At 44.9% G+C, this 144,179-nt stretch overlaps 1 protein-coding gene and 1 pseudogene across 2 annotated transcripts; both read left to right on the top strand.

The window, feature by feature from the left end:
- Window positions 1–25,807: 25,807 nt before the first annotated feature.
- Window positions 25,808–117,184, top strand: RAD23B (RAD23 nucleotide excision repair protein B). 2 transcript variants are annotated; one of them, XM_077475172.1, is made up of 10 exons: window positions 25,808–26,157; window positions 72,339–72,420; window positions 85,530–85,615; window positions 89,541–89,815; window positions 91,105–91,160; window positions 99,074–99,201; window positions 99,852–99,984; window positions 103,035–103,162; window positions 105,709–105,915; window positions 115,809–117,184. In XM_077475172.1, the coding sequence occupies exons 1-10, from the start codon at window positions 26,092–26,094 to the stop codon at window positions 115,920–115,922; spliced, it is 1,275 nt and encodes a 424-aa protein (XP_077331298.1). In that variant the 5' UTR covers window positions 25,808–26,091; the 3' UTR covers window positions 115,923–117,184. The 2 variants fall into 2 exon arrangements, with proteins under 2 accessions (XP_077331298.1, XP_077331299.1); XM_077475173.1 differs by having other exon boundaries at window positions 25,809–26,157; window positions 85,530–85,609.
- Window positions 117,185–137,983: 20,799 nt separating this feature from the next.
- Window positions 137,984–138,102, top strand: LOC143978814 (5S ribosomal RNA; annotated as a pseudogene).
- Window positions 138,103–144,179: the final 6,077 nt, after the last annotated feature.

Genomic DNA, 144,179 nt, shown 5'->3' with positions numbered 1-144,179 from the left:
AGGGTATAGTTTAAATCAAGCTAAATCATATTATTATGCTATATGTTATAACATAATTTATTATGTATCTGTTTACTGTAAAATTACTAGTTTGAAATGATAATTTCAAACTTCAGTAATTTGTCCATTAAGCCATGTGCTTGAGTACAGTTTTTGAAAATATAGTAAATTACCTTAAAAACTATATAATAATTATTTGTATATGACTTATGATAAATTAACTCCTTGCCATCCAGGTCAATTCTGACACTTCTCTCCTACATGTAAAAATCATCTTTATTTGCTAGAAAATTACTCAGAACTCCCAAACATTTTATATAATAAATTATATATATATATATATATATATATATATATATATATATATATATATATATATATCCTAGGGAATAAAATGGTGGTCATTGCAAATTTTATGTTACATGATATTTGCACAGCAATTTTTCAAATGCGTTTCATGAATAGAAAAAACACTAAAGTGAAGTAAATTTTTTTTTGTATAATATGAAAGATGATGGTATACAAAGTAAATAGATACCTAACATGTCACACTTTAAAATTGCGCACACTTGTGAAACGGTGCCAAACTTCAGTACTTAAAAATCTCCATAGGCGAAGCTTTAAACATTTTTACAGGCTACATGTTTAGAGATACAGAGGAGGTATAGTGCTAGAATTATTGCTCCTGCTCTAATGATCGCAGTGTATGTAACCTGTATGTATCTGGCTCTGATACTAGCCAGGGCCTCATCGGCCACTGACTTCACCGCACATCCCTGACTGACAGACTTAGTCTGGATTTCACACCACTTCCTCAAACTCAATCTATCAAAACCCGAGCTCATAATATTTCCTCACCCATGTGTCCCGTCCCTCGATTTCCCTGTCAAAGTTGATGACACATCTATCAGTCTGTCCAAATTTGTGGAGTATAAACCAAGTAGCCTACAAAGTTGAAGGTCTAAGCTGTAAGTGGTCTAGAGAGGTTACAACCCTAGAATCAATATGATTATGTAGATTATGTATTCAAAGTGATTATTGGTGGTTTGAGGGTCTCTCTAGAGATTGAATGCAGCTTTTCTTGATGCTGTAATAATTTTTTGTTTAGTGAAGAATTAATCATATGCACCTGCTAAAGAAGTCTAGTTTTACGTTTCAATAAATGACCTCTGTAGCCTATTTCTATAATATGCATCGAGCACCAGGATAGGGGGAATTAGGGGCATCTGTGTGGATGTACAGGAGATTGGTCAGAAACATGCAGCCTACACTGGAAATATTGTACATGAGGCTGAATTTATTGTGTAAGCTTTGTGTTTCTGGCTATTTTACTTTTTCTATCTTCCCTATCATATATGATAGGGAAGAAAAAACATAAACTTAAAAAAAAACATCTGGATAAAATTGAGCAAAAATCTTCACTTCAATTAAGAGTTGTGTATTTCCAATAAGCATGTCCCCATATAAGTAAAAATTAACATTTGTTTGGAATCTCACATTTTTACACTGCAAGTTCCCAAGCTAAGCTGTGGCCTTGACAATGCTGGATAGCAGCTAATGCAATAGTCTGCAAAAAACAGATGGAACCACAGCAGGAGAAGTTCCCACTGTCTAAGAGGCTTCCAAAGTCAGAGATGAACATCCATAATTAGAATAACACATCAGATTACACAGCCATATAGCAGGTATATACATTTGCATCAAAATATATAACTGACTTCTTATTAAAAAAAAAAAATCCTGTTGGGAAATGCAATTTTCATGTTTATATCAGTCAGTTATAACATAATGTAATTTTAGACATAGAAAAAAATATTATTTATTTATAGAATGTTGACACCTTAATGTCTATATCTAGATCATACCTTCTTTGTGTTTTAGACATAAATGTATCAATCTATTTTATTATATTTTATTGCATTATTGTTTTTTTTCTGCAAGCAATACTGTCAAAATGTGATATGTGCAAAAGATGAATGGGGACTGGATGGGGGAGGGGGAAGTGCGGAAAGGGATTGGGACGGCATGGGAGTCCCCAAATTAGGGGGAGCATCGACCCTGTTTGAGGATCACATTCAGAGCTCAATCTCTGGGAGGATGAACCGCTGGGCTAGGAGGAGTTGGAGGGCCATGAATCATTGGGCCTCGGGTAGGCCAATTTACCCCAGCTTGGAATGGGGGGGTTTGATGGCTGGGGCGGGAAAGTGGTGGATGGGGTAAGGGGGGGTTGTGGGGTTGGATGGGGTAAGGGGGGGTTGTGGGGTTGGATGGGGAAGCTCCGTGAAAAACCATAAAGGCAGAATAAGAAGCACCAATCACTCTTTGCTCGTTGCGCTACCTGGACTTCCATATAAGGGAACAGGGAGTCAGGAGGATGGAAGCTGGCGGCGAGCGCAATAGGCAAGGAGGGGTAATTTAAACTAAATATCGTATAATGTACGTGGATTAAACGCTACCAAAAAAGTGCTAATATAATAAGCAAACTAAATTATCTTAAGGCCAACCTGGTACTATTACAGGAGACACATTTTTCCCAAGGCCTTAAATTGCAGAATAGTCTCAAAGGATTACCCTATATGGTATTATGGGGATTCCCCTATTAGGGTTTGCCAGGGGGGTTAGGTTGGCACTAGAGGAGAGAAAGTCTGACCCAGAAGGGCACAACTTATTTCTGAGGGGAAAATTGAATGGAGATGAGTTCTCCCTGGCAAATATATATGGCCCTAATAAAAATTTTATTTGATACCTAATGAGGGCCATAGCGGAGTTTATGGGATTTAACAAAGGAGGGGCTATTATGGCAGGGGATTTTGACCTATGTATAGAGCCAAAGATGGATAGTATGTCTCAGGCACAGGGGATTGGAATAGCACTGAGGAACAACTTAAAAAATTTATTGCATCAAACAAATTAAACTTAGTTACTTAGAGGTCCCCATAACAGAAGAAAAGATAAAAAATTTCTAAAAGATTCACCAGGAGGGAAAAGCCCTGGACCAGACGGACTGACGACACTTTATTATAAGAAATTTAACCACTTGACAACTGGGCACTTAAACACCCTTAATAACCAGACCAATTTTCAGCTTTCGGTGCTCTCACAATTTGAATGACAGTTACTCAGTCATGCAACACTGTACCCATATGAAATTTTCGTCCTTTTTTTCACACAAATAGAGCTTTCTTTTGGTGGTATTTGATCGCCTCTGGGTTTTTTATTTTTTGTGCTATAAATGAAAAAATACCGAAAATTTTGTAAAAAAATGCTTTTTTCTTCATTTCTATTAATTTTTTTTGTAAATAAGTAATTTTTCTTCATAAATTTGGCCAAAAATGTATACTGCTAAATATCTTTAGTAAAAATAACCCAAATTAGTGGAAATTTTTTATTCTCTGTGAAAGTTATAGGGTGTACAAGCTATGGTGCCAATCGCTGAAAATGTATCAATTTGATCACACCTGATGTACTGACAGCCTATCTCATTTCTTGAGACCCTAACAAGCCAGTAAAGTACAAAAACCCCCCAAATGACCCCATTTTGGAAAGTAGACATTCCAAGGTATTTAGTACATGGCACAGTTAGTTTTTTGAACTTGTCATTTTTTCCCACAATTCTTTGCAAAATGAAGATTTTTTTAAATTAAATTTTTTTTCACACCAAATTGTCATTATAACAGGTTATTTCTCTCACACAGCATGTACATTCAACAAATGAAACCCCAAAATAAATTCTGCTGCTCCTCCTGAGTACGGCAATACCACATGTGTGAGACTTTTACACAGCCTGGCCACATACACACACCCAACATTGAAGTAGCAACTTCAGGCGTTCGAGGAGCATAAATTACCCATCTAATCTCTCAACCACCTATTACACTTTTGAAGGCCCTGGAGCACCAGGACAATGGAAACGCCCACAAAGTGACCCCATTTTGGAAAGCAAACACCCCAACGTATAATCTATGAGGCATAATGAGTCCTTTGAATGGTTCATTTTTTTCCCAAAGTTTTTGGAAAATGTGGAAAAAAAATGAAAATGCATTTTCTTACAAAAAGTTGTCCATTTATAAGATATTTCCAACACATAGCATGTACATAGCAAAAATGACACCCAAAAATATATTCTGCTACTCCTCCTGAGTATGGCGATACCACATGTGTGAGACTTTTACACAGCCTGGCCACATACACAGGCCCAACATTGAAGTAGCAACTTCAGGCGTTCTAGGAGCATAAATTACCCATCTAATCTCTCAACGACCTATTACACTTTTGAAGGCCCTGGAGCACCAGGACAATGGAAACGCCCACAAAGTGACCCCATTTTGGAAAGCAAACACCCCAACGTATAATCTATGAGGCATAATGAGTCCTTTGAATGGTTCATTTTTTTCCCAAAGTTTTTGGAAAATGTGGAAAAAAAATGAAAATGCATTTTTTTTACAAAAAGTTGTCCATTTATAAGATATTTCCAACACATAGCATGTACATAGCAAAAATGACACCCCAAAATATATTCTGCTACTCCTCCTGAGTATGGCGATACCACATGTGTGAGACTTTTATACAGCCTGGCCACATACACAGGCCCAACATTGAAGTAGCAACTTCAGGCGTTCTAGGAGCATAAATTACCCATCTAATCTCTCAACCACCTATTACACTTTTGAAGGGCCTGGAGCACCAGGACAATGGAAACGCCCACAAAGTGACCCCATTTTGGAAAGCAAACACCCCAACGTATAATCTATGAGGCATAATGAGTCCTTTGAATGGTTCATTTTTTTCCCAAAGTTTTTGGAAAATGTGGAAAAAAAATGAAAATGCATTTTTTTTACAAAAAGTTGTCCATTTATAAGATATTTCCAACACATAGCATGTACGTAGCAAAAATTACACCCCAAAATATATTCTGCTACTCCTCCTGAGTATGGCGATACCACATGTGTGAGACTTTTACACAGCCTGGCCACATAGAGGCCCAACATCTTAGAAGCATCATCAGGTGTTCTAGGAACATAACTTGCGCATCCAATTTCCTTACAATCTATCACATTTTTGAAGGCCCTTCATATTTCTAACATAGCACGTACATACCAAGTAAGGGGTAAACAAAAAATTACCTGTGGTTTTAGTAGTCCAATTGTTCACAGGAGAGCCCTGATCCAGGCAGCAGGCAGGGACGTGGTTAGCGACAGTGAATGGAATTGTCCAGGCAGCAGGCAGGAATATTGTCCATCCTGGTAGTAAGCAGGAACATGGTCCAAGTAGCAGGCTATGAAATAATGGGGAAAGGGGTAGAGGCTTCTCCCGCCCAAATCTCTTTGAAGCCTCTGAGTCTCCAGTCCCTAATTCGGGAATAAGAAAACTAAAAAATTAGTTTTCTTCATCCAGAAAAACTATTCTGGAGCCCCTCACATATGTGAGACCCCTTTTGTTCCCACTAGCATAGCAGGGTAAAAGATCAATCCAAGAGGCAGGCAAAAAACGTGGTCAAACAGTCCATGGTCAGTTCCAGAGAAGGCAGAGGCAGGTACAGTTTAGCGTTAGGCAGAAGCGTGGTCGTATAACAGGCCAGGGTCAGTTCCGGAGAAGGCAGAGGTATGTTTAGCGTTAGGCAAAAGCTTGGTCGTATAACAGGCCAGGGTCAGTTCCGGAGAAGGCAGAGGTCTGTTTAGCGTTAGGCAAAAGCTTGGTCGTATAACAGGCCAGGGTCGGTTCCGGAGAAGGCAGAGGTACGTTTAGCGTTAGGCAGAAGCTTGGTCGTATAACAGGCCAGGGTCGGTTCCGGAGAAGGCAGAGGTATGTACAGTTCAGTGCAGTGGCATAAGGGGTGTGGAGGAAAATGACAGGAAATGAGAATTACGTTTACCATACTTCCCTAATAATGTAGAGAAGTATGGTAACGGCGGAAGCATTCACCTATACAAAGGCCTGGTTGGGAAGGACAATCGGGACAATAAAATGTGGTGTCTCTTCTAATTCCTCCTCTGGAGCACACCCGGCATTTTTTCTGACGTCTGCAGCCTGTTTCATGGGGGGGGATTTTGTCAGGAAAGTGGTGCTCGTGGAGTCTGCTCACACAATCAGAGCGAATAGTTTCTGGTGGGCCTTCAGGGTACAAAAGGGCGGAAATAACTTCTTCTTGGTAGTACAACTAGGTTACGGGGTTCTCTGTAGATTTTTGGTAAAGAACATAAGTGTTATACATGGCCAAACTGAAAAGATAAATGGACACTTTTTTATACCAGTGGCGGGATTTTCTTGTGGGAAGGTATGGTTCAATCATCTGATCGTTAAAGCCCACTCCTCCCATAAACAAATTGTAATCATAGATGCAGGCTGGTTTCTGGATTGGGCCGTTTCTTCTGGAGACTTCTATGTAGGTGTCATTATGGATTGTCGTCAGCATGTGGACGTTTCGTTTGTCCCTCCACTTGACAGCCAATAGCTCCTGGTTCCGCAAAGATGCCGTCTCCCCTCGTTGTAGCCTTTCATTGACGAGTTTTTGCGGGAAGCCCTTTCTATTGGCTCTCACTGTACCACATGCTGGGGTGTCTCTCCGGTGAAGATTGCGGAAGAGGGGCAAGCTCGTATAAAAATTATCCACATAAAGATGGTATCCCTTTCCAAGGAGTGGATAGACAAGCTGCCAGACCCCTCTTCCGCTGGCTCCAATGTACTCTGGGCATTCAGGGGGGTGCAGTTGGGAGTCCTTCCCTTCGTACACAAGGAAGGAGTAGATGTATCCCGTGGCTCGGTCACAAAGTTTGTACATTTTAACCCCATATCGGGCCCTTTTGCTGGGGATAAACTGTTTGATGCCAAGCCTGCCTGAGCATTTTACAAGGGACTCATCCACGGAAATATTCTGTTCGGGGGTATATAATTGGGGACATTTTTCAGAGAAATAATTTAGGAGTGGCCGAATTTTAAATAGTTTGTCAAAAGCTGGGTCATTTCGGGGAAGGCACTGGGTGTTGTCATTGTAGTGGAGGAACCGCATAATCATTAGGTATCGTGATCTTGGCATAAGGGATGAGAAGAGTGGCATGTGGTGGACAGGTTTGGTAGACCAATAGGAGTACAATTGTTTTTTAAAGTCCCATAGAAAAAGTTAGGCCTAAGAAAATTTTGAATTCCTCTACAGTTAGTTCTCTCCACTGAAAGGGACGGGCATAACTAGAGCCAGGGTTGCTTACTATGTGCTGCTGTGCGTAGAGGTTGCACTGGGCCACAATGGACGATAGTAAGTCTTCGGTGAAAGCCACATGAAAAAAATCTAGCATTGAAAAATCATCGGTGTTCACCTGGACACCTGGCTGGGCAGTGAAGGGGGGATATTTGCTTCTCCGGAATTAGAGGGCAGCCACAGGGGGTGTTGAAGGGCATAGGGAAGGCTGGCATGGCCCCTATTCGAGGTGGACGGCACTGCTCTCGGGACTGCTCTCGAGGTGGACGGCACTGCTCTCGGGGTGGACGGCACTACTCTCGGGGTGGACGGCACTGCTCTCGAGGTGGACGGCACTGCTCTCGAGGTGGACGGCACTGCTCTCGAGGTGGACGGCACTGCTCTGGAGGTGGACGGCACTGCTCTCGAGGTGGACGGCTCTGCGCTGCTGGTAGTAGGCTGCTGCTCCACACCAGAACGCATTCTTTTCACGGGCACATATTCCTCTTCTGATTCAGTATCAGACCTGCTGCTTGTAACGGGTTCATAGGCAGAATCCGAATCGGACAGAGAATCAGAGAGCTCCGCGCTGCTCTCATCGGTTATACTTAGAAGCTGGTAGGCCTCCTCGCTAGTAAATATTTTTTTGCCATACTGGTGGCTGGTGAGGCTGCACTGGTGGGCACAGGTGGCACTGGTGGGCACAGGTGGCACTGGTGGGCACAGGGGGCACTGGTGGACACAGGCGGCACTGGGCACTATAGTGGCTTTGGTTGCACTGGTGTGGCTCTGGTGGCACTGATTAGCACACAGATGGCACTGGTGGGCACACAGATGGCACTGGTGGGCACACAGATGGCACTGGTGTCACTATAGTGGCTTTGGTTGCACTGGTGTGGCTCTGGTGGCACTGACTAGCACACAGATGGCACTGGCGGGCACAGGCGGCACTGGCGGGCACAGGCGGCACTGGTGGGGCACTGGTGGGGCACAGGCGGCACTGGTGGGGCACAGGCGACACTGATGTGGCACTGATGGGCACAGGTGGCACTGATGGGCACAGGTGGCACTGGTGTGGCACTGGTGTGCACTGTAGTGGCACTGGTGTGGATCTGGTGTGGATCTGGTGGCACAGGGGTGGCACAGAGGTGACAGATGGCACAGAGGTGACAGATGGCACTGTTGTGGCACTGCTGATCACTGTTGTGGCACTGCTGGGCACTGTTGTAGCACTGCTGGGCACTGTTTTAAACACTCACGCTTCACCCGATAGCTCTCCTCTCCTCTCACGCTGCATCGGTGTGAGGAGAGGAGAGAGATGAACTTTACATGACCCCATGACGTTTTTGTTTACATTTTGTGATCGCTCCGTCATTGGACGGAGCGATCACGTGGTAAAGGACCGCTGCTATTGGCCCTTTACCGCGATCCGTGTTGCGCCGGGTCCCGTGAACCCGGCGAGCACGGATGTTCTGGTGTGCGCGCCCGAGGGGGCGCGCAGGAACGATTCTCCGGGAGGACATCATATGACGGCCTCCCAGAGATAACAAACCGACCTGTAGCCGTCATTTGGCTATAGGCCGGTTATTAAGTGGTTAAAGACATCTTAATTCCTAAACTGTGCTCCTGTATGAATGGGATTGGGGCTAAATTGGGGAAGCCGAAGGAGGTGCTTTAGGCCGCTATTACCATCATCCCGAAGGAAGGTAAAGACAATACACTCTGTTCCAGCTATAGACCTATCTCACTTTTAAATACTGACACAAAGTTACCGTATTTGCAAAGGTACTCGCAGGGAGAATGAAAACAGTAACAAATGACCTGGTCCATGCAGACCAGGTAAGTTTCATTCCAGGTAGGGCAGGGAGAGATAATAGAATTAGAACGCTCCTGGCAGTGCAGAAAATGAAAGAAAGTAGGGCCCCAGGGCTGTTCTTTCAATCGATGCCGAAAAAATGTTTGGCAGAGCAGACTGGGCCTTTATGCACAGCAAACTAGAGGCAATGGGATTAGGATAAAAAATTACCAACTGGATTAAAGTGAGGCTGTCTCAGGGCCATTCGAAATGTATAATGGTACAAGACAGGGGAGTCCCTTGTCCCCCCTGCTGTTCATGTTGGCGCTGAAACCCCTCTTGGAGGGGATAAGGCGGAACCCAGACATTAGGGGGATTAAGGTAGGGGAAGAAGATCACAAGCTAGCGGCTTATGCAGACAATGGGAGTTATTTACGAAAGGCAAATCCACTTTGCACTTGAAAGTGCACTGAAAGTGCACTGAAATTGCAGTCGCTGTAGATCTGAAATGGTCATGCAAGGAAAATAAAAAACAGCATTTTAGCTTGCACATGATTGGATGATAAAATCAGCAGAGCTTCCCCTTATTTCAGATCTTCCCCTCAGATCTACAACGACTGCACTTCAAAATGCACTTGCAGGGCACTTGTAGTGCAAAGTGGATTTGCCTTTTGTAAATAACCCCCAATATCCTATTCTTCATAATTAGCCCCAGGATAACCCTTCAAAATCGAATGAAATCCCTAAAAGTATATGGAGAGATATCCATCTTTAAAATTAACCCATCTAAGTTAGAAACCCTAAACAAACGCACCAAAACTAGAGGAGCACTCTTACCAAAAGGACTCCCTTTCCATTTGTCTGGGGGAAAAAGAACTGAAGTACCTAGGAGTTAAGATAACAACATCCACTGATGCCACATACACACGATCGGAATTCTGGCCAGAAAAAGACCGACGAGAGCTTTTCATCGGAAAATGCGACCCTGTGTATGCCCCAACGGAATTTAGCTATCCGAATTTCCACCAGCCAAAAATTGTTAGCATGTTCTCAATTTTCCAGATGGAAAAACTTTCTATCTGTAATTCTGATCGTGTGTATGCAATTCCGACACGCCAAAAATCACGTATGCTCAGATTCAACTACGAGACAGAAGCTATTGGCTACTGGCTATTGAACTTCCTTTTTATAGTCCCATCATACGTGTTGTACGTCACCACGTTATAAACGATCGGAATTTGATGTGTAGGCAAGACAGCTTGAGCCGAAGTCCGTCGGAATTCCGTCGAGAAAACCATCAGAGCTTTTTCCGACGAGAATTCCGATGGATGGGGAGAGTTAACATCTTTAAAATGGTAATCTTACCTAAGATTATGTACAAAATGCAAATGCTCCCAATCTCCCCCCCACAGGCATTTTTTAAAACGTTACAAACCTTGTTTCTTAGGTTTATTTGGGTATTAGTTGACACTGCTGACAAAGGAAAGGGCACAAGGGGGAATGGGTGCACGGAGATTAAAAACTATTATAATGCTATACTCCTCTCACAAGTGATAGAATGGGCAAAAAATAATAAGAAAAGAGATGGGTAAAAATGGAAAGCACTAATAGCAAATTCACATTGGGGAAAATAATATGGATACCTGTACAATACAGAGATTTAAGTAAAGAAATGTACAGTATCACAGTAAATGCATTGACATTGACAATTTTCTCTTTTGTGATAAGATACACAAAAGAGAAAAATGGGGATACAATTCACCCTTGACACCACTAAAAAACACAAAATACACTTCACACTGGGGATAGAGAAAATATTTGGAAACGGGATTATACAAGAGAATGCACAACTGAAAAATGTAATGGCGCAAGGTAAAATTTGCACGTATCAGGAACTAAAATATTAAAGTGACCTGATGGTGTTAGATAGGTGGCGGTATACCCAGCTTAAACACTTCATTGAGACATTGCCCCAGCCTATTAGAATGGCAGAGAACCTACTTCCCCTGGAGAAACTATGTGTGGATACAGGAAGGAAGAGGGCGATCTCCAGGATATACAAAATACTGACAGACATAAAGGTGCTGGAGATACTGCCATTTATCGGGAACTGTGAAAAGGAATTGGGAACATGGGTGAATGATTTCGAGATTAGACAACTATTGAGGAGGGTACACTCTACGTCGGTAGATAGCAATATGATAGAATTGAACTATAAGTGTGCGGCCAGATGGTATATAACCCCCAATAAGGCCCACAACTGTCAAAGGGAGACATCGCAGCTATATTGGCAGGGGTGCAAAGAAATTGGGACTATGGCTCATTAATGGCAGACATGCCCCAAAATTAAAAAATACTGGGGAGAGGTTAGGCAAATAACTAAAGAGATAACGAATATAGAACTCCCCAGATCCTCCGTGGGGGTGTCTGTTCCACTTCTACGGGGTTAGAATGCCAACCAAGCAATATATGAAAAGTTTGGTCCCTCAGCTTTTAAATGCCGCCAAAAGCCAAATACCTAGATACTGGCAAGAATCTGAAAGGCCCACAGTGAAGAATTGGTGCAATAAAATAAATGAAATCTATAACTTAGAGTACTTAAGGTTTAGTGGTGAGGTAGGAATGGTCGGACTTGTAGTGAGTGTGAGGGAGACGTGCAGTGGTATGGAGTGAGAGTGGTTTAGACGCTGTGCGAGCTCCCCCTCCCTCTGCTGTGCCTGCCGAATATCTAGTGAGGATGGTGCCCGGAGAGAGAGAGGTAGAGGCAGCAGGTACGGAGGCTGGGCTCAGCGCTCATGGAGTGATACAGTGATGGCAGGAGCTGATACAGCACCCCCGCCTAACAGCCACCCTGCATCATAGCTTTACTTTCCCCCACTGAAATCTGTGGAAGCCTGAACCACGCCGGCGGATGACTGAGGGGCCTGAGCCACGCTGGACAGCCGTGTGTTAGTTGCAGCACAACAGAACTACACAAAAGAAGAGAAGTGCCCCCCACAACCCCATGGTGCTGGTACCGGTAAGAATACTTCCACTGAGACTGGCTAAGGAGTGACTGTTTTCTGTGATAGTTTCTGTGATAGTTATAAGCGAACTTAACCTCACCTTTGCCAAACAAAAATGAAAAAAAAAAAACGGCTGCATGTGCATATTGAATACGGAACTAATTATGGAACTGCTGACTGCTGATCGTTGAATAGCATATGGGCTGTGCTTGAGTAAAGATACTCTATTACTATTACTATTACTATTGAATGTTGCCTCAGAAAAGCCTCAGCGAAGCTGATTTTTATTTGTGTAAAAATAGTGGAGTTCTTGATTACTGAGCCTTTTCACCTGGCGTGTTATCGAGTAGACTGTATATTATACACGCTGGGGGTTGCTTGGTAAAAGGTGCAGAGCATACTCACGTGGCTGAAAAAAAATAGTGAACAATTTTAAAGAATACTATAAAAACTCGTATTCAGCTTGGGAAAAAAAAAGGAGGAGTGGGTACAATGGAGGGTTTTTTGGGGAATCTGGTAATACCAGCAATTTCGCAAGAGGAGAGAGATAAATTAGAAACTCCAAAAACAATTGTGGAACTTCAACTGGAAGTTTCTGTTATGGTGAATCAAAAATCTCCTGGCCCAGATGGACTGCCAGTTGAAACCTACAAGTATTATGGAAATATTCGGTTGCCAGAATTATTAAAAACGTTAAAGGGAGCAGTTGAGGTGGGACATCTGCCTACATCAATGCTGGAGGCAACTATTGTGATTCATAAAGAAGGGAAGGACCCACTGGATGTTGCTGCTTATAGGCCGATTTCCCTCTTATGTGCAAAAATATATGCAAAAATTCTAGCTAAAGTGCTTGCAGCTAGGTTAAACTGACTTATTCCTAGGTTGATCCATCTTGACCAGGTGGGATCCATATCTAATAGATCCACGAGTACAAATATTAGAAGAACCTTCCTAAATCTACAAACATGTATAGAAAATGAGGGATCAAGAGCTATATTGTCACTGGATGTGACTAAAGCCTTTGACACTGTAGAGTGGGGATATCTTTGGCAGGTGTTGGAGAAATTTGGATTTGGCACCACGCTGATTGGATGGATCAAAATGCTCTATGACAGGCCCACCGCAAGATTAAAAATTAATAATGAATTATCAGATAGGATAGAATTGGAGAGGGGAACAAGACAGGGGTGCCCACTGTCTCCACTGCTCTTTGCCCTTGTAATGGAACCCTTGGCTATATCTATTAGGAAGAGCCCACAAATAACAGGCTTTCTTAGGAAGTCGGGAGAAGAACGAATAGCATTATATGCGGATGATATCCTGCTCTTCCTGGCGGATAAGGGTCATTCATTGGCAGGGGCAATGAGCATACTGGAGACATTTGGCAGTTTTACAGGACTGGAAATAAACTGGGGGGAGTCTGAGCTTTTTCCTATAGATATAATTAGGGAAGAAATAAAATTAGAGAAACCCCAACTGGCAGTTGTAGATACTCTAAAGTATCTGGGGATAGTTATAACAAAAGACCCTAACCAATTTATAAATAAGAATCTTGTCCCACCTCTGGTTACATTTAAAAAAAAAATGATATCTGGAAATGCCTGCCACTATTGGTGGCAGGTAGATGTAGCCTGATAAAAATTATCTGGCTACCCCAATTGATGTATGTATTACACAATGCCCCGGTGTGGATATCTAGAAAATGGTTCAATAAAATAGAGAGCCTTTTTAGGGAACTGATATGGAAAGGGAGACAAGCCAACCCTTAAAAAAATGACCGAGCTGAAAAGAGAATTTAATATTCCTCAGAGTACATATTATACTTACCTGCAGATAACTCATGCTTTAGAAACCCAATTTAGGAATCAGCCTCTAGAATGGAGAGAATTCCCCCTAGTACAATCTATACTCCAAACGGGCACTACCAAAGGCCTAATTTCAGAAATATATAGACAAATAAATAGAGAGGTTAATGGGGATGAGAAATTAGACTCAGTGAAACTAAAATGGGAACAGGATATAGGTGCAATATCCCAAGACTAGGGATGAGCTCAGTGTTCGACTCGAACGCATGTTCGACTCCAACACGGGCCGTTCGCCTGTTCGGCGAATTAAGAACTTTGTGGACCATTCGCACCAAATTTGTGTGGCCCACAATGCACTGCGCCATCATGATTGGCGAAGCATGCACTGCGACCCCGCATGCTTGGCCAATCACATCGCCGGCAGCGAGGAGAGCCATAATTGGCCACAGGCAGGATGCCTGTGGCCAATTATAGCTCAGGGGGTTTAGTACACGCCCCACACTATATAAGGCTGTGTAGTGTGTTTCGACGGTCAGGGAAAGAGCATGATAGGCAATAGGCAGGGACAGTGTCTTTACTGCTTGGGAACCTAACACTTGTTCAGTGAGTGTTGAGTGCCTCCTGCACAGTATACACCTAAAGCTACCCTTTATTACTGGTGTTCTGTTTCTGTAATACAGGCATCTGCAGTGCAGAAGTTAGAGTGGGTGTTGCATGCCTCCTGCACAGTATACACCTGAAAATACCCTTTATTGCTGGTGTTCTGTTTCTGTAATACAGGCATCTGCAGAAGTTAGAGTGGGTGTTGTGTGCCTCCTGCACAGTATACACCCAAAGATACCCCTTATTGCTTGTGTTCTGTTCCTGTAATACAGGCATCTGCAGCAGTTAAAGTGGGTGTTGTGTGCCTCCTGCACAGTAAAAAAAATATATACTTTTAAAAAAAATGTTATTGCATTTAAGTGTAAATGTGAGATCTGAGGTCTTTTTGGCCCAAGATCTCACATTAAAGAGGTCCTGTCATGTTTTTTTTTTCTTCTATTACAAGGGATGTTTACATTCCTTGTAATAGGAATAAAAGTGATCCAAGTGATTTTTAAAGGGACAGTGTAAAAAAAAAAAAAAAAATTAAAAGTGCTTGTCCCTCTGTGCTCGCCCGCAGAAGCAAACGCATAGGTGAGTCGTGTCTGCATATGTAAATGGTGTTCAAACTAAACATGTGAGGTATCAATGCAATCGTTAGAGTGAGAGCAATAATTCTAGGAAAATACTTCCTCTGTTACTCAAAACTGGTAACCTTTAGAAATTTTTAAAGGTGGAGATTTTTAAAGTGATTGTAAAGGCTTGTTTTTAAAAAAATAACAAGCATGTTATACTTACCTCCTCTGGGCAGTTGGTTTTTCACAGAGCAGCACAGATCCTCCTCTTCTTGGGTCCGGCTTTGCTGCTCTTAGCCCCTCCCTCCTTTGCGTGCCCCTTAAGCCAGCCGCTTGCTACGGGGGGCATCCAAGCCGCGTCAGAGCCCAGTGCCCTCTCTCCCCTGATTGGCTGACTGTAAAAGCCAATGGCGCCACTACTCTGTCTCAGCCATTAAGGAGGAGTGTCCTGGATGGCTGAGGGGATTGTGGACATCAATGGAGAGAGAAGGAGCTCGGGTAGGTAATTGAGGGGTGCTGCTACACACAGAAGGTTTTTTATCTTAATGCATAGAATGCATTAAGATAAAAAAAAAAAACTTCTGCCTTTACAACTCCTTTAAGGGTTAAAGTGTGTCGCCATTCCAATTTTGAAGCAAGACATGTTGGGTATCAATTTACTTGGTGTAACATTATCTTTTACAATATAAATCTAGTAATACCCCTGAAAGAACTGCTTAAGTTTGTTCAGTCCCTTACTCTGCCTCCCAACCCTAATAACAGCTTCAGGCCCCTCTGGCACACCTGGCAATACTGTAGTAAGTGCAATAACCAATGAGAAACACACACTTTATGATAAAACACAGAAATTATCTTTACTGCAATATTTCTGTGGAAGAATAACAAACAGTAATAGTATATATTCAAGTAATCAACTAGAGATCAATACAGTGGAACCTTGGTTAACGAGTAACGTGGTAAATGAGCATCTGAAAGCAACTTTTTTTTTAATCCTGACTCATGAGTGTTGTCTCTCAAAACAAGCAGAATTAAAGCTAATGTGGTGTGCAATACTGCATTTGGCCAGAGGTGCAGGGGCACCGGAGTTCAGCCGAGCTGTCTGTCAGGGCTGGCTTAGCCCTTCCTTCTCTGGGCTGGCTGCTCAGCTGTTGGCTAATTGCCAGCTCTCATCTCTCTCCACAGTTACCCAGCTGTTCCTGATTTTGCTCGTCTGACCTGCCTACTTAAAACTGTCCAGCTCACTTCATCTCTGCCTTCGCCTTGGTCACATCACAAGAAACCATCTCCTGCATAAAGACTGGCTTGCTGACATCCCTTCTGGCTCCTTATCCTGTTTATTGTTGCTCCACTTGGATCCCTGACTTCTGACCTGGATGATTACCCTCACTACTCGATCTGGTTACTGGACTATGGCTATGCTTTGACTACACTTACTCTATTTACCTTTTTATTTTTTATTAATAACAAGTGTGATTTAATTGTACATCTGTCTCGGTCTGATTCATGGTTTCTGACAGTAGACGAAGCCCATGAATTCAGAAGATACAGTCAATCCACTTGTTGGTAATATTTTTTCCAGATTTGATGAGCAAGATCGCCGCATGGATCAGTTTGCCTTAGCATTACAAACGCTCCTGAGTCCCACGGCTCACCTGGAATCCCCTACTGTGGCTGCTCCGGTACAACCTGAGTCGTAGGCCGTCCCTGCTGCTGCGCCAGTCTCTGTGCAGGCACCCGCCTTGAGTATTACCTCAATAAGAGGTATGTCTTGTTCCGCTCCGCTTCCCCATCGATTTGGGGGCGATCTAGTTCAATGCAGAGGGTTTCTCAATCAGGTTCAGATATACTTTGAGATGCTGCCCCAGGCGTTTCCCACGGACAGAAGCAAAGTAGGTTTTGTGATATCTTTGCTTTCTGAGAGAGCCTTGGCCTGGGCTAACCCTCTATGGGAGACGCAAAAATCTGTTGTCATGAGTTACCCTGAGTTTGTGGCCTCCTTTAAAAAGGGTATTTGACGTTCCTGCACGCTCCACTTCTGCTGCCAAGTGCCTCATGTCCATCAGAGTACGAGAACTGTTGCTGACTACACCATTGAATTCTGTACTCTGGCAGCAGAGATTGCTTGGAACAATGAGGCCCTCGTGGCTGCTTTTTCTCATGGTCTCTCGGATTCCATCAAGGATGAGATAGCAGCTCAAGATATACCCCCTGAGCTGTAGAGCTTGATCTCGTTTGCCATCCTCATTGACTCCAGACTCAGAGAAAGACTTTCTTTTAAGGAGCGCTTGCGGGAAAGCCTCCTGTACATTTGCCTCCAAGCTTTGCAGTCCCACCCATGCCTCCCTCACCTCCCATGCCTCCTGGTACCGAGTCGGTCAGTGAAGATGAACCCATGGGCTTCACGCGTCTCTCTGCGGATGAGAGAGTCTTTTTAAGAGGAGGGAGAGATTGCGCCTTTATTGTGGCCAGGCAGGTCACTTTTTGAAGTCTTGTCCTACTCGTCCAGGGAATGCCCGAACCTTGAGGTCCTGTCATGGACAGACCTTAGGTGGAGTTGTTTTGTCCCCAGTTATCCAGAAGGATAAGCCACTGGTTTCGGTCACCCTTTCTTGAGCTGAGTCGTCCATCGACATACAGGCTCTAATCGACTCTGGGGCTGCAGGCCTGTCCATGTCACTCATGAGACGGCTCCATTGTCCATGGCCATAGGGGCTCTTCACCATGAGATAATCGAATTCCAAGTTATTTCCTCACCCAGGTTTCCACTGGTTATTGGTTATCCTTGGTTATAGGGGCACAACCCCTATTTTGATTGGCTCCATGCTGAGGTTCTCTCCTGGTCACCACAATCCAGTGAGACATGCTTCCTGAAGGTATCCAAGGTCCTATGCACCTCTTCACTCTCCTCCCTGCCGGAGGAGTACCACGATTTTAGCGATGTCTTTGACAAGGGTCAAGCCAGTAGTTTGCCTCCACATCGGCCTTATGATTGCGCAATTGACCTTCAACCTGGTATCATACCTCCTCGTGGCCGGGTTTACAATTTGTCGGTCTTGGAGGATAAGCCAATGGAGGAGTATGTTGCAGATGCACTTTCTCGAGGTTTCATCCGCAAATCCTCGTCTCCTGCTGGTGCTGGTTTCTTCTTTGTGAAGAAGAAGAGTGGTGAACTGAGACCTTGTATAGATTATAGGGGTCTCAATTGTGTCACAATTAAGAATGCCTACCCGATTCTATTGATTACAGAGTTATTTGACCGCCTCAAGAGAGCAACGGTTTTCACAAAGCTTGACTTGAGAGGGGCATACAATCTTGTGTGCATTAAGGAGGGTGACAAGTGGAAATCTGCGTTTAATACCAGAACAGGCCATTATGAGTACCTGGTAATGCCTTTTGGCCTTTGTAACGCCCCGGCAGTTTTCCAGGAATTTATTAACGATGTCCTCCGAGATTTGTTGCAGTTATGTGTGGTGGTTTATCTCGATGATATCCTCCTATTTTCCAAGTCCCTGGAGAGCCACCACACAGATGTCTGCTGTATGCTTCAGAAACTAATGCCGCGTACACACGACTGAACTTTTCAACATCAAAGGTCCGACGGAACAATTCCGGCAGACTATTCGATCGTGTGTGGGCTGCAGCGGACTTTTGATTTGCAAAAGTCTGACAGACTTTAGAAATGGAACATGTTTCAAATTTTTCCGCCAGAACTCCGACGGACCCAGTTCCTACCGAGAAATCCGCTCGTGTGTATGCTAGTCCGATGGACAAAAACTGACGCTAGGGCAGCTATTGGCTACTGGCTATGAACTTCCTTATTCTAGTCTGGTCGTACGTCATCATGTTCGAATCCGTCGGACTTTGGTGTGATTGTGTGTGGCCAAGTCCGTTCATTCGGAAAGTCCATCAGAACTCTGTCAGAACTCCGTCAGAACTCCGTGGAAAGTCTGTCGGTCTGGTCGTGTGTACGCGGTATAAGAGGGAACAATCTCTATTGTAAACTGGAGAAGTGCGAGTTCCATTGTGAACAGGTTACATTTCTGGGCTATGTAATTTCCACTGTTGGTTTTTTGATGGACCCAGAGAAACTTTTGGCAGTCCTGCAGTGGCCATGACCCATGGGTTTACGTCCTCTGCAGTGTTTCCTGGGCTTTGCCAACTACTATCAGAAGTTTATTCATAATTTCTTGTCTCTGGTCAAGCCCCTGACTGATATGACCAGAAAGGACGGTAATCCACAGAGTTGGTCTCCGGAATCCATTAAGGCCTTTGAGACTCTCAAGGCTGCCTTTGTTTCTGCTCCTGTGTTGGCACATTCTGATCCTATGTTGCCTTTTATCCTAGAAGTTTATGCTTCTGAGACTGGAGTTGGCGCCCTTCTGTCTCAACGTCCTAACTCTGAGAGCGCTATGCATCCGTGTGGCTACTTTTCCAAGAAATTGTCACCTGCTGAGTGCTACAAGGAATGGTAGCATAATCCAGGTATACATTGTTCTCTGGAACAATGTATATAAAGGATTACTATCAGCGGAATTGTAGTCATCATTGATTGGTTATTGTATGAATTCATTTATTCTGTGTCATGTCTTTATTTGGTCATGTCCATATATGGTCATTCACATCCTGTGTTCATTTTCCTGTGAGGTCACAAACAGTGTAGGAGGGGTTTATCCAACCCTAGTGCAGTTGCTACTACTTTTCTGGTGGTGTACACAGCACTCAAAACAGTGGAACCGTAGTGCAGTTGCTTTTCTGGTGGGGTACACAACACACAAAACAGTGCAACCGTATTGCAGTTGCTCCTACTTTCCTGGTGGTGTACACAGAACACAAAACAGTGCAACCATAGAGCAGTTGCTTTTACTTTTCTGGTGGAGTACAGAAAACAGTGTAACCATAGTGCAGTTGCTCCTACTTTTCTGGTGGTGTACGCAGGACACAAAACAGTGCAACCATAGTGCAGTTGCTCCTACTTTTCTGGTGGTGTGCACAGCACACAAAACAGTGCAGCTGTAGTGCAGTTGCTCCTACTTTTCTGGTGGTGTACACATTACTTAATACACTGCAACCGTAGTGCAGTTGCTCCTACTTTTCTAGTGGTATACATAGCACACAAAACAGTACAAATATAGTGCAGTTGCTCCTACTTGGACCACTGGCCAGAAATTCCACAATATGCAATTGAGCTACTGGCCTGTCCTGCATCCAGCGCTCTTTTTGAACGCACATTCAGTGCTGCTGGAGGGTTTGTAACAGATCATAGAGTGCGCCTGTCCACAGACTACGTTGATAGGCTCACATTCATAAAAATGAATCAGTATTGGATCAGCAGCAGCATCAAGCACCTGATGCTGATGTAACCGATTGATTTCTCTATGGATGTGGGATCTCTTGAAGACTGCCTATGCTAAGTGACTATCCTATTTCTCCTCAATCTTGATGATGCTATCTGATCAACAATATTTTTGGTTTAGGGCACAGCCACCACTGCCTAAGGCCCAATTTAGCTGCCCCTGTTTAAAAGGGGCATGTAATTACAATTTTTGACCAAATATTTCACAGCAGGGCCCGTTCCTGCACCCAACAAGCGTAACTGTGAGGAGGGAGTGTTTTGGCACCACCACTGCCTAAGGCCCAATTTAGCTGCTCCTGTTTAACATGGGCATGTAATTAAATTTCTTGATATAATATTTCACAGCAGGGTCCATTCCTGCGCCCACGAAGAGTAACTGTGAGGGCATACAGTGTTGTGACACCACCACCACTGCCTAAGGCCCAATTTTTCTGTCCATGTTTAACAGGAGCATGTAATTGCAATTTTTGATCAAATATTTCATAGCAGGGCCCGTTCCTGTGCCGAACAAGCGTAACTGTCAGGGGTTACAGTGTTGTGGCACCATTACCACCACCCAAGGCCCAATTTAGCTGCCACTGTTTAACAGGGGCATGCAATTACAATTCTTGATATAATATTTCACAGTAGAGCCTGTTCCTGTGCCTACCAAGAGTAACTGTGAGGGCTTACAGTGTTGTGGCACCATCACCACCACTCAAGGCCCAATTTAGCTGCTCCTGTTTAACAGGGGCATGTAATTACAATTCTTGATATAATATTTCACAGTAGGGCCCATTCCTGTGCCTACCAAGTGTAACTGTGAGGGCCCCCAGTGTTGTGGCACAACCACCACCACTGGCTAAGGTCCAATTTTTCTGCCCCTGTTTAACAGGGGCATGTAATTACATTTTTTAGATCAAATATTTCATAGCAGGGCCTGTTCCTGCGCCCAACAAGCGTAACTGTGAGGGGTTACAGTGTACTGGCACAACCAACACCTAAGGCCCATTTTTCTGCAGAGTATATAGGGCAGGCCCTAAAGTACATATACTTCTGTTCAGAGTATATAGTACCTGGCCCCCCCCCATGCCATTTTTTTTTTATTTGGGTGCGGGGTTCCCCTTAATATCCATACAGACCCAAAGATCCTTACAGTTTTAAATTACTTTTATTCCTTTAGAAATTTTATTTTGCTGTGGTATTGTTCTAAACACGGGAAAACTGAGCCACTTTACAGGCATACTATAGACACCCCCCAGGCACAATATTTAAAGGAATATTTCATTTTTATTGTTTCACTTTAAGCATTCTTAAAATCACTGTTCCTGAAAAAATGTCTGTTTTTAAAACTTTTTTTGCATTGATACATGTCCCCTGGGGCAGGACCCAGGTCCCCAAACACTTTTTAGGGCAAAAACTTGCATTTAAGCCTTTAAAATGATAATTTTTGATTTTTCACGTTTGTGTCCCATAGACTTTAATGGTGTTTGCATATTCAAACAAACTATTTGCCATGTTTGGATGTTCTGGTGCGAACCGAAATGGGGGGGGGGGGGGATGTTCGGCTCATTTCTATGTACATGCCATTTGCTTCAGTGAGTGTGTCGTTACCAGCGGCTCCCGCTCGCATGTGATGGAGTGACATGAATGACGTAGCTCCGGTGCTGTAATTGGCCTGGGAGTGATGTCACCGGCCAGTGCTGTGCAAGGGCACCACAGCAAGGGCTTTGATCTCAGGTGCGTATTACATAATGAGCTAGTATGCTATGCACATTGTGCCTTTGTGGGTGTTAGTTTTTTTTTCAAAGTGGGTTTACAACCACTTTAACTTAGTCAGTGAAACAAGAAGGGGGGGGGGTGAAAAATCCCCCTTACAACTGCTAGCAGGCAGCTTTCCCTAACTCAAGCTCTAAAGCCTGTGTACATTGTTCCAGCCAGCTTGACAGGACTGCGGGTCATGGAGTGAGACACCCGCTACATTAAAAAAAAAATAATAATAATTTACTATGCTTGGAGGTTCTAGGTAATTTTCTAGCAAAAAAATCTGATTTTGACTTGCAAGCAACACGTTTGAAAAATAGGCCCGGTCGTTAAAGCTGCGTTCCACCCAAAAGTGGAACTTGTGCTTTAAGTACTCCTCGCCCCTGGCATATCTTTTTTTTGGGGGGGGGGGGGGGGCTGGGTACCTGGTTTGGAGTGGGACTTCCTTTCCCACTTCCTCCTTCTGGCCGTCCCAGGCAACTCCTAGGTGGCCCCTCCCAGAAATGTTCTGGGACACGTGACATTGCCTGACAATTTACTGTGCACAGCGTGGCTCGCGCACTGTGCGCCCGGCTTTGAAGCCGCAAACTGTCACAGCCGGGAGCCCACACTTACAATGTTCGCAATGCGAAGAGGAGGGAGAGGAGCGAGGCTCCATGTGGTCGCATCGCTGGACAGGTAAGTGTCTGTTTATTAAAAGTCAGCAGCTACACTTTTTGTAGCTGCTGACTTTTAACCACTTGCCGACCGGCGCCTGTACATATACGTCGGCACTTTGAAGATGGATATCTTGGTAACGGCAGCCGCTGCCACAACCAGGATATCCATCTTTTCAGGAGCCAGTCATAGTTTCGATAATGGTGTTCTCTGTGGCAGATTCGCCACAAGATCACTGTTATCGGCGATGGGAGAGGGCCCCCCTCCCACGCCCTTCACCGCTTACCAGAGCCGTTGGCAGCAGCAGAGGGGATCGGGTCCTCTCTGTGCCTGTGTATGGAGACAAGTAAGGCTAAGATGGCCCCCACCGTCTCCATACCATAGCAGGGTGGAAGCAATGTCAAAATGTCACTTCAGCCCATAGCTCTTATAGGCATATTTTTTCAAAGTAATTTTTTCAAATGTCCAAAAAAAAATGTAAATTGCATTTTAGTCCAAATATGAGATGAGGACTTCTGGACCCCAGATCTCATATTTAAGAGCACCTGTCATGCTTTTTTCTATTACAAGGGATGTTTACATTTATTGTAATAGGAATAAAAGTGACCAAAATTTTTTTTCTTAAAACAAAACTGTGAAAAAATGAATTAACCACTACAATACTGGGCACTTTCGCCCCCTTCCTTCCCAGCCCAATTTTCAGCTTTCATCGCTCTCGCACTTTCAATGACAATTGCGCGGTCATGCTACGTTGTACCCAAATGAAATTTTTATCATTTTGTTCACACAAATAGAGCTTTATTTTGGTGGTATTTATTCACGGCTCCGTTTTTTATTTTTTGCGATATAAGCGCAAAAAGGTGGAAATTTGGAAAAAAAAACAATATTTTCTTTTTTCTATTTTAAAAGAAATCCAATAAAATCAAATTTTGTCATAAATTTAAGCCAAAATGTATTCTGCTACATGTTTTTGGTAAAAAAAATTCTGTTAAGTGTATAATAATTGGTTTGTGTGATCACGGACATATCTACGCAAATGATCCTGTACATATGTGTGCAGGTGATCACGTACATATGTGTGCAGATAATCATTGGGACATGTGATTTTAGTGGGACATGTGTGGGGGACATGTGTTTTTTTTACTTGGGGACATGTCTTTTTATTATTTGGGGACATGTGTGTTTTGGGTACATGTGTGTTTACACTGTAGGTTTATACTAGACTGGTGATCAGTTAGTAAAAAGCTGTAAAAACAGCCCATACTCACTGATCACAAGCTGGCTGCAGCGATCTGCTCTCCTCTCCTCAGCGACGACTTCCGGGTGAGGAGAGGAGAGCCCATTGCCTAGCAACCAGCTGTTTGTTTACATCACATGACGGCCGTGATTGGACAGGGCCGTAATGTGATCAGGAGGGCCAATCACAGAGCCCTCCTGCCGATCCGAGATGCGCCGTGTCCGGGTGACACTAGCACACTGGGATCGTGTGGCTGTGCAGGCACGCGCGCGATCCCCCTCCTTCTGAAGGACGTTCCTGAACGTCCTCTCAGAAGTAGAGAGCTCCCACCCGGCCGTATATGTACATTGGCCTGGTGGGAAGTGGTTAAATTAAATAAGAATTTTTTTTAAAAGCGATTTGTCCCGCCGAGCTTGCGTGCAGAAGCGAACGCATATGTGAGTAGCGCCCACATATGAAAACGGTGGTCAAACCACACATGTGAGGTATCACCGCGATCGTTAGAGCGAGAGCAATAATTCTAGCCATAGACCTCCTCTATAACTCAAAACATGCAACCTGTAGAATTTATTAAATGTCGCCTATGCAGATTTTTAAGGGTAAATGTTTGATGCCATTCCACAAGTGTGCGCAATTTTGAAGCCCTACATGTTGGGTATCAATTTACTCGGCGTAACATTATCTTGCACAGTAAAAAAAAAAAATTGGGCTAACGTTACTGTTGTCTTATTTTTTTTTTTTATTCAAAAAAGTGCACTTGTAAGACTGCTATGCAAACACGGTGTGAAAAAAGTATTGCAATGACCGCCATTTTATTCTCTAGGGTGTTAGGAAAAACAACAACAATATATAATGTTTTTGGGGGTTCTAAGTAATTTTCTAACAAAAAAAAAACTTGTAAACACCAAAATCTCAAAACGAGGCTACTCCTTAAGTGGTTAATAAACTCAAAAACCAGTGTAACTCCACTTTAAAGCGGAGGTCCACCCTAAAGTGGACCTTCCGCTCATTGGAACCCTCCCCCCCTCCGGCGCCACAATTGGCACCTTTCAGGGGGGAGGGGGTGCAGGTACCTGTACAATACAGGTATCTGCACCCACTTCCGGGATAGCTCTCTGCGGAAAGGGGCGTAGATTACGCCCCTTTCCGCAAGTGCCCGCCCCTTTCCGCAAGTGCCCCGCTGCCTGCTGGGAAACACACAGATCCCAGAGGCAGTGGGGACCGTCCTTATTGCGCAGCGCGACTCGCGCATGCGTAGTAGGGAACCGGGAAATGAAGCCGAAAGGCTCCATTTCCTAATTCCCATACCCAAGATGGCGGCGGCAGGACCCGAGAGACGATCTAGAGATCGGCTTCGGGTGCCGACATCGCGGGCGCGCTGGACAGGTAAGTGTCACTATTTTAAAAGTCAGCAGCTGCAGTATTTGTAGCTGCTGGCTTTTAAAAAAAAATAAAAAATGCGGAGTCCCGGCGGACTCCCGCTTTAAGTGGTTAAATGGCACCAAAACAAAGCTCGAGCCGACTAAAATATATATATATAAAACGAATCCTGTTACTGAGTCGTTGTCAGTCAAACAATCATAAAGGCCTGGTATTGTGGTAAAAACAGCAGCTGAGGTGGTTTATAATGTACTCAGCATGCAGTGGAACGCACACTAAATAACAGACGTTTAGCCATTCCCCACTGTGGCCAGTTCAGGACTAAAGTAACTTTGATTTTGGCGCAGGCGCAGTGTATGGGCCGTGTGACCAGGAGCCCGCTGATACCCGATCCCTCACACACCAGTCTAGACGTTCTAGAAATGCTTGCCGTCTGACTGCTCCACTTTTGTCACGTCCCCGCCCACCCCTGGACATGGCCCCTCCCCTTCGGTGGAGCGTGCGCATGCGTCGTAGCGCCCTCGCGCCTGGCAGTGAGCGGAGTCATGATGGCGGCGGACAGGCCGTGCTGATGAGACAGCGAAACAGGCGACAGCTACAGAAGCTTCCAAGCGGGCCACCAGCAACAGCGCTCTACACAGAGGCAGCATCGCCGCGGTACGCTGACACAAAGCCGGAGGACACAGGCTGATCGGGCACACCGCCCCCTCCTAATTAAACCACAGGCCGGAAGCCGACACTGCACCCAGGACACAGCGGGACCGGGAGGGTCACACCGCCTAGCCGCCATGCAGATCACAATGAAGACGCTGCAGCAGCAGACCTTCAAGATAGACATTGACTGCGAAGAGACGGTAGGCCGCATTTCTTGTGCCTTGTACTACTGAAGGGGGGTCTCATAGGGTACAGCTGTGTCCCCCTCTGCTACTACATGGAGTGCTAGGCCGCCGGGGTTATTTACAACACTCGTGCACTGACAAGGGTTAACGGAGTGCGGAGGGGGCGGGGTGAAGGCGCGTGCTCGCGCTTGTGGTTGAAGGCATAGCACGTGATCGAAGGGCGTCGCGGTGTCGTTCATCACGTGGGAATGGGCTGGGCGCGCGCACGCTTCCATACAGGTGTCTGTGCAGCTGTTGCGAGGTTTACGTCCCGGCATGCCTTGCGAGCGGCTGTGTGGCAGTAACCGCGTGCTGACTGACTTTTCATGACTCGGGCTCTTATGTCAGCTGCTGGCAGCCTGCCTCTTTTTATATTAGGTTTGCAAAACAGTCCAGAAGTGTGTTATACCAGGCCTTGGGTGCATGTGTGCAATGCAGCATCCTAACCTTGTGTTGTAAGGATAAGAACAGACTGGCTATCATGCCCAGCTGCACCAATCAGCTTCTAAATTCAGCTTGTTCAATTAACTGCTTGCCAACCACCCCATGTACGTTTACTGTGGGGCGGTGGCTTCTGTGTATAATTCTGGGGCATGCTCGCCTGCACCGCTCGCTTCCGCTGTGATTGGTTCCTACTGTGTCCAATCGCCAGGTCAGGCAGACCCGCTGTTTCAAGGACAGGCAGAACAGCGATCTGCCTCTGTGTTGGTGAACCTTGGCACCCCAGATGCTTTGGAACTACATTTGCCATGATGCTCACCTACACTGAGGAGTGCATGAGCATCATGGGAAGTGTAGTTCCAAAACATCTGGGGTGCCGAGGTTCACCATCACTGCCCTATGTAAACAATGCAGATCACCATTCTGGGACATGGAAAGATAGAGGTCCTGTGTTTCTGCTAAGCAGGAACACGGTTCTGTCTTCCCACAGTTTAAAGTGGTTGTAAACCCTTTACAAACCACTTTGACCTACAGGTAAGCCTAGATTAAGTCTTACCTGTAGGTCCAAGAAATATCTCCTAAACCTACACGGTTTAGGAGATCTTTACTAAAAGACAGTCACCACTGTCTACGGTGCACTATTGCCGTTAGAAGCACGCCGCTGCTAACGGCTCCCGTGCGCGGGAATGACGTCATCGCTACTCTGGCGCTGTGAGTGGCCAGAGCAGCGATACCCGGAAAAAGGACGCTCCATACTACAGGGGACAGCAGTGACATCGCTGGCTCCTGTGTCAGGTAAGTGACACAATGTAGCAAACAGATAGTACAGCGCTCTAACGAAAATAAAATTATTACTAACATATTAAAATTAATAAAGTCCAAAAATAGCTTTTTGAGTCAAAAAGTCCACGTGAGGAATCTTCAGTGGTATACAGTCAGTTCATCCATAAAGTGACTTAGTGCCGGGGGGGGGGGGGGGGGGGGACCACCACCAATGGTAAAATTGGCTGCTGACCTCATCGTATGGACCCTTTAAATTACAAAGGGTCGTATGCGCTTAAATATCAACTCGTCCAATCAATGTACTCCTCTCCGACAATATCCGACCAATTTACAAACGAAAACACAGCTTTCTCCCATTCAGAGTCAAATGAACTGACACGTTCGTGGAATACCCACACTGGATCGGTATATAGCAGTATTCACAATTCCTCAGACCATGTGGATAGAATGCCAGGCCATAGTGCTCTCCATAGAAAAACGTTTTAATGATGAATATACCTAAAAAAAAAAAAAACAAAAAAAAAAAAAAAAACACACTTACAATAACGAAGCTTCATACGATCGTTAAAATGATCAATGACCGCGAGTGACGTCACGTGATCTCTGTCCGTACGTTACGTCCCTATGAGCGGGACTTCATCAGCGGACACGGAAACCGTGTCTGAGGAATTGTGAATACTGCTATATACCTACGCGATGCATAGTAGCCCATTATGCTTTACCTTTGCAGGGAGACAAAGAAGTAAACCCATTAGGGTTTACTTCCTCTTTTTAAAGCAGCCCCCCAGTTAGCACTCCCTAAGGACACATTTAACCCTTTGCCTCTGATGTTAACCTCTTTCCTGTCGGTGTCAGTACAGTGACAGTGCATATATATATGTCCCCAAAATGGTGTCCAATTTGTCCGCCGCAATGTCGATCACCGCCATTACTAGTTTAAAAAATAAATAAAAAAAAAGAGGTTTGTAGATGTGATAATTTTTGCGCAAACCAATCAATATATAGTTATTGGGTTTTTTATTTTTTGGGTAGCAGAATACATATTGGCCTAAATTGATGAAGATGTGTGGGTTTTTCAAACTTGTTGCTTTTTTTGTTTACAGCCCAAAAAATAAAAACCGCAGAGGTGATCAAATACCACCAAAAGAAAGTTCCATTTGTGGAAAAAAGGACACTTTTTAGTTGAGTACAGCGCTGCATGACTGCAATTGTCAAAGTAATGCAGTGCCATATTGCAAAATTTAACCTGGTCACGAAGGGGGGGGGGGGGGGGGGTGGTAACCTTCTGGGGCTGAAGTTGTTAAGCTTTGAATATAAAACCTGGAAGCTGATTGGTTTCTATGCACAGCTGCACCAAATTTTGCACTCCAGTTTTAGTAAATCAACCCCCATTGTTCACACTAATGCAAGTTGAGTCACATGAGGCAAGGGGAATCGCTTTGTTTTTTTAATGGTGCCTGTTCACATCAATGCAAATTAACATGGTGCAACTTTTGGAATAGGTTCCTGTACTACTGTGGTGCGATTTCCGTGGGGTTTTAGCCCCTAGAATTCAAAAGCCCTTTCCAAAAAGCATTACATAATCACACTGAGCGTCAGATTAAAATTAGGTGGCTGCAGTGTGAACCTAGCCCTCAGCTTTATGTTTAGAAAATACAGGAAGAGTTTTGTTAGGCCCCTTTCACACGGGGCGGATCAGTAATGGTCGGCCCTGTGATGATCTGCTGGCTCAGCGGGGATCGCTCCGTTGTCCCCGCTGAGCCGGCGGCGGACAGGGAGGTCTCCGCACATCGTGCAGGGACCGCCCTGTCAGCTCTCGGCTCTCCCCTATGGGCATCGGATGAGCATGGACCGTCTGTCCGTGTTCATCTGCTCTGCAGACGGATAGAAAAATAGGATTTTCCTCCGTCTGCAGAATTGGACAATAGCGGGTGTCTGTGGATGTTCATCCGCAGACACCCGCTATCCCATAGGAATGCATGTATGCCTGTATTTCATCTGCAAACTGATGGATGAAATACGGACATATCGTCCGCATGTGTGAAAGGGGCCTAAGTAGTAACAGACTTGTGGGAAGACAAAGGTGCTTTCCATTACCGGCTGCGGTAGGGGACAGTGTGGTGCACGATTCAGCACATCACACAGCTCCCCCCTTTTTTTTTTTTTTTTTTTTTTTTTCAGAACTTTATGTGAAGTATACAAAATGTACACTTCATTCACAGCAATGTACAGCAGTGTGATATGAGCTGCATTGCTGTGCAATTCGGCTCTGTGCAGCATGTGTTCCCTGCGAGTCCTTCTGATAAGAGATTTTACCTTGCGATGAAACATCTGTCGCTGCATATAATGTGAATTTTCCTTTAAAGGAGTTGTAAAGGCTCGTGTTTTTTCCACCTTAATGCATCCTATATTACTTTCATTGTTTCCCAGTATAAATTAAAGCTGTGTTCCAGGCTTTTTATGTTTATTAAAAGTCAGCACCTACAAAATGTGTTGTTGCTGACTTTTAATGAACAGAGACACTTACCTGTTCCATGGTCCAGCGATGTGGCCGAACGGAGGAGCCTCTCCGCCAGCGCCTCCATTGCCATTCTGGGCACCCGGCCATGACAGCTTTCGGCTTCACGGCCGGGCACGCACAGCACATGTGTGAGTTGCGCTGCACTCCCGGAGTGTACATGCGATCTCCTGGGACCCTGTTGCGTGTCCCAGGAGATCACCTAGAGGGAGCGGCCTCCTAAGGCAAAAGGAGTCGCCGCCTAGGTGGAAGGAGGAAGTGTGACAGGAAGTCCCCCCTCCTTAACGAAGCGCGCTGCCCCCCCCCAAAAAAAATTGCAAGCCAAATAAGGGGGCGAGGAGTACTTAAAGAGGGATTCCGCCCCAAAAAAAAAATATTAAAAGCCAGCAGCTATAAATACTACAGCTGCTGACTTTTAATAAATGGACACTCACCTGTCCCGGGTTCCAGCGATGCCGAGGCTGATCGATCGCTTGGCTCTCGGCTGCTGTCGCCACCATTCTAGGTGAGGGAATCAGGAAGTGAAGCTAATCTTCCCGGTTCCCTACTGCGCATGCGCGAGCCGCGCCGCGCAATAGGAAATCTCCGCGCAGTCACTGGGACCCGTGTGTGTCCCAGCAGACAGCGCGGCAGGGCAGGAAATGTCGTAGACTCCCACGGGAGTCTATGCCTGGAAGTGGGTGAAAATACCTGTCTTTGACAGGTATCTCCACCCCCCTCCCCCCTGAAAGGTGTCAATTGTGACACCGGAGGGGGGGAGGGATCCGATCAGCGGAGGTTCCACTTTAGGGTGGAATCCCGCTTTAAAGCAGAAGTTCCATTTTTGGATGGAACTCCGCTTTAACCCCTTGTATAAGCAATTATCTGCTGTTTTTGTACTATTAAGGGTTTTTATCTTAGTTTATTTTTTAAACCCCATTATGCCAGGTAATACAAAAATAAATGCATGCTGCTGCTACTGAACTTCTTAAGCCTGGCTCACACCTACCGGTATGTGTTTTTTGGTGCTTTTTGCAAAAACTCTCTACAGTTCATTTAACCTATTTCTTATGGGACACGTTCACAACTATGCTTTTTTATTTTTATTTTTTATTTTTTTCAGCCGCTACGTATTTGAAAAGGGTCAATGACTTTTCAACACAACTGCTTTTGTGAAGCCACAGAAAGCCACAGAAAAGCATGTCATGCATTTTTGCAGCAATTTGCGTTGTGTTTTTTTTTTTTTTTTTATCTGCCCAACAGCAGTTTGGCCCAAAAAAACCCATTAAAAATGCAAATGGCAGCAAAGTCGCGTGTGCAAAATGTGCAGCCAAAAGCAGTATAGAAGCAGATCAAAAATAAACCACACTGACAATTAGAAAATCAAACGAATATTCTTAAAATTACATTTTAAGAAGACATTGTTTTTGTATGGCCAGCATATAGTATATTACAGTTTTGTCTGAAAAGTCTTATTTATTTTAACCACTTCAGCCCGGAAGATTTGACCCCCCTTCCTGACCAGAGCACTTGTAATTGCGCAGTCATGCAATGCTGTACCCAAGCAAAATTTGCATCCTTTTTTTTCCCCCCACAAATAGAGCTTTCTTTTGGTGCTATTTGATCACCTCAACAGTTTATTTTTTGTGCTATACACAAAAAAAGCGACAATTGTTAAAAACATTTTTTTATTTTTGCTATAATATCCCCAAAAATGTTAAAAAAATAAAAATGTCTTCATCAGTTTAGGCCAATATATATTCTACATATTTTTGGTACATAAATGTTGATTGGCTTGCGCAAAAGTTATAGCTTCTACTATGGGAAAGATTTATGGCATTTTTATTTTTTACTAGTAATGGAGGTGGTCTGCGATTTTTAGCGGTACTGCGACATTGTATCGGACACGCATTCCTATGGTTGCAATTTATTAACAAACATCAACTAATTCAACCAGGATAAAAGCAGTATGTCCATTTTGTCCGTTAACTGGTTGCCAAATGCAACATAAGGCGTGTGTTTTCGAACCTGAATGGGAAATCCCATGTGGAGGGTGCATGGACTGACAACGTGATAGTAGGGTCCCAGTGCATGTCCTTCCTCCATACATCCACCCCTACAGGGAACTCACTGTGAACAGGAGGGGACTAAGTTATGAATCATGGGCTGTGAACATCTTTTTGCTGCGGGGCCTGGTCTAGTCCACGTGTATGTGTGTTCTAATCACTGGTTATCAGGCACTTGTGTGGACTAAGAGTGTGATTGTCAGGTGAGCGTTGAAGTAACCAAGTAAACAAATACTTTTACTGATAGGTTCGACGTTGGGGAAAACTCTTGACATTAGAGGGTAAAGTAAAAGAGAAACGGGGGTAGAGATGAGGGGGAGGCAGACCGTTTAAACTAGGTGTATGAGGCATCTTCAACAATGATGGGGTGCCGAGGGGTTGCAATTGACTATGGGATTTTCGAAATTGTGTCCAGCATGACCATGTGTTAGGACACTTTTGACACATTTTTGGGACCATTGGCATGTATACATCGATCAGTGCTATGAAAATGTACTGATTACTGTGTAAATGTCACTGGTAGGGAAGGGGTTAACACTGGGGGCGATGAAGGGGGTTAAATGTGTGTTCCCTCAAACTCTATGGGGATAGGACTGAGTAGGAGAGGAGAAATATCTCTGTTCCTACTTTCTAGGAACAAACGTGTCTCCTCCTGGCAGCACAGGTATTTGTTTTAAACACACAAATCCTCGTGCTGGCACTTGTGCACGAGATTGCCTGGCCGTCAGCGATTTCCGGCCACGTGCATCTGTTCCCCCTGGTGAGCAGCGGGTGCTCACCCTCTGGCAGTTCTTAAAAGAACTCCGTACAGCAGCGGTCATCAACCCTGTTCCCAGGGCCCACTAACAGGTCAGGTTTGCTGAAATACATCACAGGTGATATTATTTGCTGCTCAGTGATTGCAGTATTCTAGTCTGCATCTCCCCAAGGTAATGCATAAAACATGGCCTGTAAGGCTGGATTCACACCTAGGCAGTTTTAGTGCTTTTTGCATTTTGCAGATTTGCACTACAGTCCATTTAACATGTTTTCCTATGGAACATGCTCTATAGTGCAAATCTGCAAAATGCACTAAAAACGCACAGGTGTGAATCCAGCCTTAGTGGGTCCTGAGGACAGGGTTGATAAAGACTGCCATACAGGGTTGCGCGCAGGAGAGACATGCTGCCCCCGTAAATACATGGGAATCGGGTAAAAAAATAAATTGGATCCAAGTCTGATATTTAACAGATTCAACATTTAATCGTATGTACAGTATATCTGTTATTCTCAGAGTGGATTGGAGATTTTGCTCCCTAACCTTTATTTTATACTTTGCATATTAACTAAATTATACACCACACTTTTTTTTTTTTTTTTTTAAGGTTATTATCTGATTAATTAAAACAATCGGCCAACTAATCGATTGTGAAAATAATTTAGTTGCAACCCTACTTGCCATTGTCCACACCGTGTCCGCTCTGATCTGTCTCTACAATACCATCTGCTGCATTCAGCACTCCACATTGTATGATCTCGTGTCATTTATACAGTTCAGTGATTGCTACCTTGTCACCCCTTTTGTGTTCTAGAGTCTGACATTCTGTGCTTTCCATTCTCTATAGCAGCTTTTCTCAGTCTTACCTCCATGAAACTCTCAATTTTTACATTTCAAGGAACTGTTGTAAAAAGATTACACCTTCAACTCACATTAGCTTGATCAATTAATTGTACACAGAAAAAAAATATATATATTTCTGTGTACAATTGATCAATTATTATGCTCCTGTGCACATGTGCAGGAGTATGGTCATTGCGACTCTGGCCAATCGCATAGCCAGAGCTCACGAAGATAGAAAGGGGGAACGTGTCTGCCCCCTCGGCGATAACTTTACAGCACTGGAAGGCTTAGTTCCAAGGTGAGCATTTCATAATGTGCTAGTATGCGATGCAAACTAGCACATTATGCCATTGCCTTGCAGGTTTTTATTATTTTTATTCCCCCCCCCCCCCCCCCATCAGTGGTTTACAACTGCTGTTAACTTTTACTATTCTGATAGAAAGTGACTTTACATGCAGCACTGAGGACTCGTTCAGTGCAAATTTACTGTAAAATCCCAATCGCACATTACACTGGATATAAATCTCATAATTATTCGACCCTGGGAAGCAATACATAAACCACATTAAATAAGCCCTTGTCAATGTTTGCATGTTCTGCATACAGAATGTATTTGTTTACATATCAGGAAATACAGTGCAGCACACATACCACTTAGTACACCGTCCATACTTGTCAGTAAGTACTGAGAACTTGTGAATGTGTGAGGAGCAATGTCTTGTGGGACGTGTAGTCCTGGGCAGGACGTGGGTGGTTCCAAAGGCAGGATATATATATATATATAAAAAATTTCCTTGCTATATGGGCACTCTATATTAATACTACTGTATATTCGGGCACTTTGAAGGCAGGAAGAGCCAAAAGCTTTGGTGGGGTACCCCAGAAGAGGAGAATCGGGGCTGCTCTGTGCAAAACCATTACACAGAGCAAGTATAACATAACATGTTTGTTTAAAAAAAAAATCACTTTAAAGACATTGCAGAAGATCAGCATCTGAACCCAGAGAATGTGGCAGCTGATAGACTGGAGGCATTACAATTACATTTAAAGTAAGTATTTACCAGTATTGTGCATTATATATGAAATGATCATATCCATGAAAACTTTAATATAAAAGATTATATCTCCCTTCCACCCTTCATATAGTTTCATGTCTGACTTCTAGTTATAATGCCCATATATCCCACTTCTGGGTGTATTTATTATTAATATTTAAGTAATATTAAGGGTGCAACTAACAATTATTGTCATAATCAATTAGTTGGCCAATTTATTGTTTTGATTAATTGGTTAATAACCTTAAAAAAAAAAAAAGTGGTGTATAATTTACCGTATATACTCGAGTATAGGCCGACCCGAATATAAGCCGAGGCCCCCAATTTACCCCCAAAAAAACTGGCAAACTTATTGACTCGTGTATAAGCCGAGGGTGAGACATGCTTGTCCATCCCTGTGTGTGTGTCCGTCCATCCCTGTGTGTCCGTCCATCCCTGTGTGTCCGTCCATCCCTGTGTGTCCGTCCATCCATCCCTGTGTGTCCGTCCATCCCTGTGTGTCCGTCCATCCATCCCTGTGTGTCCGTCCATCCATCCCTGTGTGTGTGTGTCTCCATCCATCCATCCATCCCTGTGTGTGTCTCCATCCATCCACCCATCCCTGTGTGTGTCTCCATCCATCCACCCATCCCTGTGTGTGTGTGTGTGTGTGTGTGTGTCCAGCCTACCTTTGTCCCGAGCCTCCGTCCCGTGCCTTGCCTCCTTGCCTCCGTTCCGTCCCGTGCCGTGCCTTGCCGTCGTGTCGTGCCTTGCCTTGCCTCCGTCCCGTCCCGTCCCGTGCCGTGCCTTGCCTTGCCTTGCCTCCGTCCCGTGCCCTCTTCGGCGGCCATTGTAAAATTCAAAAGCCGCGCCTCCTCCTTCGCCTGTGATAGGCGGAACACTGAATTTCCCAGCAGCCTGTGTTCCGCCTATCACTGACATCGTACCATCCTCGTCCGTAGTACGAGGATGATACGATGTCCGTGATAGGCGGAACACAGGCTGCTGGGAAATTCAGTGTTCCGCCTATCACAGGCGAAGGCGGAGCCGGAGGCGCGGCTTTTGAATTGTAGAATGGCCGCTGTCTGTCTGCTCGACACGCTGATCGAGCGGGCAGACAGCGATGACTCGAGTATAAGCCGAGGGGGGCACTTTCAGCCTCAAAAAAGAGGCTGAAAATCTCGGCTTATACTCGAGTATATACGGTAGGTAATTATGTAAAGTTAAAAAAAAAAAGGCAATTTATTAAATATCTCTATGCAGTGGTAAATATAAATAACCAACTATATGGTTAGAGGGCAAAATCTGTAATGCACTCTGAGAATAACAGGAGCGAAATACTGTATATACTATTAGAGGTTGAATCTGGTAAATATCAGACTCGGATCTTTTTTTAAAGAAAAAAAAGACTGTTTTGCAGATTTTCAAACAGAACTGTAATATATTATATGCTGGCCATAGAAAAACAATGTCTTTCTTAAAAAAAAAAAACTTAAGAACGTTCGTTCAATTTTCTAATCGTTAGTGTGGTCAAATCGACGTTCGTTCTCAACCACAGTGACAGGAAAATTTAGAAATAATCTTCTAAAACTTCTTAGTCAAAGGAATTTTCAGACAATGTATGTGGTTATCATTCAAAAATTACTTTAATTTTACAACAGAATGTTAAAAGCAAGTGAATTTCAAACATTCTTTCAGCGAATGTACAAAGATTTTTCATGTAATTATTCCCATCTGAAGATCGGTGTGGCCAGCATAAGGCTCGGTACACACCTATGCAGTTTGCTTTTGGTCTGTTTCTACAGTGCTTTTTTTCTGTGCGTTAAGTACAGTATAGAGTGCCCCAATAGCAAGGTAAAGAGAACTTCTGCCTTTAGAACTACTCACGTCCTGTCCAGGACTACATGTCCCACGAGGCATTGCTCCTCACACATTCATAATTTCTCAGGCACTTGCATGTATGGATGATATACTGAGCTGTATGTGTGGCGCACTGTGTTTCCTGATATGTAAACAAATAATGCATTCTATATGCAGGCCAACTATCACTTAGCGCCGGTGGGACGGCCTCGACTTTCGGGGGTTATATCTGAATGATGGCTGAGGCTACAGACATCTTTCAGATATCGGCATTTTCAGCCGGCGATTCCCTACACCATAAGAACGATCATAGCGGCTGTTCCGCCGCCCTCCGGTGCTTCTACTGACTCGCCACTTCCATTGGTGAGTCAGTCACAGGATCCGCCGGCCCCCGGATGGTATCGTAAAGATTTCTGGCGGACCAGATGGTCCCCAGTCTATGATCGTTCGGAGGCCGGGCGCCATGTTATGACGTCACGCCTGGCCTTTGCATTCAAAATAACGGCACCACCTTGGCTTGGAAGCCAGGATCGTGGGTTTTTTTTTTTTTTTTGGGGGGCTTCCCAGCCTAGAGGTGAGATATGGGGTCTTATTGACCCCATATCTCACTGTAAATAGGTCCGATCATGCCATGTTCCTATTACAAGGGATGTTTAAATTTCTTGTAATAGGAATAAAAGTAATCCATTTTTATTAAGTGTAAAAAAAAAAACGTAAAATGAACAATAAAAAAATAAATTAAAGTGCCCCTGTCCTGTGAGCTCGTACGCAGAAGCGAACGCATACGTAAGTCCCGCCCGCATATGAAAACGGTGTGCAAACTACACATGTGAGGTATCGCCGCGAACGTTAGAGCGAGAGCAATAATTCTAGCCCTAGACCTCCTCTGTAAAACAAAACATGTAACCAGTAAACATTTTAAAGCCTATGGGGATTTTTAAATACCAAAGTTTGGCACCATTCCACGAGCGAGTGCAATTTTGAAGCGTGACATGTTGGGTATCTATTTACTCGGCGTATCTTTATCTAGCACATTATGCAAACAAATTGGGCTAACTTTACTGTGTTTGTGTGTTTTTTTTTATTTTTTCTGAAAAAAATGTGTTCAAAAAATTGATGCGCATATACCGTGCGAGATAAAAAGTTGCAACGGCCGCCATTGTATTCTCTAGGGTCTTTTCTAAAAAAAAATGTATAATGTTTGGGGGTTCTATGTAATTTTCTAGCAAAAAATTATGAATTTTACATGTAGGAGAGAAATGTCCTAATTGGCCTGGATGCGAAGTGGTTAAATGATTATGAAAATGGTAATCAATTAATTTCATTGTTGTTTTAGCCCTAAGCATATAATTACGTTCACTGTTTCACAGTATAAATGAACCCCTTAATGCATGCTACAGCTAGTAAATGTCTTAGGCCTGGTTCACATGATTTTTGCAGAAACGCACTACAGTTCATTTAACATGGTTCCTATGGGACACGTTCACATCTGTGTTTTTCAGCCGCTGCGTCTTTGGAAAGGGTCAAAGCATTTTTTTTTTTTCTTAACGCAAAACAGTACTTTTTTTTTATTTTTTTTGGTTCAATAGACTTCAATGGAGAAACTGCAGAAAAGCATGTAGGGCGTTTTTTCCGCTATTTGTGTGTGGGGGTTTTTTATTTTTTTTATTTTTTTTAATCTGCCCAACAACAAATTGGCCAAAAAAAGCATAAAAAAATGCAAATCATAGCAAAAACATGTGCTGAAATGGATTAAAAGCAAACTGCATAGGTGTGTACCGAGCCTTATGCTGGCCTTGCACGTATTGCTTTTCTGACGAGAATATTCATATAAAAAATCTTCGTACATTCGCTGAAAGAAGACTCGATGAAAGAATGTCATTTGAAATTTTCATTTTTAACATTCAGTTTTGAAATGAGTGTAATATTTGAATGAAAATTCCTGTGACCAAGATGTTTTCTATTCTGCTCCATAGAATTTTCCCATCACTGTGGTGGAAAACTGTCGTTTTGACCCCACTAATTAGAAAATCGAACAAATGTTCTTAAAATTATTATTTATTTTTTTTGAAGGAAGACATTGTTATATATGACCAGCATATAATATAGTTATATATAATAGTCTTTTGGAAGACGAGTTTTTGTATGGCCAGCATAAGTGACAGCAGGCACAGGTGGCTTTTATCAAGGCACCTGCCTATGACAAGGGAGTCTGTCATGCACAATATATTGCAGTTCTGTCTGAAAGTCAGCTAAACAGTCTTTACCTTTTTTTTTATTTTAACCACTTAAGCCCCCATTTTGCAGGCCAAAGACCAGAGCACTTTTTGCGATTCGGCACTGTCACTTTAACTGACAATTGCACGGTCGTGTGGCGTGTCTCCCAAACAAAATTGACGTCCTTTTGTTCCCACAAATAGAGCTTTCTTTTGGTGGTATTTGATCACCCCTGCGGTTTTTATTTTTTGCGCTATAAACAAAAAAGTGAACATTTTTCAGAGAAAACTCATTGTTTTTACATTTTGCTATAATATCCCCCCAAAAAAAAAAAATATATATATGTATATGTATGTTTTTTTTCCCTCAGTTTAGGCCGATACGTGTGCTTGGTAAAAATCGCAATAAGCGTTTGGTTTGCGCAAAAGTTTTAGCCTTTATAAAATAGGGGATAATTTTATGGCATTTTTATACTTCTTCTTTTTTTTTTTTTAACTGCAACATGGCGGACACATCGGACATTGACACGTTTTTGGGACCATTGTCATTTATACAGCAATCAGTGCTATACAAACGCACTGATTCCTGTGTAAATGACGGCTCTGGGGAGTGTTTCTAACTGTGGGGGGGGGGGGGGATCGTGGCTGTGTATGACATGTCGCTGATCTGCTCTGATCACAGGGAGCAGAGATCGGTGACACAGAAAGGGGAGATGCTAGTTTACATTAGCATCTTGGTTAATATGTAAAGTGTGTGTGTGTGTGTGTGTGTGTGTGTGTATATAACTTATTTTTATATTATTTTCACTTTTCTTTTTAAGCTTATTAATCGGCCAACTAAACGAAAAGTGGAGAAGTTTAACCACTTGCCTACTGGACATTTACACTCACTTCCTGCCCAGGCCATTTTTCAGCTTTTAGCTCTATCCCACTTTGAATGACAATTGCGCGGTCATGCTACACTGTACCCAACCAAATATTTTTATAATTTTCTTCGCACAAATAGAGCTTTGTTTTGGTGGTATTTAATCACTGCTGGGTTTATTTTTTAGAAAAAAAGATCAAACATTTTGAGAAATGTGGTTTTTTTTTTTTTTACTTTTTTTTTGTCAGTAAATTTTGTAACTTTTTGTAATCTATTTTATTTTTTATTTTTTTCCACCTTCACTGATGTTCGTTGATGAGCCGGCACTGATGGACTGATCTGGTGGGCACTAATGAGGAGGCACTAATATGGGCACTGTTGGGCGGCGTTGGTGGGCAGCACTGACTGGCATCACTAATTGCTACCATTGGTGGTCACTGATTTTTGCCACTATATTGCAATATTGTAATCGGGGCACCGATCAGTGCCCTGATTACATTCCTAAATGTCCCCCTGCGTGGAGATGCTGCCGATTGACTCTCCTTGCCATACACTGCAAGGGTGAGGCAAGCCAATTACCGGCACTTCTTGTTTTACATGTGCGGCTGTGATTGGGCACAGCTGATCACATGGTTAAAAAGCTGCAGACATGGCTCTTTACAGAGATCGGGGTTGGCACCGTGTCCTAGCAACACGGTGTGGCTGCGGGTGCGCGAGAGTGACTGTTCTGGGATGACGAGAGCTGCCCTGCCGTCATTTGACAGTGGGCGGACGGCAAGCAGTTATATAATATTTTCTAAGCTTTGAACATCTTATGGAGTACTGCTCAATTCAAACTAACACTGCATATCACACTGAACACACTATCCTCACCATGAAACATGGTGGTGGCAGCATCATATTGTGGGGAGGCTTTTCTTCAGCAGGGACAGGGATGCTGGTCAGAGGTGTTGGGAAGATGGATGAAGCCAAATACAGGACAATCTTAGAAGAAAACCCATTAGAGTCTGCAAAAGGTTTGAGACTGGGGCAGACTTTCAACTTCCAGCACGACAACAACCCTAAACACACAGAGCTACAATGGAATGGTTTAGGTCAAAGATCATAAATATAAATGTGTGCACAGTCAAAGTCCAGACCTAAATCCAACTGAGAATCTGTGGCAAGACTTTAAAACTGCCGTTCAGATGCTCTCCATACAATCTGACAGAGCTTGAGCTATTTTGCAAAGATGAATGGGCAAAAATGTCACTCTAGATGTGCAAAGCTGGTAGAGACAGCCCAAAAAGACTTGTAGCTGTAATTGCAATGAAAGGTGGTTCTACAAAGTATTGACTCGGTGGGCAGAATACAAATGCACGCCACACTTTTTACATATTTATTTGTAAAAAAAAACTTTGAAAATCATTTATCGTTTCCTTCCACTTCACAATTATGTGCCACTTTGTGTTGGTCTATCACATAAAATCCCAATAAAATACATTTACATTTTTGGTTGTAACATGAGAAAACATGGAAAATTTTCAAGGGGTATGAATACTTTTTCAAGGCACTGTATGTACCCTCCACATTATATGCATGTATCCACACTTACAGCCCATTAGCTTTCCATTTGCCACACAGACTGCAGCAGCTGAGGCAGAGGAAAACCCCCAGATACACTTTAACAAAGGCAGGTGAAAACAAGAGTATTCCCAGCAAAAGTGCTGTGCCTGTGGGGGGAGGGGGTCCAAATACAACATGGTCAATGGGCATGAAAGGGGTAAGTATTAAACCCCTTGATACTTAGAACTAGTCTTGCCTATTCCTACAAGAACGCTTGATGGAACAGCCGGTGGGAGGCATTGCTCCTCATCACTGGCCATAGTAATTATAGGAGCAGAGGTGTTGGCATAGTACTGTTTCACACTCTCCAAGTGACCAATGTGTGCTGGGTCAAGCATGGGTTGACACTGTACTGATGTCACCATGCAAGTAGTGGTCGATGTGGGCCTCATGCTGCGGAGTTTGCAATATTGTGGGTCCTGCTTGTCAATGACGCTTACAGCAGAATGAGACCCACTGGGGTTCAAAGCAGGGAGTGAGCACCTTTCTATCTGTGAATGAATAAAAGCTCCATGTTAAAGGGTTGAGTGCCCTACTTTTGTTCTGGGAATGGGATGGTAAGGTTTTGCTCCACTGCACTGTGTGCTGATATATTATACAGCACTCCCAGTCACTGCAAATATTAGGCCCCTTCCACACAGAGCAGATTGTGTTCTGATCAGCAAGGCATCTGCTCCCAGATCCCCTGCTGATTGGAGCAGGTGGGTGACACTTCCGTGTCCACTTTTTCTGCAGAGCAGACAAGGACAGAACCTACTCTACTGCATGGGTGGCCAAGAATAAACAGACTCCTCTGTCCGCTTACACCCAGCTACCTCTGATCCACTTTGCCTAAACAGAAGAGGACTGAGTCCCCTTCCGTTTTTAGTGGACTTGATCGGACCAGGAGGTAGGTAGGCATAAATGGACAAACGTCAGTTTAAACCTGAGACCAGCACATAGCTTAGTGTACAGTTTTGGTATGTTTTTTGTGAAAGGGATATGTAACCTTGGGTGCATGTGTGGGGAGTTGCATCATTCTGGCCTGGCTATCAAGCTGGCTGAAAGTGCAGATCCAGAAGGACTGAGGGAAAATAGGAGCAACAAAGGGGAAAGGCAGCTGTTGCATCACTGGAGGATGACACTTTGCAAGGTAAGAATTTCATAATGTACAAATATTCTGAATATACTTGCACATTATAACAGAAATCTGTGAGATGCTAAAAAGTGGCATACAGTATTTTCCATTTTAAAGTGATCCCAACGCCTTGCTACAAAAGTTAAATCTGAGCAAGCCTGTAAAGGAAGTTAGGTTTCATACTTGCATGCCAGACGATGAGGAAGCCAAATTTGTGATTTCTTTCTGAGATATTGGATGTCCACTGCTGCTCACTGTGGTATCCCCAGCCAGTTGCTGTGTCTTGTCCTGACATCAGAAGAAGTGGAATGATGAAGTGGCTTGAGACCTTCTATCCAGCACATCTGGAAGTGTTGGATAACATGGGTGCCAATATCTCTGGAAGGAAATTGTTTTTCCTTTCCAAATGTACCAGGTATTCACTTTTTTTTTTTCACCTGCAACGTGCCTCTAAACCAGGGGTGGCCAACCAGACGAAGACCAAGAGCCACATTTTTTACCAAGTTACTGCAAAGAGCCGCATCATACGCATGGGCACACATGAACATCACCCCATCCCTTCCTCATACGCACATACTTTGGCTCAGCTGGATTTATTGTAAATGTCACACACTGTTTTAACACTACAAAGACCACAGGCCAGTCATTTTCATCAAGTCAGTAATCTTCCTTTGAAAGTACATCCATGTGACAGAAGACAGCAGCTCCTCTAATTTCCAAAATACAAATTGTCTTACAAACAGTGAACTGGTCAGGATAACAATAAACAGTTAATGGGTCTTCTAGCCTGAATTAGCAGTAAATTCTTCCAAAAAACATCACAGAAAGCATGCAGCACACACAGAGCTCTGGATAAATAACTGAAAAGAAGCTGAAATGGTTAACAGCCAGCCGTGTCACACTATCAAAGGACAGAGAATGTGCTGAGCAGATCTCATCAGTGTGCAGGTAAAACGGCTATAAAAAAAAAAAGTACAGAGGGAGAAGGGAGGACAGATCAGTAACCTGCACACTTGTGGTCATACCTTCTTGTATCTCATGGGCTTCAGATACAGCGTGTTTCTCCTTCCTCTGCCCCCTTCAGCCTCACTCCAGCGCCTATGTATTCAAATGTGGTGGGCTGGGGAGGGTTACACTACCTGCTGATTGACTGTTGATGTGTGGGAGGAGCGGAGCAGGTCCTCGCTTATACTCTCATAAGCAGAGGAGTGCAGAGACTCTGGCTGCCTGTCACTGTAAACCAGCCCACTGAACCATCGGCCCAGTCCGAACGTAAGAGCTGCATGGAACCGGGCAAAGAGGTTGGCCACCCCTGCTCTAAACTTTAGAAAATTTGGCTGTTCAACAAAGTCAGTTTCTTCAAACAGTAACCATTGCCTTTACCTGCTCATAGTTTATTGCTCTTTCCTGGGAGTGTCTAATTGCTGGTTTTGCTGGCCCCTTCACCCCACCTTTCCTTTCCCCACATAACATGGGGGGAAAGGAAAGTTCCAGCGATTCGCCGTAGCTGTATGTCGGCCCTTTAAACAGCTCTATCAGGTGTGCGCCCAGTGGCCGTGATGTCCACCAGCCACACCCCCATTCTGTCAGGAGAGACGGATCATCTGTTGCTACTAATCGGGAACGGCGATGTGTCTCCTCCCCCAGCCAATCCTATCTCTATGCAGTTAATGACACTAATGAGGGAGCACATTTAACCCCTTCCCTGCCAGTGTCATTTACACGGTAATCAGTGCAATTTTATAGCACTGATCGCTGCATAGATGTCAATGGTCCAAAAATGTGTCTTATCCAATTCGTCTGCCACAATGTTGCAGTCCTGCTAAAAATCTCACATCGCTGCCATTACTAGTAAAAAAAAAAAAAAAAAAAAAAATGCCATAAAATTCTCCCATAGTTTGTAGATGCTATAACATTTGCGCAAAGCAATCAATATACGCCTATTGCCAGATTTTTTTTTTTTTTTTTTCAAAAATATGTAGAATATATATTCGCCTAAACTGATAAAGAAATGTTTTACTTTTTTTGGATATTATAGCAAAAAGTATAAAATCGTTTTTTTTTTTTTTCAAAATTGTCGCTCTTTTCTTTATAGCGGAAAAAATTAAAACCGCAGAGGTGATGAAATACCACCAAAAGAAAGCTCTATTTGTGGGGGGGGGGAGAAAGTATGTCAATTTTGTTTGGGTATAACGTTGCACGACTTCGCATTTGTCAGTTAAAGCACCGTTGTGCTTTATATCAAAAAATGGCCTGGTCATTGAGGGGGAAATTCTTCCGGTCCTTAAGTGGTTAACATGATTGTAAAGTCTCGTGTTTTTCTTTTTAATTAAAAATAACAAACATGTTATACTTGCCTCCTCTATGTAGTGGTTTTGCACAGAGCCACCCAAATCCTCCTCTTTTTGGGTCCCTCTTTGGAATTTCTGGCCCCTCCCTTCTGTTGGTTGTCGGTGTTCTGGAGTATAGAGTCCGGGCATCACATAGTGTCCACTCCGTACTGCGCATGCGCAGTACGGAGCAGACAAAGCTTCGGAAAATCTCTGAAGCTGAACAGGGCCTGCGCCGTGAGTGGAGGTGGTAGCCCCACCATCCAAGCGGACATAGGGTTTTGAATTTTAGAGGGCCCCTCGTGGGCGAGCTTTGCTCGCCACGCTTCGGGCTCGGCCTCGCTGCGCTCGGCTCTTTTTTTATTCTAACTCTATGTCCACTTGGATGGTGGGGATAGAACCTGGACTCACGGCGCAGGCGCCGTTTATCCTCGACAATTTTCGGAATCTGTGTTCCTGTATACTGCGCATGCGCAGTACACAGGGGACACTATCTGATGGAGGACGCTATTTGACAAGACACCGGCACAGCAAGCTTTCTATTCTCATTGGCTGACTGACTTTGACAGCAGTGGGAGCCAATTGCACTGCTTTCTCAGCAAATGAGGCGTCCTGGAGGGACGAGACATTCCTACAACAGAGGGACCTCAGGTAAGTGTGAGTGGGGCTGCTGTACGTAATTTTTTTAAGATTAAAAAAAAACTGCATTAACCACTTGCTGACCACCCTATAGCAATTTTACTGCTACAGGGTGACCGTGATCCTGAACTTCTTCCTAAGGGCGTGTGCTTGTACCACCGGCGGGCCAATCTGTGGGTTCCTGGTACTCAATCTTCGCCGGTGTTCTGCCCAATTGAGTCCGACCATCGATATGTGTCCGTTCCGTACTGCGCATGCGCAGTACGGAGCAGACGAAGCTTCGGAAAATCTCCGAAGCTGAACGGCGCCTGCGCCGTGAGTGGAGGAGGTAGCCCCACTATCCAAGCGGACATAGGGTTTAGAATTTTAGAGGGCCCCTCGCGGGCGAGCTTCGCTCGCCACGCTTCGGGCTCGGCCTCGCTGCGCTCGGCTCTTTTTTATTCTAACTCTATGTCCACTTGGATAGTGGGGATAGAACCTGGACTCACGGCGCAGGCGCAGTACGCAGAGGACAGCATCTGATGGAGGACCCTATTTTACAAGACACCGGCACCCATCGCTTGTCGGGCAGAGACTCAGAACTATCAGTTAAAGTAACACATTGCTGTGTCACAAAAAAGTGGACTGGTCATGAAGGGGGGTAAATCTTCCATAGGTCAAGTGGTTAAATATTCACTAAAAACCCTCAATTGTTTAACCACTTCCCATCCGTGCCAATTCTGGCACTACGCTTCTGCATGTACAAATCGTCATCCTTTTTTTCCAGAAAAAAAGTTTCATGAATTAAACCCAAAACAGTAAAGTTAGCCCAATTTTTTCGTATAATGTGAAAGATAATGATCTGCCAAGTAGATAGATACCCAAGATATCATGTTTTAAAATTGTGCACACTCTTAGAATGGTGCCAAACTTTGGTACATAAAAATCTCCATAGGTGTAGCTGTAACATTTTTTTAGAGGTTAACTGTTTAGAGTTAGAGAAGGTCCTGGGCTAGAATTGTTGCTCTTGCTCTAACGCACGCGGCGATACCTCACATGTGTAATTTGCATGCCGTTTACATATGTGGCCGCTCCGTGCGTATGTGTTCGCGCATTTGGGGGGGGGGGGGGGCTTTCCTTTTCTTTTTTTTTTTTTTGATTACTTTTATTCCTATTACAAGGAATGTAACCATCCCTTATAATAGGGATAGTGCGTAACAAGTCCTCTTTATGGAGAGATGTGGGGTCTTCAGGCTGGAAAGACAGATCTAAAACTGTCTTGGCCTTTCCAGCCGCGTCCCCGGCATTGTTTACTTCCATTGGCCCAGACGTGACGTCATAACATCGAGCCTGGGCCTCCGAGGGTCATAGAGATGACGGGACCATCTGGTCACCAGAAATGTTTATGCACCAGAAGGCGGGTGGAGGGACTCATGCTGCCTGCAAGAGTGATCAGGCAGCTGAACTGCCGCTATGATTGTTCTTGGGGTGCGGGGAATCGTCAGCTGAAAAAAGATGATAGCTGGATGATGCCTGTAGTTGCAGGCATTCAGATAGCCCCACTCAAAGTCCAGGACATTATATGATGCACCTTGGACAGGAAGTGGTTAAAAGTAGAAGATGTATATATTTTGAAAAGAAGCATCTTTGTGTCTTTACATCCTAAAATACAAGTAAAAATGTTTGCCAACCAATAACAAAAAATATTCAACTACCTAATAAATGTGACAGACAAGACTGCTGATACTGTTAGACTTGTGAGAAGAACATGATTATTAAATATTGAAAGTGTGTGGGATTGCCCAGTTCATGTGCACCTTCAAAACTAAGACACACTTGTGATTATCCTCAGTGACAGCATTAATCCCCCCCCCCCCCCCCTTATCAATGATCCCAAGATTTAGTGAGGTGGCACACTACCAAATGGTTTCAGTTAAAATATTGTCTCATTGGACAATGCATCAGCAAGTTCTGTGCCAGTTAATAAAACCCGTTTGTTAACCGGCACCCATTTGCTAGTCATAAATAATGACACAGCCACTGCCAAAACAGTAAGCCTATATTTAAATTGTTAAAAAGAACCTTGCTTTGTGGTACAGCGACTCAATTGGTTAAAAGCAGTTATTAGTTACCCTTTACAAGAGAAATGTGGTGGCTGCCATTACCCTCCACCCCCTGAAAACTGCTAGTTGCAGGCCGTGTCTTGCTTCAGAGCCATATGTTTCCATGACGCAGGTGGCTCCAACCCCGACAGCGTCCCCCATTGCCTAGCCATCACTGGCCGCAGCGCGGACATCGATTGCTGTTTCAATTGGATCCGACCTGTTGCCTAGCCGCCGTGGATCCCTGCACTTGCGCTGTTCGGTGTACAGACGAAATGCTCCTACTTATGGTCCCGATCGACAAGTCGGTTTAGACTGTTATTTGGGATGCACACTGCAGGGTCTACAAGCATTACACAAAGGTTGGTTTATACATTAACATATCCCTGGCAATTCTTGTTTTCATTTAGACTGCAACACTTTTTTTTTTTAAAAACATGCATTTGGTAGAACTTGTGACGTCACACCTGTCAAGGGGTGGATACTTTTTTTTTTTCTTGCTTTCCTTTGCTTGGTTGATGGCTATTTAAATAGTTGTGTCACTGTAACTTCACATTTATCACTTGCCTGACGAAGGGGTCCTATGTGACTTCGAAAAATTTAAAAAATTAGCTTGGATGCTTCCTTGTTGATCCATGGTGTGCTGGCAAACATTTTCCAGGAATATGGAGTACTATTTGCTTCACCCCAGACACAGAACAAGTATGCTGGAAACAAATGTCAGAAACCCTTATCTATACTTTATTCAACAGAAAAGCTAAGCTGGGATACAATATTTCTATACACAGTTGAGATTGTAGAATTCTGAATAAGCAGCAGGATTTACATGATTATTATCTATGGGCCAACCTTTCAGCCAGGATGTAGAAATCCAGGCAAACTACTAAATACACAGATAAAATACAAATATATGGAAGCTGTTTTGCCTTCCAAAAAATGTGTATTTCTGTGTCCAGTTTTCACATTTGTCTAGCCCTGTCTGGTAGGACAGGAGACCAGTCGTATACTGCCACATTGCACGTTCAGAGAAAAGGAGGTTCTGTGCAAATGACCACCTCCCACTGATACCAGTGTTCATTTTGGCATCAAATTTCAATTTGGCTTTAGTCAGTCTTTTGATTAAAATGCAATTTTAGTTTTATTTTTATTTTTTATTTTTTTTTACATATGTTTTTTATGAAGTTTTTACGAAGTATACAAGTTACAAGAACAATATTGTTACACGGAATGAAAAGAAATATAACTTAAGGAGTACGCAGACTCCGTCTCCACCAGCAAAATTATAATGAATAAAACAGTTATGTCACCACATAAAAGTTTAAGGAATGTACCAACACTCAACAATGTTTACTGTACATAGGTTCCCATAGTTTCCATCTCTTATAAAATGACTTAATATTGTTTTCCTTAAGGCTGGGTTCACACTGCTGCGGGGGGAGATCCGGATGTGATTCGCACCGCAAATCACATCCGATCTCCGTAGCGATGCGAGTTCAGCCATACAGATAGTATGGCTGAATTCGCAGCGCTCCCGCAGCAAACTCGCACGGGACCCTTTTTTTGGTCCGCAACAGAATCGGATCGCATGGGGGTTCACACCATGCGATCCGATTCCTGTGCGAGTCGGCAGATCGCACTGCGATATGCGGACGGATCTGGGGGTGTCATTAACATATCATTGACACTCCCAGCCGTCCGCATAGGGCAGTGTGAACTGCCGGCGGGAGTAATGCGATGCGGGAAAACGCCGCGGATTTGCGGCGTTCCCGCATCGCAGCGGTGTGAACCCGGCCTAAAAGCAATAGTTTTTTCGTAAGAGTAAGAATCATCAACTAGACACACTTCCCTTAGAGTAGGTATAACCGTAGACTTCCACTTACGCAGAATAATCAATCTGGCTGCAAATATTATGTGCATAACTAAAGTGCGACACGAGGGAGGATAAATATCCATATCAATACTTAGAAGAGCTTGTTCTGGTTTGAGCGGGTTTAGGATACCTGTCAGTCGTGCAATTACCTTAGATATTGAGTCCCAAAAACTCCGTACAGACACGCAGTACCAGAGCATATGTGCTAATGTGCCCACCTTATTACACTCCCTCCAGCATAGATTTGATCCATCTTTGTTATATTTCCCTATAATGTAAGGGGTTTTATACCATCTCCAAATTATTTTCTGGGCTGCCTCTCTAAAATTTGAACATCTGGTGATTGTATAGTTATATTTAATAGCCGACATCCATTGGGTGCGTGTGATCCTAATGTTTAAGTCCTTCTCCCATTTAATTAACGGGGGCAACACTTCAAAACTCGACTTGCTCCCAATGATACTGTATAATCTTGTGATTCCTCTCCCGCGACCAAACTCCGGCTGCCACATTTCCCACACACTTTCTGGAATTTCAAGATGATATTTCCCCATTTTAGGTACTATTCTCGCCAATCTGGCATAAGTCAGGAATTCAGTCGCGGGCAAGGAAAATTGGGACTGAAGAGCGTTAAAGGACTTTACTTGCGAGCCGTCTATTAAATCATGTACATAAGATACACCATTATCTGACCAAGTTTTTAGGTTTAAGTCAGTAGTAAAAAGCGATAATGTCGACAAAGGGATGGGAATATTTCTATGTTTAATCGTCACATCTCTATTATACATAAGAGTTCCATGCCTGAATTGTTGCGGCTATCGTAGGATGTTGAAAATGTAATTTTAGGTCACCGATAGTTGTGGCGTAGATTAGTTCTTTTAGAGATCCTTGGGTTACTTGATTTTGTTCGCAGCTACACCAATGTTTTGTTTCAGAGGATTGGAACCAGAATCGAAGCTGATCGATAATGGCTGCAACGTGATAGTCTTTGAGGTTCGGTACGCCCATTCCCCCAGCCTTTGTGTGTTTAGTCACAGTGGAAAATTTGCACCTTGTTTTTTCCCTGCCCAAATAAAGTTGGCTAATTGGCCTTGCAGCCTGCGGTAGTAGGCTGAAGGCAACTGTATGGGAAGCGCCCTAAACAAATATAGCAGTTTAGGGAGTAAGAACATTTTATAAGCCGCTAATCTCCCTGACCAGGTTAAATAATATTTCCTTAGTCTATTTACCTCTTTTTCTAGTTCTCCTATCATGGGTTCAAAGTTAAGAGTGTATAGTTGAGATATGGATTTGGACACCTTGATTCCCAAATATTGTATTGCCCCTTCTGTCCAGGGATATGGCGTCTCACTTCGAATTTGCTCTTGGGTCATCATGTCTACTCCTAGATTCAGGACGTTGGACTTTGAAGCATTTATCTTATAATAGGAGATGTGGTTGAATTCGGTCAATATGTCGTGAATAGCATATAATGATCTTGCAGGATCTTCAACTGATAGAATCACATCATCTGCGAATAATGAGATCACATGTCTAGAGTCCCCAATCTGAATACCCTTTATTAGAGGGTGGGTCCGAATTCTCTCCGCCAGCGGCTCCATCAGTAAAGCAAAAATTAAGGGTGATAATGGACACCCCTGTCGTGTTCCATTTGTGATGCAAAATTGTTCCGAGAACATGCCTTCAGAAAAAACATGCGCTGATGGTTTCGAGTATAGAGCCGAAATGGCGGAGAGAACCCGGCCCTTAAATCCAAATTTCGAAAGGACCGCCGAGAGGTAACCCTAGTGGACACGATCGAAAGCTTTTTCGGCGTCCAGGGGCTGGAGCACAGCCGCACTCCCGCCCCCGGACGCCGAGTGGATCAGATTTAAAACCCTCCTTGTAGCGGTAGTGGTGAGAAATAGGTTTGAATGCCACCGTATTTTTAAGCAATATCGCCACACCTCTCTTTTTTTTCGAAGCATTGGCTAAATAGACGTGGGGGTATTGCTTGTGAGTTAGCATGGGATGAGTAGTGTCTTTGAGATGTGTCTCCTGTAAACAAAGGACGTCACATTTCAAGGAGTGCGCCGTCCTCCACAGCATATGCGCTTGCTAGGTGTGTTAAGGCCATTCACATTCAAACATGAAATTTTAAAAGACATTCTAGCTAATAAGGAGAGTCCCAGTTCTATACTACTAGATTAGTTACCGTACTTTACCGTGGGATATTCGCCCGTTTGGAAGTCCAAAAATTTCAACAAACCTATGCAGTTAAACAGTAGATCATAAAATACCAGAGAAGTGGAGATTTTTCAAAAACGGAGTCAAAAATGTCTGCTGGTGACAAATGTATTAGTGAATAACCTGGGGAGAAGTTACCGTATATACTCGAGTATAGGCCGACCCGAATATAAGCCGAGGCCCCCAATTTACCCCCAAAAAAACTGGCAAACTTATTGACTCGTGTATAAGCCGAGGGTGAGACATGCCTGTCCATCCCTGTGTGTGTGTCCATCCCTGTGTGTCCGTCCATCCCTGTGTGTGTGTGTGTGTCCATCCATCCATCCATCCCTGTGTGTGTGTGTCCATCCATCCATCCATCCCTGTGTGTGTGTGTCCATCCATCCATCCCTGTGTGTGTGTGTGTGTGTCCATCCATCCATCCATCCATCCCTGTGTGTGTGTGTCTCCATCCATCCATCCCTGTGTGTGTGTGTCCGTGTGTGTGTGTGTCCAGCCTACCTGTGTCCCGAGCCTCCGTCCCGTGCCTTGCCTCCTTGCCTCCGTCCCGTGCCGTGCCTTGCCTCCGTCCCGTGTCGTGTCGTGCCTTGCCTCCGTCCCGTCCCGTCCCGTGCCGTGCCTTGCCTTGCCTCCGTCCCGTGCCTTGCCAGGATCGCCTCGGCGGCCATTCTAAAATTCAAAAGCCCCGCCTCCGCCTGTGATAGGCGGAACACTGAATTTCCCAGCAGCCTGTGTTCCGCCTATCACCGATATCGTCTCATCCTCGTACTACGGACGAGGATGAGACGATGTCCGTGATAGGCGGAACACAGGCTGCTGGGAAATTCAGTGTTCCGCCTATCACAGGCGGAGAAGGAGGCGCGGCTTTCAAATTGTAGTATGTCCGCCGTCTGTCTGCTCGATACGCTGATCGAGCAGTCAGACGGCGATGACTCGAGTATAAGCCGAGGGGGGCACTTTCAGCCTCAAAAAAGAGGCTGAAAATCTCGGCTTATACTCGAGTATATACGGTAAATAAAAAGGGAAAAAAAATAAAGAAAACTGAACACCTACAAAACCAAAAGTCAAAAATTGAAGTCGCCAACAAAATCGCGAACTAAGGCACTATTTTAGTGCTTGGAAAGCACAATAAAAACGAACGATTCTTGCAGAATCTGAGCTTGTGTAAACAGCTGAAAAGTGGGGGTAGGTAATCAATTGGACGCCGGGCGAGACATCCAGAACTTGTGGAACTGTAGAAAATAAAGGGCATTGTAACAGTGCAAAGAAAGAGAATCTTAACTTATTTTTCTGATGATGGGGATCCCTGGTGGCTTCTAGGGCTTGCTTCGTCCGGGATGAGGATCCGCCATTTCTCCAGTAGACGTAGACCTTCCTCCAATGTGTTGACTCGATAATCCCGATCGTCTCTACGAATTACCGGAGTGGCAGGGTGGTTCCAACGATGGGGGATATTGTGATTTCTTAAAGGCTTCGTTATGGTCATCAGGTTACGTCTCCTTTTCATCGTATGAGCCGAAAGGTCTGGGAAGAAGGACAGGCCTTGTAAACATTCCGGGGGATCCTCCAAATGTCTGAAAGCTTGAAGCATCCGTTCTTTGACCCGGTAGAAATGTATCCTGGCTATTGCATCTCTGGGTAGCTTGGCAGGGATGTGCTGCGGTTTTGGGAGGCGATGAATCCGATCGATTATCAAATCTTCCAACGGTAGATCTGGCAGTAGTTCTGTTAAAACTTTGGTAAAATATGCCGTTAATTCTTGGGGTTGGACCGATTCAGGGATGCCTCTTATTTTAACGTTGTTTCTCCTGGATCGGTCTTCCAGGTCCGCCCCTTTATCTTTAAGCCAGGTGATATCGTCATCGTGGTCGTTGTGGGCATCCACCATGCTGTTGAATGTATCCGTGAATTCCCCCATTTTGTGCTCTATGTGTGTAACCCGGTCGCTGACCACCGTCACCGCCGATTTGCATTGGGACATCAAATGTAGCATGTCAGTGTGAATAGCACTTCTTAAGGATAGCAGCATGTCCTTCAACGTAGAGTCCATGACTGGCAGGTTGTTAGTAGGGAAGGACGCTATGGTGTCCTGAAATTCCAGCGTGTCATCCAGCGCTGCCTGGGCCTCCTTTTGTCCCCGTTCCGTAGCCTCGTCAGAGTCTGGGTCTAGATTTCACCGGGCTATTTGCACTAGAGGAGGGCCTGGAATTAACAGTCAGAGGTCTAGTCTGGCCCTTTTGTTTACGGTCACTACCTTTCTCTTCCTCAGCCCTGCTAGGCTGCATGTCTGAGGGGCCGCATGTATCGTCGGCGCCATCTTGGGTTAGAGAGCGGCCGGAGTGCGGATAAGTCTGTCATCTTACCGGGATGTTTCCCCGATTTCCTCCGCCGCGACATCCTCCGATGTTGTACGAGAGGGATGGCACCGAATGCAGTGTAGATATCTGCGCTATGTCGCTTTGTTTGCCGCTGGATGTCTCGGTCCGCCGGGAGCACTCTTCCTATGCGACCATGCTCCGCGCGCGCCGGCTCCGCCCCCCCGCAATTTTAGTTTTAGTCGTATTTAGTCAGCTAAAATTTGCAGTACCTTTTTTTTAGTCTACTAAAATATCCTACATTTTAATTGACTAAAATCTAATGCATTTAAGTTAAATTGTAATGCATTATTTAAGCATTTCATTTCTGTAGAATTTCCAAACTCTGTATATACTCCTGGAGTGAAAAAAAACAAACAAACATTTATTGTTATTAAAGCGGGATTCCACCCTAAAGTGGAACCTCCGCTGATCGGAACCCCCCTCCCCCCCCCCCCCCCTCCGGTGTCACAATTAACACCTTTCAGGGGGGAGGGGGGTGGAGATACCTGTCAAAGACAGGCATTTTCACCCACTTCCGGGCATAGACTCCCACGGGAGTCTACGCCATTTCCTGCCCTGCCGCGCTGTCTGCTGGGACACACACGGGTCCCAGTGACAGCGCGGAGATTTCCTATTGCGCGGCGCAACTCGCGCATGCGCAGTAGGGAACCGGGAAGTGAAGCCGATTCGCTTCACTTCTGATTCCCTCACCTAGAATGGCGGCGGCAGCAGCCGAGCGGTCGATCGGCCTCGGCTGCCGGCATCGCTGGAACCCGGGACAGGTGAGTGTCCATTTATTTAGTCAGCAGCTGTAGTATTTATAGCTGCTGGCTTTTAATATTTTTTGGGCGGAATCCCTCTTTAACTTGTGTTTTTTCAGCTTAATACATCCTAGGCATTAAGGTGAAAACTTCTGACACTGAAACTGAAACTGAAATTTCCCCATTTTACTCACGTGCTGGACCTCTGTGTTCTCATCTCTCGATTGGATAGATTAATAGCAGCGCAGCCATTGGTTCCTGCTGCTGTCAATCAAATCCAATGATGCCGGGGGGGGGGTGGACCAAGTCCGGCATTCTGTGTCTATGCATGCAAATGCTGGACTTGGGAGTACGCCTGCAAGGTAACCCCCGGGAGAATGCTTTTCCCAGGGGGTTTACCGATGCGGGGAGGAGCCGCGAGTGCCGCTGGGGGACCCCAGAAGATGATCGGGGCCACACTGAAAAACAATCTGCACAGTGGAGGGAAGTGATATGTATGTTTTAAAAAACAAAAAATAACTTTACAATCACTTTAAGGTTTGAACAAACTATACATTCTGGATGATCTAAGGAGGCCTGTATTGGTGCACACAGTGCTCAAGACAGTGGTCTGAGGAGGCCAGTAATGCTACACACTACTAAGCATGCTACAGTTTCTTCCTTGCTTGCTGGGAGGGGAAACACTCAATGGCTTTACAGACAGAGCTCCAAGGAAGGAGGAAGTTCACGTAGGTAAATGTCCCTCCCTCACATTTTTCTTCATTGACCAAAATGGAATTGACTTTCGTCATTGTTTTTGTCACTGGAAATATGCTGACGACGAAAATTATAATAAATGTTTTCGTCGACAAAACACTGACAGATTTTTTATTTATTTTTTTTGTAAGCCGTAACAACCAGCTCATAAGTACCTGGTGTTAGGGTGGCTGTTCCCTACTGAACTGGCCAAATTTTGATCCAATTAACCACTTGCTTAATGGGCACTTAAACACCCCTCCTGCCCAGACCAATTTTCAGCTTTCGGTGCTCTCACACTTTGACAATTACTCAGTCATGCAACACTGTACCCAAATTAATTTTTTGTCCTTTTTTTTCCCCCACAAATAGAGCTTTCTTTTGGTGGTATTTGATCACCTCTGGGGTTTTTATTTTTTGCGCTATAAATGAAAAAAAAACGCATATTTCTTTGTTTCTGTGACAGAATTATGCATAATTTATACTGCTAAATATCTTTGGTGAAAATAACCCAAATTAGTGGATATTATTTGGTCTTTGTGAAAGTTAGAGAGTCTACAAGCTGTGGTGCGAATCGCACAAAATTGATCACATCTGATGTACTGGTGGCCTATCTCGCTTCTTGTGACCCGAACAAGTCAGGAAAGTACAAATACCCCCCAAATGACCCCTTTTTGGAAAGTAGACATTCCAAGGTATTTAGTAAGAGGCATAGTGAGCTTTTTGATGTCATTTTTTTCCCACAATTCTTTGCAAAATTAAGATCTTTCATTTTTTTCCACAAAATTGTCATTGTAATAGGTTATTTCTCCAGTCATCTTCCAGGACGGCAGGCCTGAGAGATGACTGGTCCACCTGACAGGAAACACAATCAACAACAAGTTTAAAAGTCCCCACCCCTCCCTCAGACCCTCAGTTCTTGATTGTGTTTCCCACAGATGACAGCGAAACCAAGTTTCTCCTTTTATTTTTTTATGGAGAGGTCTGGGACCTCGCTTTTTCCTAGAGAGGATTATCCTTGTTTGTGGGGCTCAGCGGACAGGGTCTGCCTTTCTCCCTTGCAACCCCCAGAGACACCTGGGGGAGATAGTCCTCGCTTAAGGTCTCCTTTAGGAGCCCTGTTTGCAGCTTCGTGGGACAGGGGAGTTGTCCTAAACGTGCTGCTCCCCATTTGTGTTTGCCTACCTTGAGCGACTGTTCGTTGGTGGTAAGCTGCATTCCTCCAGTGCTGAACGCGGTGGCGTGCGTTCCAGCTCTACGGCGCAGGTCCGGAAGTCCGGATGCATCACTTCCGGCCATCGGATTTCTGGATGGAGGCTGGGAGGTCTGGACGCATTGGCGTGCGTTCCAACTGCACGGCGCAGGTCCGGAAGAGGCCGTACGTCACTTCCGGCCGACGGACCTCCTAAAGATGGCGCCGACCGGCGGGAATATTCAAACAGCAGAGGCTGCAGTGAAGCACCCCGGCTACTGTTTGTGAAAACGCCGTTTACCTTGCAGCACTTTCAAAGGCAAACAGGGGAACGCTCAGGACTGTGCCTTAACCCAGCGATTCTGCAGGGCAGCTAAAATCGTCATGGAACTGGAAGGTCCGTCTGAGCAGACAGCTATTGAGGTCGCCACAGGGGGTGAGTGATCCAGCTGTGTTTTGAGGGGCGGGGTACTCTGAGGTAGACTCCCCTTGGCCCTTTTAGACTTGAGTAGCTAATTGTTAAATTTCCTATTTTCCAGGGACTGAAGGCTCTGCCCAGGGGTCAGCCTGTAGGTCTATAGAAAAGGCTACTTCAAAGTCCAAACGCTGTGGTTATTGTAATGCTAAATTAGCACAGGACCACAGCAAACCTTTCTGCGATAGGTATATCTTTAAACTCGCAGGCAGGGAGACCGCTCAGGTCGTGAAGGAAGGTAGGGCTTTACAGTCTGAAATGTTAGCCACCCTTCAATCTTTTCAAACTACTCTAGTGAAGAGCAGGATGAGAGTCCCTCTGAGAGAGAGAGATTCCTCACCCACAAGAAAATTTTTCCACATCCTATACGGAGAGCCAGGGCCAGGCCTCCCTATTGTCTGAGTGGAGGAAGGTCAGGTCCCAGAAGTTACTTCTGGGGAGGATTCGGACCAGGATAGCCAGGGGGAGGCAAAACCTGGGGGTTTTTTGTTCCCAAGTGAGGACATGGAGGGTCTTTTAAAGGCCATTTACACCTCGGAGGATATCCAGGTCCCCTCTGCCCAAGTTTCAGCACAGGACAGGGTGTATAGGGGCCTAGGAAGGTTGCAGGCCAGAACCTTTCCCATCCACCAGTCTCTGAAGGAGATAGTCCTCAGAGAGTGGAAGGAACCTGAACGTAAGCTTCTCAGACTGTAAGCTTGGAAAAGAAGGTGTCCCTTTAAGTGTGAGGAGGAGGAAAGATTTAAAAAAAAAAAAAAAACCCTCGTTTGGATGCAGCCCTGGCACAGGTGTCCAAGAGGTCGGATTTATCCTTTGAAGATTCTGGAAATATCCAAGATCAGATGGATAAGAAATCTGAGACTTTACTAAAAGGGGCCTGGGAGGCGAATGCGGCAGCAATGGCGCCGGCCCTAGTTTCCGCCTGAGTAGCCAGAAATACAGACACCTGGCTTGGCAAATCAATAGATCACGTCTCCCGGGGTGAGGAGACTAAAGATATTTTAGAATCACTGGAGGTAATCAGTCGAGCGGTAGCGTATGTGGCAGATGCAGCGGTGGAGACTGTTAGGACCACAGCTAAGACAGCAGCACTCTTAAACTCCGCCAGGAGGGCCCTATGGGTAAAGACCTGAGATGGAGATTTCACTTCCAAATCCCGTTTGTGTGGCATTCCCTTTGAGGGTTCCCTGTTGTTTGGGTCAGGCTTGGATCAGGTTTTGTCCCGATCTACTGAAAAGGGAAAGAAGTTCCCGGTAAAACCCAAGAGGAAAAGGGGTAAGAAATTTTTTCGAGGCCCCCACTCAAGGACTCATCATAAAGGGAAAGTTGAACAAAGGAAGAGGTGGAAAAGGAAAGGATAAGAGTACAATTCTTTTTTCCAGTTCCGGAACCTCTCAGAAAGAGGGTAAATGCGCCACCATAGGAGTGGGCGCAAGACTCAGCAACTTCCTTCCCCATTGGAAAAGGATTACGCAGAGTCCATATATTTTAAATCTCTTAGAAGTAGGGTACAGACTGGAATTCCAAAGTCTTCCCCCACAGAATTTTCTAATTACCTTTCCTCCCAGGGACCCAGCCAGGGCAGCGGGTTTACTGGAAAATTTAAAGGAGCTGGCAGAGCAAGGAACCATTGCTCCACTACCAGCCAGTCAATTAGCCCAGGGTTTTTACTCACACGTATTTGTGGTTCCAAAACCCTCAGGCAGATTTCGTTTAATAATAAAACCGTTACTTACTTCAGAAGAGGTTCAGGGTGGAAAGTATTTACTCAGTAAGAAAACATCTTCAGGCAGGAGTTTTTATGGTCACTCTGGACCTGAATGATGCATATTTACATGTACCCTTTGCTCCCGAGTATCAGAGATGCCTACGTTTCGCAGTCCATATACAGCAGAGAGTAGAACACTGGCAGTTCAGAGCTCTTCCCTTTGGGCTGGCGGCAAGCCCAAGGTTATTCACAAAAGTGATGGCCAAGGCGTAGCATATCTACACCTACAGGGCATAAGGTTAATACCCTACCTAGACGACTTGCTGATCTACAGTGTGGATCAGAAGCAAGCAGTGATAGACAGAGACATTGTGTTAGAGGTTCTGCAAACCTTGGGCTGGTTGGTCAGCCGGGAGAAGTCCTTACTGACACCTTCTCAGTCCAAACTATACCTAGGCTACCTGTTAGATTCACAGGCACAGAGGGTGTTCTTACCAGCGGAAAAGGTAGTGAAGGTCCAGAATGCGGTTGTCACCCTTCTCGAAAGAAGAGAAGCCTCTCTGAGATATATAATGAGACTGCTGGGCCTCATGACGGCCTGCATACCGGCAGTAACCTGATTTGGTGAAAGGTCGCCCCTGGGCCCAGGTAAACCCATTAGTCTTGACCATGGACTCCAGCGCTTGGGGCTGGGGGGCTCATCTGGTAGACCAGTATGCCCAAGGGTCTTGGAACCACAGCCAAGCCAGGGAATCCTCCAATTTCAGGGAGCTCCTGGCTGTAGGCAAGGCCCTAGACTATTTCCAACAGTAGCTGCAGGACAGAGAGGTTCAGGTCCTCTCGGACAACCAGGTCACGGTGGCATACTTAAATCACCAAGGAGGAACAAGGTCTGGCAAACTGAGGGGGTTAGCGCAGCAAATCCTTGGGGAAGCAGAAAGGAAGGTCCTTTCACTGTCAGCGGTTCATATAAAAGGCTCACTCAATCTACAGGCAGATTTCTTAAGCAGACAGCCCATCCTTCAGGGGAATGGGGATTGAGCAAAGAAATCTTCTTCCTGGTTTGCAGACATTTCGGCAAGCCAGAAATAGATTTATTCGCTTCCCGGAGGAATGCGAAGGTCAGCAGATTTTTCTCCCTTTACAAGGATCAAGAAGCAAAAGGGATAGACGCTCTTGTACAGGTGTGGAATTTCAGGCTGGCTTATGCCTTTCCCCCACTGGTACTCCTTCCCAGAGTCCTACAGAAGTTAACCTACTCAAGGACAGACCTGGTGCTAATAGCACCCTGGTGGCCCAAGAGGGTTTGGTTTCCCTCCATTCAGAGTCTCTCGGTAGCTCCCCCGTTGCATCTGCCGGTGCAACGAGACCTGCTCAGTCAGGGTCCAGTCTTTCACCCCGACCCGGGACGTCTCTCTCTGACAGCATGGCTATTGAGAGGGAAATACTCCGTGACAGGGGCTGTTCGGAGAGAGTGATAGACACTCTTCTCCTCAGTAGGAAAGGCGTCACCAGAAAAATTTATGCAAAAGTCTGGAAAGTTTTCTCCCATTGGCTGCAGTCTAAGGAGGGGGTTCTCCAGATGATACCTACCATCCTAGACTTTCTTCAAGAGGGGGTGGACCAGGGTTTCAGTCAGCACCCTCAAAGTCCAGGTGGCAGCCCTGTCCGTGTTTTTTGATAGGAAGCTAGGACAGGAGCCGCTGATAAAAAGATTTTTGTTGGCCAGGGAAAGGGTAGTTCCAGTCAGGTCGGTCAGTTGCCCTCCATGGGACCTGTCCTTGGTATTAGATGCCCTAACAAGGGGGCCTTTTGAGCCAGTGGCTCAAATTTCTGTTAAACTTTTTTCATTTTAAGTTGGCCTTCCTTCTGGCTATCACTACGTCCAGAAGGGTGGGTGATATACAGGCCCTTTCGATTAAAGAGCTGTTTTTTTGCGCATCCTAGAGGATAGGGTAATCCTCACTCAGGATCCTCTTTATTGGCCAAAGGTGGCTTCACTATTTCACAGGACGCAGGAGATTATTCTCCCGTCTTTTTGCCAGAATCCCAAGAATAAGGAAGAGGAAAGGTTCCATTTCTTAGATGTCAGGCGTTGTCTCCTAGCCTATTTGGAAAGAGTGAAAGACTTTAGGAGATCCAGTCACTTATTGATCACCTTCTCAGGGCAGAGAAAGGGTCTACAAGCTTCTAAGACAACGATAGCTAGATGGGTTAGACAAACCATATCTATTGCTTATAGGCAGGCAGGTAAACCAGTACCAACCCGCCTTAAGGCGCATTCAACCAGATCCCTGGCGACCTCCTGGGCAGAGAGGGCAGGCGCCTCAATCGACCAGATCTGCAGAGCAGCAACATGGACGAGCCATAGAACTTTTCTGAGGCACTACAGAGTGGAGCTGTTGTCCCCTCAGGATTTGGCATTTGGCAGGAAGGTCCTACAAGCGGTTGTCCCGCCCTAAAAGTAGGCCTGAACTTCTTGCTTATCCTCTCAGGTGTGCCGTCCTGGAAGATGACTGGAGAAAATGACCAGTTACACTTACCGGTAACGTCTTTTCTAGGAAATCTTCCAGGACGGCAGGCCTACTCCCTACCCTTGTTTTATTGGTGTGGTATATTGATTCCTCACAGAATGTTCCCTCTGACACCGGTGTGGGATTTTCTTTACCATAACTGAGGGTCTGAGGGAGGGGTGGGGACTTTTAAACTTGTTGTTGATTGTGTTTCCTGTCAGGTGGACCAGTCATCTCTCAGGCCTGCCGTCCTGGAAGATTTCCTAGAAAAGACGTTACCGGTAAGTGTAACTGGTCATTTTCTCTCCCATGGCATGTGTATACCACAAATGACACCCCCAAAAAAATTCTACTACTCCTCCTGAGTATTACAATACCACATGTGTGGGACTTTTTCACAGCCTGGCCACATAGAGAGGCCCAACATGCAGGGAGCGCCGTCATGTTCTAGGAGCATAAATTACACATCTAACTTGTTGACTAACTATTACACTTTTGAAGGCCCTGGAGCACCAGGACAATGATGCGTGGCACTGATGCGTGGCACTGACGCAGGATGGCACTTTTTAAAATTTTTTTTTACACTTCCGGCCGCTGCAGCCGTTCATCTCTCCCCTTTCACACGCTGTCTGTGTGAGGAGGGAGAGCGGCGCTGAGAGATGATCTCATATGTTTACATATGAGATCATCTCACATTGGAGACGCCGATCGCGCTGTAAACGGCCGCTGTGATTGGCCGTTTACAGCGATCTGTGTTTGCCTGTCTCTGGGGGACACGGCAAACACAGAACTTCCCCGATGCGCACCCGCGGCGGCGCGCATTGCGGAAGTAAACAGGACGTCCAGGAACGGCCTCCCGGACGAAAGCGCCCGCTCTACGCCTGTCGTTCGGCTATAGGGCGGGCGGGAAGAGGTTAAGGCAGGGCAGGCTGGTTGTACAGGAGTTGATCTACTGAGCAACTTCTGTACAACCACCCAGTTGATCAGTGGCCGCCAGCTATAGCCTACAGCACTGATCAGTGTATTGTGATGGTAGGGAAGTCTCCCCTGCTGTCGGAATCTAAAAGCTCAGCAGTAAGAATTCCGTTTTTTTTTTTTATTTGCGCAACTCACTGGCTGAATTGGAAAAAATAAAGACTAATGTGTGGAATGCCCTAGATGGAGTAATGACATTACCCCATACTTGAGGGGTATCAAACTCAGCAGTATAGTTTCTCTCAAAGGGCTGGTTGTATCTTGGGCGTGTTGCGCACTAGGTTCAGGGTATAAGTGTGCATCCCCCCCCAAACTTCTTTGTGCCTCTGTCCTATCTGGCCCAACTCTTACCTCCCTCTGTAGGCGGCTCTGCCTTGCCTTTCGGGGAGATCGTTCTCTCTGATTCTGGCAATCTGTCCCCGCTGTGAACGTGTGCAATGATCTGTTATTTCCTAAGCTGCTGAGAGCAAAGTTGTCCCTTGTAAAGCGTTCCTGGTTTCCATGCCTAGGCAAATTTTGTCATACATCCCAGGAGTCTTCAGAATAGGAGAGGGTTTTCTAGGCTAAGCACAATCCCCTGCCTGTGTGCCTGAGCCAAGGGCAGATGGATTCCAGGAAGTAAATGCTACATGAAGCATTGCCCTTACTCAAGATGACCAGGACCAGGATTGCTAGGGAGGTGTTTTCAAAGTGATTTCTCAGCAAAATAAAGCATGGGGTTATGGACGGGTGAGTTTGCTTTAAATATTAAAAATTAAATAGTGTTTTTGGTTTGTGGTGCTCAGGTGCAGCGAAGATCCGCTTTACGGTCTCTTGCACAGGGACATCATTATTTACTAATGTTTACCCAGGAACTTGATGGAAAGTCCCTGATTTAAAAAAACTGTGTGTAAAGACCTACCTAATGAGTATAGAAGAAATAGTTTTTCATTGCCAGTTTTGTAATATGCTCAACCCCACTTGAGTAAACACACGTATGCAAGTAAATTACTGCACTTAAATGTGAATTTTTCCATTTTTGTTTTATGGCCTTGTAAGGAACGCTCTATTACTGTCTGCTCCATAGACAACAATAGGGATGCGGTGGTTGACCTCTGAGCACGGAGTTTGAAACGACCTGTCACTTCATGAGACGCTGGAGACGGTTTCACTTCATTGCTGCACTGGACTTTCCAAATAAGTTTTTACTGTTTCACTAGCCTTTCTTTTTGGAGATATTGAAGTTTGCCTTGAAATGTCTCTTGAATAAAAGCTATATCAACACGTAAATATTTCAGATCATGTAGTAGCATACGTTGTTTCACGGGTACCGTATATACTCGAGTATAAGCCGAGATTTTCAGCCTCTTTTTTGAGGCTGAAAGTGCCCCCCTCGGCTTATACTCGAGTCATCGCTGTCTGCCTGCTCGATCAGCGTGTCGAGCAGACAGACAGCGGACATTCTAAAATTCAAAAGCTGCGCCTCCGCCTCCGCCTTCGCCTGTGATAGGCGGAACACTGAATTTCCCAGCAGTCAGTGTTCCGCCTATCACGGACATCCGCTCATCCTCGTACTACGGACGAGGATGAGACGATGTCCGTGATAGGCGGAACACAGGCTGCTGGGAAATTCAGTGTTCCGCCTATCACAGGCGAAGGCGGAGGCGCGGCTTTTGAATTTTAGAATGGCCGCCGAGGCGCCGACGAAGAGCGGCGATCCTGGCAAGGCACGGGACGGAGGCACGGGACGGGACGGAGGCAAGGCACAACACGGGACGGAGGCAAGGAGGCAAGGCACGGCACGGGACGGAGGCAAGGAGGCACGGGACGGAGGCAAGGCACGGGACGGAGGCTCGGGACACAGGCTCGGGACACAGGTAGGCTGGACACACACACACACACACACACACACACACACACACACACACACACACACACACACGGATGGATGGAGACACACACACACACAGGGATGGATGGAGACACACACACACACAGGGATGGATGGAGACACACACACACACAGGGATGGATGGATGGAGACACACACACACAGGGATGGATGGATGGAGACACACACACACAGGGATGGATGGAGACACACACACACAGGGATGGATGGATGGATGGAGACACACACACACAGGGATGGATGGATGGATGGACACACACACACAGGGATGGATGGATGGATGGACACACACACACACAGGGATGGACACACACACACACAGGGATGGACGGACACACACACAGGGATGGACGGACACACACACAGGGATGGACGGACACACACACAGGGATGGACGGACACACACACAGGGATGGACGGACACACACACAGGGATGGACAGGCATGTCTCACCCTCGGCTTATACACGAGTCAATAAGTTTGCCAGTTTTTTTGGGGGTAAATTGGGGGCCTCGGCTTATATTCGGGTCGGCCTATACTCGAGTATATACGGTATGTTAAGACCCTTGGCATTCAGAGACATCACTACTATACTATCTAGCGCCATTTTAGGAATAAGGGGAGGGGGGGATTAGGGGGCAAGGATGGAAGGGGGAGAAATCACTCCTCTTCTCCACTAATTACCCTCAGGAAAGCACCTTCTTCTGGCCTTACTGGACCATATAGGCGCAGGCCTAACTGCGAGCGTGGTCTGAGATGTCCGAGCTGTGGGGCTCTCTACTTTTGCCCTCCAGCAAAAATGAAAAATGAATATCTTTTACCAGTTTAACACAACATTTCAACATCATTGTTGCCCTTATTTCATTGATATCTATTTTATTTACAATAGGTGAGGAAAAATGTAAAGGAAAAAATGGAAGTTGTGGAGATAGGAGGAGAGGAAGAAGCAAACTGAATTCAATAAAATATGTAGTTTAACATATGAGCTTCAAAATACCTCTAAATAAACTTCTTCCACTTCCTTTATTTCTCCTTCTTTGGTCTACCAATGGGGTTTCCTCATATCTTTATCTCTACTCAAAGTGGTTGTAAACCCTTACAAACCACTTTGACCTACAGGTAAGCCTAGATTAAGGCTTACCTGTAGGTCCAAGAAATATCTCCCAAACCTATACGGTTTAGGAGATGAGATATTTGCCCGAAGACGGGCACCGCTATAAGTGGGGGGTATACAGGGATGATGCCCGCACCTGCAGGCATCATCCCGGTACCGCTTTGTTCAGCGGGCGATTGGCTATCCAGCCATAACAACTGATGCGGCTAAAAGCCGCTCGGCTGTTATGCCGGAGGAGCGGGAGGGGACGTCCCCCCCCCTCCCGGTGCTCCCGCTCGATCGGGAGCACCGATTCCTTGTGCGATGCCGCTGGGGAGGAACTGGAACGAAGCCGTAATCGGCTTCGTTCCAGTCTCCTCATAGTAAACACGGAAGCGACGTCATGACGTCACTTCCCGTTTACTCGGCTGCCAATGGCGCCGGTTTTATAAAAAATATCCGGTATTCAGAATCGCCGTTTTCGGCGATCTGAATACACTGAAGTGTAAAGGAGGGGTGGGGGGTCTTTTAGACCCCCGATCCCTCCATAAAGAGTACCTGTCACCGCCTATTACTGTCACAAGGGATGTTTACATTCCTTGTGACAGCAATAAAAGTGATCAAATTATTATTTTTTTTTAAGCAATTTAGTCATTTTAAAATAAAATAAATAAAACATTTTTTTTAAAGCGCCCGCCGTCCCCGCGAGCTCGCAAAGCAAAGAAAACGCATACGGAAGTCGCGCCCGCGTATGTAAACGGTGTTCACATCACACATGTGAGGTATCGCCGCGATCGTCAGAGCGAGAGCAATAATTCTTGCAGTAGACCTCCTCTGTAACGCTAACCTGGTAACCGTAAAAAATGTTTAAAGCGTTGCCTATTGAGCTTTTTAGGTACCGTACTTTGTCGTCAATCCACAAGTGTGTGCAGATATAAAATGTGACATGTTTGGTATCTATTTACTCGGCGTAACATTATCTTTCACATTATGCAAAAAAAAGGGATAATTTTACTGTTGTGTTTTTTTTAATTCATGAAAGTGTCCCTTTTCCCAAAAAGTTGCATTTAAAACACTGCTGGGCAAATACCGTGTGACATAAAATATTGCAACAATCGCTGTTTTATTCTCTAGAGCAGGGGTCATCAACCCCCGGGCCGCGGCCCAAAGCCGGGCCGTACCGCCTCTCTAGGTGGGCCGCAGCTCCAAGGACACTGTCAGGTCCGAGATCATCAACCCCCGTGCCGCGGCCGGCTAAGGTCAGCTTCGCAGCTGACGGAGAAAACTGTCAGCGATGCGGCCGAACAAGCAGAGACATGACCTCATCCCTCTGCGCTACGCACAGGCGCGCCGCTGTCCCGCCCTACCATAAGCTGGCTACACAGAGAAGCGCCGGCTAATGAGAGAGAGAGTGTGACCTCATCTCTCCCCGCCCACCCTCACTGAACTTACTTTCCCGCAGTCTCCAACGGCTCCTCCCCTCACTCCCATGCTGGAACAGTAAGTACAGTGCACTCTGCACTCCTAATATTTTTATAATGGGAAATTAATATTATTTCTGCAATGGGACATTAAATATTTTTTCTGCAATGGGACATTAAATATTATTTCTGCAATGGGACATTTAACATTATTTCTGCAATGGGACATTTAACATTATTTCTGCAATGGGACATCAAATATTATTTCTGCAATGGGACATCAAATATTATTTATGCAATGGGACATTAAATATTATTTCTGCAATGGGACATTTATTATTATTCATGCAATGGGACATTAAATATTATTTCTGCAATGGGACATTTAATATTATTTCTGCAACGGGACATCTAATATTATTGCTGCAATGGGACATTAAATATTATTTCTGCAATGGGACATTTAACATTATTTCTGCAATGGGACATCAAATATTATTTCTGCAATGGGACATCAAATATTATTTATGCAATGGGACATTAAATATTATTTCTGCAATGGGACATCAAATATTATTTATGCAATGGGACATCAAATATTATTTATGCAATGGGACATCAAATATTATTTATGCAATGGGACATTAAATATTATTTCTGCAATGGGACATTATTATTCATGCAATGGGACATTAAATATTATTTATGCAATGGTATCAGGATGATTGAACCGATAACGCACCACATCGCGATTCCCCCCCCCCATCGGGCCTTGGAAAAATATTCTTCCACAAAACCGGTCCTTGGTGCCAAAAAGGTTGGGGACCACTGCTCTAGAGTCTCTGTTAAAAAAATATATATATATAATGTTTGGGGGTTCCAAGTAATTTTCTAGCAAAAAATATATGCATTTTAACTTGTAAACACCAAATGCCAAAAATAGGCTTAGTCATGAAAGGGTTAAAGACCCAACCTCTCTGCCCTATATATCTACTTCCATATACATGTGAGATTATCCTAGGGGAGGGTAAAAAAAAAAAAAAAGAACTTTTATAATAGAAAAAAAAACAAATAGGGGGAGGTTTGTAGTGAACTACAACTACTCCCTTAACCCCATGTGTCGTATTGTATCTTATTTTGTGCTATAAGTATAGAGGGACATTTTATCTATGTGATATTTTCACCACATTATCCTACCACCTGTCTTAGGGGGAAACCTTAAATCTCTGCATTTTACTTTATCACTTTATGTCACTTATGATTATATGAGTAAACAGAAAAAAAATAAAATGTAATTCCTTGCCACATTAAACCACTAAGTGATAATAGTCTTATAAATGTAATCTTCTCACACCATGAAAAATAAAACCCTATCCCCAATCTGACCAAAAACAAACCTTAGGCCTCATGCACATGGACGTTTTTACAGCCACTTTTTTGAGCTTTTTTTGCAGCTTAAAAACGGCTGTCCATGTTAGTCTATGGCTTCATGCCCACCTAGGCGTTTTTGAGCTGCAAATGGCATAGGCGTTTTTAAGCTGTAAAAAAAACCCAGGACCAGTGCGTTCCGTGGCGTGGAGCTAGAGCTGTAAAAACGCGAATCGCGGGAAACCGCGCATAAACGCGCAACATATTTTCTTTGTTTTCTGAGTGCTATAGCCAAGAGATGTGTTTCTTAAAAAAACTCTCCTTAACGCTAACGCTAAAAAACGCGCAAAAACGCCAATGCAAAACGCGGTAAAAATCACATTTTTAACAACAATTTTTCCAGGCATCGGTGCTAGCTTTGCAGCCAGTTTTTTAAAACGTCCGTGTGCATGAGCACTAAAAAAATGGGGGGGGGGGGGGGGGGGGAACGAAAACACACACCGCAATCCTAATACCTCCCCTCCCCCCATTTCCAATCCCACTTTTGTTCTGTTTGAGTACTTGTGGGTCTCACAATCAGCGGAGAAAAAGGGAAGTAGTGAAACCAATCCTAATGAGATCTGGTAATCTGGTATCTTGTTCCCCTGTTGATAAAAAAAAAAAAGAGACCCTTTTAACAAAAAAAAGGGGGGGGGGGGGGGATAAAACTTTTGTTAAAAAAATATATAAATGTATAAATCTTCCCCCCCCCCTTCCTCCATTTCTATGGTTTCCTCACAGTCCTTCCATATTCTTCTTCCATTTTTAGCTTTCTGCCAGAGTCTCTTGTTTTCTTTGCTCTTTTAATCCTTGAGATTCTGGGTCTAGCCCCCTTAGTTCAGTAGGCCTTTGCCGTATTTGTCCCGGGATTGCTTTTAGCCAATTGGGAATGGGAATCGCCTCTGTCTCAAAAGGAAAACAGTCCAGGTGACTGTTGGGCTAGACAAGAAAAAAGATGAGGGGCCTTTCCTCATGGTTAACAAGATGGGGTACCCCCACCAATATGTCCCCCCAGTTACCTAATCTTGTCTAATAGTGGACCTAACAACGATCTCCTTTGCAAAGTATTCCTTGATATATCTGCTAATATTATTTTTATGTAGGAGATCCATTGAAAATAACCTCTCCCATCTCCCACGCCTTACGAAGAATAATCTCTTTATAGCGAAGCATACAATGTCTCTAGGTCTTTTTAAATCTGTGGAATGGGGACCCAGCGCTCTATGAACCCTCTCAAACTTGAGATCCTGGGGGGCCACCGATAGCGCCATTTGCTGGCATATTTTTAATACTATGGATTGTAATGTCTCCTCACCTTTATTTTCCGGGGACCCCCCCTCAGCTGTAGATTGTTACGACGGCTCCGGTCCTCAAGCTGTTCCAGGTGCAGCTGTAATGCAAGAGCCTGTACAGCTTGCTGTTCCTGTCTGCTCCAGATGAGCCACACTCCTTTCCAACAGGGCTGATGCTGTTTCTCTAGTAGAGACCCTTTCCGCCAATGATTGTACCTCTACCTGGATAGCTTGAAAGTATTTACTATGCGTCTCCTCCACGCGCAGGATCAGCGTCTCCATATCAGCATGGATAGGTAATGCCTGAAGGAACGCTTTAAGGGCCTTGATTTCTCCCTCCACAGTAGGTAACAGTACATCAACTTGCTGTCTTTGCTCCTGTGTAGTCTGCTGTATGGTAGAAGCACAGAGTTTCTGTAGCCACTACAGGAGCCACTTGTAAAGCTGCCATTGCAGCTTCCCAATAGGAGGCAGACTGAGCCCTGTTGTGCGGTTCCATAGGCTAGTGGAACTTGTGCATGAAAAGTATCTCTAGCTGAAGTGTCGCTGCTGTGCGTTTTTTTTTTTTTTTTTTTCCCTTCCCCCTTCTTGCGGTACTCATACCAGGAGGGCTGTTTTTTTACCGGCTAGTTTGTTGGAGGGCATCAGGAGCTCTGATGGCACGTATCCTCAGTCCTCCATCTTTTTATTTTTATTTTTTATTTTTATTTTTTGCATTATATAAGTTGGGTATACTGATTGTTCGTGACAGCAGCCATCTCACCACAGCGCAGAGACATTTTTTGATTTTCTAGTCGTTAATGAGGACAAATTGTTTTTCAACCACAGTGATGGGAAAATTCAAAGGAGCAGAATAGTAGACTTCTCTTGATTTGAATTTTGGGACAGTGTATGTGGTTTTCATTCAAAAATTACATTCAATTTAAAATGTTAAGCAAGTGAACTTCTGAAACAATATTCGTCCATTCATCGAATGTACAAAGAATTTTCGTATGCTTATTCTCCACACAAAGGTTTTAAGCACCTGTCATGATGTGGTTAAAAAAAACTTTCGCCCTTTCTAGTGCAAAAACGGCAAATAATCACTACTATAAGGGGTTAAAGTGTCTGTAAAGGGTGAAGGATTATTTTTTTTATTTCTTTAAACCTTAATGCGTAGCAGCCCCCCCTAACACTTACCTGAGCCTGATCTTTCAGCAATATGCATGAGCCTCAGCAAGAGCCAATGAGAAGAGAAAGGGACGACCGCACCTTGGCTGTATGTATGATTGGGTACACAGGGCAGTGACGCGGGAACCCCCACTGCAAGCTGCTTGCTCTGGAGGCATGTGGCAGAAGTGAGGGGACAGGAGCACTGGTGAGGGACCCCCAGAAGAGGAAAATCATGGCTGCTCTGTGCAAAACTACTGCACGGAGCAGGTAAGCATGACATGTTTGTTTTGAAAAAATTTCCAATATTCCCAGAAGTAGGATATACAGGGTATTTTAACTGGGAGTCAGGCATAAAGCTGCATGAAGCGTGGTGGAGAAATATAAATATTTTATATTAAAGTACTGAAGGCTGAGACTTTATTTTTTATTTTTTTCCTTTGAATGGATATAATCATTTTTAAATATAATGCACAATACTGGTTAACTTTTACTTTAAATGTAATACTAATGCCTTAACCACTTCCCACCCGGCCAATGCACATATACGGCCGGGTGGGAGCCGTCTACTTCTGATAGGACGTTCAGGAACGTCCTTCAGAAGGAGCGGGATTGCGCGTGCCCGCGCAGCGGCGCGATCCCAATGTGCTCCTGTCACCCGGACACGGCGCATCTCAGATCGGCAGGAGGGCTCTGTGATTGGCCCTCCTGATCACATGACGGCCGTGTCCAATCACTGCCGTCATGTGATATAAACAAACAGCCAGTTGCTAGGCAATCGGCTCCTCCTCTCCTCACACAGAAGTCATCGCTGAGGAGAGCAGATCGCTGCAGCCGGCTGATGATCAGTGAGTATGAGCTGTTTTTTAAAGGTTTTTACTCTCTGATCACCAGCATAGTGTAAACACACAACACACCACACAGTATAAACACAATGTCCCCACACATGTCCCCAAATAATAAAAACACATGTCCCTAATAATAAAAACGTGTCCCCCACATATCTCCCACTAAAATCACATGTCCGAATGATTATCTGCACACATATGTACGTGATCACCTGCACACATATGTACATGATCATTTGCGTACATATGTCCGTGATTACACAAACCAATTATTATACACTCAACGGATTTTTTTTTACCAAAAACATGTAGCAGAATACATTTTGGCTTAAATTTATGACAAAATTCGATTTTATTGGATTTCTTTTAAAATAGAAAAAAGAAAATATTGTGTTTTTTCCAAATTTCCGCTTTTTTTGCGCTAAGATTGCAAAAAATAAAAAACGGAGTCGTGAATAAATACCACCAAAATAAAGCTCTATTTGTGCGAACAAAATGATAAAAATGTCATTTGGGTACAGTGTAGCATGGCCGCGCAATTGTCACTGAAAGCGCTAGAGCGATGAAAGCTGAAAATTGGTCTGGGAAGGAAGGGGGCGAAAGTGCCCTGTATTGAAGTGGTTAAGCATCGTATGCATGATGAGAAAACCATATGAAAAATGCCTGGTATTGAAGTGGTTAATTAGTACAGTTTTCATCCAAAAGTACAGTACATCTCTTCCTTCCTTTCCACTCAGATCTCAGGTTACACTCAGCTCCATGCTTTATGCTGTGCAGTGTGACATCAGATACCTGCCTGCTGGGGTTGAAAAATCTCAGCTCCAGCTCAACCACCTTTCAAGAAAAACTAGCATTAACTATTCAATGTTTCTTGATAGCTCAATATAGCAACCCTGGAACCCCCATCTCTTATATTTCTATCCATGCAGGTTGTGTATGATGGTAAGCACTTCATAGCTGCACCTATCACCGGATGTACTAAGGTTTTTTCATATGTTAATTCGTTTTTATGTATTTTATGTATTTGAATGTATTTTATGTATTTGAAAATTTATGAAGAATTGTTTGGCAGCATTTACAACAGCATTCTTTTTGTGGTTTGTTTGACAGGTCAAAGCTTTAAAAGAGAAAATTGAACTTGAGAAGGGGAAAGATCAGTTTCCAGTTGCTGGCCAAAAATTAATTTATGCAGGTAATTCATGGGCTTTTTATTAACAAAATGGCTATATAGAATCCTCAACCTCTGTTGTGCATTTAGCAGAGCTCTTGGACATGTATGTATGTGTATGTTTCTATATCTCTTATATTCACCGACCGTCACAGCTCCTCTCTGTAACTAAATGGGTTCTATAGCCTGCCATTAGGAGAAACTAGGCAAAATTGTTACACAATACACAGAACTTTAATCCCGCCCCAGGGGGGCAGGCCCTGTGCTATGATCCCTTCCCACTTCCCCTAGCAGCTTCAGTTTTTATTTTGCCTAGCAAGGAGAATGACCTAGGAAACCCTGCAGGCTTCTTGGTCCATATTTTTGCTGCAGGTTTGCTGCTTTTTGCGCAAGATAGAAGATCACAGGATCTTTCATCAACTGCCAGCTGGGTGACAGGCTGGTTAATGATATCCTTTAGTCTCCCCAGTCCGGCCATCGAGCGTGAGCAGGCCGCAGCTAAGGCTCGGCAGGCCACAACATGCCTCAGCTCCGGACGTGGCTGGTGAGCTTTAAGCTCCGGGGTATACATATGACCGGGCTACTGATGTTTGGATCACAGTACACCAAGGCCAGCAGCCACCCTGTAACTGCGCAGGAGTGGGTCTGTGATGGAATGTCTCCCAGCTCTTCAGGACTGGTAAGTATGGCTCTCCCTGCTTCGGTGGGGTGAGCAGCTGGGCATTCCCTAGGGGGTCGATTCGGGGGCCACCTCACCTCCCTATCTTCTCTCCGAAGTCCCTATCACCCCTCCTTCCCCGCTCTGAGGGGGGTGGCTGCATGCTCTGCAGGTGGGGTGTGTGTGTGTGTGTGTGTGTGTCTCTCTCGCTGTTTCTCACCTGTGGTGCTCTGTACGGCTGGCGTTGCTCCTGGTCCAGGTCTGGGGGGTCCCAAAACATGTTTATGGAGGTTGTTCTGACTGTTAGCAGGCAGCGTGTTTTTATCTTTTGCTCCGTCACTGCATGGCGCCCCTCCGGCGGCCATCTTGGATTTGGGAAAGCAATAAATTCCCCTGGTGAGCTTCAGCAGCCATTTTCTTTAGGATTCCTATTGATTGCATTGGCGGCCATTTTTCTTAAAGCCTTAGCGCTTTTTTCACCGCTGGCCTCTTGTGGCAGCATTACATGTGCTTCCTCTTGCTGCTTCCTGTATCCACTGTGTGTGTGCAGGACGCTGGATGGCTATTTGCTGAACGCTGAAGCTGCTCTGCAGATCGTTGCACCGCTGGTTAGAGCTGCTGCTGAGTTTTCTCCTCTCTGCAACTGGGAACCTCCTAGCGACTACAGGCACTGCAGTGGCTATCGCAGAACGCCCCAGGGAGGTGAGTCTAGCGCTAAGTAACCCCCCACCCACACAGTGGCAACAGGAGGGCAGGACCTTCACTGTCCTAAGTCCCCTTGCAGGTGGCAGACAGGCTAGGGTCAGCATGGCTTCAGAAACTTCCCCAGAAATCCAGGCTATAGCAACCGGGTCACCTGCAGTTAGCGCGGTGCGCATGGACATCCTGGCGGTGGGTCCTTGACTCCTATGTTGCTAAGATAGAGATGGCACATGGCAGGAAAGGTGCACATAAGAGGCCCCTGCCCCCCCTCCTCTGGGGAGAGCTCTGATGCAGACTTGGAGACCCCTGCTCTGACCTATCAGACGTGGCTGACCAGGACCGTTCGGACAGTGAGGATGATTCCCCGTCCGGGTCGGGGCGTGACAAGGCGCTTGTTGGAGCACTTATCACAGCTGTGCGTGATACCCTAAAGATTCAGGAGCCAGCGGATTCCTCTGCTGATGTACCGGTCCCTTTTGGGTCCCGCAAGCCAGCACGTTCACCTAAGGTGTTCCTGTATTTGACTTATTTTGATAAATTCATCTACAGGGAATGGGGTCACCCACAACGGACCTTTTCAGTCCCCAAAAATTTGGCGGTGCGTTACCCCTTTGAGGAAAGCCTTCTCAAAAAGTGGTCGGCTGCTCCAGTCGAGGACCCCCCAGTATCTAGGTTAAATAAAGCAACCGAGGGGACTCCTGCATTCAAGGATCCCATGGACAGGAAGGCCCGAAGCAGTGGCTCGTTCCTTGTTTACGGTTGTGGGGTCAGCAGTGCGACCTGTATTGGCATCCGCACTGGTGTCGCAGACACTGAGTGGGCAAAACTTTTGCACTGCAAATTGGGAGAGCAGAATGTCTCCCCTGTCTGCGTGGAACTAGCAGACCAATTAGTGCATGGCCTTAAGTACGTTTGTGACGCGGCCCTGGATACTCTCCCTCTGCTATCCAGGGCCTCGGTGTCAGCCGTGGTGCTGAGGCGCCTCATTTGGCTGAAATGCTGGTCTGCTGACCAGGCATCCAAGAAAGCCCTGACGGATCTTCTCTTACTTGGCAAACGGCTCTTTTGAGCCTCGTTGGATGACATTATTAAAAATACCACGGCAGGTAAGAGTACACTACTCCCACAGGCCAGGAAGGCTAAGGAGCCACGCCGCAGGCAAGGGCCCTCCTTTTCCGCTCACAAGTGGCTTTTTCGTCCTCCTGGTGCTTCGGCAAAACGACCCCAGCCCGACAGGACAGTCAGAAGCATCCCTGGAACTTCAAGCCTAACAAGCCTGCGAACAAAAGTGCTACCGCATGAAGGTTTGCCCCCACCCATGTCTCGGGGGTTCAGAATGTAATCAGTTTGCTCAGTAGTCGCACTCAATCAAGGGGACTTCCTGGCATCCTTGGACATTCAGGATTGCTACCTGCACATACCCATATGCCTTTCGCCATCAAAAGTTTCTGCGTTTGGCAGTCGGGGAAGCCCACTACCAGTTTGGCTCTTCCTTTTGGCCTGGCATCAGCCCCCCGAGTCTTTACCAAAGTACTGGCTCCAGTGTTGGCGTTGTTGAGACAACGCGGGATCGTGATCGTGAGTTACCTAGACGATCTCCTCATGAGAGCTTTTTCCGCCTCAGAATTGGAGGATGTGGCGATCACCTTGCAGTCCCTGCAAGCATTTGGGTGGCTGTTGAACCTAAAGAAGTCGGTGGTGGTACCGACTCAGTGTCTGGAGTACCTGGGGTTACTATTGGACTCCAGGGAAGCAAGGGTTTTTCTCCCCTCAGTCAAATTGCTGACTCTCAGATCTGCAGTCAAACTACGGATGAACCCGCAAGTGGTCATCACTTCGCTTTTGCATGCGGGTGCTGGGGCATATGGTAGCCTCCTTCGAGGCAGTACCTTATGCCCAGTTCCACACCAGAGTCCTGCAGAAGGACATCTTGACAAAATGGGACACATCTGTTGTCCCTGGATCTGCAGATCCAGGTGAGCCAGCCAGTCAGGGACTCCCTAATCTTCTGGTTGAGGTCCCCGGTGATTCAGTCCGGAAAATCGTTCCTTCCTCTGAAATGGATGGTGGTCACTACGGACGCCAGTCTGTCCGGCTGGGGTGGAGTGATGGGGATTCAGTCGGCTCAGGGCCTCTGGTCGACGGAAGAATCCAAGTTGCCGATCAATCTGCTCGAATTGAAAGCGATCTGGCTGTGCCTCCACAGGTGGTCGACATGTCTTCAAGGGCGTCCGACCAGGATACAGTCAGACAACGCCACGGCTGTGGCATACATAAATCACCAAGGGGGAACAAGAGGCTCAGCCGCTGCTCGGGAGGTCACTAACATACTAAAAGTGGGCAGAGCGACATGTACCGGCCCTGTCGCCCATTTACATCCCAGGGGTGGGAAATTGGCAGGCGGACTATCTGAGTCGATGGATGCTGGATCCAGGAGAATGGGCATTGCATCCAGAGATATTCAGGGTACTGTGCCTGAAATGGGGCACACCAGATGTTCATCTATTGGTCTCCCGGCTCAATCGGAAGGTGCCGAGATCCGTGGGCAGACACGCTGGTGGCTCCGTGGGATCAGTACCAGCTGATCTACGTCTTTCCTCCGCTGAAACTGTTGCCACGTCTGCTTTGCAGAGTGGAAGCCGAGGGGATTCCAGTACTCCTGATTGGCCTCAGCGGGCCTGGTACGCAGACCTGGTGGCAGACGTTCCCTGGCGACTGCCGTTGAGAGATGACCTATCTCAAGGTCCAATCCTTCACCCTGTTTTACCCTACCAATTTTTTCCTGTTTTTTTTTCGAAAAAACGCAGTACTGTTTTGGTTAATGCACTGTTGCATTACTTCCGCAATGTTGCGGTCTTGGGGATCACTCCTGTTGAGGATACCCGATTATATAGTGGTTTTCCACACACTGCTGTTTTTTTGTGGGTTTAGTTTCACTAGTTCCCACTTGCCATGATGGATGAAGTTGTTTTTTTTTTTTTATTTTTTTTTTTTTTTTTTTTCCGCACCCCTCGTTTGGCACTGCTTGGGGACGTCCCATTTAGTTAGAGAGGAGCTGTGTCGGTCAGTGAATATAAGAGAAAATGGGATTTTTTGTACTCACTGTAAATTCCTTTTCTCTGTAATTCACTGACCGACACAGCACCCATCCCTCCTTTTTTCTACGTTATACTGCTTGTTGATGTACTGAAGCTGCTAGGAGCAGTGGGAAGGGTTGATAGCACGGGGTCCACACCCCTGGGGCGAGATTAAAGTTCTGTGTGTTGTGTAACAAGCTATGCAACCCATTTAGTTAGAGGAGCTGTGACGGTCGGTGAATTACAGAGAAAAGGGGATATATATAGATATAGATATAGATATATATATATATATATATAGATATAGATAGATATATATATATATATATATATATGTATATATGTATATATGTATATGTATATATATATATATATATATATATATATATATATATATATATGTGTGTATATATTATAATTTTTTTTTTTTTTTTTGTATGTTACAAACATACGACTCCTACTTAAAACCGGAGGGAGACAACAGGAAGCGAGGAAATCTACCCCTAGGAAGAGAAATTCACACCTAATAAGAGTTGTCATGGGAAAAATGGTACCTCCATTGATGCTTTATCACCAATCCTTGTTTCCACAGCAACCCAAAATTGTCATTTGGACAGAAAGTGAGGTGAAATCTTCTGAACAGGGGCACAGACAGGAAAACAAATGATACAGGGGTGTTAACCCTTCCCTATGCTATCCAAATAGCTTGGTGTTTTATTTTCTTACATCAGGGGACAGAGAACCATAGTACTTTGTGGGTTATAGTGCCACTGATAGGTGATGGACACTGGCACACCTTAAGGCAAGAAGTGTACTCCCTATATAACCCCTCCCACTCCTGGGAATCCTCAGTTTTTTAGGTGTTGGTCACGAGTAAAGATGTGCTGTGCTCCACTGGAAGCTTCCCTGCTGGGGCTAGCCATGCTGACTGGATCCTTTCATGGGCTAAATTAATGGTGTCCAGGCCTCGTGTCCAAAGAAACAAGGATTTGCTTGTGAACGCTTCTCTGTTTTAGAGGGCTGCACCCTGGGATCCAGTGCTTTTTGGTAGTAAGGCCATAACGTTTTTACTGGCAGGGTGTTGTTGCAGGTCCAGGATTGTGGGTAACATGAGGTTCCCCTGTTCCTAAAGGTTTTGGGGCCCACCGCGAAGGGTGAAGATTGGGTTTTATCCCAGATAACCCTGCTACGAGGAAAGGTAAGGGAGATTTTCTCAGGAATTTCTCCTTCGATGTATAATGCTGTCATGCCTATGTATCACCACTGGGGGCTGTATTGAGCACTCCCCGCCTGATGCTGGAAACGGAAGCCTTCATTTCTCCTCTCCGGCCACAAGCAGATCCTTCCGTAAGAAAGGGGGGGTCTGTTTCTCATGCACCCCCAATGTTGGCTTCTTTCCCCTTTGGGGTATTGCTATGCCAAAAGCAGTTTCCTTTTAAAAAAAGGGGGGGGGGACAGACTGCGCGGCCGCTCAGCGGACGATTTACACACCCCCGCCATGTCTGCTGTTTCACGGAATGCCTGAGCCGCCGCTTGCATGGGGAAATGCTTTTCTTTGAAAGGAAAGGGGGCCGCAATTCACACAGGGGTGTGTGGCTAACGGCATCAGATGCTGGGCACATGTGCAGGAAGTTGCTAAAGCGCTGTGTGTGTAGCTGCTGCCTGGCTGTGGAGGGACACATGAGCAGGAGGTTGGTTGGATTCAGGTTTGGTGACACAGGCATTCCCTTTGACACATTGTACTTTTCCAAGCTAGGTATTAATAGGTATTAATAGCAGCTATTAGTGCTGGACTATAACCTAGCAGTGTACATTCTTTAGTTGGTAGTGCCTCTGCTTTGTGCTTCTGAGAGTGATGTGGCTGGTCAGATTGAGCTGTCAGGGGAAACTGTTGCAGCTGCGCTAGACACTTCAACAAATGGTCAGCCGAAGCACCATGTAAAAAGCTTAGTTAGCTGTTCCCCCATGAAAAGGGAAACTATTTGGAGACTATTTGGATAAATACATCTGAAGGATCTCTAATGGGAGAAGCTCTCTTAACAGTAAAGAAGAGGTTCAAACATTTCTCCTTTTAAACATGCTGCCTCATCTGTACCAGGGGCATTAGCCTCTAGGCAGTCTCGGCAGCCTCAACCGTCAGGTTCAAGGGGAAGACCCCAAGGGCAGCACCAAGGTCAGAGAGTATCTTGGGGCAGAAAGCCCACAAAGCAGAATGCTAAAGCCTCCTTATGAAGGGGCGCCCCCGCTCACTGGGGTGGGGGGAAGGCTCCTGCAATTCTCAAGGATCTGGCAGGAACAATGTCAAGATAGATGGGTGGCTTCTGCAGTTTCTCTAGGTTACAAACTAGAGTTCAGAGGATTTTGTCTCCTTGTTTTCTAAGGTCAAATGTTCCCAAGGACCCAGAGAAAAAGAAGTCTTTCTAGCCCTGGATCATCTATTATCCCACTTGGTGGTATCAGAGATCCCCTTAGAGGAACACGGCACATGTTTTTATTCAAACCTTTTCACGGTTCCAAAACCAAATGGAGAGGTAAGACCTGAATCGGCACTTAAATATCCGATCTTTTCGCATGGAGTCAATCTGATCGGTTGTTTCTATGCTGCAAGGAGGGGAGATTTTGGCTTCTATCTATCAAAGATGCATATCTCCACGTGGCAATGTTTCACGCTCACCAGAAACTTCTGCGCTTCGAAATAGAAAATCGTCATTTTCAGTTTGTGGCAATTCTGGCACCTCCTTTAGCCAGATTAAGGACTCAAGGTATAACTGTCCTAGCCTATTTAGATCTACTTTTTAATAGATCATTCAGTCTCGGGTCTGAACCAGAGTCTGGTCACAGCTGTAAACTACCTGGAATCTCTAGGTTGTATACTCAACCTAGAAAAATCCTCCTTAAAGCGGAGGTCCACCCTAAAATGGACCCCCCCCCCCCCCCTCCGGCGCCACAATTGGCACCTTTCAGGGGGGAGGGGGGTGCAGTTACCTGGATAATCCAGGTAACTGCACCCACTTCCGGGATAGCTGTCTGCAGAAAGGGGCGTAGATTACGCCCCTTTCTGCAACTGCCCGCCCCTTTGCGCAAGTGCCCCGCTGCCTGCTGGGAAACACAGTTCCCAGAGGCAGCGGGGACCGTCCGGATTGCGCCGCGCGGCTCGCGCATGCGCAGTAGGGAACCGGGAAATGAAGCCGAAAGGCTCCATTTCCTGATTCCCATACCCAAGATGGCGGCGGCAGGACCCGACAGACGACCTAGCGATCGGCTTCGGGTGCCGACATCGCGGGCGCGCTGGACAGGTAAGTGTCACTATTTTAAAAGTCAGCAGCTGCAGTATTTGTAGCTGCTGGCTTTTAAAAAAAAAAAAAAAACGCGGAGTCCCGGTGGACTCCCGCTTTAAAACCATCAGGGAGATTGCACTACTTGGGACTGGTCATAGATACCATTCAGAAAAAGGTATTCTTACCCCAGACAAGAATCGGTTCCATTATAGGACTAATTCAACTCATCAAAGCAAAGAAAAATCCTCCCATTCGGTTATGCATGAGATTTTTGTGGAAAATGGTGGCCTCCTTCAAGGCCGACCTTACGCGTGGTTTCATTCAAGACTGCTTCAAAGCACCATCCTGTCTGCCTGGAACAAAAAGGTCCAGGCCTTGGATTTTTCAATACGCTTGGCTCCCAACATGCATCGGAGCCTAAATTGGTGGTTGGTATCCAGCAACCTCCATAAAGGAAAATCATTGCTACCAGTCTCCTAGAAAGTGATGGTGACAGATGCCAGCCTTCTAGGCTGGGGAGCAGTCCTGAAAAAAGATTTTGCCCAGGGGAGATGGTCCAAATTGGAGAAGACCTTGCCTATCAACATTTTAGGGATTCGGGTAGTTTGTCTGACCCTAAAGTCTTGGATGGTCAGACTATCGGATTGTCCTGTCAGGATTCAGTCTGATAATGCCAGGGCTGTGGCTTACATCAATCACTAGGGGGGGGGGCGGCAATCATGTTCTAGCTTGGGCAGAATGCAACATTCCCTGCCTGTCGGCAATATTCATTCCCAGGAATAGAAAATTGACAGGCGGACTGAAAATTGACAAGGATCCTTGATTTCCTGCAAATGGGATTAGAAATAAAGCTGGCCTTGAGTACTATCAAGGGCCAGAACTCGGCCTTGTCAGTATTTTTTCAATGGCATCTTGCTTCTCTCTCTGGTGGGTAGCTTTATACAGGGGGTAACGCAAATTAATCCCCCTATCAAGGCACTTCTAAATAGAGGTCGACCGATATATCGGCCGGCCGATATATCGGCCGATATTTGCCGTTTTTTAAATAATCGGCATCGGCCGATTTGTGCTGATAAAAAGCCGATTTAGAACTACAGCGGGACTTTGAAATGACTTCTGTATAGAATGGTCTAAGTTGACTGAGTCCTCATAGCAACCCTTTCCTCCACTCTGGGCAGGCTGCCAAGAAAAGAACAGAAAGATACAATGTTTACACTTGATTGAATTAAGTCATCTCTGTGTGTAGAAGTTCTCAGTTTAACCATTTAAAGACTAAATCTTTTCTGACACTTGTTGCTTACAAGTAAAAAATCCTGTATTTTCTGCCAGAAAATCACTTAGACCCCCCCAAAAATGATATATATTTTTTTAGCAGAGATCCTAGGGAATAAAATAGCGGTTGTTGCAATATTTTATGTCACACGGCATTTGCACAGATGTCTTTCAAATGCATTTTTTTGGGAAAAAAATACACCATTTAAAAAATAAAAATAAAATAAAAAAACAGTAAAGTTAGCCCATTTTTTTTTTTTTGTCCAAAAGTTTTGACTACCTGTTTTTATTATATATATATATATATATATATATATTGATGGTAAAACGCAAGTTTTAGCGGCTCTTTACCATCATTTTAGCGGTGCTATTTGGCTGCTAGTGGGGCACATATAACCCAGCTAGCGGCCAAGGAAGAGGTTAAATGCGCCCATGAAGCACCGCTGCCAAATCGCATTGCATGCGCTTCGGCAGTGGTGCCCATTCATATCAATGGGCAGGAGTGGTGGAGGAGCGGTATACACCACTCCAAACGTGCTGCTTGCAGGACTTTTTTTTAAGATCCTGCCAGCGCATCGCCTCAGTGTGAAAGCACTCTGTCTTTCACACAGACTGCAGGGGAGCCATTTTGCAGGCACTTTACAGGCGCTATTTTTAGCCCAAAAGCGCCTTAAAAAACGCCCCAGTGGGAAAGGTGTGTTAGATCAAGGGGGATTAAAAATAAATAAAATAAAATCGGCCTAACATATCGGCCCAAAAAAATCGGCATCATATATCGGCTATCGGCCGCCACGATTTCTAAATATCGGCATCGGCCAGAGAAAAACCCATATCGGTCGACCTCTACCTCTAAATCCTTGGAATTTAAACTTGGTCTTCTCAGCTTTGTAGAATCAGCCTTTTGAGCCTCCTTTATGAGAAATTCCCTTGGTTCTTTTGACTGGAAAGTTAATCTTTCTGGTTGCCATTTCTTCTGCTAGAAGAGTGTCGGAACTAGCAGCTTTAAAGAGCCATATTCGATCATGCATAAGGATAAGGTGGTTTTACGTCCTCATCCTGATTTCCTACCAAAGGTGGTGACAGGTTTTCACTTAAACCAAGATATTGCTCTTCGACCTTTCTTCCCAGAGCCTCAATCTAGGGAAGAGAAGGCACTACATTCCCTTGATGTAGTAAGAGCGGTCAGAGAGTGTATTTAACCACTTGCTTACTGGGCACTTAAACCCCCCTCAGTCCCAGACCAATTTTCAGCTTTCAGCGCTGATGCACTTTGAGTGACAATTACGCGGTCATACAACACTGTACCCAAATGAAATTTTTATCATTTTTTTCCCACAAATAGAGCTTTCTTTTGGTGGTATTTAGTTACAGCTCGGAGTTTTATTTTTTGCTAAACAAACAAAAAAAGATGCAAAAAAAAAAAAAATCATGTTTTAATAGTTTGTTATAAAATTTTGCAAACGGGTCATTTTTCTCCTTCATTGAAGTGCGCTGATTAGGCGGCACTGATGGGCTGCATTGGTGGGCACTGATGGGCTGCATTGGTGGGCACTGATGGGCTGCATTGGTGGGCACTGATGGGCTGCATTGGTGGGCACTGATGGGCTGCATTGGTGGGCACTGATGGGCTGCATTGGTGGGCACTGATGGGCTGCATTGGTGGGCACTGATGGGCTGCATTGGTGGGCACTGATGGGCTGCATTGGTGGGCACTGATGGGCTGCATTGGTGGGCACTGATGGGCTGCATTGGTGGGCACTGATGGGCTGCATTGGTGGGCACTGATGGGCTGCATTGGTGGGCACTGATGGGCAAAGATGGGCACAGATAAGATGGCACGGATGGGTGGCACGGATAAGTGGCACGGATGGGTGGCACGGATGGGCACTGATAGGTACCACAGATAGATGGGACTGATGGGCACTGATAGGTGGCACTGATAGGTGGCACTGCTGGGCACTGATGGGCGGCACTGCTGGGCACTGATGGGCGGCACTGGGGTGCAGCACCTTTGAGGCAGATTTTGGGTGGCACTGTGGGTGGCACTGTGGGTGGCACTGTGGGTGGCACTGCTGGGTGGCACTGTGGGTGGCACTGCAGGTGGCACTGTGGGCACTGTGGGCACTGCTGGGTGGCACTGTGGGCACTGCTGGGTGGCACTGTGGGCACTGCTGGGTGGCACTGTGGGCACTGCTGGGTGGCACTGTGGGCACTGCGGGCACTGCTGGGTGGCACTGACAGGGGGGCACTTACTTTATTTCAGGATGGCACTGCGGGTGGCAGGTGGGCACTGGCAGGGGGCAGGTGTCCGCTTGAATTGCTGGCCGTGATCGGGACTGATGTCCCGAACATGGCCGCCGGCGATCGGCTTTTTTTTTTCTCCTCGCGCTGTCAGCGCGAGGAGGAATACTCGCCGATTACCGGCTCCGTTTTATCACATGATCAGCTGTCATTGGCTGACAGCTGATCACGTGATAAGGGGTCGGGATCGACCCCTTACACGGATCGGTGATCAGGCGAGTCTCACGGACTCGCCGATCACAGAGCGCGCCGCGCGCGCCCCTCAGGGGGCGCGCAGGCCGCTCGTAACCGGGACGACGTCAATAGACGTAGTCCCTGCAATCTAGGTCCGCGCTAATGCCGTCATTCGGCAATAGCGCGGTACCCAAGTGGTTAAAGACTGCTCAGATTCGCAAAACAGATGTTTTATTTGTACTGCCAGAAGGTCCAAAAAGGGGGACAGGCAGCATGAAAATCTACTATTTCCAAATGGATTCGTCAAGTCATTATTCAGGCTTATGGTTTAAAGAAGAAAAATCCTCCATTTCATGTTAAAACACACTCAACCAGGGCGATTAGTGCCTCTTGGGCGGTGCATCATCAGGCCTCTATGGCTCAGAACTGTAAGGGCGCAACCTGGTCTTCAGTTCATACGTTTACCAGATTTTTTTTGATGTTAAAGGTCATGAGGATATTGCCTTTGGGCGCAGTGTACTGCAGGCTGCAGTACGAGTCCTCTGGCCTCCTTTTTTTTTTTTTTTTTTTTTGTTGTCTCCCTCCAGTTGCCATTGCTATGGGACATCCCACATAGTACTATGGCTCTGTGTCCACTGATGTAAGAAAATAAAACAGGATTTTTAAAACGGCTTACCTGTAAAATCCTTTGTATATTCATTGTGACACTGAACCAGGAAATATGGGAAAAAATGACTCCTCCATTTTCATACGCAGGATAATTACAATTACAAGCTGTTAAGTCAAACAAGGCTTTTAAAATATAGTAGTTTACTTGTACTTTGTCACTGCCTGCCCTTAGTGCAGCTGACTGAGAAATACTTAACCTTGCCTCTCTGTTTCTGCGATCTTTACTGTGTGGCCTTGCCAGGTACCACACAGCCTTTTGAGTGAAAATATCCATCACTGGTCTGTCTTCCAAGCGTGCTCAAGTGTCAATGCCCTATTAATGTTGCTTTGCAGTCTTCTGCTGCAAGAGAGCTCCCCCATAGGAATAAATTCACACTCTGAAGATGAGCCAGTAGGGGCCATTTTAAAAGGCTGTGCTGTACACAGCAAAGTAAGTATTTCTCATAGTAGACTGCACAAAGGGGATAGGCAGTGAAAAGTACTTTCACTATAATTGAACTTGTAATTTTAATCTTAAGATAATTTGTATATTCAGTATTTTTTTTTTTTTTTTTTCCTAAAATTTGCTTGGAGCACCCAAGCATTATGGGTTTTTCATTTATTTTTTTTATTTTTTTTAACAAGAGGCCCTTGAGAATAAAATGTTTGTTGCAATTTTTATGCCATTTACAAGAAAGTCAACCTTCTTCTCTAAAAAAAATAAATGAAAAATACCAGGATGATGCCTACAGCTTCAGGGCAGCATCCTGGTATAATCTCTTGAAGCCTCTTGGTGGTTGTGAACAAGCACAAACTGCTCGTGTGCAATATTTGAACAGCATCCACCCTTTCTCATCCTATAACCTCTTGAAGTGCAGCAACGTACGGGGTATGTTGCTGGTCATCTGGTGGTCAAAAGGTATACATTGCTAACATCTTGTATGTGTGGGGGGGGGGGGGGGGGGGGGTTAGGCCATAGAGTGAATTTTATTATTGGTCTTTTTTTTTTTTTTTTTTCCTCAGGTAAAATCCTTAATGATGATATGGCACTTAAAGAATACAAAATTGACGAGAAGAACTTTGTAGTGGTTATGGTTACAAAAGTAAGTGTAAGTTTCTTCTTTTTACTTTTACCACCCATCAGCACCCCCCCACAAGCCAAATATTTGTCTAAGGACAGCTTCACACTGTCCCAGTGAGGTCCCACAGTGCTTTGTGCAAAGCACAGCTAACCGGCCGTTTTCGTGCAGGTTAGCTGCCCTTTCCCATAGTTATGATGTCCCTTACTTTTTGTGCATTTTCGGAAAGCATACCAAAGATGCAGGAGTTTTGATGTCTTTTCAGAAAGCAGGGCCTCATGGATATCTGTGGGAAAGCATAGCCAACCAGCACGAAAACTGTGGGTTAGCTGCGCTTTAGCAAAAGTGCAGTGGGGCAGTTTGAAGCCATCCTTAGTGTTTTTTATTCTTTTACTTGTGAAATACAAACAATTATTGCGCCTTTTCTATAAAATAAAACTGAATCAAGGAAAAAGCAGCTACACAGAATGTAACAAAAATTCAAATCTGTAATAGTGATAAATATGTAACGCTAAACCCAACACGCATACAGAGCAAACTTGTGAGTGTCCCAGAAGTCCGTAATGGATGAAACGCGTCAGTGAGGTACTCTATTCCCCATATTGCTTTTATAACGTGATTTTGTTTTTATACTTTTTTGTACATTGTTTTTTTACCTATTAAGAGCTGTCTTTTGACCTGCACTATCGGAGCCCCCCCCCCCCCCCCCCTTTTTGTCTCGAATCGCCTTTCAGGACAACCTCGGAGAAAGTGTAGCTCCACCCTTCTCAGGAAACACATGCCAGCTAATAAAAACTCCTCCCCCTTCCACCATGGCTTCAGTTATTGTGTTTCCTCCATGGTGGAAACATGTGCCAGGAACTAGGGAAGCTACACGCTCTCCAGGTTGGTGGAGCAGGCTTACCTGTGATTGTTGCTTGTTTTGTGGCCAGCCAGCAGCCTCTCCAGGGTCCTTCAGAGGGCCAGCGTCTTGTGCCTGGGGACCGTGGTTTAGTGCAGGTGTAATGGATGTGATCATGAGCGTTATAAGTGAAATGCCTATTTCTGGTACTCTTATAGGTATAAGTGCTTATCTTTCATTTTCAGTTATCAACCTTAATCATACACATTTAATCACAATTAAGATGTCTGCCAGCTTCTCCCTATATGTGAAAACTGCAAGAGTTAAAAGAAAGAGAGCAACGTCAAAGAGAAGAATCGCGCCTGTTCTCGGCCACCGTGACAGTACACCCAAGGAGAAACGGGGGCTGGGAACAAGACTAATTTAGCTACTGAAGCTTGCTTTTCCCTTTTTTAGACATAACCCAGCTAAAAAGCTTATACTCAGTCACAATAATATGTATAATTTGGATGAGGGCAAGACAGCAATGACTAAGGCAGGCACCAATAGCACCGGTCCAGCCCAGGTAGGTGGGGTGCAGTTGTGCCTTTCTACTTTACCTTACTTTTTTTTTTTTTTTTGGTACCTCCCTGTCGGGAGTCTGTCGCTGCAGGGTCAGAGGTGACTTCGCTCGGACCCTGCAGCATGGTTCAGGGGTCTCGCATGTGCCTGTGGTGGTTGGTCTCTGCACTGGCTTGGTGGTGGTTTGTTAGCAGTTAGACACTAGGCGAGTGTAAACTGTATGTCCTTTCAGAAAAAATCACTAGGAAAGCCTAAACCAAGCTTCTTGGAAGAATCCCCTTAGAGATTCATGGCAGAAGGCGATGTGCAGAGTTTGTATTAAGGAGCTGGTGGAGGAGGAGACATCGCAGCAGTACAAGGATCTGTTTTCCTCGGTTAAAGTGGTTGTAAACACTTACAAACCACTTTGACCTACAGGTAAGCCTAGATTAAGGCTTACCTGTAGGTCCAAGAAATATCTCCTAAACCTACACGGTTTAGGAGATATTTGGCCGAAGACAGGCACCGCTGTCTGCGGCACGCAGGCGCACTGAGCGCGGCATCGTCAATGACGAAGATGCCGCGCGTGTCGGATCCCGTGCGCATGCACGGGAGTGACGTCATCGTGGCTTCGCAGAATGACAGCGGCTGAGCTGCGAGACCCCACCGAGAAGATGGATGCTCAGAACTACAGGGGACAGCGGTGACTTCGCTGGCTCCTGTGTCAGGTAAGTGACACATAATGGACTACTATGCGATGCATAGTAGTCCATTATGCTTTGCCTTTGCAGGGAATGAAAGAGGAAGTAAACTCATCAGGGTTTACTTCCTCTTTCATTCCCTGCAAAGGTAAAGCATAATGGACTACTATGTATCGCATAGTAGTCCATTATGTGTCACTTACCTGACACAGGAGCCAGCGAAGTCACCGCTGTCCCCTGTAGTTCTGAGCGTCCATTTTCTTGGGGGGGTCTCGCTGCTCCGGCGCTGTGATTCGCTGGAGCGGCGATGACGTCACTCCCGCGCACGGGAGCCGACACTCACGGCATATCTGCGGCTTACCCAGTGCGCCTGCGCCGTAGACAGCGGTGGCTATCTTCAGGTAAATATCTCCTAAACCATATAGGTTTAGGAGATATTTCTTGGACCTACAGGTAAGCCTTAATTTAGGCTTACCTGTAGGTCAAAGTGGTTTGTAAGGGTTTACAACCACTTTAAAGAACTGACAAACTCGTTAAGTTCCATCAGGTCCATCCTGATGCAAAGCCCATCAGTGCAGGTTGAACCCCAGAACCTACCTCCTAGTCCTAAGGCGTCTTCATCTTCATACCGGTAGAGACCGAGGACTCTGGCGATGAAGGGGGGAGTACTCTGGTCTCCCTCAGGGATTTGGAGGAGGATAGCAGGACCTCTCGTACAAGCTGTCACTGGAGGAGATGATATATTGAGAGCAATCTACACTACGCTACTCTGGAAATTCAGGAGGAAAAGGTAGAGTTGTCAGTTCACGACAAAATGTATCGGGGCATGGACAAAACAAAACGCTGAGTTTTTCCGGTCCATAGGGTCCTTTCGGATTCAGTCAAAAAAGAGTGGGAGAAAAAAGGGGCTCTTTCTGCACCCTTCAAGTCCCTCAGGAGGAGGACTCTGAGGTATGGAACAAGAAGCCTTGAATTGATGCGGCATTCTCTCAGGTCTCTAGGCGCACGGATTTAGCCTTTGAGGATATGGGAATCTTAAAGGATCCGATGGACAAAAAAAGCCGACTCCATCCTCAAAGCCTGGGATGCAACATCAGTTAGTCTTAACCTGGCTATGGCCACCACAGTGGTGGCCAGGAACCTGGAGTGCGGGGTGGAGAAACTAAAAAGCCATGTAGAAGCGGGTACGTCTTGCAAAGATCTCTTAGAATCAGCAAGTGATGCTGAGCTTCACCATTTGGTTCCAGCACCCTTATTAGGGTTGATTTTGGTCATTGATTTGCCATCACTGGAGTTCCTGTCCTTGTACCGCCTGCAGTAGTTTGCGTAAGGCCAATCCGGGAATTTCCTGACATAGGATATACAGTCATCGTGGACCTGTCCCATGGGTGCATTCATGCTCTATTGACTCGTTGGCTTTTGATAGTCTAGTCCAACATCTCTGGTAAGTGTATATGAACCTTGATGTATATTTTGAAGACGCCTACAGTTTGCTGACTCTCGGGGCTGTGTGACATGTGTATTGACCTACGTGTCTAGAAGGACATTTGGTGTTTTTTTTCCTCACTTATTTTTTGACGGATTTAATATCGCTCACAAGTTTGCACTGTATATGTTTGGTTTAGTGCTACATATTTACCATGATTACTTATTCTTTTACTCGACTAGATGATATATTACAGGTTTGATACAGATCACCTTGGAGAAGCTATATCCTTGGAATTTCCAAGAGCTATATGAAGTCAGCTAGTTTCAATCCACTGGTGCTTGCCACCAAAAAAAAAATCCAATTCAAATCCAATGGATGGAGTTGTCTTTTACTGTGTTTACTGTTTTCTAAGTAATAATTTTTTCCTTTCTTTTTCCTGTTTAGCCAAAACCAGCAGCAGCCCCCTCTGTACCAGCTCCAGCACCAACTCAGCCAACTAGCACTGCAACTGCTGCCCCTTCATCACCACCTCAGACATACACACCAATTTCCCGAACCAACGCACCTGGGTCCCTTCCATTCCCTTTACCCAGCATCCCTATACCTAGTCCAGTAGTTACTACTGAACCCCAGACAACCACAGCTAGTACAGAAGAGAAACCTGAAGAGAAGACAGAGTCTCCTGAGGAGACGGTGAGCCCTTCATCAACGGAGGGCAGGTATGTGGGGTTCATTAAATTTTTGTGCATGATTCTGTTCACATGATTTTTAGGAATATCCACTTTTTTTTTTTTTTTAACGAAACTGTGTGTACTCAATGTTACAGAGGGGCTACACAAAAAGTGTACGCTGATTTTTAATAAACACACTCAGTTGTCCCACAGTCCAGCGATGCGGCTGCCCACGGAGCCTCGCTCCTCCGCTGGCTCTGTCATAGCCACGGTGGGCACCCGGCCATGACAGCTTTTGGGTTCATGGCCAGGTGTGCACTGCGCATGCACGAGTCACGCTGTGCTCTGCTAGTGGCCAGGCAATCTTCTGGGACCAGAAGATTGCCGGCAGGGAGTGTCCTACTAGGGGGAGAAGAGGAGTCCCCTAGGCGGCCAAGAGCAGGAAGAAGGAAGTGGGACAGGAGAAAAAAAATGCAAAACCAAATGTGGCATGTCAGGGGGTAAGGAGTGCTTAAAGTGGAAGTTCCACTTTTGGGTGGAACTCCGCTTTAACGTGTCCATGTTCACTTCTGCTTTACTTTAGGAAGGCATATGTATGTATATGTGTGTTTATGTTCTGTGGAGGTCTATAATACAAGTGTCAACTTCAGTTTTCAAAGTTGCATTTGACCTTTGAGTCATGCACCTTGCTATTTGTCATTAAAGCTGTCTATCCGTGTTGTAGGTTAATGGTGAGACTTAGGAATAGATGGGGTCAGGCACACCTTCAGGAATTTAATATTAGACCTTGCTAATCTTTGGGACTCCCAGGAGGCCCTAGATGGCATCTAAAGTTTAGGATTCCTAAATGTTCACAGGTGCAACGCCTTTTTTTTTTTTTCATGCTTTCCGATGCATGGCCCTAACTTTGGTTATCCATATTTTAATCAGTGGTGTTATTCGCTCTTCTATGTTTTTCTGAAAAATTACTGGCCACCTTTTTTGAGGATTTTCCATGAAGTTTTTATTGCTTGTAAAGTATTATTAATTTCTTTCACTTGCACCATTGTTCAAGGTGCTTATATGTAAAAGTGTTACGAATATTGAGACACATAACTGTTACATATCTAAAAGATGTGTTTTTGACACCCTTTGGGCTACGAAGTTATAAATTCCTGTTTCAGCCTAATCTGCAGTCCTAATTAATTTTACCATGGCAAAAGCTACACAGTGTCAGGAAAGTGAATTGAGTACTACCTTTTGACCCTTGCTTTTACATTGCCCTAGGTCTTTTTGTTATGTTAAAAGAACAGAAATCCAAAGCTCCCTATGTCCTAAAGGCTTATTTTTTCCTACAGTGTACCCAGTGATTCTTCTCGACCATCACTTTTTGAAGATGCAACGAGCGCACTTGGTAAGGTTTTTTTATTTTTATTTTTTTGTGTGTTGTTGCTTTAAAAAAAAAAAATCAGCTTAGTTAGTTAGCCCAGTTGCGCCATCTGCCAAACTAATTGTAGGAATAAAGACCATAACGTTTTGTTATGGCAGTTGAAATAAATAAGAGAAGTCCAGGAGGTGGCATTCACCTTGTTGGACTTGATTAAAAGCATGCCGGCACATTTTCTTGGAGTTCAGCTTTAATGACTGTTAATCTGCATAGGGCTGCAACTAACGATTATTTTCATAATCGGATAAAAAAAACTGAAAAAGGGGAGAAATACACACACACACACACACACGTGTCCCCCCAGTATAGATGACACATTCCTCCCCTCTCACATGGTGTCAATGCCCCACCTCCTCTCAGTGCTCCCCTCCCCCCCTCCGGTGTCTTGGGTTTTCTCACCCCTTCATGGTGACAGCGGCTCCTCCTCGGTGTGGTGTGGGGCGGAGTCTCAGTCCGGACCCACCACACGTGACTCGGCCGACTCCTCAAAATAGAGCGAAGGGCACCCCGAAGCCGGGAGATGGATGCACGCATGTGCAGAGCACAACCTCCAATGACGGCAGCGCTGGAAAGCGGCCCTGGCAAAGGGCTTATCGGAAGGCTGCTGGGTAGAGGGGGGAGGAGGAGCCGAAAGCAGCGCAGGCGCGTTGCTGGCGGGACGTCAGCTGGGTGGAGAATGCAAGCAGGCGTAGCTGCGTGGTCATGGACGTGGTGCATGCGTAGGACACGGGAGGATAAACAGGATTCTAACGGACCGGCAGGGGAGAAGGTGCAGACTAGGGGTGCAACGGATCAAAAAACTCACGGATCGGATCGTTCCTCGGATCAGATCAATTTTCAGATCAGCAAAAAAAATAACACTATCCCTGCCCCCCACAGCCACATTGTTTATTTAAATAAAATGTATATCACTATCTCCCCCCAATAAAATGCAGCTTATTACAAGCATAAAAACATAGTCGGCATATCACTGATTATTTGCGCCAAGCTCACCACCGATCAAAGTTCCTCGCCGTGAGGAGTCCCGGGATGCCTATTGGCGCAAATCGTCAGTGATATGCTATGTTTTTATGCTTGTAATAAGCTGCATTTTATTGGGGGGGAGAGATAGTGTTGTACCTTTTTATTTAAATCAACTGTGGCTGTGCCGAGCAAGTGGAAAGGCTTAGATAGGATTAGATAATAACTAACTACTATCTAATAGATAGTAGTTGGTTATTAGGTTAGATTAGGTAATGATTAATGTAGTGGTACCTGCATAAAAGAAGTTTTGAATGAGGGCAGTCGAGGCATCCAGCGTGACCCCTCCACAATTCCTTCACTTGGGTTGACACAGGCTGAACGCCGCGCTGGGGGTGACGTCAGCGCGCAGCTCGCCGCCACTGGGTGTACCAAGATGGCCGCCAGCTCCAGAGCTAGGCCGAAGCCGCGGCCCGCTCCGCGGATCACATGGTGCGAACCAACTAATCGATAATGAAAATCGTTGACAACGATTTTCATTATCGATAATATCGATTAATCGTTTCAGCCCTAAATATGCAGTATATTTTTCTTATATTCACCGACCGACATAGCTCCTCTCTTAGCCATTGGGTTGTTTGCCCTATTACTAAGAGATGCTAGGCATTAGTTGTAACACAACATTCAGAATTCTTAGTTCCGCCCAGGGGGAGGTCCCTTGGGCAACAACCCTCCAGTCTGCCAGACAGACCTCAGTTTTATTTTGCCTAGTGAAGAAGGACCTAGGAACCCTGTGGGCCCATCGGTCCGTGCCTTTTTATGCAGAAGCTTGGCTTTTTGCGCAAGGTGAATGATCCTGTGATCTATCAACAGCCGGCTGGATACCCTTATCCTTGTAGTCTCCCCAGCCTGGCCATTGAGCGTGTGCAGACCAGAGCACCGAGCTGGGTCGGCCACAACGAAAGCTCAGCTCCAGAGGTGGTCGTGAGCTTTTTTGCTCCGTGACACACATATGACCAGGCTACTGATGTCTGCGTCAGTGTGCCGAGGCCAGCAGCCACCATATACTGATCAGTGAGTGGGTCCGTAATGGAATGTCTCCCAGCTCTTCAGGACTGGTAAGTACAGCTCTCCCTGCCTCGTGGTGCTGAGCAGCTGGGCATTCCCTGGGAGGTCGATTCGGGGGTCCCTTGCCTCCCTCTCTTCTCTCCCTATCTTTCCTCCTCCCCCTCCCTGTGGGGGATGCTGCATGTTGCTGCTGAGCGGTGTGTGTGCCTATACAGGGGCTCTCTGGAGGGCTCTCACCTGAGTTGGGGGGGCTGTGCTGCCTAGCGGTGTCCTGGGCCCTGTGCTTCATGCTCCTGGAAGGTGCCTGTGGTTTTTCTGATGTCTTGTACGGCACTGTGTTCACTGCCATCGTTTTTTTTTTTTTTTTTTTTTTGTACCTCATGGAGCTGCTGGCGGCCATTCTAGGTGTGGGCGAGAGCAGCATGCTTTTCCTGGGCTTCAGCGGACATTTTTCTAGTGATCTCCTATTCAGTACACTGGTGGCCATTTTCTGGAACACAACACTTTTTTCAGTGTTCTCTAACAGCAGCATGTGCTCTCGCAGCCATTTTTCCCTGTGTTTTTTGTCTTTGTACTGGATGCTGGGCAGATTTTATTGAAGCCTGAGCACATTTCAGAGCGATTTTGTGCTAATTGCAGAGACTGCCACCAACACAGCTTTTGTTTCCTCTGCACCTGGGAGCCCACAGGGACTACAGGCACTGCTTGTGGGATAGCGCAGAACTCCTCAGGGTGGTGAGTCCAGCGGGAAAGAGCCCCTCAGCCAGCGGCAGCAAGGAGGGTTGGACTGTCACTGCCCCAAGTCCCCTTCGGGTGGCAGACAGGGTAGGGTCAGCATGGCTTCAGAAACTGGTGTTTCTTCCCCCGAAATCCAGGCAATTGCAACCGGGTCACCTGCAGACTGCGCAGTGCCCATGAACGCCCTTACGGTGGTCCTCAATTCGTTCGTTACCAAGATGGAGGTGGTGCGTGGGAAGAAAGGTGCACTAAAGCACCCTCCTCTCGGGAGAGCTCTGACGCAGACTCTGGACCTGCTGAGGCTGGTGACACCTGCTCTGTCTTGTCAGACGATGCTGACCAGGACCGTTCGCACAGTGAGGATGAGTCCCCGTCTGGGTCCGGGCGCGACAAAGCGCTTGTTGGAGCACTTATCACAGCTGTGCGTGATCCCCTTTAGATTCAGGAGCCAGCAGATGCCTCTGCTGATGTACCGGTCCCCATTGTTCCCTTATCTGACTTATTTTGACAAGTTCATTACAAGGAATGGAGTTGCCCGCTAAGGACCTTTTCGGTCCCCATGGTGGGTTACCCCTTTTGAGGAGAGCCTTCTGAAATGGTCGGCTCCTCCGGTCGTGGACCCCCCGGTATCCAGGTTAAATAAAGTAACCACGATCCCGGTTGAGGGGACTCCTGCATTCAATGATCCCACGGACAGGAAGGCTGAATCAGTGGCTCATTCCTTGTTTACGGTTGTGGGGTCAGCGGTGCGACCAGTACTGGCATCCGCACTTGTCGCAGACACTGACTGAGTGGGCAAACTTTTGCACAGCGAATTGGGGGAGCAACAAGCTTCTCCTGTCTGCGTGGAACTAGCAGACCAACTAGTGCAAGGTTTTAAGTATGTCTGTGACGTGGCCCTGGATACTCTCCCTCTGTTATCCAGGGCTTCAGTGTCGGCTGTGGTGCTGAGGCGTCTGATTTGGCTAAAATGCTGGTCTACTGACCAGGCAGCCAAAAAAGCCCTGACGGATCTTCCCTTCCTTGGCGACCGGCTCTTTGGAGCCTCCTTGGATGACATTGTTAAAAATGCCACCGGTGGTAAGAGTACCCTACTCTCACAGTCCAGGAAAGCGAAGGAGCCACACCGTAGGCAAGGGCCCTCTTTTTCCGCTCACAAACGCCCGGAGCTTCGACAAGACATCCCCAGCCCAACAGGATGACCACGGACTGTCAAAAACATCCCTGGAACCGCAAGCCTGCGAATAAAAGTGCTATTGCATGAAGGTTTGCCCCACCCAAGTCTCGGGTGGGGAGTGGCCTTTGGGAGTTTGCAGCCCGGTTGTCCTCTCGGTTATCGGACCAATGGGTCTGCGATCTGATTTCCACAGGCTACAAGATCTTGTGGGCAGTAAGGGACCTGCGGGATGGTTGTACCGGTTCCAGAATCGGAACGCTTCCACGGATTCTACTCAAATCTGTTTGTGGTTCCCAAGAAGGAAGGGGTACGTCCAATCTTGGACCTAAAAGCCCTCAATCACTTTGTAAAAGTGCAGAGGTTCACAATGGAATCAGTTCGCTCAGTAGTCGCTGCACTCCATCAAGGGGACTCCCTGGCGTCCTTAGACATCCAGGATGCGTACCTGCACACACCCATATGCCTTCGGCATCAAAAATTTGTGTGGGTTTTTTTTTGTCGCGGAAGCCCACTACCAGTTTGTGGCTCTTCCTTTTTTGTTCTGGCATCAGCCCCCTGAGTCTTTACCAAGGTATTGGCTCCGGTTTTGGCGTTGCTACGGCAACGTGGGATCGCGATTGTGGGATACCTAGATGATTTCCTCTTGAGGGCATCTTCCGCCTCAGAATTAGGAGGATGTGGCGATCACCATGCAGACCCTGCAAGAATTTGGGTGGCTGTTGAACCTAAAGAAGTCGGTGATTGTGCCGACCCAGTGTCTGAAGTACCTAGGCTTGCTGCTGGACTCCAGGGAAGCGAGAGTGTTTCTCCCTTCTGAGAAACTGCAGACTCAGATCCGCGGTAAAACTGCTTATGACCCGCTAGTGGTCGTCGCTCCGCTTTTGCATGTGAGTACTGGGACTCATGGTAGCCTCCTTCGAGGCAGTACCTTATGCCCAGTTCCACACCAGAGTCTTGCAGCAGGAGATTTTGACAAAATGGGACAAATCTCAGTTGTCCCTGGATCGACAGATATAGGTGAGTCAGTCACAGACTCGCTGATCTGGTGACTGAAGTCCCCGATGATTGAGTCCGGGAGGTCGTTCCTACCGCTGAAGTGGACAGTGATCACAACGGACGCCAGTCTATCCAGCTGGGGTGGAGTGATGGGGGTTCAGTTGGCTCAGGACCTCTGGTCGACGGAAGAATCCAAGTTGCCAATCAATCTGCTCGAATTGAGAGCGATCAGGCTGTGCCTCTCCCCATGGTCGATGAGACTGCAAGGGCGTCCAATCAGGATCCAGTCGGACAACGCCACTGCAGTGGCATACGTCAATCACCAAGGGGGAACAAGAAGCTCAGCTGCTGCCCAGGAGGTCGCTCACATACTTCGGTGGGCAGAGCGACACGTACCGGCCCTGTCGGCCATTTACATCCCGGGAGTGGAGAATTGGCAGGCGGACTATCTGAGTCGACAGATGCTGGACCCAGGAGAATGGGCATTGCATCCAGAGACATTCAGGTTACTGTGCCTGAAGTGGGGAACACCAGAAGTGGATGTGCTGGCCTCTCGTCTCAATCAGAAGGGGCAAAGATCCGTGTCCAGGACAAGAGATACATGGGCAGACGCTGCAGACGCTCGCTGGTGGCTCTGTGGGATCAGTACCAGCTGATCTATGCCTTTCCTCCACTGAAACTGTTACCACGCCTGCTTCAGAGTGGAAGCCGAGGGGATCCCAGTGATACTGGTTTCCTCAGATTGGCCTCAGCGTCCTTGGTATGCAGACGCTCCCTGGCGACTGCCGTTGTGAGAGGACCTTCTGTCTCAAGGTCAGATTCTTCATCCTGCTTTACTATCGATGGCTTTAATGGCATGGCTATTGAGAGCCAGGTGTTGAGGAACCAGGGTCTGTCGGACTCAGTGATCCCATCTATGTTGAGAGCACGAAAATCTTCTTGGAAGATATACCATCGTACCTGGAAGGCCTGCATCTCCATGTGTGAGGAGAAAGGATGGCATCCGCGCTCCTTTTCTATATCCAGGATCCTGCTGTTTCTTCAGCAAGGTGTACACCAGAAATTGGCGTTAAGCACCATTAGGGGCAAACTTCAGTCTTCTTCTTCTTCTTCTTCTTCTTCTTCTTCTTCTTCTTCTTCTTCTTCTTCTTCTTCTTCTTCTTCTTCTTCTTCTTCTTCTTCTTCTTCTTCTTCTTCTTCTTCTTCTTCTTCTTCTTCTTCTTCTTCTTCTTCTTCTTCTTCTTCTTCTTCTTCTTCTTCTTCTTCTTCTTCTTCTTCTTCTTCTTCTTCTTCTTCTTCTTCTTCTTCTTCTTCTTCTTCTTCTTCTTCTTCTTCTTCTTCTTCTTCTTCTTCTTCTTCTTCTTCTTCTTCTTCTTCTTCTTCTTCTTCTTCTTCTTCTTCTTCTTCTTCTTCTTCTTCTTCCCCTGGCGTCTCACTCCTTAGTGAGTACCTTCGTTCAGGGGGTACGACATTTAGTCCCTCCGGTGCGTCCACAGTTTCCCCCATGGGATTTGAACCTGGTGTTGTTGGCTCTTCAAAAACCGGTGTTTGAAAATATCAGGAAGATTCCCCTCTTGACTTTCCCAGAAAGTGGTCATTCTAGTGGCCATCACGTCGGCCAGGAGGGTTTCGGAACTGGTGGCCTTGTCCTGCAAGACTCCCTATCTGGTTATCCACAAGGATAAGGTGGTATTGCGTCCGCAACCGTCTTTTCTACCGAAAGTGGTCTTGGCTTTTCATATCGATGAGGACATTGTATTACCATCTGTGTCCTAAGCTGAAGCACCCTAAGGAGATGACTCTTCACGCTCTGGACGTGGTTTGGGCTCTGAAGGTGTATTTGTCTGCCACTGCTCCCTTTCGGAAGTCAGACTCGCTGTTTGTTTTGGTGGCTGGTCCAAAGAAAGGCATGGCGGTCTTGTCTGCCACCATTTCCAGGTGGATCAGACAGATTGTAGTACAAGCCTACACCTTGAAGGGGCAGGTGCCCCCCTTTCCGGTCACGGCCCACTCCACAAGGGCAATCGTAACGTCTTGGGCCTTCCGACACCAAGCATCTGTCGCTCAGTTGTGTAAAGCGGTGACCTGGTCGTCTGTCCACATGTTTACTAAGTTCTACAAGGTAGACGTCGGTGCATCGGCTGATGCCTGTTTTGGGCGCAAACTTTTGCAAGTGGGCCGTGTAGTTGCAATTAAATATGCTATATATATATATATATATATATATATATATATATATATATATATATATATATATATATATATATATATATATATATTTATATTATTTTTATTTTTTTAGTGTTTTTTTTTTTTTTTTTAACACAGTATGGTTAAGTTAATGCGCTGTTGCATTGCATTCTGCAGTTTTTGGTGCGGTTATGGGTAGTCACTCCTGTTGAGGGTACCCTGTTTTTTTTTGGGTAAAGTTTCACTAGTTCCCACTTGCCATGGTGGATGAAGTTTCTATGCTGTTTTTCCCACCCCTCGTTTGGCACTGCTTGGGGACGTCCCAATGGTTAAGAGAGGAGCTGTGTCAGTTGGTGACTATAAGAGAAAATAGGATTTTTTTGTACTCGCCGTAAAATCCTTTTCTCTGTAATTCACCGACCTACACAGCACCCACCCCTCCTTTTTCTCTTAAGTTATACTGCTTGTTGACGTACTGAGGTCTGTCTGGCAGACTGGAGGGTGGTTGTCCAAGGCACCGCCTGGGCGGAACTAAGAGTTCTGAATGTTGTGTTACAACTAATGCCTAGTATCTCCTAGTAATAGGGCAAACACGCTTTGTATTTTATATAATTTCATAACAATTTTCACAGTTCTAATCTTTTTGTTCTTGTGCTGTTGAGTGCCAGGTGTGTACTGTGTGTGTGTGTGTGTGTGTGTGTGTGTGTGTGTGTGTGTGTGTAATACATTTACCACTCTGTTTTTTCAACAGTAACTGGTCAGTCATATGAAAATATGGTAACTGAAATTATGTCCATGGGCTATGAACGAGAGCAAGTTATTGCTGCCCTCAGAGCAAGCTTTAACAACCCTGACAGGGCTGTGGAATATCTCCTTATGGTAAATGTATATTTTCTACTATCAATTCGTAATTGCTAATGTGCATCTTTTTAAGGATAAGTCCTTCACTTCTCTAGAACAATTACTACTCCTGAAGGAGCAATATAACGATAAAGAAAAACAATTCTGAATGTAATGCAGGGCTCTAGTTGCTGCATGAGTCTTAGCTGTACAGTACTCCACATTCAATAGATCTATATATCCTGATTTGTGCTTGAAAGATGGCATGCATATTTGCTAGGGTTCTAATCCTAGTCACTTCTACATTGAGTGCTGCAGTAGCAGGTCTCTCCCTGAGTAGTCAAACGGCTAACTGGGCTTATATCTGAAGTAGAACCGCAAAGTACAGCGTGCCCCTATAATCCTCCAAGTACAAAGAAGGTGCCAAGGAAAAGGATCCTTACATGGTTTCCTAGGTAATTGGAAGTGATTACATCTTTTCTCTTGTGTAACCCCTCCCCGAACTCTGCGCCCTTTATGTAACATAGATTACACTATCTTAAAAAAAATTCAAACAGTTCAGAGACACGGTAAAGCTCCTATTTTCTACGTTATGGAATATATCTGTTATCTGATCATGGAAAAATGTTAGTTGTGAATAGGACAAACTTACACAGAGCAATTTATTTATTTATTTATTTATTTTAAAGGGAATTCCAGGAGATAGAGAAGGTCAGGTAGGTGCTGATCCTCCCCAAGCAGTCAGTGCTCCTACCCCACCTCTGCCAATAGCAGCTGGTGCAGCTGCAACTACAACTACACCTTCTACACCTTCTACTGGAGGTAAATATTAATTTGAATTTGTGACTGTTATGAAGATGCTGTCTTGAATTTGTATGGAAATGTGCTAGAAAAAATTTAAAATGGGCAAATCATGACTACTGATATGCATTGTGGGCTGTAGATTAAAGATTAATTGCAGGCATAGTATATTTTACACAGTTGTATTGGTCCAGCTTGGATATACCATACCTGGACGGTAACTATATAAAATATACCATGCCTGGGATTCTTTAAACCTGTCTTAGGAGGAAGTGCTTCCAGTTTGATCTTTTTAGATGTATGTTTTTTTTTTTTTTTTTTTTTTGGCACAACTCGTTATTAAAAACAAACACTTGGTATAAACTGGCTCTACTCTGTGAAATGAACTGACAGAAATTCCCTTTGTAAGTGGCCTTCATGGCCCCCTACCCATATTCTTCAATTGAAAAACCAAAGGAGTCTGGCGGAAAATTGGCAGCTGAACAGTGGCTGCTACCAGATGCAGCTGCTGTTCAGGTATTCTGACAGCTGCTGCTAGTGACTGCATTTTTTACTTGGTCTATATAGATTGGATTGGAGAGGAACAGGCTTAACTGCTTAGCGACCGCCCATCATAGACTGCGGCAGGGCAGCCTCTCTGCGCCAGATCACTAATGTAAACAATGCAGATCGCTGTTCTGTGAGAGGGGGGTGTGCAGGAACATGGAACTGTACAGTCCCTCCGTCAAAGCACAACCCCCCCCCCCCCCCCCTTTATTGATCACTCCCAAGAGGGAACACGTTTAACCCTTTGATCGTCTCTGATGTTAACCCCTCCCTGCCAATGTAGCATCACTGTATTAGTGTCACTGATCCCAAAAGTGTCAGATTTGTCCACCGCAATATTGCAGTCTCGCTATAAGTAGCTGATTGCTTCCATTACTAGTAAAAAATTAAAATATACCATAGTTTAAATTAAAGACATTATTTATTTTTGGTTTAAAATTGTTGCTGTTTTTTTTTTTTTTTTTTTTTTTATCGTGCATAAAAATGCAGAGGTGATCAAATACCACCAAAAAGCTCTTTGTGGGGGGAAAAAGGACATACATTTTATTTGAGAACCGCGTTGTCACACAAGCACACAATTGTCGGTTAGACCCCTTTCACACCAGGGAGTTTTGCAGGCGCTATACCGTTAGAAATGGCGCCTGCAATCCGCCCTAAAAAAGCTGCACCATTGTTTGTAGTGTGAAAGCCCCGAGGGCTTTCAAACTACACCGGTGCACTGGCAGGACGTCAGGGAAAAGTCCTGCAAGCAGCTTCTTTGGAGCGATGTGTTTACCGCACCTCCACTGCTGCTCCCCATTGAAATCAATGGGGCAGCGCTATAATACTGCCGGCAAAACGCCGCAATGGCAATATTTTTTAACCCTTTCTCGGCCTGTGGCGGGGGGTAAAAGCACCCTGCTAGCGGCCGAAATGCGCCGCAAATCCGGCAGCAAAACTCTGCTAAAAATGGCGCCGTTTTACCGCCTCCGCTATGGGTGGTGTGGTGTGAAAGGGGTCTTAAAGTAGCGCAGTGCCGTATAGCAAAAAAAAATGGCCTGGTCATGAATGGGAGTGAACTTTCCAGAGCTGAAGTGTTTAAATTGGAACTTTAGTCAGAAAATGAGGTCCTGCTGGGTCACTTCAGGCTGGCCCCTTTTTTGCAGGTTTAGCTATATAAAACAATAAAGTGTCTATACTGTTTTATAATCCAGCAATATTGCCTCACGCTGCTCTGCACATCTCAGTTGCTCTCCATTGTCAGACATTTTTAGGCACTGCCGAATTTGTAAAGGTTGATCTGCCGACTGCTTTAAAGCGGAATTGAACCTTCCTATCCTTTACAGCCAAAGCTCCTTCTGTTTGATCTGGAATGGATTTCCTTCTGCTTTGATTTACTGCTGTTCGGGGACTCTGGGCTTCAGCAAAATGACAGCCTCCAGCGGGACGAAACAAGATCCATGCTGGAGGCAGAGGAGACTAGGCAAAAAAATGGACTGTACAGGCGCCAAACTAAGGAGCAAAAAATTATAAAACCATACAATTGGCAAAAAATGGAGTTCGTAGAAACATGTATGTCCCAATGCATAAAAAAAAAATCGTACTGATACAGATCACTGTTATACATCAGGGTCTTCATGTACTGATGCGTTTCGCCAAATTTTATTTGAGGTTCATGAAAACCAACAGCGCTCATCTATAAAAAAGATACTATACATAGTTTAGCACTTTCATTTATTGTAATACCGCTTATAATTATAAATTCACTGTACGAAACCCACCTCAACACAGACTAGCACTGGCAGAGCGGTTCCCTGGGCAATGCTGGAGACGGTTTAAAGCACACACTCATTTTGGTAGCATTATTATTAATGTGGGATTTATGTTCCTTTGGGTGTGTTTTTTTTTTTTTTTTTTTTTTTTTTTTAAATCAAGTTATGGGTAAAGTTCCGCTTTAAGTCAAGTTGATCTAAGGGGAAACCATACTGATTGGACAATTTTTTTACAGCCGGTTCAATTTGTTAATTCATCCCAACTGTTGCTGATATTTTTGAGACTGACTGGTTCAGACAACAATCGCCTGTTTTTTTGAATATTTAAGTGAACCTGGCTTGGCCTAATAGTTTAAAGTGGCAGCAGTACTGAAGGGAAGGCAAGTAACTGTGTTAGCCTTCAGAATAATTGCTGAGAAGCCTCGTTAGATCTTATGCCCAGCCTGTACATTGCGTCCTGACTTCTGACCAAAATGCCTTTTCTGTCAAATGCCAAAGCTTCTAAAGCCAACTCAAGTTCTGCATTTGGCAGTTTAAAGGCAAGGTGTGGAAGTGGGCAAGGGTTGATGTCCCATATACAGCTTGGGCATAGGATCTAAGCACGCAACTTTAATCGGTTTGAAGGCACCATGAGGTGCCCGCATTTCGGTACTGTCAAAATAATGCCAGATTGAGTTTACTTTTTTTAATGGCACGTTTACAGCAGGGCAGAAAATAATTTTATTACGTTTTTTATAAGGTGACATATGTATTTTTCATTTATTTTATTTCTAGGAAATCCCCTTGATTTCTTACAGAATCAACCTCAGTTTCAGCAGATGAGACAGATTATTCAACAGAATCCCTCTCTGTTGCCAGCACTTCTACAACAAATTGGGAGGGAAAATCCCTCATTACTGCAGGTAAATTCTTTGTCATAAAACTGCACTAGTTCCTGTGTAGGGTATAATGACTGGAGATGTGTAAGCTTTGCCTACTGACCTCTAATGATACTACCTGCCTTTTCCATAAAATCACTTGTGAAAGCTGCTCTAAAGAAGGGCATCTTGTAACATCTGCAAGTACTGATCCTTGTGATGCCGCCTACATCCTAGGCCCATTATGTAGGCAGAATATTGGCTTCTCTCCAGATTGAAATGAAAGTGATAATTAAATCCTCAGTTTTTTATATCATTTTTAGCAGCTGATTTTGCTTACTGAATATACAGGGATTTAATATTTTAATCCTTTATGTTCAAGTTTAAGCTGGTGCCATGCCCCAGGTTTCCTGTTTCAGGGTGGTTTGTGTTTTTGTAGTGTCCTATGGAGTTACCCTTGCATGCAGGGACTAAACTTGTATCTCCCTAAATTTTGTGCATCAATAGAATTACAATCTCCCTAGATTTAATGACCTAATTTACCTGTAATGAAGCATTCCCCATGCTGTGCAGGCAACTGTATCCTGTGGAAATCATCTGTGCACGGATACTTTTTATTCTCTTCCTGCTGGTGAACTTCTGGTTCTGCAGGGGTTAATAGTGCCACATCTTATGTGAAACTGCGGTGTACAAGAGGGATTCATTAGCAGCAGCATTTTTGTTTTTTATATAAAGAATGCTATTTTTTGTTTTTGGATGGGTTAGATATTTTTGTGAGGCTTTTATTATTGCTGCCTTCGTCCACAAAGCTTTTATTGCTTCCTGTACCCTTCATTTCTTGTATGGGCATCGCAAGGAAGTGAGGTCTCCTTTCTTTTTCTCTTTTTTTCTTTCTTTCTTTCTTTCTTTCTTTCTTTCTTTCTTTCTTTCTTTCTTTCTTTCTTTCTTTCTTTCTTTCTTTCTTTCTTTCTTTCTTTCTTTCTTTCTTTCTTTCTTTCTTTCTTTCTTTCTTTCTTTCTTTCTTTCTTTCTTTCTTTCTTTCTTTCTTTCTGTCCCCCACTGGCTCTCTGCTCCTCCAGGACTCACTGAAGTGCTGAGCTGTGCAGCTGAAAGCAGTTCACAGAATGAACTCCACTCCTGTGAGCCATAGACATAAAATGTTGGCTATGCTTCTCCTTTTAATTGTTGGTAAATAGGGATTTGGCAATCGGCAATTATTTTGTTGTGTTTTGACAACTGCGGTTTAAAGAGGAAGTAAACCCTCTTTCATTCCCTGCAAAGCATAATGGACTACTATGCATCGCATACTAGTCCATTATGTGTCACTTACCTGACACAGGAGCCAGCGATGTTACCGCTGTCCCCTGTAGTCCGGCGCATCCATGTTGTCGGTGGGGCCTCGCAGCTCCGCCGCTGTCATTCGGCGAAGCCGCGATGACGTCCCTCCCGCGCATGCGCACGGGAGTCGACACGCGCGGCAGCTCCATTCTTGGAAATGCCGCGCTCAGTGTGCCTGCGCGCCGCTGTCTACGGCACATGCGCCGTAGACAGCGGTGCCTGTCTTCGGGCAAATATCTCCTAAACCGTATAGGTTTAGGAGATATTTCTTGGACCTACAGGTAAGCCTTAATCTAGGCTTACCTGTAGGTCAAAGTGTGTTGTAAGGGTTTTACAACCACTTTAACTCTGGTCCTAATATAGATCTTTGTGGTCACGGTTTTATCCTATATAGAGCCCCGATGGTGGCATTTCAAAATTGCAGTAGCTGTTTCTATCTGACCTATTTACCAACAATTTAAAATTACATTTGGTCTGGCTCTCTTCTGTATTTCTAAAGGCCCGTACACACGGTCGGACTTTTTGACAACAAACATGCAAATTAGCTGTTTTGGAGCAACATCCGACTGTGTGTACGCTCCATCGGACAAACTTTTTCTGTTTTCATCGGACTTTTGTTGGCTCTGCGAACGGACAAACTTTTTGACAACAGAAGTCTGATGGAGCAAAGTCCGACCGTGTGTATGCAAAAGCATCGGACTTTTGTACAAGGTACAAACACGCATGCTCAGAACCATTGCAAACGATCAGACTACAATACAGAAGTTGACCAAAGGTGGCGCTGGAGTCATTGAACGTCCTCTTTTGAAGTGGCGTCCGTACGTTGTGACGTCACCACGTTCGTGTTTGTTGTCAAAAAGTCCGACCGTGTGTATGCAATACAAACTTGTGGACAACACACTTTGTACAAAAGTCCACGGAAAAGTTTGTACAAGTCCGACCGTGTGTATGGGGCTTAAGAAGTAAATACCCGACTTAAGTTTTAACTTTTTCATAAATGACTACTTGGTGTTGGGTTTGAAGTAATTTGTCCTGTCACGGTTTCAGCTGATGGCTTTCTATTTTAGTGTTTTTTTTTTTTGTTTTGTTTTTTTTGTTTTTTTTTTACTTCGTAGTAACTGTACAAATGCTATATTAACTGGTGCTTTCTTACCTGCTTGTCTTTATCTTTATATTGTATAATTTTTAAAATGCATTGGTCTGTTTTTAATACCTTTTTTTTATTTTGTTTTTCTTTCTTACATTTATTACAGCAAATTAGTCAACACCAGGAGCAGTTCATCCAGATGTTAAATGATCCAATCCCAGAATCAGGAAGTCAGGGAGGAGGAGGAGGAGGAGGAGGAGGAGGAGTAGGAGTAGGGGTAGGAGGAGGAGGAAGGGGCGTGGCAGCTGAAGCTGGAAGTGGTCATATGAACTATATTCAAGTGACACCTCAGGAAAAGGAAGCTATTGAAAGGGTATGTACTTGTTAACATGCACACGCTGGGGAGAATTTATCAAAACTGGGGCAGCTGTGCATGGCAAACGATTAGCTTCTATCTGTAGCTTATTTAATTAAGCTTTGAAAATGAAAGATCTATCTCTACATTTTGACAGTTAAATGAAATTCAAGCCATTTCTTAAAGCATAACTCACTGGTACACCCCCCACACAAAACACTAAACGGTTATTACATTTGTGAAATTCCTTACTGTTTAACCACTTCAGCCCCAGAAGAATTTACCCCCTTCCTGATCAGGCCCTTTTTTGCTATACGGCACTGCGTCGCTTTAACTGACAGTCGTGCGATGTTGTACCCAAACAAAATTCGTTTCCCCCCGCAAATAGAGCTTTAGTTTGGTGGTATATGATCACCTCTGTTTTTTTTTTTTCCTACATAAATTTAGGCCAAAATGTATTCTACTATTCTTTGGTAAAATACCCTAAATCTGTGTATAGTTAGTCTGTGTGACAATTGGCATCTATATGTTATAAATGGTATATAGTTGAATATTGATCAAACCTTATGCACTGGCAGCCTATCATTTCTTGAGGCCCTAAAATGAAAGAACAGTATGAATACTGTTAGTTCCCCCCCCCCCCACAATTGTTTGAAAAATGCAATACATTACTTTTTGATACAAAGTTGAGATATTTCTTTTTTTTTTTTTTTGAAACAACAAGTTTATTGGTGGACCAGATCAACAGGTCATACAGCAAATAATACAATAAAAGCAATACAGCAGTCAAATCACAGACACAGATATTATACAGTGTACCGATATACATTATAGCTTCTTTGGTCGAGCTGCAGGCAAAGCCGCCCCATCATCCCACCCCCCGCAACCTCCAGGCATCCGCCGCTATGGCCCGGGGATCAGAACCTCCCGGGAGGCCGCACCCCCAGTTAATGCAGGCCAGTTCTATATCACTAGTATCACCACACCACCCTCCCATCCCCGCCACCCACCGGTCAGCTCCCCCAGTGGACTGGGACTACAGGTAATAAATGGTTTTCGTTCCTCGACCCCCAGTAGGTCACTCAATGTACGTCTTTAAACAGACTCCACACAGGTGTCCGGGCTGGCAAGCCACCCGTCCCATATCCTAGTAAATTTGTTGGGACAGCCCCTATTTACGTATATGACCCTCTTCAGGGGCAGCGACAGATTCACCTCGGTTATCCATGCTCTAATGGCGAGGGGTGTTGTGCGTAGCCACAGCCTAGCAATCAGTTTTCTAGCACTAAACAGGGTCTCGTGTAGAAAAGTGGTATGACAGCGAGTGTTCCGTGTGTCAGGCAGAAGACCTAGTAGACAAACTTTGGGGTCAACCTGTAGAGGAGAGCCCATGTGGTCGTGTAAAAATTGGATGACGCGCAGCCAATAGGCCTGAATGTCTGGACAAGCCCATTAAAGTGATAAAATGTACACGGGTGATCCCCACAGCGTGGGCATCCCGGGTCCTGTGTCGTGCGGAACTTGCTCATTCTTAGTGGGGTGAGGTATGCCTTGTGTATAATGTAGAGCTGGGTCAGCCGGTCCGACAACCTAGGGGAAACCAGTCCAACATTGGTGAGAATGTCCTCCCATTCTTCGGTGTCCAAAGTTGAGATATTTCTAATGCACATCATGGGCATACCTAGCATTACACCCCAATACTCATTCTGCTACTCTTCCCGAGTATGGCAATACAACGTTTAAAACTGTCACTGTCTGGACTTGATTATGTACCGGACATTGTATCTTGTATATCACATAAATCAAACAATTGTGTCAAAGGCATTGTACTGTAATGGTCTCCTCTATACGCGTGGTCAGGGAATGTAGTGTAGCGTCACCTTTAGCTGCCCCAATTCCTATAAGCCAAGCAAGCCTAGCATACTGGTACATGACTGCCCTCAAATGCCTTGTTCACTCGCCTGGTGTCTCGCAGGAAAGTAGTCGGTGGCCTGTGCAGATCGGTCAGTTCAGACCTCAGGCAGAGATATGGCCAACCAACAGGCAAAGGATTGGGGCAGGCAGAAACGTGGTTAAGAAACACCCCAGATTTAGTACAGGCAGAGGCAACTTTGCATTGGTGTGGAGGTGATCAGGGATGCTGATGGGGGGGGGGGGGGGGGTTATGGAAAATGACTGGTGTCTGTGTTTAGGGACATTGTGATTGGTAGTGGCGGTGATGAGGGACCCTGCAACGAGAAGTGGTGGTGATTGGGCATCTTGCGACTGGTAGTGGTGGTGATTAGGGATATTGACTGGCAGCACTGGCCTGGTGAAATTGTGGTGGTGATCAGAGATAATGGCTAGCGCCACTGTCATACAGCGATTGTCGGAGCTGCCAGCTATTGTACATGATCACGGCCACAGTGGTAGTGTCACCGTAGTGACAGTAAGTGACTTGTTCTGGTGATGGTAATGTACAAAAAAAGCTGTAGAAAATGCACTATACGTGTGCGTCCTTCACAAACTAGAAAGCATCTGCCTGACTATTTTATGTACATTGGCCAATAAATGGTTAAGCACTTCAGTACTGGGCACCCCTCTTCTTGCCCAGGCCGGTTTTCAGTGCTGTTGTATGACTGCGCAATTGTCAAATTGCAACACTGTACCCATATGAAACTTTTTTGTCACAAATGGTTTTAATATGTTGATATTTAATCACTGCTTGGGTTAATTTTTGCTAAATAAGCGATAAAATACCAAAAAATTTGAAGGAAAAATAAAAAAAATCTTCATAAATTTAGGCCAAACTGTATTCTGCTACGTTTCTTTGGTGGAAATAACCCAAATGCTTGTATATTATTTAGTCTGTAGGAAATTTGGAGTCCTCGAACTAGTGTGTGTGTGTGTGTGTACACCCCTCACATTTTTGTAAATATTTTATTATATCTTTTCATGTGACAACACTGAAGAAATGACACTTTGCTACAATATAAAGTAGTTTACTGCTTGTATAACAGTGTAAATGTGCTGTCCCCTCAAAATAACTCAACACGCAGCCATTAATGTCTAAACCACTGACAACAAAAGTGAGTACATCCCTAAGTGAAAATGTCCAAATTGGGCCCAATTAGCCATTTTCCCTCCTCTGTGTCATGTGACTCGTTAGTGTTAAAAGGTCTCAGGTGTGAATGGTGTGCAGGTGTGTTAAATTTGATATCGCGCTCTCTCTCTTACTGGTCACTGGAAGTTCAACATGGCACCTCATGGCAAAGAACTCTGAGGATCTGAGAAAAAAAATATTTTTTGCTCTACATAAAGATGGCCTAGGCTATAAGATGATTGCCAAGACCCTGAAACTGAGCTGAAGCACAATGACCAAGACCACACAGCAGTTTAACAGGACAGGTTCCACTCAGAACAGGCCCTGCCATGGTCCACCAAAGAAGAGTGTGCATGCTTAGTGTCATATCCAGAGGTTGTCTTTGGGAAATAGATGAGTGCTGCCAGCATTGCTGCAGAGGTTGAAAGGGGGGGGGGGGGGGGGGGGGGGTCAGCCTATCAGTGCTCAGACCATACGTCACACACTGCATCAAGCTCTGCATAGCTGTTGTCCCAGAAGGAAGCCTCTTCTAAAAATTATGCACAAGAAGGCCCGCAAACAGTTTGCTGACAAGCAGTCTAAGGAACCATGTCCTGTGGCCTTACGAGACCAAGATAAACTTATTTGGTTTAGATGGTGTCAAGCGTGTGATGGCAACCAGGTGAGGAGTTACGAAGACAAGTGTGTCTTGCATACATTCAAGCATGGTGGTGGGAGTGTCATGATCTGGTGCTGCTGGCATTGGGGAGCTTCAGTTCATTGAGGGAAACACGAATGCCAACATGTATATACTGAAGCAGAGCATGATCTCCTCCCTTCGAAGTCTGGGCCGCAGGGAAGTATTCCAGTATAATGACCCCAAACACACCTCCAAGATGACCACTGCTTTGCTAAAGAAGCCGATGGTAAAGGTGATGGACTGGCCAAGCATGTCTCCATCCGTGGGGCATGCTCAAACGGAAGGTGGGAGTGTGCAAGGTCTCCAACATCCACCATCTCCGTGATGTCCTCAAGTGGAAGAGGACTCCAGTGGCAGCCTGTGAAGCTCTGGTGAACTCCATGCCCAAGAGGGTTAAGGCAGTGCTGGAAAATAATGGTGGTCACACAAAATATCGACACTTTGGGCCCAATTTGGACATTTTTACTTTAGGGGTGTACTCGCTTTTGTTGCCAGTGGTTTAGACATTGGCTGTGTATTTAGTTATTTTGAGGAGACCGTAAATTTACACTGTTATACAAGCTGTACACTCACTACTTCGTCAGTGTTTTCACATGAAAAGATAGAATAAAATATTTACAAAAATGTAAGGAGTGTACTCTTGTGAGATACTGTGTGTGTGTGTGTGTGTGTGTGTGTGTGTGTGTGTGTGTGTATGTGTGTGTATATGTATATGTATGTATGTATGTATGTGTATATATATATATATATATATATATATATATATAATATACACATACACATACACATACACACACACACACACACACACACACACACACACACACACACACACACACACACATATATACATACACACACACATATATACATACACACACATATATATATATACACACACATATATATATATATATATACATACATACATACATACATACATACATACATACATACATACATACACATATATATATATGTATATGTGTGTATATATATATATGTATATGTATATGTATATATATATATATATATATATATAAATTTTTTTTATATATTCTCTATTGCCTATATCTTTATTTTCTCTATATAAACTATTATGAATCCTGATGATCTATCTCAATTCTTGACGCCCGAAAACGCCAGGACAGTACAAATATCCCCCAAATGACCCCTTTTTATATAGTGCAGCAACGTCCTATAACTGGTGTTGCAGCGATCAGGGACACTGACTGGTGACAGAGTGTAAAAATAAAAAAATATTCTGTTGCATTTTATTTTTTTCTGTGACAAGAGCAATGCGATGTTACCATAGTAACTTGGTACTACTATGGGGTGCAACGGATCAAAAAACTCACAGATCGGATCGTTCCTCGGATCAGAGTCACGGACGGATCATTTTTCGGATCAGCAAATAATTTAATTTGCAAAAACCTGTGAAAATTCCACCACCATTTAGTCCCCACTGTAATATCCACAATCTCCCCCACTGTAATATTGGCAGAGTATGGCTGGGTATCGCAGGGTGTTGCTAGAGCATTGGCGGGATATCGCGGGGTACTGCAGAGTATGCAGGGATGGCTGCTTCCATCTCAGGATCTCTTCCCCCTCCACTGTACAGGTTAGTACAGAAAGGGGGGAGAGAGGAACCGGCGTCATGACATAACGCCGGTTTGTTTACAAGTGATCGCTCCGTCGGAGCGATCAGTGTTAACAGCCTGGGTGTAGAAAGATGGCCGCCGCTTCGGAGCGCGGCTTGTGCCGATCCGAGCGGGTTGGTCCGTTCGGATCATGGATCGGTGACGATCCGTTGCACCCCTAGGTACTACTGTGGGGAAGTCGTCAGGCTGTGGGTTTTTTTTTTGTTTTGTTTTTTACACATTATGATCCCACCACACTGCAGTTCAAAATACATGTGATGTCTGTGCCATGCGATTTCAGCCATAGAGATAGGTCTGAATGTGATGCAAATTCAACCATACTAACTCACACAGGACCCTTTTTTTGGTCCACACCAGAATCAAGTCACGGGTTTTCATACCTATGCAATCTGATTCATGTCCAAACTGATAGTTCGCTTTGAGTTATGCAAACTGATTTGGGGGTGTCATTAACTTTCTATTGACACTCCCAGTAGTTCGCATAGTACAGTGTGAACTGCCTTGCAAGTCAGGTGTGATGTGGTAACCCACAGTTAAATCACAGGATTCCCACATCGCAAAAGTGTGAACTGAGGAATGGTACCTGCATGATGCACTAGACACATGGGGACAGATGGCAATGTTGACTATCAGCCCTATATGTTGCCCTTTGGACGGGCAGGGTGCTATGCAGGTCCTGGGCAGTTAAGTTGCTGAATGTCTAGATAGGATTACAATAATATTCCATAAGCTCCTGAAGAGGCGTCTGTTGAATATGCGCAACATGTAGAGCTGAGCTATACTATGACACACCACCTTTTTCATTCTGTTTACCAATATTGGAGAGTGGTCAATTTGGTCCTCCGATTTTCGATAAATGTCTATTTGTATTTAGGTGGTGCGTTGTTTATGCTTGAAGGCAATTTTTGTGAATACTTTATGAAATTCTATGCAATTGTCTTATTTCTAATTTTGTAATCTTTAATATATACCTGTGTTTATGCCTACAAAGTCCATCATCCACAAACGTATTTTCTAATAATCTTTATTGGGACGTGGCATTATATACCAAACTTCCATATCCATAGTACCACTCTGTGGCGATACGAACTTTATTCATCAGTTACATGTATAGATAATTTCATGAGTGCAGAGGGATGAATAGGGGGAGGAAAATGTTCCCATGAATTCCAAAGGCTCTAGAAATGAAAGTACAGCGCTGAAAATCGCATAGATGATGAATGGTGATGGTATAGGGTCAGGCTATGAATGGGGTAAGCAAATGTGCATCAGTAGTCAGCATATATGGTGTGCTAATTAAGCACTAATGTAGGTGTATCAAACGGGAAGCAAAAGACAAATCATGGGTGGAACGTGATATGGTGAAACCGGATGGCTTTCACAGTAATGCAGACACAGATGGTTTGCTATCCACGCAGCCTGGTCCCAAGTAGCTGAATCAGATTCAACTGGCAATAGTCCTGGGATGCGACATACCTGGTCCGCTGCACTCCTATAGGTGGTGATTGGCGCTGGAAATTGTGCATATTAACCCGACAGGGGGCTGTCTACTTCCAGTTTCCAGCTACCTATGGACAGTTTGCGGGAATGGAAAGGAGGCTACAGAATGGTGAAGAGCCAGGGCTAGCTAGCGGTAGTGGGCATGCACGCCGACAAGTTTCACCCACTTGCAGCATGGGTTTATTCACAATCCTGGTGGCAGGATTGTGAAGAAACAATGAGGTCAGGTCCGTATGGCGTATGGACCTGGCAGCGAAAGAGTTCAAGGATGTACTATATGTGGTTTGGGCTCACCCTGACAAGGTGTTCGTTTCATTAGCGATTTGCTTGGAAATAACCCATTGAAAGTGAGTTAACTAAAAAAAAAAGGGTGTGTACCTACAGTAGAAACTGCAGTTTCCTTTTAAAAAAAAATAATAATAATAATTTAAAGTGCCCCTGTTCCCCGTGCTCACATGCAATTGTGACCGTGCACATAGGCCTGCATGCATATGTAAATGGCGATCACACCACATATGTGAAAGATAGCTACAAATGTCAGAGCAAGGGAAATAACTTTGTCTCCAGACCTCCTCTGTAACTCTAAACTGTACAACTATATACAAACTCCAACAACCTGACATCGTACATTTCCCGATCGTGTGTAAAGCCCCATACACGTTATCAGATTTAATGCTGATTTTTGTAAAATTCTTAATTAGTTTTAAAATTAAAAATATACAAATCTTTATTTTATCCACTAAAACATCTTGAGTAAAAACATATGTTTCCAATGTATATTTGTATATTTAATATCCTCAATTATCTACGAAAAGGATGTGGACCATGGAGATTTGATTGAAACCGGAAAAAAACGAGGTTGCCGCTTCTTCAGGGCCTCCTATTTTATACATGAGGGTGAATAAGCTCTGAAAACAAAATATATGCTCAGTTTACAGTACATTCAGGATGAATTTAATTACATGATAACAAAACATACATAACCTTGTATAATGGCTAATTCCCAGAGTGGCGAGAGAGGAGCCTCCACCTTCTTGAGGTATCAGCCATAACTGTTCATGATGCTACTTGGTCTTTACTGTTCTCTTGTAGTAAGCGGCACAATGCTTGAATTAACCACTTACGGACCACCCACTGCAGTTTTTTTACGGCGGCTGTTTGAAGGAGGATATTGTTATGGCAGCAGCTAGCTGCCATAGCTCTGGTATCCCCTTCTCCAGCAGGTGGTCCCTGTGGCGGATTCGCCACAAGCTCCCTTTTATTGGTGGCGGGAGAGGGCTTCCGCTGCGATACGGTGCCTTCCGCCACTTACCAGAGCTGTCGGAGGTGACCGCGTCCTCCTGCTGGCTCAGTATGGAGATGACTGAGGGGAAGATGGCCCCCACCCATCTCCATACAATTGCTGGTCGGAAACTACATCAAAATGTCACTTCCGCCCATTGCTCTTAAAGAGCTGATCTTTTTTTAAATTACAATTTATTATTTTTTATTGCATTTTAATCTAAATGAGATCTGAGGACTTTTTTACCTCAGATATATTTAAGAGGACCTGCCATGTTTTTTCTATTACAAGGGATGTTTACATTCCTTGTAATAGGAATAAAAGTGACAATTTTTTCTTTAACCGTGTAAAAATAAAAAAATGTAGAATAATATATATATTTTTTTTAAACATGCCCCGTCCCGCTGAACTCGCACGCAGACGTGAGTAGCTCCCGCATATGAAAATTGTGTTCAAAGCACATGTGAGGTATTACTGTTCTAGCCCTAGACCTCCTTTGTAAGGCAAAACATGCAACCTGTACAATTTTTTTTAAGTCGCTTATGGAGATTTTTAAGGGTAAATGTTTGTCACCATTCCATGAGCAAGCGCATTTTTGAAGTATGACATGTTGGGTATCAATTTACGCAGCGTAACATTCTTTCACAATATAAAAAAAGGCTAATTTTACTGCTGTTTTTTTTTTTTTAAAGTGCCGTTGTGCAGTCACGTGTTCTCCCTCTGCTAGCTTGCATATGTCAGGAGAATGTCAGACCCTCAGAGGGGACGCAAGTGATTTTATGAATCTGGCTTTACCTCTACGCCAGCTGTACATTGGCACTGTGGATGTGGATCATATGTTCAACCATACACTCCTCAATCTCCACACCAGATCTCGTTGTGACGCTTAAGCCAGCTATTAGTATTGGGCGGTGTGTGTATGTATATGTATATGTGTGTGTGTGTGTGTGTGTGTATATATATATATATATATATATATATATATATATATATATATATATATATATATATATATATATATAATTATATATTTCGTGCAGTACGTCCAAAAATAATTGCTCTTGGATCAGAAACTGTAGGCAACAGATCAGGAAAAGACAGTATGTGTGTGTGTGTGTGTGTGTGTGTATGTATGTATGTGTATATATATATGTATATATATATGTATGTATGTGTATATATATATATATATATATATATATGTGTGTGTGTGTGTATATATATGTATATGTATGTATGTATATATATATATATATGTATGTATATATATATATATATATATATATATATATAAATTACACTTTTGCTAGTGTCCAATTACCCGAGGGTGGCATCACCCTTATAGTAAAGGATATGAAGGTACCCTGTGTGAATGGAATTTTACAGGTAAAACAACAAAACTTTTTTTGTTTACATCGGGTAATTATGAAATATTACATGCGTGTAATTTCTGGTGCCTTTAAAGAGTAGCCTTTTGTTTATGACTGTGTAAAGGTCTCGCACAGCTTAGTTGCTCTTTAAACTGTAACCTCTCTCTCCTATATGGAAATCAAGAAATAACTAAACGCAAGATCAAAAACTGCAATGCAGTGTGTGTGTATTTATTTTTGTCTTGTAGAATGTGGTTTGTGTTATTACATTTGCTATATCCTTTACTACAATGTATAACTTGCTAACAATGCTTTTGTACTTTTTTTTTTTTTGCAGCTAAAAGCACTAGGATTTCCTGAGGGACTGGTGATACAGGCATATTTTGCATGTGAGAAGAATGAAAACCTGGCTGCCAATTTTCTCCTACAGCAGAACTTTGATGAGGATTGAAAAAAAAGACTTTTTTTTTTTATCTCACTTCACACCAGTGCATTACACTAACTTTGCTCACTGGATTTATTGGGATGATTTGGGCTCATATCCACAATATTTGGTGTACAATAGTCAAGGGTGGGGTGGGTTAGGGAAATATTGGAAAAAAGCTAGGATATAATGCATACATCTGCTATAATTGAGCAGTTGCAATCAGTGTGTGTTATGGGACAGATTATTAAAGACAAAAATTTGAAAATCTAGCTTCTGCAAGCATTTTCCCCTCTGAATACCATCTGCTAATTTACATATATTTTATTTTTTCACTAGTATATTTAGATCCAGAAATTTAGTGTAATGCCCTGCCTCTTGTTTTATTTCTGACATATACCTTGGTATTGAAAAAAACAAAACTGGTGCTATTGGCGGTATTTGTAATTCACAGTAGCACCAGCTTGTGACCTTGTAAGACTTTAGGGCTTTAAGGAAGACTTATGAAATGTAAATGCCAAACTATAGATAGCTGATCATTTGCCTGAAATTAGTGCACAGAACACCTTTTGTGGCAAATGCTGTGAAAATGGGTTCAGAAGCACTTTCTTCCAATAAATCTTTATTGATATTTAAGTAAATCCCTGATCATTGGGTGTGAAGTAGCCACTTTCTGTTCTGGCTGACAAAACAGTATGTTTTTGTTTTTTTGTTTTTTTTCCTTACCGTTAATTGAAATGGATAGCTTTCTAATTGCTCATTCTCTTCAATTTTTACATTGCAGTAAAGGTTTTAAAACAACTGTTGCATGTTTTTTAGTTTTGATGGAGCTCACTTGCTGTGTTTAAGAAGTAACATATTTTTTTTTCAGTGATTACTTAATTTCCTTGTCAGATGACATTGTGCAACAACTTCTTACTGTCAGCCCATTTACCCCTATACTTCTCCTGAATGAACACCTATACCAACCAGACCCAGATCAGTACAAGCTGCTTACACATTAAGAAGAAGCTGGCAGAAGGGTTTTTGCACTGTTTTACTTTTCATCCCCTTGTAGCAAAATATTCAATAAGAGTTACTCTGCTGTAAAGCTGGCATGACAGAGCTTGAGAGGTCAACACATCCTCTGTTATTTTTAAAGAGGGCATGGCATATAATTGAACTGTTAGGATTATTTGTGTATGTACCACTTATATACTTTGGATGAATGGACAGATGGACAATCGGCAAAAAGGAAAAAAAAAAACCATAAAAATATGCACAACATTAAAAGTTCTCCTTGTACAGTGTGTGGTTAAAATTATTTGCTGTTCGATCTGATTGCTGTGTGCTTTTGTATGATAGAATGGACTGATGTCTGTCAAAATACGAGCTTGCTGTTGACAACTAGGCAAATTTAAAGCGGAGTTTTGTTTGCAAAAAAATAAAAAATTCTGCAACTGCTGAGTTTTGAAAATGACTGTCCAGGCCACCTCAGCTCAGCTCTGGGTGGAGGCACCGACATCTTAAGTAAGGGAATCGGAAAGTGAAGACTTGCGTGGGGAGGGGGGGGGGCAGGTGAAGACAGCCTGGTCTGCAGAAGTTCAATTTCTGGGTGGAACTCCACTTTAAGTTTTAAAGGTGACTGCAGGGGTGCGTGTGTGTTGGGTGTTTTTTTTTTTTTTAAGTTTACAAATCTTCACAGGCTTTATATATAACCTGCTAACCAGGACATAACACCTTTTTGACAGAGGAAAGAGCTGCTGAACCACTTGAGTCTTACAGCAGGTGGCGTGTGTTATCTGTGGGGCTCTGTCCCTCTGCAATGTGCTAAACTGTGGTGTTTGCTTTATTGTGTTGCATTAAGAGAGCCATTCGTTTGAATGGGCTCTTTAACACGCCATATAGTACAAAAGCATGCATGCCCCCTCCCTTCTTTATTTTTTATTTTTTTATATATAGCTTGTGTTTATAAAAGCTGAACAACAAGCAAACTGCTAAATACACTGTTGAAGTATATACCGTTGTGCTTATAAGTTTACCCTGGCAGAATTCGATTTCTTGGCCATTTGTCAGAGGATATGAATGGTAAAACAAAACAATTTTCACTCATGGTTAGTGATTGGCTGAAGCCATTTATTATCGATTAACTGTGTTTTACCCTTTTTAAATCATACTGGCAACAAACTACCCAAATTGCCCTGATCAAAAGTTTACATAACCCAGTTCTTAATACTGTGTGATGCCTCCTTTAACATCAATGACAGCTTGAAGTCTTTTGTGGATGAGGCTCTTTATCTTCTCAGATGGTAAAGCTGCCCATTCCTCTTTGCAAAAAGTCTCCAGTTCCTGTAAATTCTTGGGCTGTCTTGCATGAACTGCATGTTTCAGATATCCCAAGAGTGGCTCAATGATAGAGGGCAGGAGACTGAGATGGCCACTCCAGAACCTTCACTTTATTCTGCTGTAGCCATCGACAGGTCGACTTGGCCTTGTGTTTTGGATCATTGTCATGTTGGAATGTCCAAGAACGTCCCATGCGCAGCTTCCTGGCTGGTGAATGCAAATCTTCCTCCAGTATTTTTTGATAACATACTGCATTCATCTTGCCATCAATTTTGACCAATGTTCCTGTGCCTTTGTAGCTCACACATCCCCAAAACATCAGTGATCCATCGTGTTTCACAGTAGGAATGGTGTACCTTTCATCATAGGCCTTGTTGACTCCTCTCCAAATGTAATGTTTATGGTTGTGGCCAAAAAGTTAAATTTAGGTCTCATCACTCTGTGGCAGAAGGTTTGAGGCTGGTCTCTGTGCTGTTTGGCGTATTGAAAGCGGGATACTTTGTCATTTTTGTAGTAATGGCTTTCTTCTGGCGACTCGACCATGCAGCCCATCTTTCTTAAAGTGCCTTCTTATTGTGCATCTTGAAACAGCCACACCACGTTTCCAGAGAGTCTTGTATTTTACATGAAGTTATTTGTGTGTTTTTCTTTGCATCCCAAACAATTTTCCTGCTAGTTGTGGCTGAAATTAAGTTGATCTATGTGACAGTGGTTTGGTTTTAACAGAACCCCCTCATTTCCCACTTCTTGATTGGAGTTTGAACACTGCTGATTGACATTCTAAATTCCTTGAATCTTTTTATATCCCATTCCTGTTTTTATACAGTTCAACTTCCTTTTCCAGCAGATCTTTTGACAATTTTTTGCTTTTCCCTATTACTCAGAATTCAGAAACGTCAGTGCAGCACTGGATGAAAGATGCAAGGGTCTGTCAGGAGTCCAGAACCTCATTGACCTTTTATACACACACTAATTACAAGAAAACAGATCACAGATGAGGATGGTTACCTTTTTTAATAGCCATTCAAACCCCTTTGTGTCAACTTGTGTGCATGTTATCAGGCCAAAATCACCAGGTTATGTAAACTTTTGATCAGGGTCGTTTGGGTAGTTTGTTATGATTTAAAGAGTAAACACAGTTGATAATAAATGGTTTCAGCCAAACACTAAGGGCCGGTTCACACAGGGGGCGACTCGAGGCGACACGACTTGCCGTGCCGCGACCTGACAAGTCGCCCCCGTTCTGTACTACGGAACCGTTCTAAGAGGAGCAACTCGAGTCGCTCCGACTTAGAAAAAAGGTTCCTGTACTACTTTTGGGCGACCTCGGGCGACTTGCATTGACTTCTATACAGAAGTCATTTGCAAGTCGCCGCTGAGGTCGCGGCACGACAAGTCGTGTCGCCCCCCTGTGTGAACCGGCCCTAACTATGAGTGAAAAATGTTTTTGTGTTTATTCATATTCTCTGAAAAACGGCCAAGAAATCATAAATTCTGCTAGGGTATGGAAACTTATAAACACAACTATAAATGCATTTTTACCTGCCAAAAAATTTAATTCTGTACATCGGGATGGTCTAAAGAATTGAGCATCTCTTCTCCAGACTGCACAGTTCTATGAGTGATAACACTGTTAATGAAACAGGAAATCGAGGGCGAATATCCAGGGTTGTTAAAGATGATGGAAATCCACAACAGCCCAAACACTTTATAACAAAGGACATCTACAATGAGGGAAAGTTTTTGATCCCCTGATGATTTTGTACATTTGCCCACTGATGCAAAAAAATGATCGGTCTCTAATTTTAATGGTAGGTTTACTTTAACCAGTGAGAGATGAAATGCAAAAAAAACACACACTCATTTAAAAAAAATTGAAAGATTTATTTGAATTTTAATGCGTAAAATAAGTATTTAACCCCTGTGCAAGACGTGACTTAGTACTTGGTGGCAAAACCCTTGTTGGCAATCACAGAGGTCAGACTTTTCCTGTAGTTGGCCACCAGGTTTGCATACATCTCAGGAGGGATTTTGTCCCACTGCTCTTTGCAGATCATCAAGTCAATAAGGTTTTAAAGCTGACGTTTGGTAACTCAGACCTTCAGCTCCCTCCATGTATTTTCTATGGGATTAAGGTCTGGAGACTGGCTAAGCCACTCCAGGACCCTTTCTTTAATGTGCCACTTCTTTTGTTGCTTTGGCTGTGTGTTTTGGGTCATTGTCATTCACGGCCCATTCTCAATGCCCTGGCTAAGGAAAGCAAGTTCTCACCCAAGATTTGACAGTACAGGCCCCGTCCATCACCCCTTTGATGCAGTGAAGTTGTCCTGTCTCCTTAGCAGAAAAAGGCCCCCAAAGCTTTTTTCCAGCACCATGTTTGATGGTGAGGAATGGTGTTCTTGGGGTTATAGGTGCAGCATTCTTCCTCCAAACATAGCGAGTTGAGTTGATGCCAAAGAGCTCCATTTTGTTCTCACTTGACCACAACATTTTCACCCAGTTCTCCTCTGAATCATTCAGATGTTCATTGATGGACTTCATACAGGCCTGTACATGTGCTTTCTTGAGCAGGGGGCCTTGCGGTCGCTGCAGCATTTCAGTCCTTCATGTCATAGTGTAGGGATATGCAATTAACGGACCTCCAGCTGTTGCAAAACTACAAGTCCCATTATGCCTCTGCCGCATGGTGTCATGCTTGTGACTGTCAGTCTTGCTATGCCTCATGGGCCTTGTAGTTCTGCAACAGCTGGGGGTCCGCTAATTGCATATCCCTGCCATAGTGTGTTATCAATTGTTTTCTTGGTAATTATGGTCCCAGCTGCCTTGAGATCATTGACCAGATTCTCCCACGTAATTCTGGACAGATTCTTCACTGTTCTCTTGATCATTGAAACTCCATGAGCTGAGCTCTTGCATGGAGTCCCAGAGTGAGGGACATTGACATTTTATGTTCCTTCTATTTGTGAATCTTGCAAACTGTTACCATCTCACCAAGCTGCTTGGCCATGGTCTTGTAGCCCATTACAGCCTTGTATAGTTCTACAATATTATTGTCCCTGATATCCTTGGACAGCTTTTTGGTCCTGGCCATGGGGGAGAGATTGGAATTTGATTGCGTCCACAGGTAACCAGCTGAGATTGGGAGCATTCTCCTTTAAGAATGCTCCTAATCTCACCTGTATATAAGAAATCTTGATTGATCAGGGATCAAATTCTTATTTCACTCATTAAAATGCAAATTAATTTATAACTTTTTTTTTTTTTTTTTTTTTAAATGCACTTTTTTTTTGTTATCTCACTGTTCAAAAAATAAAAATAAAAAAAATTATAGACTAATTGCTTTGTCAGTGGGCAAATGTACGAAATCAGCATGGGCTTAAATACTTTTTTCCCTTACTGCAGGAAATGTTGACATTTTTGAGCATTTTTTTTTTTTTTTTTTGCTGCCCATAGAAGCAAATAGTGGCGTGCTGTGCACCCATGCCCACTATTTTAGTCTACAAGTATTTTTGAAGCTTCAGCATCTAAGAGCAAAAATAAAAAACATTTCTTTAATTGTACATGACAGGACACAGAACCATAGTAATTACTAAGTGGGTTATAGTCCACCTTCAGGTGCTGGACACTGGCACACCCTAAACAGGAAGTCGCCTCCCTATGTAACCCCTCCCATACTGGAATATCAGTTTTTTTTTTTCACCGATGTCACTCTGACATTCACAGTCATGACTAAGCATGATGGGATTTGTAGTTCCTGAACAACTGGAGGGCCATAGTTTGGAGACCCCTGGTCTAAGGTGTTGGTCATGAATGAAGATGTGCTATACTGAGCTCCACTGGAGTAATCCTTGCTGGGGCTAGCTATGCAGCCAGATCCATTCAAAGTTATTTTTTTGGGCCAAATTGAATGGTACCCGGGCCTCGTGTCCGAAGAAACGAGATCTTTGCTTGTAAATGCTTCTCTTTTTAGAGAGCTGGACCCCGGGATCCAATACTTTTGGTATTTTAAACCATAAGTTTTACTGGCGGGGAGCTATTACAGGTCCAGGATTTTGGTTAGAGGTCGACCGATATATCGGCCGATATTTGCCGTTTTTTAAATAATCGGCATCGGCCGATTGTGCTGATAAAAAGCCGATTCTACAGGGGGACTTTGAAATGACTTCTGTAAGAAGTCAGTGTGAGTTGCCTGAGTCGTCATAGCAACACTTTCCTCCTCTCTGGGCAGACTGCCAAGAAAAGAACTAAATGATACAATGTTTACACTTCTGAATGAATGAAGTCATCTCTGTGTAGAAGTTCTCAGTTTAACCATTTAAAGACTAAATCTTTTCTGACACTTGTTGCTTACAAGTAAAAATCCTGTATTTTCTGCCAGAAAATCACTTAGACCCCCCAAAAATTATATATATTTTTTTAGCAGAGATCCTAGGGAATAAAATAGCGGTTGTTGCAATATTTTATGTCACACGGCATTTGCACAGAGGTCTTTCAAATGCATTTTTTGGGAAATACACCATTTAAAAAATAAAAATAAAATAAAAACAGTAGTTAGCCCATTTTTTTTTTTTTGTCCAAAAGTTTTGACTACCCGTTTTTATTTAATATATAGTTTTTTTTTTTTTTTTTTTATCTAGATCATACATACAAGTAAACTGATTGGAGGTTTGTTTTGTTTAATAAATGTTTAAAGCGGGAGTCCGCGTTTAAAAAAAAAAAAAAAAAAAAAGCCAGCAGCTTTTGTATAGTGACACTTACCTGTCCAGCGCGCCCGCGATGTCGGCACCCGAAGCCGATCTCTAGATCGACACTTGAGTGCTGCCACCGCCATCTTGGGTATGGGAATCAGGAAATGGAGCCTTTCGGCTTCATTTCCCGGTTCCCTACTGCGCATGCGCGAGCCGCGCTGCGCAATGAGGGCGGTCCCCGCTGCCTCTGGGATCTGTGTGTTTCCCAGCAGGCAGCGGGGCACTTGCGGAAGGGGGCGGGCACTTGCGGAAAGGGGCGTAATGTACGCCCCTTTCCGCAGAGAGCTAGCCCGGAAGTGGGTGCAGTTACCTGGATTATCCAGGTAACTGCACCCCCCCCTCCCCCCTGAAAGGTGCCAATTGTGGCGCCGGAGGGGGGGAGGAATCCGATGAGCAGAAGGTCCATTTTAGGGTGGACCTCCGCTTTAAGTGTAAGAAATTTTCTGTATCACTTATGAAGGCTGCTTTCACACTGGAGCGGGCAGACGAAACGCAAGTTTTAGCGGCTCTTTACCATCATTTTAGCGGTGCTATTTGGCTGCTAGTGGGGCACATATAACCCAGCTAGCGGCCAAGGAAGAGGTTAAATGCGCCCATGAAGCACCACTGCCAAATCGCATTGCATGCGCTTCGGCAGTGGTGCCCATTCATATCAATGGGCAGGAGTGGTGGAGGAGCGGTATACACCACTCCAAACGTGCTGCTTGCAGGACTTTTTTTTTTTTAAGATCCTGCCAGCGCATCGCCTCAGTGTGAAAGCACTCTGTCTTTCACACAGACTGCAGGGGAGCCATTTTGCAGGCACTTTACAGGCGCTATTTTTAGCCCAAAAGCGCCTTAAAAAACGCCCCAGTGGGAAAGGTCTGTTAGATCAAGGGCAATTAAAAATAAATAAATAAAATAAAATTGGCCTAACATATCGGCCCAAAAAAATCGGCATCATATATCGGCCGCCATGATTTCTAAATATCGGCATCGGCCAGAGAAAAACCCATATCGGTCGACCTCTAATTTTGGTTCCCAGAGGCTCCCTAGTTCCTGAAGGTTTAACAGAACCCACAGTGAAGGGTGAAGATTGGGTCTGTTGGTTTTACCACAGAAAACCCTGCAGTGGGAAAGGTAAGTGGAGTTTTTCTCAGGAATTTTTTAATTTTCTTATGAAATGTCTCCTTTAAAAGTAAATGTTGTCATGCCTAAGTGTCACCACTGGGGGCTGTATGGAGCATGTTCCTTCTCATGCTTTCCTCAGAGATCACGCTGTCACAGAAGCAGCATGCTTTTTTTCCTCTGACTAGCAGGCAGACCTCCGGTAAGTTTGGTGGGGGGGGGGGGGGGTTGCTTCCACCAGGCACCCCTAACCCCCCCCCCCCTTCACGAGGCTGAGCATTGAGGGAGAGCTTAAAAAACAAAATTGCAGATGCCGTTTTCTTTCACCGCCCCTACAAAGCGGCGGCTTTCAGATCTCCTCTACGCTATCCCTCCCTCATACACAAGCCAATCCCATTGGATCGGAGGCCCGTGCTCGTGCGCGAAAACTTTTTTTTAAACTGGATGGAGGGGGCGAGGCTTAGCACAGGGTTGGTGTCCTCCAATACCAGTGCAGGAGGGTGTTGTCCATTTGTGCTGGCTTCAAAAAGTGTCAGAGGGACACGAGCTAAGAGGGGCATGAAAAGTTGGTGACACAGGCATTTCCTATTTGACACATTTACTATTTGCATCAGGCTGAGCATTTAATAGCAGTGGCTGACTATTGCTCAAGCAGTGGATGCGATTTCTTCTGGTAGTACCTCTGCTTTGTCCATCGGGCTAAGGTCAGAAGGGGAGGGGGGGGGGTTGAAACACCCCCAAAGAAAGTTAAAAGGGTCTTCCCTCAAGCTCTGGAAAGCCTACTCATCTCTACAAATGGCATCCTCCCCTGAGGGGGTGGCTGGTCAGAGTGAGCTTTGGGGCCATGAAATGTTTGCAATTGTTATCAACACCACAGCCCCTGTATATGTTCAAAAGATCTTTTTTCCTCAGGATAGGATTGGGGAAAAAAGTTAGCAGCTTTAATTGCATCCCAGTGTGGGACTAAATGCGACAGGTTCTTTTCCATTACCCAGGACCCTCAAACTGAGGAACTGGAGGCAGGAGAAGAATGAATTCCCTTACAGGGCTGTGGTGAGGCTAATGACTCTTCTTTTGAGGTGTCAAATGCGGGAGGATCAGTGTTCACAATCTGTAAGCTTGATGGTGCAATTTCTTGCTGAATAGTCCGCTCCACATTTATGTACCCTTAACTGAGTTGTTTGGGTTTGCTAAAGCGTCCTCAAGCTGTGCATGCCTTTTCCTGTCCATTCATTGCTGGAAACGTTTTTTTTTTTTTTTTTTTGTATCGGAGTGGATCACCCAGCTGAGCATTTTATTCCCTCCTAAAAATATTTCACACTTTATCCTATGGTGGAAAAAAATTCACTAAGTAGGGTATAACAGCAAATAATGCTGCTCTATCCTCTGTGAATAATAGTTTGACTTGTCTGGCAGACAATGCTTAGAGATCCAACGGATAAAAAGTTGGAATTCCTATTAAAAAGAAAAACACTTTTTTCTCTGGCAGACTGAGTGTCTCAGCCTGCGCTGACAGTAATTGGTTAATTGTTGAGAGACAAGTTTAATTGTGCTCAAGGTTATCCTGCTCGGCAGACCCAGGATCTGGCAGCTTTATGTTTGCAATAGTTACTATGAGAAATGATATCCTTCAGTCCTTGCGCCCTTCGCTAAGCACCACGCAAGAGGCTAGTCTTCCTTTTTGCAGTGAAACCGCTATTTGGGAATGTTTTGGATAATGCATCCAAAAAAATTCTAGTGGAAATTACTTTTAATGTATTTTAGACCCACTGGACGAAAAAGAAGGTGGTGTTGCACTTCTCTTCCCACAATGCACCTTCCAGGTACTTCCCACACCTCCCTCTCTTTTTCCCCCTGCTCTTTTCGAAATGCACTGCATTCATCTCTTCTCTCCAGCTTGTCTAAGGGTCGCAGTCATTTATCGGCCTGGACCAGTGTCGCGCTTTTTGAATGATTTCGCTGCATGGCTTCCCTACTCTCATCTGAAGTGCCTGCCATCATCAGAGGTGACTTTAACATTCCAATCAATGTTAATACTGCTACCACTTCTAAACTACTCAACCTAACCTCCTCTTTTAACCTAACACAATGAACACAAACCACTCGCGCACGACAACAACACTCGACCTCCTATTCTCTCATCGCTGCACTCTCTGCAATCTCTCTAACACCCTTTCCTCTCTCTGATCACAACTAAGGAGCTCTGGCGTGTTTTTTTTGTTCTCTCTCCCTCTCTGATGACAGGTATGACCAGAGGAAGTCAATGGAGTGGGGGGGAGGGAGGGGGGGGGGGGGTAGGAGGAGGAGGAGGATGTAAGGGGACTGGGCTCCCCATGTAAAAGGGGTAGGCTCTGGTGCGAGCTGCGTTCCCTGGGAACAGAGATTTTGTTCCTTCAGGAGATGCACTTCGCGACAGGGGCAACCCCACGATTGCCATGTTCATTGTTTAGTCAGTGGCATCATGCGACTTCCCCTATTAAGGGAGCAAGAGGAGTTTCAATAGCGTTCCATAAGCAATGCCCTTTTTCTTGTATGGAAGTAGAAGCAGACCCAGAGGGTCGTTATCTGTTTGTGAAGGGGGAAATTTATGTGCAGTGCTGTACATTTGCAACAATTTATGCCCCTAATAATCGCACGGTGGATTTCATATCAAAAACGTTGAAAAAATTAGGGAAGTTTAGGGAGGGGATATTAACCTCACATTAGATCCTGAGATGGACACATCATCTGGAAAAACACCATTATCATTTAGAGCACAGAGACACTTAAAAAAGAGTTTAAGAATGTTACATTTGATAGTTGGCGGACACTACATGCACGAGAGAAAGATTTTAGTTATTACTCTAAGACACATAACACATACTCACGGATAGACCTATTTATGATAGATCAGTTTGATTTACATAGGGTACAATCCTCTAAAATTAGATTAATCACAATTTCAGATCACGCCCCAATAGAAATAAATATGAGGATGACAACGGTAGGGAGTAAAGGGAAAACGTGGCGTTTAAATGAAAATATATTGGATGATAAAAGAGTTTTTGAAAAATTATATAAAAGGTTAACTGATTATTTTGTAGATAATGTTCCAGGTGATGTGTCCAACCAGATGGTGTGGGAGGCCCATAAGGCAGTAATGAGGGGGGAATTGATTGCGCAGGGCTCATATATTAAAAAGGAACTGCAAAAGGAAATAGAGGAACTTTTAGAAGAAATACATAACTTAGAAATTAAACATAAAAATAATCTACAATGTGCAGAGGTGTATAAACTGGAGGTATTATGATTGAAATTGGTCCAATGCCTAGATCTAAAAGTGAAAAATAAACAAAGGTATTATGCACACTGTTTCTATGAGCAAGGGAGTAAAGGAGGAAAGTTACTAGCTAGACAGTTAAAGAGACAAGAATTAAAGCATGTCCATAATTTGGTAGTGAATAAGAAACAAATAATAGATACCCAGAAAATTACAGCAGAATTTCAAAAGTATTACAAGTTGTTGTATAATATAGAACCAAGCCCAGTGAGGAACGGGGAGGGGGGATTAGAGGAAAGGGAAAAAAAAATTAGAGAATATTTAAGAGCAGGGGAACTGCCAACTATCCCAAAAAAAGCATTGGAGGAAATGGAACAAATAATTATGGAAGAAGAACTAAATAGGGTGATAATGAATTTAGTGTTAGGGAAGAGTCCAGGACCGGATGGCTTCACAAACACATATTATAAAAGATTCCTGCCAATCTTAAGCCGCCCTCTATGTAACTACTTTAATGTGATTAAAATATCTAACCCTTTACCACCTGAGGCACTATTGGCATATATAACAGTATTGCCAAAGGGGGGGAAGGACCCCCCAACACTGTGCGAACTACAGGCCCATCTCCCTGTTGAACTCGGACAAGAAGATCCTATCTAAAATACTAGCCCTTCGAATGCAAGAACAGGTAGCAAAAATAGTCCATTTGGACCAGACAGGATTTATAAAAGGTCGTGAAACTAGAGACCATACCATCAGAGCCTTACACATTTTGCACTGGGTGCAAAATGGACCGGATAAAATACAGAGGGTAGTATTGTCGATGGACGCCGAAAAGGCGTTTGATTGAGTTAATTGGGTCTTTATGTCCGAGGTTCTGAGGGAGGTGGGACTGGAAGAGCGTATGATGGGATGGGTGATGGCATTATATAATAGCCCCAAAGCAAGGATTAAGGTGAATGGGGGGTTGTCGGCGTATGTTAACCACTTCCCGACCAGCGCACGACGATGTACGTCGACAGAATGGCACGGGCAGGCATATTGGCGTACATGTACGTCCAATATTCGTTGCCGCCGTGCCATCGGGAGCGCGCCGCCGGCGGCGCGCTCCCGCGCTGGTCGGGACCCCCGTGAGTCCGGTCGCGGGACCCGCGGACTCGTTTGCCGCGGGCATACCCACGATCGTCTCACGGAGCGGCCGAATGGAGGAAATGCTGTATAAACAACATTTTCCCATTCTGCCTAGCAACTAGTGACGCTGATCTCTGCTCCATGTGATTGGAGCAGAGATCAGTGTACACTAAATGAAAGCCCAACCCCCCCCCCACAGTTAGTAACACACCCCTAGGAACACTTAACCCCTACACTGCCACCCACAGGTTAACCCTTTCACTGCCAGTGTCATTTACACAGGAATCACTGCATTTATATAGCAGTGATTACTGTATAAATGACAATGGTCCCAAAAATGTGTCAAAAATGTCCGATGGGTCCCCGACAATGTCGCAGTCTAAATAAAAATCGCAGATCGCCGCCATTACTAGTAAAAAAAAAAATAATAAAAAATTATTAATAAAAATGCTATAAAACTATCCCTATTTTGTAAACGCTATAACTTTTGCGCAAACCAATCAATAATCGCTTATTGCGATTTTTTTTTACCAAAAATATGTAGAAGAATACGTATCGGCCTAAATTGAGGGAAAAAATATGTTTTTTTATATATTTTTGGGGGATATTTATTATAACAAAAAGTAAAAAATAATGCGTTTTTTTCAAAATTGTCGCTCTATTTTTGTTTATAGCGCAAAAAATAAAAACTGCAGGGGTGATCAAATACCACCAAAAGAAAGCTCTATTTGTGGGAAAAAAAGGACGTCAATTTTGTTTGGGAGCCACGTCGCACGACCGCATAATTGTCAGTTAAAGCGACGCAGTGCCGAATCGCAAAAAGTGGTCTGGTCTTTGACCAGCAAATTGGTCCGGTCTGAAAGTGGTTAATATAAAGAATGGGACCGGACAAGGGTGTCCTCTTTCGCCTATGTTGTTTGCTTTAGTTCTGGAACCTTTTTTATGTATGATTAGGAGGAATGGGGGAGTCACGGGGATTCGGATTGGCGCAGTGGAGCACAAGGTCTCCGCATATGCGGATGACCTTCTGTTCTACCTCTTCAACCCTAAGGACTCATTAAGAGAGGTGGACCGATTTGGTGATCTGTCTAATTTTAAAATACATTTTGGGAAATCACTCATGATGCCAATTCATGTTCCTAGTAAGATGAGATCCTATATACAATCAAATTTCCCCTTTATCTGGAGTCCAGAATCATTGGTATATTTGGGGATACATATAACGCATAATTTAAAAAAATTATACGAACTAAATTATGACCCCCTATTAAAAAAAGTAATAAAAGACCTACAGAGTTGGAAGGGCCTCTCTCTGACGTGGTTTGGAAGAGTGAATGTTATTAAAATGAATGTGTTGCCAAGAATTACTTATGTATTATCAACAGTACCTGTGTCACTCCCACAGTTCTTTTTTAGGCAAGTGAGAAAGGCCCTTACAAACTTTGTGTGGGGGAATAAACACCCTAGGGTGTCATATGACACACTAAGGAGACCAAAACTGGAGGGAGGGCTTGGATTACCAGATATAAGTATATATTATAAAGCGGTGGCTCTAGTAAGAATAATGAATTGGCATCATGATTCCTCAAATAGAATATGGGTGAACTTGGAAAAAATAATAGCAGGCAGGAAGCTAGAGGGGGCCCCATGGATACCAACTGCGAATAGAGGGTTATCAGAGTGGATATCACCATTAAGTCAACATTATCAATATGGGATAGGTTGAATATTCAGGGCAAATTTGCCCCTATGATATCCCCTCTAACACCAATAGAAGGATACCCTTGGTTCTGTCCAGGGGAAGATGGGAAGAATTTAGGGAGCTGGAATAGAGAGGGAGGGGCCACATGTGCTAGAATAGCCCCAAAGGGTGTGGTGGTACCCATAACAGAATTGATATCGATATGGGGGGAAATTCCAATGGCCACTTGGAGGTATTTCCAAATAACTGATTTTTTTAACCAGTTGCCGACCGCCGCACGCCGATGTACGTCGGCAGAATGGCACGGGCAGGCATAAGGGCTTACATGTACGTCCCTTGCCTCCCGCGGGTCGGGGGCCCGATCGGGCCCCCGCCCGGTGCCTGCGGCGGTCGGTATTCGTTCGGGAGCGATCCCGGACGAGGGGACGGCCATTCATTCATGGCCACCCCCTCGCGATCGCTCCCGACGAATAGAAATCCCCCGTGACATCACTTCCTCTCCTGTAATGTAAACACAGGAGAGGAAGTGATGTATTCTCTCCTCCGTGTCGGTATTTTTCGTTCCGACACGGAGGAGAGCGGATCGGTGAGTTGCACCAACACTCTACACACACAGTAGAACATGCCAGGCACACTCACCCCCCCTTTACCCCCCGATCACCCCCCAATTACCCCTGCCCCCCAGTCACAGTGACACCAATGTCATTTTTTTTTTTTTGCATTGGTGTCATTTGTGACTAATAAATGTTAGGGCAGTTAGGGTTAGCCCCCTTTAGTTCTAATGTACCCCCCCAATAAAGGTTTAACCCCGTGATCACCCCCCGTCGCCAGTGTCACTAAGGCTGGGTTCACATTGCAGCGGTTTATGAGAACGAATGTGATTCGCACCGCAGTGCAAATCACATCCGATCTCTGTGCGATTCGAGTTCAGCCATTCGCCGCACCCGCCGCAAATTCGCACGGGACCCTTTTTTTGGCCCGCAGCAGAATCGGATCGCATGGGTGTTCACACCATGCGATCCGAGTTTGCAGATCGCACTGCGATATGCGAACTAATCTGGGGGTGTCAGTAACATTTCACTGACACTCCCAGCAGTTCGCATAGGGCAGTGTGAACTGCCGCCGGGAGGCATGCGATGCGGGAACCCGCCGCGGATTTGCGGCGTTTCCGCATCGCTCCAGTGTGAACCCAGCCTAATAAGCGATCATTTTTCTGATCGCCGTATTAGTGTCACAGGTGACGCTAGTTAGGCAGGTAGGTATTTAGGTTCGCCGCAGCTTTTTATAGCGCCAGGGACCCCCATATACTACCGCATAAAGCCCCCTGATTGCCCCCTAGTTAACCCTTTCACCAGTGATCACCATATAACTGTTACAGGTGACGCTGGTTGGTTAGTTATTTTTTTATAGTTTCAGGGCACCCGCCATTTATTACCTAATAAAGGTTTAACCCTCTGATCACCCGGCAGGTGTCATTTGTGACTAATAACTGTTAGGGCAGTTAGGGTTAGCCCCCTTTAGTTCTAAGGTACCCCCCTAACCCCCCCAATAAAGGTTTAACCCCGTGATCACCCCCCGTCGCCAGTGTCACTAAGGCTGGGTTCACATTGTAGCGGTTTATGAGAACGGATGTGATTCGCACTGCAGTGCAAATCACATCCGATCTCTGTGCGATTCGAGTTCAGCTATACAGATAGTATGGCTGAATTCGTGTCGCACCCGCCGCACCCGCCGCAAACTCGCACGGGACCCTTTTTTTGGTCCGCAGCAGAATCGGATCGCATGGGTGTTCACACCATGCGATCCAAGTTTGCAGATCGCACTGCGATATGCGAACTGATCTGGGGGTGTCATTAACATTTCACTGACACTCCCAGCAGTTCGCATAGGGCAGTGTGAACTGCCGCCGGGAGGCATGCGATGCGGGAACCCGCCGCGCATTCGTGGCGTTCCCGCATCGCTCCAGTGTGAACCCAGCCTAATAAGTGATCGTTTTTCTGATCGCTGTATTAGTGTCACAGGTGACGCTAGTTAGGCAGGTAGGTATTTAGGTTCGCCGCAGCTTTTTATAGCGCCAGGGACCCCCATATACTACCGCATAAAGCCCCCTGATTGCCCCTAGTTAACCCTTTCACCAGTGATCACCATATAACTGTTACAGGTGACGCTGGTTGGTTAGTTATTTTTTTATAGTTTCAGGGCACCCGCCATTTATTACCTAGTCTCACTAGTGTACCCCTAAATTTACGGGTGTCTACTTTCCAAAATGGGGTCATTTGGGGGGGGGGGTTTGTGCCATCTTGGCATTTTATGGCCTTCAAAACTGTAACGCCCTTAGAAAGCCTGAAGGCGGTGCTTGGTTTTCGGGGCCCCGTACGCGGCTAGGCTCCCAAAAAGTCCCACATATGTGGTATCCCCGTACTCAGGAGAAGCAGCAGAATTTATTTTGGGGTGTCATTTCACATATGCCCATGGCATGCGTGAGCAATATATCATTTAGTGACAACTTTGTGAAAAAAAAAAAAAAAGTTTGTAATTTTCCCGCAACTTGTGGCAAAATATAAAATATTCCATGGACTCAACATGCCTCTCAGCAAATAGCTTGGGGTGTCTACTTTCTAAAATGGGGTCATTTGTGGGGGTTTTGTGCCATCTTGGCATTTTATGGCCTTCAAAACTGTAATAGGTAGTGAGAAGTGAACTCAAAAATTTACGCCCTTAGAAAGCCTGAAGGCGGTGCTTGGTTTTCGGGGCCCCGTACGCGGCTAGGCTCCCAAAAAGTCCCACATATGTGGTATCCCCGTACTCAGGAGAAGCAGCAGAATTTATTTTGGGGTGTCATTTCACATATGCCCATGGCATGCATGAGCAATATATCATTTAGTGACAACTTTGTGAAAAAAAAAAAAAAAAAAAAAGTTTGTAATTTTCCCGCAACTTGTGGCAAAATATAAAATATTCCATGAACTCAACATGCCTCTCAGCAAATAGCTTGGGGTGTCTACTTTCTAAAATGGGGTCATTTGTGGGGGTTTTGTGCCATCTTGGCATTTTATGGCCTTCAAAACTGTAATAGGTAGTGAGAAGTGAACTCAAAAATGTACGCCCTTAGAAAGCCTGAAGGCGGTGCTTGGTTTTCGGGGCCCCGTACGCGGCTAGGCTCCCAAAAAGTCCCACATATGTGGTATCCCCGTACTCAGGAGAAGCAGCAGAATTTATTTTGGGGTTTCATTTCACATACGCCCATAGCATGTGTGAGCAATATATCATTTAGTGACAACTTTGTGTAAAAAAAAAAAAAAATTTTTTTTTTTGTCATTATTCAATCGCTTGAGGCAAAAAAATAAAATATTCAATGGGCTCAACATGCCTCTTATCAATTTCCTTAGGGGGTCTACTTTCCAAAATGGGGTCATTTGGGGGGGGTTTGTACTGCCCTGCCATTTTAGCACCTCAAGAAATGAGATAGGCAGTCGTAAACTAAAAGCTGCGTAAATTCCAGAAAACGTACCTTAGTTTGTAGATGTGACAACTTTTGCGCAAACCAATAAATATACAATTATTGACTTTTTTTTTACCAAAGACATGTGGCTGAATACATTTTGGCCTAAATGTATGACTAAAATTGAGTTTATTGGATTTTTCTAATAACAAAAAGTAGAAAATATCATTTTTTTTCAAAATTTGCGGTCTTTTTACGTCTATATCGCAAAAAATAAAAATCGCAGAGGCAATCAAATACCATCAAAAGAAAGCTCTATTTGTGGGAAGAAAAGGACGCAAATTTTGTTTGGGTACAACATTGCATGACCGCGCAATTACCAGTTAAAGCAGCGCAGTGCCAAAGTGTAAAAAGACCTCTGGTCATTTACCAGCAAAATGGTCCGGTCTGAAAGTGGTTAATAAAAGGAAAAACATGATGAGGCCACTGGACTCGATTACCACGTTTGAATCATGGTGTATAAATAACCCTGAGGCTAAACATGTATTATCTAGGATGTATAAACTGATATTTAAGATGATGAACATGGCAGTACCTTATTATATAAGAGAATGGGAGGCAGAAATTGGGCAGAAGTTTACGACAGTACAAATACAAAGGATGATGAAAGTAACACATGGCTCCTCTATCAGCTCCCAAACTCAGGAGATGGCATATAAATTTTTAATTAGATAGTATCGTACCCCAGCACGTTTAATACAGATGTTTCCGAAAGCGGATGCAAGATGCTGGAGGGGATGTGTGCAGAAAGGCACATATCTCCATATTTGGTGGACGTACCCTAAGATTAAAAAATTCTGGGAGGCAGTGGCCCCGTGGATCAAGAGGCTGACTTTGAAGCCTATAGAATTTTTGATTGATCACTTTCTGTTCCACGGGATGCCATTAGCAAGTAAAGTATAAAAGAAGCATCACACCGCATCTATTGAACGCAGCTAAGGTAATGATACCTAGGTTATGGAAACAGACTAAATGCCCCACGTTAGTAGAATGGAAAAAGGAAGTAGATAGAATAATGGAAGCTGAGAAATGGTTGCATATGATCAGAAATAACCAAGATGATTTTAATGATATTTGGGAAGGTTGGAAAGAGTACTCAACAGAGATAAAATAGGGAGGGGGGGGGGAGAGGGGAAGAGAGAATTGTTGTAATTAAAATATGGGTGGGGTTTTTATTTTTTTTCTTCTGGGATTTACATGGGTAAAGGGATAAAGAAAATGGAAAGAATGTATATTGTATTGTATTAATTGATTATTGTAATTAACTGATATGATTAAAGAAGATAAATAAAAGGTGATTATAAAAAAAAAAGGAGCTCTGGCGTGTTCGCATGCTCTATATGCAGAGCCTGCCAGGAAGTCGGCGCAGCGCTGCACTAATCGCAGGCAGTGAGACATTGCACAATCTCTGCAGCCGCACATCGGGGCAATGTCTCACTACCTGTGATTAGCGCAGCGCTGACTTCCTGGCAGGCTCTGCACGTAGAGCATGAAAACACGCCGGAGCTCATCCTTAATCACAACCCTATCCGTTGCTCACTCTCCTTGTCTCCTACATCCTATGCTGCCAAACCACTACCCGCAGAAACCTTAGCAGCCTCAACCCTTCCCTTCACTCTGCTACTGATGGCCTTCATGACAATTGCACCTCTGTCCTACCTAGACCTAACCACTTCCATCTACAACACCATGCTGTCATCCTTCCTAAACATACTTGCTCCTCTTTCTACATGCAGAACCAGGCCCCATCTGCCACAACCCTGGCAAACAGATGACACCAGAAGTCTCAAGAGACACAGCCGTGCTCTTGAGCGAGCATGGCATAAATCTAAATCCCTGCAAGACTTTACCCTATACAAATCTGCCCTTCTTAAATACAACACCTTTCTCCACACTGCTAAACAAACCTATTACAATACTCATCAAAACCTTGTCAACTCTTTTCTACCCTTAATGCCTTACTTCACCACCCACAAACTTGCTTACCGCTCAACAGATTGCCAACCATTTCAATAGCAAAATCTACACAATTCGCAAGGAGATATCCAACATTCAAATTCCTCCCCTATCCAACACCACACTCAATACTGTCCTCCTTTTGCCTAGTTGCCACAGTTGAAGTTGATAAAATCCTCTCCATGGCCCACCTCACTACCTGTCCCCTCAATTACTGCGACCACCTTCCCACTCTATTCTAAACTCCCTAACCCACATCTTCAACCGCTCTCTCTCCTACGGCACCTTTCCTTCCCTGCTCAAATATACACTGGGTTTCCCCATACTCAAAAAACCCTCACTATACCCCACCTGTTTGAATAACTTAAGACTCATCTCTCTGCTCCCATTTGCTTCCAAGCTCATTGAATGTCTTGTCCACGACCCCCTCAGTCTGGCTTCTGCCCACAACCCTCCAACTTCTCCACTCCCCCTCCTTTCTGTTGGGGTACTCCAAGGCTTTGTCCTTGGGCCTCCCCTATTCTTACTCTATAGCTCTTCCCTAGGACAGTTGATAACCTCCCATGGCTTCCAAAACCTCCTCTATACCGACGACACCCAGATCTATTTCTCCACGCCTCAACTCACCCCCTTGATCCCCTCAGGGATCTCAAGCTTACAGAATGACATATCACTATAGATGTCACACCACTTCCTCAAACTCAATCTTTTTGAAACTGAACTTGTTATATTTCCTCCTCCATGGTCCCCCCTGTGACTTCACCACTAATATCAACAACACAACCACTGCTCCCTCCATACATGCCAGGGTCCTGGGTGTAATCCTTGACTCTGACCTCTCCTTCAGCCACCATATCCAATCACTGGCTAAATCCTGCCGCCTTAACCTCTGCAACATCTCCAGAATTTGACCCTTCCTGACCAATGACACCACAAAGCAACTTATTCATTCCTTGATTATTACCTGCCTTGACTACTGCAACTCTGTTATGAATTCTGCTACTAGACTAATACACCTCACTAACCGATCCGTGACTGCTGCTCCTCTCTGCCAATCCCTTCACTGGCTTCCCCTACCCCACCGTGTAAAATTCAAAATGCTAACCATAACATATAAGGCCATTCACACCATCTGCAGCTATCGCCTCCACTCCTCCCAGGACCTCCTGCTCTCTAGCTCCCTTGTTACCTCCTCCCATGCTCGCCTTCAGGACTTGTCCAGAGCCTCTCCCATCCTCTGGAACTCCCTGCCCTGCTCTATCCGATCAGCCCCTACCCTGTCCACCTTTAGGAGATCCCTGAAAACTCATTTATTCAGGTTCAAAGGTAATCCTCAAAGGTAACCCCAGGGACAAAAGAGTCTTGGGGGGAGGAAACCTACAAGATACTGAAGCCTCCTTATAAAGAGGTGCCCCCACTCACTCAAATAGAGGGAATTCTTTTGCAGTTCTCAAGGATCTGGCAGGAAGAGTGTCGAGGCGAATGGGGGACAAACTGGAGTTTTAAGAGCTCCTGTCTCCTCGGCTCATACGTTCCTAAAGATCCAGAGACAAATATGTCTTTCTCTGAAGCATTGGACCATCTTTTGGCAAAAAGTGATCATGGTGGTCCCCAGGTAAGAGCAGAGGTTGGGGTTTGGCTCAAACCTCTTTTTCACTGTGTCAAATCCAAATTTACATTCTGGATCTCAAAAATCTAAATTCCTGCATATAGCCACACTTTTTTTTTTCTCATGGAGTCAATCCAATCAGTTATCCCTACAAGGAGGAGAACTGGCATCAATCAACCTCAAAGATGCATACCTCCATATGCCTATTTCCTCGCTTACTAGTAATATCTACTTTTCAAGGTGGAAAATCTTCATTTTCAGTGTTTAGCTCTGCTTTTCCGTCTAGCTACTGCACCTTGAGTGTTTACAATGGTTCTGGCCAGATTAATAGCCCAAGGTATAATGATTTACCTAGACGATCTGTTCTTCATAGACCAATCGGTAGCCCGCTTAGACCAAAATATGGTCACCACATTCAACCACCTGGAATAGCTAGGTCAGATTCTCAACCTAGAAGAAATCTTTAAAACCATGAAGAAGGCTTAAATACTTGGGTCTGATCATAGATACACCCAGAAAAGGATATTCTTGCCCCAGGCAAAGATCAGCGCCATAAAGGAACTGATCCAGTTGGTCGAAGCAAGATGAATTCTTCTATTCAGCTTTGCATGAGGTTGTTTGGAAAGATGGTGGCTTCATTCGAAGCTGTTCCTTATGCTCAGTTTCATTCGAGACTGCTGCAAAACAGTATCCTATCGGCTTGGAACAAAGAGTTCAAGCTATAGATTACCAATGGATCTGATTCCAAAGCCTACGGCCACATCACCCTGAAAGCGCCCGATCTCATCAGAACTTGGAGGCTAAGCAGGGTCAGGCCTGGTTAGTGCCCGGATAGGAGACCGCCTGGAAATACCAGGTGCTGTAGGCTGGGTGCGCCGGAGCCTCAGTTTATGGTTGATGACCTAAAATCTGCAAAGGGGAAAATTCTTCCTTCAGTTACCTGGGAAATGGTAACAACATATGCCAACCTTTTCTGGGTTGGGGAGCAGTCCTGGAAGAGGCAACTGTCCAAGAGAAGTGGTCCAGATCATAAAGGGCCTCGCTTATTAACATTCTAGAAATTCAGGCAGAGCACTTGGTCTTGAGGGCCTGAACGTTAAGTTTATGGTATCGTCCTACAAGGATTCAATCCAACAATGCCACAGCAAGGGCCTATATTAATCACCGAAGGGGCACAAGAAGTTGTGTGGCCCAGAAGAAAGGTAAATCGTATCCTATCTTTGACAGGAAATAATGTACTTTGCTTATCGGCAGTCTTCATTCTAGGAATAAAAAATTGCCAGGTGGACTACTTGAGTAGGGATGAGCTTCGTGTTCGAGTCGAACATACGTTCGACTCGAACATCGGCTGTTCGGCGAATTCCGAACGTTATGGGCCGTTCGCGCCAAATTCGTGTGGCGCTCACGGCCTACAATGCACTGCGTCATCGCAGTGCATTGCTGGCTCATGATTGGCCAAGCATGCACTGTGACCCCGCATGCTTGGCCAATCACAGCGCCAGCAGCGAGGAGAGCCATGATTGGCCACAGGCAGGATGCTTGTGGCCAATCATAGCTCAGGCTGTGTAGTACACGCCCCACACTATATAAGGCCGCCAGCGCGGCGGCCTAGTGTAGTGTGTTGGCGTCTGAAGCAGTTAGTGGGTGTTCTGTGTACCTTCAACACAGTACACACCGATCGTTTTCAGCCGATTTTCGATCTTGCTGTTGTGTAGTGGTTGTTGTCTGTGTGCCCTGACCGCAGTATACACCGCTATATTCACCTCACCTATATAGCTAGTGATCTATCTTTTATAATAGAGCTTGCAGTCAGTAGTGTTAGGAGCTTGTGCGTGCTATCTGCGTGCTCTGTACCCAGTACACACCGCTATATCCACCTACATAGCTCTTCTCTATTTAAGCCCACTTGCCATCTGCAGGAGTTATTGGAAGTTGTGTGTGCCTCCAGCACAGCACAGTATACATCTGTATATACCCCTTTATCTCTGGTGTTCTATAAAAAAGGCATCTGCAGGAGTTAGTGGGTTTTTTGTGCCTCCAGCACAATATACACCTGTATCTACCCTTTATTGCTGTTCTCTAATAGAGCCATCTGCAGGGCTTAGTGGGTGTTGTGTGACTCAATTACAGTATACCCCTTTATCTCTGGTGTTCTATAATAAAGGCATCTGCAGGAGTTAGTGGGTGTTGTGTGACTCCAGCACAATATACACCTGTATCTACCGTTTATTGCTGTTCTCTAATAGAGCCATCTGCAGGGCTTAGTGGGTGTTGTGTGACACCATTACACTGCTGTTTTACCCAACTCCCTTCAGGCCATTACCATGTCTGGAAGGCCAGCAAGGAGAGGCAGACAGGCGCGAGCCGATAAAAGAGGGCAAGCAGGCTCTGTGTCTAGAGACAACAGTGCTGGTCGTGGACGCGGTGCATTGTCATCAGCACGTGGCCATGGGACACGCTTGTCCTTCTTTTCGGCAGCTGGACATGTTGAACCGCAACATGCCAACGACTTGGTAGAGTGGATGACCAAGCCCTCTTCATCCTCCTCATCCTCTCTCACCCAGTCTCAGGGTACTAGCAAAGCAGCTGCCAACGCATCGTCTTCCCTCCTCTCAATGTCATCATCAGTGACTCCTTCCCTAGACCCACCACGTCCTCCTAAGGAGTCTCCTGAACTCTTTGAGCACAGTGTTGGGTACATGCTCCAGGAGGATGCCCAGTGTTTTGTGGGCTCTGATGATGACACTCAGCTAGAGGAAGGCAGTAGCGTGAGCGCAGAGAGAGGGGACGCTCAAGAAGGACAGCAATCTGGCAGTCATGTTCCACAAGCTGCAGCATACTGCCAGGTTTGCTACATCGATGAAGAGGGAGGGGATGATGAGGGCACTGACTCCACATGGGTGCCTGGAAGGAGAGAGGAGGAGGAGGAGGAGGCACATGTCCAACGAGGCAGGATGCCCTCCGGGGGCCAGCTTAGGGGCAGCACACCGACTGAATCACACCGCAGAGCTCCGCCTGTGCAGGGCGCTGCCTCTGCGCGTTATTCTAAAAGTTCTTTGGTGTGGGCCTTTTTTGAGATGAGTGCATCAGATCGCACCGCTGCTATTTGCAACATATGTCTCAAGCGCATCTCGCGTGGCCAAAACATCAGCCGCTTGGGCACCACATGCTTGACCAGACATATGTTGACCTGCCATGCAGCTCGTTGGCAAGCGTACCTCAAAGACCCACACCAAAGAACAAAGCGGACCTCTCCTTGCTCCTCATCAGCTGGCATCTCCAACCCCACTAGACCTTCGGTCCTCTCTGAAACCTGCTCTGAGAGGAATGAAGGTGTAGAATTAGGTGTGTCACAGCCAAGTGCTTCCGGGAACTCTGCTAGCGGTACACCCACGTCCGATTATAGCAGGCAAATGTCCCTGCCCTAGCTGCTGGACCGGCGAAAGAAGTTCACTCCCAGCCATCCACATGCCCAGCGGTTGAATGCTAGCTTGGCTAAATTGCTAGCACTTCAACTGCTGCCTTTTCAGTTGGTAGACTCGGCCCCCTTCCGTGAGTTTGTACAATGTGCGATTCCTCAGTGGCAGGTCCCCAAACGCCACTTTTTCTCACGGAAGGCGATTCCGGCTCTCTACCGGCATGTGGAAGGCAATGTCCTTGCCTCGCTGGACAGGGCGGTCAGCGGTAAGGTGCATATTACCGCTGACTCATGGTCCAGCAGGCATGGACAGTGACGTTACCTGTCTTTCACGGCCCATTGGGTCACTCTTCTGGCAGCTGGGAAGGATGCAGGACAAGGTGCAGTAGTGTTGGAGGTTGTTCCGCCACCACGCCTCCAAAATGCTACTATTGGTTGTGACACACCTCTCTCCTCCACCCCCTTCTCTTCTTCTTCCTCCATGGCCTCTTCCAGTGCTCTGTCCTCAGAACCAGCGGTGCTTCGTAGGCGATCCAGGGGCTACGCAAGTACGCAGGCAAAACGATGCCATGCCGTGCTTGCGCTGGTTTGTTTGGGGGACAGGAGCCACACTGGGGCGGATGTTTTGTCAGCTCTGCAGGGGCAGGCCGAGAGGTGGTTGACGCCACGCCAGCTTAAGCCAGGAATGGTGGTTTGTGACAATGGCACCAACCTCTTCTCCGCCCTCCGACAGGGACAACTGACCCATGTGCCCTGTGTAGCTCACGTCCTTAACCTGGTGGTGCAGCGGTTCTTGGGCAGGTACCCCGGCTTACAGGATGTCCTGAAGCAGGCCAGGAAAGTCTGTGTGCATTTCCGCCGATCATTTAATGCCTGTGCTCGGCTGGCTGAGCTCCAAAAGGAGTTGAACCTGCCCAAGAACCGCCTTATATGTGACATGCCCACCAGGTGGAACTCAACGTTGGCCATGCTGCAGCGGCTGCACACGCAGCAGAGGGCCATCAATGAGCACCAGGACAGGGTCAGAGGAGCTCGGTTTTTTCTCACCACGCCAGTGGGGCATGATCAGGGATGCATGCACTGTCCTGTCACCGTTTGAGGAGGCCACAAGGATGGTGAGCAGTGACAGTGCATGCATCAGTGACACTGTACCTCTTGTCCACCTCTTGGAGCATACGCTGCGTGGAATAATGGACAGGGCACTTGAGGCAGAACAGAGGCAGGAAGAGGAGGACTTCCTTGCCTCTCAAGGCCCCCTTTATCCAGACAGTGTTCCTGCTGTGCCACCCATCACACAGGATGAGGAGGAGGAGGATAATGGTGTCAGCATGGAGGTGGAGGCTGGCACTCAGCAGCAGCAGTCGTCTTGTAGGGATGATTTACAGTCCCAAGAAACACGTGGACTTGTACGTGGCTGGGAGGAGGTAGCTGCGGATCATGTTGTCCTTAGTGACCCAGAGGACTCCGGACCGAATGCCTCAGCTAACCTACGCTGCATGGCCTCCCTGGTCCTGCAAAGCCTGCGGAAGGATCCTCGTATTCTTCAGGTCAAGGAGAGGGACCATTACTGGCTGGCCACTCTCCTTGATCCATGGTACAAGGGTAAGGTTGCCGACCTTATCTTGCCATCGCAGAGGGAGCAGAGGATGAGACATCTCCGGGAGGCCTTGCAGAAAGGTCTGTGCAACGCGTTCCCAGAGACTGGGAGGTTACAAACTCCTGGTCCTGGACAACGTGTTGCTGAGGCATCGGTCAGAAGGAGCAGTGGAGAAGGTGGCCGTCTGACTGATGCTTTCAGGCAATTTTTTAGTCCGCAGCCCCAAGGTATGATCGGTTCCAGCACCCATCGCCAGCGTCTGATTTACATGGTGCAGGAATACCTAGGGGCAAGGTCAGACTTGGACACCTTTCCCACCGAAAATCCTCTGGCTTACTGGGTCTTGAGGATGGATCACTGGCCAGAGCTTGCACAGTATGCAATTGAGCTACTGGCCTGTCCTGCATCCAGCGTTCTTTCGGAACGCACCTTCAGTGCTGCTGGTGGCTTTGTTACCGATCACAGGGTGCGCCTGTCCACCGAATCAGTTGATCGACTGACCTTCATTAAGATGAATCAGTCTTGGATCACCCACAGCTACCAAGCACCTGAAGCTGATGTAATCGAATAATTTTTTTTGAAATGTCACATCCCTTCAAGACTGCCTATGCTGATGCTGAGTGACTGTCCTGTTATGTTGATTGTCTATCCTCTTCCTCCTCCGCTGATATGTTGGAAGAACATTTCTGGTTCTGGGTGATGCCTAAGGCCCAATTTTTCTGCCCCTGTTTAACAGGGGCGTTTAAGTACAATTTTTGATGCAATTCTTTGCAGCAGGGCTAATTCCTGCAATCAAACAAGAGTATATGGGAGAGGTTGCAGTGTGGTGGCACCAGCACCAGTGCCTAAGGCCAAATTTTTCTGCCCCTGTTTAACAGGGACATGTAATTACAATTCTTGATATAATATTTCACAGGAGGGCCCCTTCCTGTGCCCACCCAGAGTAACGGTGAGGACTTATAGTGTTGTGGCACCAGCACCACAACCACCAAAGGTCAATTTTTCTACCACTGTTCAACAATGGCATGTAATTACAATTCTTGATATAATCGTTCACAGCAGGGCGCTCCAGCGCCCACCAAGAGTCACTTTGAGGGCTTACATTGTTGTGGCAAAACCAACACCTTGTTCCGCCATTTCTGCAGAGCATATAGGGCAGGCCCCTACTTTCAATCATCCAACTTACAAACATCTCCTACTTGCAAACGGAAGGAGACAACAGCAAGTGAGATGAAAAAAGGTGGACGACAAAACAAATTATACAGGGGTGATAACCCTTCCCTATGTTTTCCAAAAAGCTTAAAAATAGTTTTTTTGACTGGAGCTACACTTGTACCAGTTGAAAATTACAAACAGATTCAACTTAACACAACAAACCTACACAGTCCCTGTCTTGTTTGCCATGCCTGTATACTGCTGTTCTGAGTATATAGGGCCTGGGGGCCACACGCATTTCCTTTTTTTAATATGGGTACAGGGTTCCCCTTAATATGCGTACAAGACCCAAATAGGCTGGTAATGGGCAGGGAGGGCTACCCATGCCATTTTTCTCGATGATTTTCAACCATATTGCAGGAACCAGATATAACATTAAAACCGCAAGCAGTTTTAAATGGTGTTATTTCCGTTTAATGTCATTTTGTGCAGGGACTGTTCTAAACACGGGAAACATGTGGCACTTCACAGGCATACTACAGACACCCCCAGGCACCATATTTAAAGGAATATTTCACTTTTTTTTTCACTTTAATCGTCATTAAAATCAGTGCTCCCGCCAAAACGGCCATTTTTAAAAACATTTTATGCATTGACCCATGTCCCCTGGGGCAGGAGCCAGGTCCCCAAACCCTTTTTAGGACAGTATCTTGCATATTAGCCGTTAAAATTAGCACTTTTAATTTCGAACGTTCGAGTCCCATAGACTTCAATG

Source organism: Lithobates pipiens, unplaced genomic scaffold (assembly GCF_037356315.1).
Source record: "Lithobates pipiens isolate NorthernLeopardFrog02 unplaced genomic scaffold, aLitPip1_a1.2 Scaffold_13, whole genome shotgun sequence".
Taxonomy (NCBI): Eukaryota; Metazoa; Chordata; class Amphibia; order Anura; family Ranidae; genus Lithobates; species Lithobates pipiens.
The sequence above is the reverse complement of the archived record's forward strand: the minus strand, read 5'-3'. Positions and strand labels throughout refer to the sequence as shown.

What these genes read in the sequence shown, in the direction of transcription:
- RAD23B (XM_077475172.1), top strand. Translation starts at nt 26,092, where the DNA reads ATGCAGATCACAATGAAGACGCTGCAGCAGCAGACCTTCAAGATAGAC. An exon ending in ACATTGACTGCGAAGAGACG is followed by an intron (nt 26,158 to 72,338) that starts GTAGGCCGCATT and finishes TTTGTTTGACAG; the next exon opens with GTCAAAGCTTTAAAAGAGAA. An exon ending in TTCTACACCTTCTACTGGAG is followed by an intron (nt 99,985 to 103,034) that starts GTAAATATTAAT and finishes TTTTATTTCTAG; the next exon opens with GAAATCCCCTTGATTTCTTA.